The sequence below is a fragment of the Dromiciops gliroides genome, chromosome 2 (assembly GCF_019393635.1).
Source record: "Dromiciops gliroides isolate mDroGli1 chromosome 2, mDroGli1.pri, whole genome shotgun sequence".
Taxonomy (NCBI): domain Eukaryota; kingdom Metazoa; phylum Chordata; class Mammalia; order Microbiotheria; family Microbiotheriidae; genus Dromiciops; species Dromiciops gliroides.
In genome coordinates this window covers 235,780,444-235,924,622 of record NC_057862.1, presented here as the reverse complement: position 1 = coordinate 235,924,622, position 144,179 = coordinate 235,780,444, and the positions used below count along the sequence as shown (strand labels likewise).

At 40.7% G+C, this 144,179-nt stretch overlaps 1 protein-coding gene across 5 annotated transcripts; it reads left to right on the top strand.

The window, feature by feature from the left end:
- Positions 1 to 33,725: 33,725 nt before the first annotated feature.
- Positions 33,726 to 111,813, top strand: JDP2 (Jun dimerization protein 2). 5 transcript variants are annotated; one of them, XM_043987841.1, is made up of 5 exons: positions 33,767 to 33,782; positions 33,912 to 34,003; positions 50,539 to 50,780; positions 92,352 to 92,456; positions 110,594 to 111,813. In XM_043987841.1, exons 2-5 carry the CDS (start codon positions 33,976 to 33,978, stop codon positions 110,777 to 110,779), a joined length of 561 nt encoding a protein of 186 aa, XP_043843776.1. In that variant the 5' UTR covers positions 33,767 to 33,782; positions 33,912 to 33,975; the 3' UTR covers positions 110,780 to 111,813. The 5 variants fall into 5 exon arrangements, with proteins under 5 accessions (XP_043843774.1, XP_043843776.1, XP_043843775.1 ...); XM_043987839.1 differs by lacking the exon at positions 33,912 to 34,003 and having other exon boundaries at positions 33,726 to 33,782; XM_043987840.1 differs by lacking the exon at positions 33,767 to 33,782 and having other exon boundaries at positions 33,810 to 34,003.
- The last annotated feature ends 32,366 nt before the right edge of the window (positions 111,814 to 144,179 follow it).

Sequence of the window (144,179 nt, the reverse complement as noted above, 5' to 3'; positions counted from 1 at the left end):
TGTGGAGAATGAATTGCAGGGGAAAGAGATTGGAGTTGGGGATACCAATTAGGAGACTGTTTCAGCGATTAAGGTAAGATGTGTTGAGAGCCTAAAGCAGAGTGGTGGCTGTAGGAGCAGAGGGAAGGGAATAGATTCACGAGATGTTTTAGAGGCAGAATTGATGAGACTTGGCAACTGACTGAACAGAAGGAGAGAAAGGGAAGGATGAGGATGACTCTGAATTTGTCACTGTGGGTGACTGAGAGGATGGTGGTGTTCTCAATAGACATGAGGAAGTTAGGAAGATGGATGAGTTTAGGAGAAAAGGTAATGAATTTTGTTTCTGAAATACTGAGTTTGAAATGACTATGGGAAATCCACAGGGAAATACCCAGCAGACAATAGATGAAGTAGGACTGGAGCTCAGGAGAGAGATAAGGGCTGAATAGATATGTAGCTTTGTTAGTTATCTTAATAGAAATAATTAACACCCTAACCTACATCTTGAAACAAACATCCATCTTTTTAAAAACACAAATGTTGGGCAGCGTGGTGGCACAGTAAATAAAGCCCTGGCCCTGAATTCAGGAGGACCTGAGTTCAAATGTGACCTCAGACACTTAACACTTACTAGCTGTGTGACCCTGGGCAAGTCACTTAACCCTCATTGCCCTGCAAAAACAAAACAAAACAAAAAACACACAAATGTTTTCTTGGTGATGATGTATGGTTGTGAAGTATCAAAATTTAGGTGACCCCAAAGAGCAATGGAATACCATATAGTAGAATGGAATAAGCATTTATTAAGCACCTACTATGTGAAAGGCTTTGTGCTAATTGCTTCAGAAATCCTATCTCATTTGATCTCACAACAATCTTTTTTTTTTTTTTTTTTGCAAGGCAATGGGGTTAAGTGACTTGCCCAAGGTAACACAGCTGGTAAGTGTCAAGTGTCTGAGGCCAGATTTGAATTCAGGTACTCCTGAATCCAGGGCTGGTGCTTTATCCACTGCACCACCTGGCCGCCCCTACAACAATCTTTTGAAATAGGTGATATTATTATCCCCATTTTTTTTTTAGTTGAAGATATGGAGGCTGAGAGATTAAGTGACTTGTTAGGGTTTGTAGCAAGGAAGTATCTATAGCTAGATTTGAACTCAAATCTTCCTGACTCCAGTCCTAATGTTGTATCCACTAGCTGCTTCTATGTTACTGGGTAAAAGTAAATTGTAATATATTTTCAATAATGATATATGCCAGAAGTGGGGTAAAGTACATTCCTGAGGAAATATATGGGCAGTGAGGTGGTGCCGTAGATAGAGTGCTAGCCAGGTGTTAGGAAGACCTGAGTTCAAATCCCACCTTGGACATTATATTGTGTGACCCTTGTCAAGTCACTTAACCCTTATTTGCCTAAGTTTTCTCATCTTTAAAATGAGGGTGAATAATAGTTCCTACCTCACAGGGTGGTTGTGAGGATTAAATGAGATAATATTTCTAAATATGATATATTGGCATATACAGCATATGGTAAGCCCTATATAAATGTTAGCTATTGTTATTATTATTATTTTCAGAAAAGGAGGTGATATGAACAGGTGGAGAGGGGAAGGGATAATAGATGGAGTCCATGCAATGTAAAGAAGAGTTAAGGCCCTAAGGTCTCCAGCAGGCTAGGTGGATCTTCTAGGAAAGCTCAAAGGACCTGGATTAAAATTTTGGTTTCAACTACTTACCACCTGTTTGACATCAGCAAATCACTTAATCATTCTCAGCCTCAGTTCATTCATCTGTAAAATGAAGGAGTTGAACCAGATGACCTCTGAGATCTTTTATGGGTCTTGATTTATGATTTTATCATCTCTGGCCATGGCATCAAACTCAGATAGAAGTGGGGGCCACTACTCTGTTGGTAAAGGGCAGCTAGGTGGCTCAGTGGATAGAATGCCAGGCTTGGAGTCAGGAAGGAAGACCTGGGTTCAAATCTGCCTCAGGCACTTACTAACTGTTTGATCCTTCACAAAGAACTCAATTCTGTTTGCCTCAGTTTCCTCATCTGTAAAATGAGCTGGGGAAGGAAATGGCAAAGCACTCCAAGAAAACTGCCAAGAAAACCCCAAAAGGGGTCACAAAGAGTCGGACATGACTGAAAACAGCTAAATACAAAAAATGAAGATAATAATAGCATCTACATTCTAGGGTTGTTGTGATGATAAAATGAGATATTTGTAAAGAACATGCCACCATGCCTGGCATCTAGTAGGTACTTAATGAATATTTGCCACCCATCTTACTTTGGAGGGAGGAGACTTTACTTTTTTCCTATCTTAATGGCATTTTATTTTTCCAGTTACATCTAAAGATAATTTTCAACATTTTTATTAATGATTTTTTTATTTTTAAATTTTTTGTTTCATTGTTTTATCTTGTTGTAACTCCCCAATGATATTCCTGCTCCATAGATCTCTGCTCCATAGAAATCCCTCTGTAACAAAGAAGTCTATTTAAGCCAAACAAACCAATACATTGCCCAAGTCTTATTCTATATCTAAAAAACTCCATCACCTATCTGCTAATTCTAAAATTCCATGATTCTTTTACTTTAACTAACACCAGTGTTATTTCCCTAATGAACACTCCATTTAATGAAATCAGCCTGATATTTAATAAGCTATGATCATAGGGTAGTGTGATTTTTCTAACATTTTTATAATGAAAGCTTCTCATGATACTTAGATCAACGTTTGTTTTTATAAGATTTTGAGTCTCAAATTTTTCTCCCTCCCTCCACCCTCCCTAAGACAGCAACCAATCTGATATAGGTTATATGTGTACTATCACGTTAGACATATTTCCCTATTAGTTATCTTCTGAAAGAAGAATCAGAACAAAAGAGAAAAACCTCAAGAAAGAAAAAAAAGTGAAACTAGTATTCTTTGATCTGCATTCAAATCCCACAGTTCTTTTTCTGGATGTGTATAAGATTTTCCATCATGAGTCTTTTGGAATTGTATTGCTGAGAAGAGCTAAGTCTATCACAGCTAGCTGATCATCACACAATGTTGCTGTTACTCCTGGTTTTGCTCACTTCACTCAGCATCAGTTCATATAAGTCTGTCCAGGTTTTTATGAAATACACCTACTCAATCATTTCTTATAACCCAATAGTATTCCATCATATTCATATACCAAAACTAGTTCAGCCATTCCCCAATCGATGGGCATCCGGAGGAGACTTTGTAGAAGGAATTTCTGTTCAAAAGAGTTGGGTCTTACCATCCACACAGAAAAGACCAAGTGGCTAATGAATGTCCATTGCCCAAAATACAGCATACAATTGGATAAATGACCTATAGAGCTTGTGCATCAGTATCTGGGATAAACAGTAAAAATAGACAAACAATTGGTTCTTGAAGTAAACAAGAGCAGTACAAAAAGGTGAATTGCCTTCAGGAGACTGCGAAGCTATCAAAACATTTCTTCCTGGGGCAGCTAGGTGGTGCAGTGGATAGAGCACCGGCCCTGGAGTCAGGAGGACCTGAGTTCAAATATGACCTCAGACACTTGACACTTACTAGCTGTGTGACCCTGGGCAAGTCACTTAACCCCAATTGCCTCACCAAAAGGAAAAAAAAATTCTTCCTAAAGCAAAAGGATGATCATTTTCTTCTCTTAACTCAAGAAGCTTCAATGACTCATTATTGCCACTAGGACAAAATACAGCAAACTCCTTAGCTTCACATTTAAAGCCCATCGCATCTTGGCTCCAATCTATCTTTCCAAACTTTCTCCACATATTCCATGTAGATAAATTGGTCTACTGCTCCTCAAACTGGCAATTATTTCCTCTCTCTATGCTTTTGTACAGGATGTCTCCTAAACCTAGAATGTCTTCACTCTTCTATTCCTTGGAAACATAAGGGGGTCGTCTACCCCAAGCATGTGAAGAACCGCCCCCCCCCCACCGGTGGAATGGGTGATTGAGAACAACTTGTTCCAACTGCCATAGAGATGGCTGAAGCAGCTGCTATTAAGTCATCAGAGCTTGGTGAGGCATCCAAGACTGCATCCCAGGACAACACCAGTTGCCTTGACTTTTGTCCTGCCACTGGACTTTGATGACTCTGGAAGAGAGAAAAGGCTAATGACTTTGTGTAACTGCCTCATTTAAATCCAATTCATGTGTAAATCAAGACATCACCCAGAATTTCATTAGTCTTCTTTGAAAAAAGGAATAACATAACAATATGTCTTCAGTGCCACTTACTACCATTTTCCTGATCTCCACCTGTTCCTTGAATTCACTTATTTGAAATAGACGCAAAAAAGCTTTTGACAAAATGTAATGCCCATTTATATAAAAATATTTAAAAGAACGGGAATAAGTACTCCTTCCTTTTATATAATAAAGAATATGTATCCATCTGAAAGCAAGAGATAGCATTTTCTGTAATGTAGAAACTCTGGAGGCCTTTTCAATAAATTCAGAGATAAAGTAAGGTTTCTGTTGTCACCACCATTATTATATATAGTGTTCTAGAAATGGCAACATGAAAAGAAAAAAGAAATTGAGGGATTAAACATAGGCAAAGAGGAAACAAAATTATTTATCCCAGCTATAAGCTCTATAGATCATTCATCCAAATGCATGCCATATTCTAGGCAATGGACATTAATTATCCACTTGGTCTTTTCTGTGTGGATGCTCAGACCCAACTTTTCTGAGTAATTATGGATCTCTTCCAGTATGCTCTGGTACACAAGATAATCAGCACAATGTAATCTATAAAGAGGAGTCTCTGGGGGCAGCTAGATGGCACAGTGGATAGAGCACTGGCCCTGGAGTCAGGAGGTCCTGAGTTCAAATTCGGCCCCAGACACTTAACACTTACTAGCTGTGTGACCCTGGGCAAGTCACTTAACCCCAATTGCCTCACCAAAAAAAAAAAAAAAAAAAGAGGAGTCTCTGGAGGATTTACCATCTCTTTCCCCATCTGGATGCTCACAGTAGTTCATTCTCCCAAATGGCCATTTTACTTAGAGCTATCTCTTCTCCCTTCCAAGCTTTAGAGACAACATGGACTTGGAGCCAGTAAAACTTAGGTTCAAATCTCAGTCATTAGCCGTATGACCCTGGGCAAGTTATTTAACTTCTCTCAGACCCAGCTCTCTCATCATAAAATGATGAAAGGAATAGCTATAACAGTTACCTCACAGGGTTGTCATGGGGATCAAATGAGATAATGTACATAAAGTGTTTTTAAAGCACTCTATAAATATCCATTATTATTATTATTGTTATTTAGAAAGTCCAGAGTTTCCCATCTGACTCCAGTGGGATCATTGAACTTGCTCAGAATAATAGATAAAAGGGAACCACCGTATCAGGAAGCTATTTCGGGATATGAATTATACCAAGAGTTCTTTCATTCCTACTTTAGTATATTGTAATATATTCTAATAAGATTTCAAAGGAGAGGGAGGGGGAGATCAGCTTAATGTGCTTTATGGTGTGGTTGACTTGCTCCTGTTTTTCTCTCCTGTCTGTGCTTGCCAATTCTCTCATATTTTATTCTTGTCTAACCATGTGGCCCCTGGCTTTTATGCCCTAGAATGGCATTGCCTTTATTGTGTATGTTTAGTGTCTAATTCTCATTAGCTTATAGAACTTGTCCAATGGTTACTCAAGTGTGCTGGGATCCAAATTTTATTAGCTAAACTTTCCACTCTGTTGTCATGGCAACTTCACATTGAGACAATTAGATGTAAATCTGGGTGTTTCTTAAGGCAAGTTGATAACTTCCAGGCAGAGATGTTGATTTAAGAGTGCATTGGGAGGAACAGAGGATTAGTGGGCCTATTGAATTACTGGCTTTGACACCTTAGTCCTTCAGGATTCACACCTCACACCTGGAATCAATGCTTTAAAAATTTTTTTTTATTTCTGACTTAAAGCAGAAATCTCTTTTTTTGCAGTCAGTGTCCCTTTAAACTCACTCCTTCCCTTTAAGAGAGTGTCCATGAAGTGAATCCTGGGTTCTGGTTGAATGCCCAGACAATGTGATCCCTGCCCTGAAGGGGCTATCAAGGAGTTCAGGTCACCCTGGCTCCCATTCTCTTGCTGATTCCTCATTGACTAGAAGTTTTCTAGAGGGAAATGGTGAGAGATATTCATGCTTCAGCAGGTTTTGGTGAGGGTCTCTTCCAACTGTGAATATCATTTGATGACTGCCCAGAAAAAAATGCCAAGAAAGAGAATAATTAACCAGAGAAGGAGGGAAATTGAATGCATATGAGAAATCATAATGCAGATCCAATGAAGAAATAGAGGCAGCAAAGAAATCTATAGTGTAGCTCAATATCTTCCCTTTATTAACCCAGACTTTTCTAAAATATGCTAGGAAAAATGGCAAAGAGTAAAAATGTGGGGGCAGCTAGGTGGCGCAGTGGATAAGACACTGGCCTTGGATTCAGGAGTACCTGAGTTCAAATCCGACCTCAGACATTTAACACTTACTAGCTGTGTGACCTTGGGCAAGTCTCTTATTGCCTTTGGTCAATTGCCCAATTGCCTTGCTAAAAAAAAAAAAATGTGAAATGAGACCCCTGTCAACACTAGATTTATTTTGCATAGGTCTGCTGAGGGGAAGAGAAGGGAATAAGTATATATATATAGGACCTACCATGACCCAGGCACTATGCTAAGTATCTTATAAATATGATCTCATTCTATCCTCACAACAACCCTGGGAGGTAAGTGCTATTATTATCCAATTGTACAGTTGAAGAAATTCAAAGGCCTCAATTCAAATCCAGCCCTGGACACTTAATAGCTGTGTGACTGTGAGCAAGTCACTTGACCTCTCTTTGGTTCAGTTTCCTCAAAGCATTTACCTCCCAGGGATGTTGTGAGGATAGAATGAGATAATATTTATAAAGCACTTAGCACAGTGCCTGGCATATAGTAGGCACTATACAGATACTTAATCCCTTCTCTTCCTTTCCCCCCTAAAGCAAAGGTTAAGTGATTTGCTCAGAGTCATACAGCTACCGTCTGAGGTCAAATTTGAACTCAGGTCTTCCTGACTTCAAGCCCAGCACTCTATCTACTGTACCACCTATTGCCCTGTATGAACATTTGGAATGGAGATGTCTCTATCATTGAGCAATATTCTCTGTAAACTACATCTTCTAGAAGACTGTGTGTGAGTCTACTGCATGGAGATGTCACCCAGCAAAGATCCTGATTGATGATTATGAGCCTTTGCAACCTGGGAGGTGTACAAAGACTGAAAGAGCTCTTAAGAGCTTTCTTCATTGTACTTACAGTAATTCCTAAATTTTTTAGAGTTGTATTGCCCTGCTATTATTTGATTTTTTGCAATGCTTCCTCTTCTTAAAAGTACTCTGTGATAAAAAAAAAAAAGCTCACATTTATTTAGTCCCTTATAGTTTACAAAACATTTTACTCAAGGCTCAATGAAGTAGGTGGCATCATTATTATTACTCCAGTTTTACAGATAAGAAACTGATGCGAATCAAATAAATATGCATCAGCTGAAGAGTTATAACTTCAGAGAGGGGATTTGAACCCACATTTAGGTGCATGGGATCTAGACATGCAAGGGATCCTAGAGATCATCTGGTCAAAATCCCTTATATTACAGATGAGAAAACTGAAGAATAAAAGATGAAGTGGTCAACCAAAGACAAAGTAGTAGTAGTAGTAGTAGTAGTAGTAGTAGTAGTAGTAGTAGTAGTAGTGGTAGTAGTAGTGGTGGTGGTAGTAGTAGTAGTGGTAGTAGTAGTAGTAGTAGTAATAGTAGTAGTAGTAGTAATAGTAGTAGTAGTAGTAGTAGTAGTAGTAGTGGTAGTAGTAGTAGTGGTAGTAGTAGTAGTAGTAGTAGTAATAGTAGTAGTAGTAGTAGTAGTAGTAGTAGTAGTAGGTTAATGGAACCCCAACCACAGTACTCTGAATCTAAAGCCAAAATTCTTTCCACTATACTTGGTATTACCTTTCTGACTCTAAGTCTGATCCCCTTTTTGTTATAATTTAGATTTAAAATAAAGGTTATTTCATTGTTTTGAGGAGGTTGAGTTTCATAACATTTATTATAATAACTGGAGATAACATAGGGCATCTCAAAAATATTGGAATAACTTTCTTTAAAATAGAATGGAAGATGGGGAGCCATCGCCAGTTGTCCTGAACTTTGTCTTGTCACTGGACTCCGATGACTCTGGAGCAAAGAGTGAGGTTGATAATTCTGATTTCCTCTTCATTGGTGGTGAATTTACCCTTTTTATTTTTTATACTGGTAATTTGGTTGTCTTCTTTTTTTAAATCAAATTAACAAAGGTTTATCTATTGTATTTTTTCCATAAAACCAGCTCTTAGTTTTATTTATTAATTCAATAGTTTTCTTGCTTTCAACTTTATTAATCTCTCCTTTGATTTTCAGAATATCTAATTTGGTATTTAATTGGGGATTTTTGTTTTGTTTTTGTTTTTTAGTGAGTCAATTGGGGTTAAGTGACTTGCCCAGGGTCACACAGCTAGTAAGTGTTAAGTGTCTGAGGCTGGATTTGAACTCAGGTCCTCCTGAATCGAGGGCCAGTGCTCTATCCACTGCACCACCTAGCTGCCCCCAATTTTTTTGTTTTGTTTTTAATTGGGGATTTTTAATTTGTTCTTTTTCTAACTTTCTTAGTTGCATATCCAATTCATGGATCTCTTTCTCTATTTTATTCATATAAGCATTTAGAGATATAAAATTTCCCTTAAGAACTGCTTTGACTGCATCCCATAAGTTCTGGTATCTTGTCTCATTGTCATTCTCTTTGAATTATTTCTATGATTTGTTGTTTGACCCACTCATTCTTTAGGATGAGATTACTTAGTTTCCAATTAATTTTAGTCTATTTTTCCATGGCCTTTTGTTACAAGGCTGATGACTTTTCACTGCTCTGCCTTACTTAAATTCAATTCACTTGCAAGTCAAGATATCACCTTCCTGTCACTGGTCCTCTTCAAGAACTAAGGACAAACAACATCAATGGGACTGTAATGTTTAAGGCCAGTTTTGTTGATCATGGAGTATGGGAGAGGCAATAAGACTGGAAAGATAATTTGAGGTCAGTCTGTGAAGGTATTTAAAAGCCAAAAAATTTTCTAAAAGAATCAATATTTTAACTTGGAAGCAATAGGGAGTCCCTGAAGTTGTTTGGAGAGAGACATAGTCAGATCATTGCCTAGGGAAAAATCCCTTGGGCAGCAGTGTTGATGATAGATTGGAGTGGAGATAGGCTTCAGGTAGGAAGACCAGTTGAGAAGCTTTTCCAATAATCTAGTTCAGAGGGTGATAAGAGCTTGAACTAAGGTGGTAGCTATATGAGTAGAGAGAAGGGGTCCCTAGGTACAAGAGATGTGGTAGAGATAGAAATGATGTGATCTGACACCTGATCTGAGATATGTGGTATGTAAGACATCGAGGAGAAGTCTGAGATTATAAACCTGGAAGACTAGAAAGATGGTAATTTCTTTGATAGAAATAGCAAAGTTTGGAAGAGGAGAGGGGATTTTGAGGAAGAAGGGAGGGGGAAGATGAGTTGGACTTTTACATTTTTATTTAATTTATTTTAATTTTTAAAGCGGTTTTTTGTTGTTGTTGTTTTGTTTTTGTGGGGCAATGAGTGTTACATGACTTGCCCTGGGTCACACAGCTAGTAAGTGTCAAGTGTCTGAGGTCATATTTGAACTCAGGTCCTACTGAATCCAGGGCTGGTACTTTATCCACTGGACCACCTAGTTGCCCCTGGACATGTTGATTTTGAGATGTCTGTGGGATCTACAGTTTGAAATGTTGAACAGACAATTGGTAATGTGGGCCTTAGGCTCAGGAAAGCATCTAGGGATATAGATCAACATCTGGGAGGCATCTGTATAGAGATGATAGTTAAACCCATAGGAACTACTGAGTTTACAGAGGAGGGGGAGAGGGAAGGAGGAAGGGTGGGAGGGAGAGAGAGAGGGAGAGAGGGAGAAGGGAAGAGGAGAGGAGAGGAGAAGAGAGGGCCTAGAACAGAACCTTGGGCAACACTTATAGTTAGGGGTCAAGATGAGAATGATGAACCAGTAAAGAAGACAGGAGAAGAAATGGTCATACAGGTAAGAGGAGAACCAGGAGAGCTGTATAATTAAAACTTAAAGGGAATATCTAAGAGGAGAAGGTAGTCAACACTGTAAAAAAAAATCCTCTGGATGCTCCCCAGCTTATCAATGTCCTTAAATTGTGATTCCCTGAATTGGTCCAAACAAGACAGAATAGAGTAGGAGTATCACCTCCATGTGCCTGAAAACTATGCTTTTCTTAATATAATCTAATATAGCATTAACTTGGGGGCAGCTAGGTGGCGCAGTGGATAGAGCACTGGCCCTGGAGTCAGGAGTACCTGAGTTCAAATCCAGCCTCAGACACTTAACACTTACTAGCTGTATGACCCTGGGCAAGTCACTTAACCCCAATTGCCTCCCTAAAAAAAAAAAATAGCATTAGCTTTTGTATTTGCCACATCATACTTCTGGCTTAGATTGAACTTGCGGTCCATTAATACCCTCAGGTCTTTCTCAGTCAAACCACCACCCAGCCATGTCTTCCCCATATTGTACTTTTGAAAAATGTGAACAATAGTGAAGATGAATGAGATAATAATTGTAAAACACTTTACAAACTTTAAAGTGAAATATAAGTCAATTTCAACAACAACAGCAATAATGATAACTCTTTCGGTCTTTGTACACCTCCCAGGTTGCAAAAGCTCATAATCACCAATCAGGGTCTTTGTTGGGTGACTTCTCCATTCAGTGGACTCACACACAGCCTTCTAGAAGATGCAGTCCACAGAGAATATTGCTCAATGATAGAGGTTTACCTGGCCCAAATTATTGCAGATGATACAGATAATGTGTGTCCCCTACATCAGAAACAGGGCAGTAGGTGGCACAGTGCATAATGCTGGGCCTGGAGTCAGAAAGACCTGAGTTCAAATGTGACCCAAGATACTAGCCTATAATGACCCTGGACAAATCACTTAACCTTTGCTTCAAGGGGGAAGGGGAGTCTTTGAAATATAAATAAAAGACTGTTGATCAGCATTCATATTACATAGCACAGCGCATTGAAAGAAGGAAATAAACATTTATTAAGTACCTACCATATATCAAGCTCTGTGTTAAGCACTTTACAAATACTATTTCATTTTATCCTAGCAAAAAACCTTGTGGGGGTAGATCATATTATTATCTCCGTTTTACAGTTGATGAAACTGAAGCTGACAGAGGTTTAGTGATTTGCCCAGAGTCACATATCTAGTAAGTGTCTAAATCTGGATTCGAACTCATGCCTTCCTGATTCCAGGCCCTATGTGTTACCTAGTTGCCTCTGAATTGAATATAGTGAGCATTTGATGCATAGCTGTTTAATTAAGTTGAAAATATGTTTACTACTGGTAGGACAGATTAAGTAATTTTTAGTATTGTATTTTAAGGAAGAAAAAAGTTAAATATGCATCTATTATTTAATGAAATTTTGATAGGTGACTTTGCTGGCATGGGCATTCCCTTCACATATGCATGTTGAAATTCCTCTGTTCCTTCTCCTCCTCTATGACTCCTGTTCAAGCATCACTGCAAATGTTCGGTACCTACTCAATATTTTCCCCGTGTTCTTTTTGTATTTTAGGGTATAAGAATATCATTTGGATTGTCTATTTTCTCTGATTCTCATTATGTGACAGCCTCCTCCTCTTGCCCAATCATATGAATCTCCAGAACATCTTGTGCTACCTTCTTGAATGAAAATCTTGGTCTAATGCTTCATTGTGGAGTAGAGATGAGCCATGTCAAAAGGGTAGTTCATGTGATCCAACCATTCTGGAGAGCAATTTGGAACTATGCCCAAAGGGTTATGGGACTGTTCATACCCTTTGACCCAGTGGTACCACTGCTAGGTCTGTATTCCAAAGAGACCATAGAAAAGGGAAAAGGACCCACATGTACAAAAATATTTATAGCAGCTCTCTTTGTGGTTACAAAGAATTGGAAATAGAGGGAATGCCCATCAATTGGGGAATGGCTAAATAAGTTGGGGTATATGAATGGAATGGAATACTATTGTGCTGTAAGAAACGATGAGCAGGAGGAGTTCAGAGAAACCTGGAAGGACTTACATGAACTGATGCTGAGTGAGAGGAGCAGAACCAGGAGAACATTGTACACAATAACAGCAACATTGTGTGATGAACAATGCTGATAGACTTGGCTCTTCTCAGCAGTGCAATGATCAAAAACAATTTCAAAGAACTCATGATAAAAAATGTTCTCAACAACCAGAAAAAAGAACTGTGGATTATGAATGCAGATTGAACCATACTGTTTCTACTTTGGGACTGTTGTTTCCCCTTCTTTTGTGAGGTTTTTCCCTTGTGCTCTGATTCTTCTTTCACAATATGACTAGTGCAGAAATATGTTTAATGTAATTGTACATATATAAACTATATCAGATTGCTTTCTGTCTTGGGGAGGAGGGAGGGAAGGGAGGGAAGGGAAGGTGGGAGAAAAATTTGAAACTAAAAATCCTATAAAAACATAGGATTTTTTATCAAAAACTATCCTTACATGTAACTGGAAAATAATAAAATACTTTTATTCTTTAAAAAGGTAGTTCTTGATAAATGATTGGATATAAGGAGAGACACTAGGGCTAGGGAAATAGATATGGGAACCATCTACATAGAGATGATCATTGAGTCCATGAGAGCTGAGGAGGTCACTAAGAGAAAGAATGTATAGAGAAAAGAAAAGAGAAGCCAGGATAGAACCTTGGGGGATACTCACAGTTAAGGGGTATGACATGGACGATGAATCAGCAAAGGAGTCTAAGAAGCAGCATTCAGGTAGGAGGAGAATGAGGAGAGAGCACAATCATGAAAACCCAAAGAGAAGAGTGTATCCAAGAGAAGAGGTTGGTCAACTCTGTAAAATGCTGTGGTGAGGTCAAGGAGGATGAGACTTGAGAAGAGGCCATTAAATTTGGCAATTAGGACACAGTAATTTCAATTGAATAATGAGTCTTAAGGCCAGATTACTAGCAGCAAAGAAGAAAACAAAAGGAAAAGAAGTGGAGGCACCAAGTATAGATGGCTTTTCAAGAAGTTTGCTGAGAAAGGGAAGAGAGACATGGGACAATAGTTCATGGGAATGAAGGGATAAGATAAGGTTTTTTAATGAATAGGTAAGACTGGTACTTTTGTAGGCATTGGGTAAGGAAGATAGGGAGAGATGAAAGAATAGAGATGTAGGGGTGATAGTGGGGTAATCTTTAGGAGACCAGAGGGAATTGGCCTTAGTGAGAATGGCCATCTTTTAATATCAGAGATGAATGGGGCAGCTAGGTGACACAGTGGATAGAGCACCGACCCTGGATTCAGGAGGACCTGAGTTCAAATCTGGCCTCAGACACTTAACACTTACTAGCTGTGTGACCCTGGGCAAGTCACTTAACCCCAATTGCCTCACTAAATATATATATATATATATATATATATATATATATATCAGAGATGAGTGAAGAAGGGAATATTGGGGGATGATATTAAGGAACTATGAGATGAGGAGGAGGGAAGGAGTACTTGGCAGAGAGCCTTGATTTTTTAAAAGTAAAGGATGAAATGGATATTTCAGGAAAGATGGTAAAGTTTGGAATAGCAGTTGTGGAGAAAAAGATAGAAAATCAAATTAGGTTGGAATAAAAGGAGTGTGTTGCTCCAGTGAGGCTCCTGTTGATCTTAGAAAATATAAATTTTTAGTGGACCCTGTTGCTTGTTCCTCCAACTCTACCCAGTAGCAGATGAGCATGAATGGAGGAGGTAGATGGTAGGAACAATATGAGGTTGAGGTTTGGCAAGGTATGAGTGAAAGGTATGATCAGAAAGGGAGAAAGGGATTCAGGAGAAGGGCATAGAACTGAACTGGTTCCCTTAGAGGTCAAGAATAAGACAGGAGGAGAGTATAGCATGGGTGGGTGTGATGACCTAGAAAAATACTGAGGGGCAGAGAGATTTCTAGTTATGGTGAGGACAAGGAATAGGTTTGTAAGGGTTGAGGCAGAGAGAGAGATGGAATGATAGGAGATATTATTAGATAAAAGAAATTTCAGAGTACTTAATCATGAAAGTGAAACCTTTGTGGGTCAGCAAGACCAAGGGTGTGACCATTCTTTGTGTATTTCTGACGTGGACTGAAGAAGTGAGTCATGGAAGCTAAACATATTGAAGAACTTGGAGGTTGGGATATTTCTGGAGACATTATGTATGTTGAAGTCGCCTAGTATAATGACAGAAGTTGGGGTATCAAGGGATACAGTGAGCCACACAGTGAGAAAGTCAGGAGACTATGGATTGGTAGATAATAGCTACCATGATCTAGATTGGGTTACAAATTTGGATAGAATGAATCCAAAAGGAGGAGAAGCTGTTGAGTGATGGTGCTAGAGGGAGTTTGAAAGTGGCATTTGGGGACAAGGAGTATTCCAATGCCTCCTCTGAGACTAGTGAGTCAGAAAATATGAGAGAACATACAAGCAATACTTAAGAGAAAAGCCTGATACAATGTCATTGAGGAAGAGCCAGAGACCTCAGTGAGGTCTAGAACAGTGGTGTCAAACATGTAGCTCACAACACTCCCAAGTATGGCCTGAATGAGATTTAAATGTCCCTGGGAAATATTTTCTAAAATAAATAAAAATACAATAAAAATACGGGCAATATTATATTTTAAAACTAAGTCAATATATTGTCCACAGGGATTCTTATGTATGGATTAATAGCCTCTGTTTCTACTTGAATCTGACACCATTGATCTAGAAGATAGAAAGGGCATGAGAGGATGAAGTCCAAAGTGAGGGTAAGATTATGAATTACAGAGTGGGATTTTTCCTTCCCTTCCCTTCCCTTCCCTTCCCTTCCCTTCCCTTCCCTTCCCTTCCCTTCCCTTCCCTTCCCTTCCCTTCCCTTCCCTTCCCTTCCCTTCCCTTCCCTTCCCTTCCCTTCCCTTCCCTTCCCTTCCCTTCCCTTCCCTTCCCTTCCCTTCCCTTCCCTTCCCTTCCCTTCCCTTCCCTTCCCTTCCCTTCCCTTTCCTTTCCTTTCCTCTTTTTTTTCTCTTCTCTTTCTTCTTTTATCTTCTATTATTTTCTCATCTTCAGCATCCATCAGTGTCTCAAACAGGTAGTCACTTAATAAATATTTGTTGTTGATTGGATTTCATTTATTCAATCATTCAACAAGGATTTATTTCATGCCTTCTGTTCTAAAGATATCATGCTAGCCTCACCATGTGATCTTTTCAATTTGCATCTAGTGTCCTATGAATGAATATATCAAAACTCCACTCTGGAGATCTCAATGGTGCATAAGTATATGTATATGAGTAAGCATAAGATATAGATAATAAAAGACAATGGTCGAGGGGCAGCTAGATGGCACAGTGGATAGAGCACAGGCTCCGGAGTCAGGAGTGCCTGAGTTCAAATCCGGCCTCAGACACTTAATATTTATTAGCTGTGTGACCCTGGGCAAGTCACTTAACCCCAATTGCCTCACTAAAAAAAAAAAAAAAAAAAAAAAAAAAAAGACAATGATCGAGAGACAAGGTGACTCCAGCCCTTCAAAATCAGGCATAAAGAGAAGCCTAAGATATAAAAAGGAGGGAGAGGGATAGAAAGGAAGAGAAAGAAGAGGAAGGAGAGAATGGGAACAATTTATTAGCAGGAAGAAACCTCAGTTAAGCCCTCTGACAGGCAGGAACTACACCTAGAGAGAGGTTCTCACCTGGCATCAGAGTAACTGCATGACTCCCCTTGCCCAACTAAAGGCAGAGTTGGTTTCATACTTCTAGACTTCCCAATATAGACATTTGTCTAGGATTCTGAGTAGGTTCTGAGCCAGGAAGCAGAGTGATTTCCCAAAGATGACCTGGACCCTTTACCACATGGGGCCCTACTAGTTTCATAGCACTACATTAGGTGGTATAGAGAATTCAAAAGAAAAGTAAGGCAAGTCTCGTCATTTAAAATGCTTTTAATCATATTGGACACATGTAATAATCAGAGGATAATTCAAGGCAATGTATTATTAATTCCTCAAAAAGATAAGAAATGTCGGTCAGAATGGGTGAAAGACCCATGGCGGCTAGGGAAGAAGGCTTCAGAGAGGAAAGGCTTGATTGAAGGATTAGTAGAAATTATATATAGAGAGGATATTCTTGAAGAATGGGTAGGATTTGTATAGAAGGAATTCATTGTTCAAGGTGAAAGGAAGGCAGGAGTTTAGCATGAGAGAATACAAGTGCAGCACCCACTCCGGGTTCATTCTTTCCAACTCTCACTCATGCTGGCAGACTGGAACCCTTAGAAGGCAGCTGAAAACTCCTTCCCTCAGAGTTCTATGGGGTCAATGTGAGGGGTTGTGGGTGGTTTTCTACTACAATTGCTCACAAGCCTCCATCTGATGTGTTCCTCATTTATTATCAGTCAGACCTAATTAGCTTTTAGAAACAACTATTTACTAAGGTAGTATAGTAACATCAGTTGCTATGAAACTATTCCTCCAAGTGCCTGAAATATACTCTTTTATAAGTATATACAGAATCCAGGAAAAAGTGGGCTCAAGATTAGAGAGTTCCTAATTGAATGGGAAACTTTATCTTTCTGGATTTCAGAAAAACCTAGAAAGACACGAATTGATGCTTAGTGAAATGAGCAGAACCAAGAGAACATTGTACACTGTATCAACAACATTTTGTGATAACCAATTGTAATAGACTTAACTCTTTTCAGCAATACAATGATCCAAGACAATGTTAAAAGACTTATGGTGGGGGGCGGCTAGGTGGCGCAGTGGATAGAGCACCGGCCCTGGATTTAGGAGGACCTGAGTTCAAATCCAGCCTCAGACACTTGACACTTACTAGTTGTGTGACCCTGGGCAAGTCGCTTAACCCCAATTGCCTCACAAAAAAAAAAAAAAAAAAAAAAAAAAAAGACTTATGGTGGAAAATGTTCTCCACATTCAGAAAAACAACTATGGAGTCAGAATGGAACCAGGACTGAAGCATAGTATTTTCACTTTTGTTGTTGCTTTTTTGTTATTGTTCTTGTTTATTTGTTCTTGTGGTTTTTTTTCCTTTTGTTCTGTTTAATATGGAAATATGTTTAACATTTTAGTCATGTAAAATCTATATCAAATTGTTTGCTGGCCTTGGGAAGGGAGGGTGGGAGAAAATTTGGAACTCAAAAATATCTTTATGTGTAATTGAAAAAAAATGAAAAATAAAAAAATAGGAAAAAAACTATCTCTTTCTGGAGTCTTCATGAATCTCTCCTTTGATGTACACAGTTCTCTTGTTAGCTCTCAGCATTGAGACCCTTGTTGTTCTTCTATCATGTCCAACGCTTTGTGATCCCATTTGGGGTTTTCTTGGCAAAGATATTGGAGTAGTTTGTCATTTCCTTCTCCAGCTCATTTTACAGATGAGGAAACTGAGGCAAACAGGGTTAAGCAACTTGACCAGGGTCACACAGCTAGTAAGACTCTGAGGCCAGATTTGAACTCAGGTCTTCCTAACTCCAGGCCCAGGCCCACTGCACCACCTAGCCACCTGATGAGACCCTTATAGAGTCTTGAAGTTGCAATACTCTCCTTCAGAGGGGCAACACTCCTTGCAGCCTTTTTTTTTTTTTTTTGCAGGGCAATAAGGGTTAAATGACTTGCCCAGGGTCACACAGCCAATGTCAAGTGTCTGAGGGCAGATTTGAACTCAGGTCCTGCTGAATCCAGGGCTGGTGCTTTATCCACTGTGCCACCTAGCTGCCCCCCTTCCTCCCCCACAAGCTGCCTTTCTAACTAGTGTCTACCTGGTCTCTCTCAGCACCCAGGTGGATGCAGCTTGTTACTTACTGGTCAAGTCTCTCTGGTGGTGTGGTCATCAGGCCCATGAAGGAAGGAGAGTGAACACAACTCTCCCTGCAGACTCACGCTCCTCCCCCCACCCCCTGCTCTCTTTACTGCCCTCTAATTATAGGTAAAAAAAAAGGCTTGCTCCTTTAAGCACTTCCAAAGTTTGATTCTCAAAGCATTTACCAGAATGCCGAGGTCTCCTTCTTTGATAGTCATAGGGTCCAAAGAACATCTAATTCTTTCAACCAGTCCAAACACATTTCATCATCTGATTCCATGCAGCGGTTAGAATGATTTCACCCTTTCCCAATTAGATTAGATTGTTCTCCTCTAGTTTATGTCCTTGCTAGATTGATTCAACAAAGGTGTCTAGAAACCGTTCATATCCAGTTTATACAACTGGTTGATTAATTCTGTAAGTCAGACAAAGAGACATTCTTACTTAATGAAGGTATCAGGATATTGAGTATCTTGTGAGTTACATTAATTGAGGGTCCTGTGTGTGTGTGTGTGTGTGTGTGTGTGTGTGTGTGTGTGTGTGTGTGTGTGAACACTTCACTTACACAAGGATGTGGAAAGATATACAGCATATTCAGGCTACAATTAAGAGATCAGCCTACTCTGAGAGGAAGGTTTACGTAGAGAAGCAGCAGATGATACATATTTATTTAAAATTCTTAGTGGCAAAGGCACGCTTTCTTCCATCTAGCTTAAGTTGGAGAACAAATACAGGAGAGAATAATACATTTTTCTTTTTGCTTGCAGCCCAATTGGTTGCATTACAAATATCATCCTGTAGCATTAAATCAATGGAATTCGAGAAATGGAAGGGACCCCAAGGAGATGTGTGGTCCAAGTGCCAGCTTCCAGGATTGCTAAGAAGTTGAAAAATAAGATTTATGAGGCCAGGCTAAAGGAACTAGGATTAGCCAGCATTTTTGGCTACATTATATGTTTCAATACAGAGCCATCCTCACATGTTTTCATGTGAGGTTTCAGGAGCATGTTGTACAAAATGTTAAAATAGAGTTAAAGTTTTATCCATTGTAAAACAAAATATTATTCTTAATCAAGATTATTTTATCAAGCAAGATGATTACTAATAAATGTTATTATTAATCAATGTAATCAATGTTACTGATCAATTTAACAATAATCAAGATTATTATTAATCAAGTTATTTTAATCTCATTTTGCTTCTGGCTCTATTGCCTTCAGAGCAACTTTTGCTTTTTATTGTTTTTACTGGGGATTTAGGCTGATTTTATCAGGATCATTAACATGTTATTTGGCAAAGATGCCATCCCTTTCTCTTGTTTAAGGTCATGATGAGGACAAAGATGTATCTGAAAATACTTATATAGGAAGCTAGGTAGCATAGTGGATAGATTGTTTGGACATGGAGTTAAGAAGTCCTGAGTTCAAATCTGACCTCAGATGCTTGTTAACTGCATGACCCTGGGTAATTCACCTCACTTCTGTCTGCCAGTTTCTTCAACTATAAAATGGGGATAATAATAGCATTTCCTTTTCAGGGTTTTTGTGAGGATCAAATAAGATGATATTTGTAAAGTGCTTTGCAGGCCTTGAAGCAGTAAGTAAATGCTAGCTATCATTCTTACATATTTGGTGCTTCATGCATTCTTTGGTTTGTTTTGGGGGGAATGGGGCAATGAGGGTTAAGTGACTTGCCCAGGGTCATACAGCTAGTAAGTGTCAAGTGTCTGAGGCTGGATTTGAACTCAGCTCCTCCTGAATGCAGGGCTGGTGCTTTAACCACTGAGCCACCTAGTTGCCCCTTCATGCATTCTTTATGGGGCTTGTTGCTAACATTTTTGTCACTTAGCTCCTAAATTTTCAGATAGACCTTTCCTCCTGGAAATGATATCAAATACACAGGTTAACAAAATCACATGGTTCAAGGAGCCCTGGTACCAATAAGGTCTGCTCCAAAGTTGTGTCCATATAAGGAAGTATAAGGTCCACTCCTGAGTTATGCCCATACAAGGAAGAGGGGTGGGAATACTGCATTCTGATTAGCTAGTTTTTGCACTTAGATTGTAATCTTTGAGTATCAGACCAGTGATGAAAAAGGGGAGGGTCCATTCGCGTTAGGGACTAGGGTACAAAACAGGGCCTGCGAGCCCCCTTTCTGGGCACCCACTAGCTGCACACTAGGGTGCCTCCTTCTCATGAGAAGAAAATAAAGAGCCTTTGTCACACCCCTGTTGAGTTCCTGAGAATTATTGAGAAGAGGATGGTTTTTTCCCTTACATTTTCTTAAGGTCATTTCTGGCCAAATCCATTGGTCTTTTCTCAGTTCACTAGCTTATTGAGATTTCTAATTCATTTGAAGCTACTGACTATCATTTATTAGTTTTTCTCAAGACATCCACAACATTTTGCTTTTCTGATTATTATATCTTTTGGGTCACCCTTTCTCTATCTATTTCTCTGCCTCCTCTAATTCATTAACAACTATTCCAGTTATCCCTTCCCCAATAAGGTTTTGGAATATCGAGGGTAGGCATAAGAAATTTTTTTTTTTTTTTAGTGAGGCAATTGGGGTTAAGTGACTTGCCCAGGGTCACACAGCTAGTAAGTATTAAGTGTCTGAGGCCAGATTTGAACTCAGGTACTCCTGACTCCAGGGCCGGTGCTCTATCCACTGCGCCACCTAGCTGCCCCAGGCATAAGAAATTAAATGGAAATTTGGGGGGAGTTTTGCAGAAGCTGCAGACAACATGTGAAGGCCAGCAGATGACACAGAAAAAGTTTAGAAACTCAGAACTGCATAAAATATATGCATAGTATTATATAATGCCAACATATTTTATCTTTTAATACCATAACAATTCATACTTCTCTGGTATGAAGAGAGGACCAAAAATTGTAAGTGGATTTTCCAGATCATGAGGACACTGTACCCTAACCCCTGAGATGTGGAAGGGATAACTATAGCATTTTCCAATGATCAGCCCTGAATCTATTGCTTGAGACAGATTCATTCACTCTAAAAACTCACCACACTCAACAATCAATGAATCAGCAAGCACCTACCATGTGCCAGTTACAGTGCTAGGTCCTAGAAATACAAAGACATCATAATTTTAAAAATCCATTGCTTTATTTAAGAAGTTTAGAGTCTAGAAGAGAATTTGGAACACAGTTTTTAAAAAATTGATGTTAAAATTTGTTTTTACATGGAATTTGGGGAAATAAAAATTCTAAATAAAAATTTTTAAAAAGAAGTTTAGGAGCAGCTAGGTGGCGCAGTGGATAAAGCACTGGCCTTGGATTCAGGAGGACCTGAGTTCAAATCCAGCCTCAGACACTTGACACTTACTAGCTGTGTGACCCTGGGCAAGTCACTTAACCCTCATTGACCAGCAAAAAAAAAAAAAAAAGAAGAAGAAGAAGTTTATATTCTAACAACTGTATTAGGGGCCTATTATGGGTAGGGAATGGAGCTAGGACCTATGAAGAATACAAAGATGACTAAAACAAGGTGCTTCCCCTTGAAGAACTCATCCACATTCCTAGTTGTCACTCCAGATACCAGTTATATGTGGATGATTTGTAAATTTATACCTCCAACGCAATTAATCTTTTATTCTTCTTCCAGTCCTCAAAATCCTATTGTTTTCTGGACACCTCAACTTGGCCATCTTACCAAGTGAATATAGCATGTCAATAAGCAACCTGGTCTTACTTTTCCTCATTTCTTTATGTTTCCGTTTCTATCAACAGCATACATCTTGTAGATCCTCCATTATGGTACCTCTTGAGGACAGAGATAGAGTCTGTTAGAGCTTTTGTATGCTCCCAAAGTTCCTTTGACAGTAAAAGATCTCAATGGTAAGGAATAGAGGGAAGTATGGGGGTGGGGAGGAAGATTGGGGTGGGGCATGAAATTTATTACTGGGATCCTAAAGACCATGACCTTGTACTCCAGTCAGACAATGTGAATTTCCCTTTAAGTCCTTTTCACTAGAAATCTTACTCTCTTACTTCCCTCTCCAAAGACTTGTTATGTATTAGGAAGAATGGAAGCCAGGCTTTCCCAGGAATTGGATGTTATTTCCATGAGTTTGAGTGAGTGCTATGCATACAGCACCTAGCCCAGTGCCTTTGTACATAGTAAATACATCATAGTAAGTGATTGTTTTGATTATTAAGCTCCCAGGGATGAATGCTTTACAGAAACCATAGTGGCTTTTGTTTGAAGGAGAGGACATTCTAATTCCCCACCCACTCACTCCTTTTCTAATAAATTTCAGTCTTGCAGATAGGTTCAGAGAACCTATCAGCCTATAATTTATTTTTTAACCAGTCCACTAAAGAAATACCAGTGTAATGGACCTTATTTTCAGCTTCCATTATTTTTTTCTTGCTTTCAGCTTGATGTAGAATAGGGCTGATCTAATTTCTTTCCAGGTTGTAGTCCTGTGGGACCTTACTATTTGCATGGTTTATGTAGGGATAAAATAACATTTCAACACACACTATATAGCATTTATGGATTTGAATAAGTAGGCAAACTTCTCAGCACATAAGGGCTAGAAGAAAAAAACCCTACACTTGGGATTGTAAACCACTGGGCAAAAAGAAAAAAATGTATTGGACAGTCTCGCCCAATTCTCTAGATGCCCACACCTCTGCCTACTCGAGTCAGTCTTCTGCAAGTTGAGTCTGAAGGTGAGAAGCTGTGAAGAAGGAAAATTCTTCCCTTCGCCTCCCACTATCAGATTGTAAGTTGCTTGAGGTCAGGAATTTTGTCACTTCTCCTTTTTTGCCCCTGATGCCTTGCAACCTACAGTAGGCACTGTATAAATGTTTGTTAAATTGATTTAAACTGTTACAGGATATTTTAGGACAACAATTTTTGTAACAGTGGTTCTTTTTACCACCCCCTCTCACCCCCCCTCATCACCTCCCTCCTCTGAGAAACTGGGAGAAGCAATAATGGCTTGTTGATGGTAGCTGGGTGGTTGACCAAGGGAAAAGCAGGAAGGAGAAAAACAAGTACTTACTGCTAGGTCTATTCATCACAATTTTCAGACCACTAAGCATTTAATCTTTACAGGACTTTCAGCACATGATTGTTATTTGTTTATTTTCAGGATGACATGCCCTGATGCAACGTGTCTTTTTTTAAAAATGAAACCGGGCAGGGCAGCTAGAGCATAAAGCACTGGCCCTGGATTCAGGAGGACTCCCCCCCCCCCAAAGTATATGTTATATCCTGGGTTGTTTTTTTTTTTTTTTTCTGTGCCTCCCTCTGTGTTTTCTTCTTTTTATTTAAAAAAAAAAATTTTATTGGGCAGCTAGGTGGCGCAGTGGATAGAGCACCGGCCCTGGAGTCAGGAGTATCTGAGTTCAAATCCGGCCTCAGACACTTAACACTTACTAGCTATGTGACCCTGGGCAAGTCATTTAACCCCAATTGCCTCACTAAAAAAAAAAAATGTATTGACTCGTTTCTTTTTTTCTTCTTTTATGGCATCACTGTTATTAACTTCCCCCAATTCCCTTCTAAACTCTCCTACCTCCCCCCCTCCTCCCAAAAAAGACATTTCATGTAATAAATAAGCATAACCAGGTAAAACCAAATCTACATATTGGCTATGTCTCATTCTGCTTCTCTAGTAGATCACCTTTCTGTCAAGAGGTGGGAAGGAGGAGTCATTATTAGTCTTCTGAAGTCACAATTTCTCATTGCATTTGTCACGGTGGTCTGGTATATGCACAGAGTGACTCTGATGGTGTTTCCCCATATAGAGATTCTGGGGAACCTACCTTTCTGAGAATTGTGTCCCTGCAGAATGGAAGTACTTTGGAGAGATTATGGAGCCTACAAGGAAATTCTGTAACTGGCTATGTTCCGTCACCTATGTGGTTAGAGCATTCTTCCCCCCGCCCCATTGTCTATGTAGTTAGAATTGAGGATTTTTTTTGGGGGGGAACAGGGCAATGAGGGTTAAGTGACTTGCCCAGAGTCATACAGCTAGTAAGTGTCAAGTGTCTGAGGATGGATTTGAACTCATGTCCTCCTGAATCCAGGGCAGGTGCTTTATCCACTGTGCCATCTAGCTGTCCCAGAACTGATGATATTTTCAAAAAGGACTGAGTCAGCCTCAACTTTATCTCTTTGGCCTTATTCTCTCTGACTGTGTTCTGCGTGTGGTTCTTTTACCTCTGAGGTGAAAAAAACAATATTGTAAGGAAGGCCCTCCCTACAAAGTCTAAAATGTGGTCCCATGAAACAGGACTTGGTCTGTGTTTGTTCTTTTCCACTCTATGTGAAGTGATTGGAGCTCCAATGATTTGAGTTCTGAAAGGTCAGGGAAGTACTTCAACATTCTGGTGTTTCAGAATCCAAGTTTCTCAGCATTGATGCCCCAAAAAGCACAGAGTGACCTTCAGGATCCAACCTGGTGAAAACTGAGGTGAAGACTAAGCCAGCAGTCGTGCTAATTTGTTATTGGTACCTGCATATGAACTTGGTGGGACCCATGCTAAACTAGAGCTGAGCTAAGAGTGAGTTTATTCTTCCTAGAGACCAAGGTGGCATAGGAGAAAGCATGGGGCAGATGTTTGTACATTTGTCCTTGCTATATCTTTTAAAGTACTTGTTCAAAAAAAGAAAAAGAAAAAGAAAAAGAAAAAGAAAGGGGCAGCTAGGTGGTGCAGTGGATAAAGCACCAGCCTTGAATTCAGGAGGACCTGAGTTCAAATCCGACCTCAGACACATGACAATTACTAGCTGTGTGACTCTGGGCAAGTCACTTAACCCCAACTGCCTCACCAAAAAAAAAAAAGAAAAAAGAAAAGAAAAAGAAGAAAAAGTAAAGTAATTGTTCCTATGCAAAGTTTAATTGATATTAAGTGATTAAATGGAATGGGGTAGCTAATCATTGGCACCTAACAGTGGGAGCCAATGACACTAGAGAAGAGAGACAACCCCAGTCGTACAGGATACCACACAACCCTGAGAGTAGTACCAACCATTCTTTTGAGGACTCATCTAGTCATGGCAGTGTGGGTATGTGAGTGAGCCCCAAGAAGGTGCCACACATTAATTAGAGTTCATAAGTCTTTCAAAGTTGTTGTTGGTTTTTTTTTTTTTGCAATGTTGTAGTCATTCTATAGTTTTCCTAGTTCTATTCACTTCACTCATTCATACACGTCTTCCCAGGTTCCTATAAATCTCCCCTATTCATCTTTTTGTGCAATGCAATAATATTCCATTACATTTGTACAGCATAATTTATTTAGATATTCCCCAATAGATGGGGAAAACCCTTGATTTTATTTCTGTGCTAGACTAAAAGAAAAAAGAGCTTCTATGAATTCTTTTTTTAAAAAAAGAACTAAATACCCCTTTCTTTGCTCTCCTTGGGATAAAAGTCTAATAGTGGTATCCCTGGTTCAAAGGGTATGCACACTTTAGTAACTTTGAGGATGTAGTTCCAAATTGCTTTCCAGAATGACCAGATCAATTCATAGTTTCATCAACTGTGTATTAGTATGTCTGTTCTCCCACAGACCCTACAACAATTGTCATTTTCCTTTTTTTATCAACGATACCAATAGGTTGGGTGGAACCTCATAGTTAATGTAATTTGTATTTCTTTAATCATAAGTAATTTATTATTAATATTTTTTCATATAGTTATTAATGTCTTGCCTTTCTTTCTTTGGGGACTGTCTACTAATATGCTTTGACCATTTATCTCTTGGGGAATGGTTCTTTTTATTATATATTTAGATCATTTTTCTTTCTATCTTGGATTCTAGACACTTGCTTAAAAGATTTTTTTCCCTCACATTACTGTTTCCTTTTTCATTTTAAATGAATTGATTCTAATTTTTAGTGTAAAACCTTTTCAACTTTAGGTATTTTGATTTGTCGATTTTCTCTTTTGTGATCCTCTCTATTTTTTTAGCCAAATATTCTTTCCATTTTAGTAGTTGTGAAAAGTATCTTGCTTTCAATTTCTAATTTGTTTCTATGACCTTTTACATATGGATTATGTATCCATTTGGAGCTTATTATTGTATATGGTGTGAGATGTTCATTTAGACCTGATTTCTGCTAGACTACTTTCAAGTTTTCCTAGCAATTTTTGTCTAATAATGAATCCTTAACCTAGTGATTGACACCTATGCATTTGCTGACCACTATGCTACTGTAATTTTTTGCTTCTTGATCTTATGTATCTAATCTGTTCTACTGGCCAACTTTTCTTTATTTTCTTTTTTTTTAAACAGCAACAAATGTTTTTGATGATTATTGCTTTGTAGTGCAATTTGAGATCAGATATTGCTAAGGACCTTTCTCTCCCACTTTTTTTTTTTCACTATTACTCTTGAGATTCCTAACCTTTTATTCTTTCAGATTTTTTTTTTGTTGATTTTTTTTCTAGCTCTAAAAAGTTACCTTTTGGTAGTTTTGTATGGCACTGAGTAAGTAAATTACTATAGGAAAATTGTTATTTTTATTACTTTGGTAAAGTCTATTCATGAGCAATTAATGTTTTCCCAATTATTTTTGTCTACCTTTATGCTGTAAAAAATGTTTTACAACTTCATTCATATGATTTCTATTTTTCTATTGATAAGTGACCTTCCAGATATTTTAGACATTCTGCAGTTATTTTTAGTGGAATTTCTCTTTTTATTATGTTCTGCTGGGCTTTATTGGTAAGATACAGAAAGGCTAATGATTTATGGGGGTTAATTTTATGTTCAACTATTTTGCTGAAGTTATTAACTATTTCAAATAATTTTTACTTGAATCTCTAGGATTATCTAAATTCACCATTATATCATATGCAAAAATGTTTCTTTTTTCTGTGTTTATTTTTATTTTCTATTTCTTGTCTAGAAATCACTAGCATTTCTAGAACTATGTCAAATGTTGTTGTTTGTCCTTTGTTCTCGAGAAGACCATGACACTGCGGTGATACCATGACTTGCACTAAATTGGATTTAAATGAGGGAGAACTGTGCAAAATCACCAACCTCACTCTCTCCTCCAGAGCCATTTGGGTCCAGTGGCAAGATATATATCAAGTCTACTAGAGATGGCCCCAGATTTTTAAGGGAATGAGGGTTAAGTGACTTGCCCAAGACCACATGGCTAATAAGTGTCTGAGGTGAGATTTGAACTCAGGTCCTCCTGACTCCAGGGCCAGTACTTTATTCACTGTGCCAACTAGCTGCCTCACTATATCAAATAATAATGGTGACAATAGAATTCTTTTTTTAAGCCTGATATTACCACTAGAGTTTCTTCATTACAGACAATGGTGGTTCTTGGTGTTAGAGAGGCATTATTTACCATATTTGGAAAGGGTCCATTTATTAATTTGTTACCATCTTTTACATAAAAGGGTATTATATTTTGTCAAAAAGCTTTTCTTGCAACTATTACTATATTCATATGATTTTTGTTTATTATAATTAAATGGTGTTTTATGTTTGTCATTTTCTTAATATTGAACTAACATGGCATTCCTCATGTATATCCTATCTGGTCATAGTGTATAATATTTTAACATATATTGTAGCTTCTTCACTAATATTTTATTCACTATTTTTGTGTAGATAGTAATTAGGGATATTGGTTCATTGTTTTCTCTCTCTACTTTCTCCCTCCTTGGCTTAGATATCAATAACATATTTGATTCATAGAAGACATTTGGTATGATCTCTTCCTAATTTTGCAGTGTAGGTGATATTAAGCGAATTTTTAATATTTGAAAAATATTAAAATATTTGTTTAATATTTTTTCTAAGATTAAGGTATTTAACTTCTTTATTCCTTGTTCTCTTAATTGGAGTATTTTAAATTGTTAATATTGATACATTTAATTTGTTATCAATTTTGTTGGAATTCAATTTGGCAAAATAGTATATAATTTCTTTTATTTCTCTTAATTTGTTTTAAATTCTCCTTTTGAATTTTTTTATGTTGACAATTTGATTTTCTATCCTGTTTTTGTCATATTACCTAACTATGTGTCTATTTCAATATTTTAAAAGCTACTGGCTTTGCCAATTGAATTTGTTTTCAATTTAATAAAACTATTCTTTGATTTTCAGAATTTACATCTTTGTGTTTAGCTATCATTTTTGATTTATTGGTTTTCTAGGGTTTTTAGTTGCATATTCACTTCATGAATCTGTTCTTTCTCTCATTGATTAAAGTATTTAGAGATATAAATTTTCCCATACACTGAACACTAACCCAAATTTCATTATGTTGTCAGTGTTTTATTAGATAAAGTTATCTATTGTTTCTATGAGGAATGCTTTCCTCAGATGTCCTTTATTGATTATAATGTTATAATGTTTATTGCATTATAATCAATAAAGGATTTATTTAATATTTCTGCTTTTCTACATTTGCTTATGCGCTTTTTAAAAAATGCCCAACATGGTCAGTTTTTGTAAAGATGCCATATACAGGTTAGAAATATATATGGTCTTTTCTCTTTACATTCATTTATGCCTAGAGATATATCTTTTCTAAAATTATACTTAGTTGTTTAACTTCTTTCTTACCTTCTTCTCTTTATATTTGCCTAGGTTTGAAAAGAGAACATTGAGGTATTTGACATTAGTTTTTACCATCTCTTTCTTTATTCCTGTGCTTCTATTATTTTTCTTCTAAGTACTTAGTTATGGTGCCATTCCATTACTCTAGTTTAAACTTTTATATTGTTTCATTTTCTTGGATGCCTTTAAATATAATGTGGTTTTCTTGTTTAATCCTTTTAACTATTTGTATTCTTACCATTGTCTTGCCTGAGATCATGATTGCTATCTCGTTTTTTTAGTTTGCCTGAAGCATAAGAAATTTTGCTTCAGTCCCATATTTTAAGTCCGTTTCATCTTTATGTTGCCAGTAGGTTTCTTGTAAACAACATTTATTGTTGGATTCTATTTTCTAATACAGTCTGTTATTCTCTTTATGGGTGAATTCATGCTGTTCACACTCATAGTACTGTAGAGCATTTCCTTCCAACATATCTTTTTATGCTTTCTCTCTTCTTTTCTTCTATTTATGATGGAGAGATGAGAGATTCTTTTCCTCTACAACGAAGAATAAGGTAAAGAGAAGGAAAATGATTAGCACCAGGATTCTGTCATTGAAGTGGCATGCTTCTACTTTACTTCCCTTTTTTTATTCTCAACTAGACTATGGCCAATGTTTCTTACATTTCCTTTTTTTCTTTCATTTTAATCTCTCTTTTATAATCTACCCTCCAAAGTGGAAATTTGTTTTGGTTGTCCCTATTACCTCTCCAACTCTACCCTCCATGTTCAATCTTTCTCCTTCCTTGCCCCATTCCTGGCTGTCTCCATATTGTTTAATATATTTTTACACCAAACTCATTGTGTGTGCATACATATACATATACCTATACCTATACCAATACATATACACATACATAATACATACATACACACATACACACATATTTAACCTTCCTTTGTCTGTCTCATATAAGAATGAGATTCATGTGATGCTTACTTTCCACCCTCATACCCTTCAGTGCATGTTCTTGTTCACTTCCTCTCCTGTACTCTAATTATTTGAGAAATACAAAGTTCTTTCCACTTCTTCCTCATTTTGTGCATAGCATATTTCTTCTTTTCATCTTCCTTTTCTTTCCCCTCTTAAAACCAACAGAACAGAACATAACTATATGCAACCACCCTCTCTTTATTTTCTTCTTATTCTTTCTATGACCCCTGAAGACATTTAGATTCTGAAAGGACATTTGTCCCTTTTTCCCCTATTAGAATGTAAACACTTCATTGTCATTTAGCACCACACCCCAAGTTGCTCAAATATATTGTTTCTAGGTTTCTTTTGGTTCTCATGTTTGCATTTAAAAGTTTCTATTTAGCTCTGGTCTTTTGATCAGTAATGCTTGACAGTCCTCTATGTCATGAAAGGTCCGTTTCCTACCCCCACCCCTCCCCTTGTAAAATTATTCTCGGTTGTGGAGGGTCAGATATTGGATCTAAGCCCCCTTTTTTGGCCTCTTAGAAGATTATATTCCAAGATATTTTCACATTTATAGTGGTTGCTACCAAGTCTTGTATAATCCTGACTATAGTTTCTTGATACTTTAACACTCTCTTTTTGGATGCTTCTAGTATATTTCCTTTGACCTAGAAGCTCTAGATTTTAGCTATGATATTCCTGGGAGTTTTCAATTTGAGTTTTCTTTTAGGAGGTGATAAGTGGATTCTTTCTATTTTTTACTTTCGCTTCTATTTCTAAGAAATCTGGTCAGTTTTCATTTATGATTTCTCAACATATGGTGTCCAAGTTTTTTTCTTCCATCACAGTTTTCAAGGACTTTACTGATTCTTAAATTATTTCTCCTATATATTTTCTTTCATTTTTTCAATCTTTTGACTGTCCTAATATTTCTTGTTTCTTGGAATCATTGAGTTCTTTTTTGCTCCATTTTCATTTTCAACGAGTCTGATACTTGGCTAACACTTTCTTTTCTAAACTACTTTCCTTCCTATTCTTTCTTCCAGAACTCTTATTTCACCTATCACTTAATTTTTTATCTCTTGCTTCATTTTTCACAGCTACTGTTGGAGTCCTTGCGGCCAAGTCATCCTCCTTCCCCCTTAAGTTCTGTTTGTATTTGTTGCTCTAATCTTTTGACTTTAGCTCTTGGGCATCTCTTGACCCACAGTCTTCCTTCATTGTGCTTATTTTCTTCTCTTTAATCTCATCTTCAGTCTTAGTTCCTAGTATGGGATACTTTACCATGGCCAGGCTCTACAATATCCTGCACTCCTGGGGAGTAAGGACCTGTTTGGTCCTGACCTCATTCCCTGGGCTCTTGACAATGGCTTTTGCTTCACCTGATGTGTCTGCTCTCATAGATCTGGGAGGATTAATTCCCCTCTGGATTGTTCTTTGACAGAGTGCTGTGCTCTTCACAGACACCTGGAAATTCCTTGGTTATGGCATTGTGGTCTTCAAGAATTCTTGGAGTGTTCCCAGTTTGAGTGCTATAGGCTTGTTAATGTCCTTGGAGCTTTCCCATCAAAGCAGCCGGGGCTTCGAGCCCCCAGCAGCATCCCTGCTCAGAGCACTGACAAGATTCCAGCCTGTTCACCTGTGCTTGTTTACCCAGGTGGGATCTTTTTCCAATGCTTATAGGCTTCTGGTTGCCTTTTTGTGCAATCCTGGCTGGATGAAGGTCCTTACTCTTGGTTTTCTTTGGTCTTCTTGATTATTATTCAATATGTGCTTTCTTTAGATCTTTGTTGAAGTACTGATGGGAGAGCTGGACTCTTCTAGAATCTCTCATATTACCATCTTAACCAGAAGTGACATGTAAAATTCATTTTGTTTTCAGAACTTTGTACTTTTTTGAGATAAACGGAAGGTTTGGGATATTGTACCATGGCCAGGCTCTGCACTATCTTGAACTCTTGAATGGGGTGGTAAGGCCCTATTAGCTTCTGACCTCAGTTTCCTAAATTCTTGCCACTGGCTTCTACTTCCCTAAATAGAGATGTTAATTTTCTTTTTTCTTTTTTTTGTGCGAGGCAATGAGGGTTAAGTGACTTGCCCAGGGTCACATAGCTAGTAAGTGTCAAGTGTCTGAAGCCGGATTTGAACTCAGGTCCTGAATCCAGGGCCAGTGCTTAATCCACTGTGCCATCTAGCTGCCCTAGAGTTGTTAATTTTCATTAGAGACTATGTTACCTATATTCTGTACCACATTGCTTACCACTTAATTTATCATGAATTATATGTTGTTTTCTTTATTCACATCCCTTATCCTTATCTCCCTTACTGGATTGTAAACTTCTTGAAGGAAGGGACCAAGTCTTATATTTTAGCCCTAAAGGACCCAGCAGAATGAATATAGTAGGTGCCACATAAGTGCTGATTGATTGATTGGTCACTCAGGTTAATCTTTCTTCATTCTTCCTTTCTTTAGTATCAGGGGACTGATATGAGGGGGAAAATCCATCAACTTTTCAGTCTACTTTTCTATCGTAGGTACAAACTTTAGACACATCCATGTTCAGTAGACTTTAAAACCCAATAAGCCTAGCAGCCCAGGTAAGAGCAGAACAATTCGAGCAAAAATGAGGGGGCTGCCAACCCTGTGCTATTGTCTTTCCCTCCAGTCATAACTGTATTGCATTCACTTTGTGGGGAAAAGAGAAACAAGAAAGTAGTAACAGTTCTCAAAGGGCTTATGGATGGTTTTGAGGTAGACTCTGGAGAGGACCTTGGCTTTAACCAAACACGATAGTTATAAGTCCCTCTACATAGACTGGTTTGGTGTTTTCAAAGTCCCAGCTGAGAGCCCATAAAATATCATTGCCCCTGCTCAATGTTTCTTCCATATAAACCTCCAGACCTGGAGCCCCTAGGGAAACCATCATAAAGCACTTTCACTGTCTGTAGCTTTGATCTTTCTACTGTAGTAAAGGTATAGTCAGCCTTTCTGGTGCTGTGTTCTTGCTCCTATATTAGACTATTAAATTACTTCTCATTCTCCAGGGTCTTTCAGGAGCTTCTGATCATGTTTTCTTTTGCTTGTTTAATTAGGTTAGTTCAGTGAAAATAACAGTAAACTTGGAATCAGAGGGGGTAGAATTCAAATCCTGATTTTGCTAATTATGACATATGAGAGCCTGACAGTCATTTAACTTGTTTGAGCCTCAGTTTCCTTATTTGTAAAATAAGATGGACAAGATGACCTCCAAAGTCCCTTCCAGCTCTTAAATATATGATCCTATGATCCTAAGTGTGATGGCTAAAGCCTTCGGGATGGTGGTCAGGAAGCATATAAACTTTCTGTCTGAAACATTTTCCTGGAGATGGGTATGAGAAAACATAGGTGTGAAGACAGAAATGTTACCTTCTTTCCCCCACTCTCCTTGAAGAAACACTCTATTCTGTTGAGTCCCTTCCAATTGTCTCAAGTCTTGCTCAATTCGATTTGCTTTTTACTTTGCAAAAAAAGAAGCAATGAGCTTTTCCTTTCACTTCCTTTCTTTTGTTGACCTGACATCACGAAGAGGAGGATGAAGGTCCCACTATGTAAACATCAGCCCTCCTCTCCCCGACACAGAAAGGTAGGGGGTTGGTTGGGAGTCAAAGCAGTTTGGAGGCTGGGGATGCCAACTATTGGTTTTTGTTTCTCATTTCTTCCTGTTGAGGGTTTCTTTTTCTCTCTCCTTCTCTGCATGCCAGAGGATACTATTATTAGAGTTATCAGCCAGTTTTGGGAAGAACCTTAAGTAGTCCCAGGACTCCACATCCCTTGCTGCTGAAGAAAATAAAAATTGTGATACGGTAGAATAGGGGTGGAATAAAGGCAGTGTGAGGCTGCTGGGTGCAGTTTGTTCATCTGAGTCATTTTGAGGGGATAGAGGTTAGTTAGGAGTTTGCTGGATGGAAGAGAAGCCCAAAGATATAATTGAGAGCCTCCACTAGTTATCCATTGGCGGGCACTTCCTCTTCAGTTATCTGAATTGTAAATGACAATGGAGCCCTTTCAATTGCTATCAAGGATGTTGATTAGGGTCAACCTCAACTCTGCAAGTTAAGAAGAGGAGGCACCCAGGCACAGGGGAAAGCGTGGTGGATTTGGGACCCAGGGGACCTACGTTCGAATCTTAGCTTTCGACGGGGTGACGTTGGGCAAGTGACTTAAACTCTCTGGACCTTTCCATCACCTGTAAAATGAGGTGGCTTGGACAAGATGACATCTCAGGTCTCTTCCAGCTCTAAATCTATGATCCCATGATGTTAGAAAAGTTAATAGAAAGGGTGGGCGGGGAACATGTGATGGGTTCACAGCCCGTGGTCCCAGAACTTGTTATATACCAATTGCCTTTTTCAGCGACCACCTACCTGCAGCTGATCTGTCTTTCACACACACGGGATTCGCGAGGAGCCGGGAAGGCATGAAGAAGATAATCAAATACAGGCTATGTATAAATGGGCTTTGGCTTTCTAAAACCTTCATCTTTTCTCTCTCCAAAGGGGCCATCGGGGGTGGGGGAGGTAGCTGGAGCACATGAGGAGGGGAGGGGGCGGCTGCGATTGTGTGGTGTGTGAGTGCGGCCGGGTTGGGGGGGGGGGGGCGCGAGTGTCTTACATAACCCTGCTGTCCTCCTCCCTTCTTCGGTTCTCCTGAAACGTGGGGTGGGAAAAGGGAGCTGAAGGGATGCAGGTCGGGCCGGAGCTGTGGGTTGATGCCTTCTTTGGGAGGTGAGGATTGGAAGGAGGAGGGTGAGAAGACAGGAGGAGGTGAAGGTCAGTGGGTGTGTGGCGCCGGATCCACACCCCCCTTCCCTCCCCTGTCCCCTCCTTCCCTTCCTCTCTGTTCCCCTCTGACGTCTGGAGCTGGCAGCTTGGCCGGTTCCGCATTCCTGACCCCTCCCCGCCGCCCAGGGGCCGCTATATAACCGGGGCTGATGCAACCCATCCCGCCGCCCGCCACAGCCTGCGGGAGGGACGCACCGGGGCAGCGCCGCGACGGGGGGGTGGAGGCAGCAGCAGAGGCGGCGGAGGCTGCAGAGGCGGCGGCGGGGGAGGCAGCGGCTGCTGGCCAGGCGCCGCGGCGGCTCCCGGGACAGGACGGGCCTGGGCACGGGAACGGAGCTCTGGAGCCGGGCGATAGCGGGGCTCGGCGTGCGGCCGTCCTCCGCCTGCTCCTGCAGCCCTGCGCGGGGGGCGCCGCCTCCGCTTCCTCCCTCTGCACGGTGGGTACAAGGGGCGCGCGCTGCGTGGGCTCTCCCCTCCCCCCGCAGACCTGGGCACCTGGGACACCCTCCTTTCCCCGGGCGCAGCGCCCCGCTCGCCCTGAGCCCCCTCCCTGCGCGCCCTGAGCCCCCTCCCTGCGCACCCTGAGCCCCCTCCCTGGGCGGAGCTCCTGGAAGACCTGGGACCCGTCCCCAAGGCCAGGTGCTTAAAGCCTCTGAACTCTCTCCGGGGAGCCGTGGCCCGGGAACCCGACGCCGCTCGGCACTGCTCTCGGCACAGTGGCCCCTGCACTTCCCCAGTGTTCCCTCCCCGGGACTGTTCCTTTCAGCTGGGCTGCCGGGTCCCTCTCTCCTCTCGCACTCTGCTTCCCCGCCCAGCTCTCCTCCTTAGTCCACTTGTGGGGAGTTCCTCTGCTCGGGGAGGCGGGGGAGATGGGGTGGGTGAAAAGAAAACTGTCCTAAGCCGATGGGACAGGGACCGTGGGCTTGGAGACCTGGAGGACCAGGGTCTGGGAAATTGTCATAGGAAAGGAAAAGAGAACGAAAGTGATTTGAGGCCCGCCCCCTGCCCACTTTCTTGGAGAGGAAACCCCAGGGAATCCTAAGGGATGGGAGCCCAGATCTCAAGGGATGGAGGTGGGAAGAGTTCAGTGGGAAAGGCATCTTGGGTTAAGATCCGGAGGGAAGAGGGCAGCGGGGGATTCCAGGCTGTGTGGATGGTCTGCGCCCCAATTTTGGCTTGGAAGAGGGGCCGTGGGCTGTGGCCATCCCAGCTCCACCCTCCCCCACTTTGGGTTACATAAGGACCCGAGCAGAAACTGGCCTTTCCTCCCCTGACTGCCCGATCTGGCCCAGTGCAGAAGACTCCTCTGCTCCCCCGGAGTTTGGAGGTGGGAGCCAGTCCATAACACACCTGGACCCCTAGATGTTAGTGGCATGTTGACATGCCGGTGGGGGTGAAGAGAAGGCCGATACAGTTAAGACCTTGGGTTTACTTAGAGGATGGAACCTTAAATGGGTGGGGAGTTATTTCCTTCAGTAGCGAAGGCGTTGGAGAAGTTGGCGAGGAGTGGTGCTCCGCATTTGGTTTCTTTCAGGTTTAACATTGGTAGCAGACCTGTTCTCTCTATGTGCCACTACTCATGCCTAGGATATACCTGTGATGTTGGGCAGTGCCAGCTGGTTGCTTCAGAATGTTCTGTAGTACCAATGTGATCCTCTTGTTTGGATGGGGAGGGATCTCATCCTGTAGTGCTACTAGGAGACTGTTATAGACAATATGTACCAAAGTTTACATACATTTTGGTGGAATCTTATGAGAACTATTTTTAGGTCATCACCAACACAAAGTGCTGGGAAAAACAATATGGGGAAGGGGACCCGGCACCTTGTCATTATGGAGGCCCTAGTGATGACCTCTCTACACCGTCTCTTTCCTCCTCTACTTTCCTGAAGCTTTAGGAAACAGGTTCCGTGTCTTCCATCTTCCTAACAAATCTGGCTATGAGATAGACATCTTCCTTTGCAGGTTTTTAGGGTAGAGTTAAACGTGGAACTAGGTGCATGTGGTATTGATTTTAGGTGTGTCTGAGAATTCCTGTTGTTGGGTAGTATGGAATCCTGAAAAATGGAGACCCTTAAAAAACAGGCTAGAGTCTCATTACCCCAAGAAAGGTGAGATGGTGCTGTCTAGTCATGGAGGGTTGGGGTCTCGGGATGGACAGCTCCCACTCCTCTTTTCTTTCTGCCTTGAGACTGCTCCAGAGCCCCAGGGATGTGCCTAATCTTTCTAGACAGTTGGAGCCTTGTCTCACCTGAAGGGGTAAGGTACTTCTAGAAGTCATAAGTGTTGGGAGATTGCTTCTTGCTTTTCTCTCCATTCTTACTGAAGTAACCCCCAGGGTGATGTGTTGATAGGGGTGGGGGAGCCCACTGGGTATAGGCTTGGGCTCCTGTGTGTAAGCCTTAACCTTTCCAATGCCTATCATTCCCTTTCCCTGGCTTTCCCCTGCTTTTGATGAAATTTGGATCCCCCTTGCTCCCCCACCCCATCTGTTTATAAGATAGAGGCGCATCTTATTTTTCCGGGCTGCCAAGCTGTACCCAGGATTAGAGAGCCTAAAGTCTGCCAACCTTGTTGTGTCGTTGGGTGGCTGATATTGCAATGGGGGCTACCCCTCATGCCCGGGCCTCTGTTTCCCGCTCAGGAAGAGCCCCAAGTGGTTCATTTGAGCAAGCACAGCTAGAGCTGAGGGCAAGTTGCCTTTCATTCTTTTTCAGCTTTCTGCTTTCAGATACAGTTTGCTTTTTTTCCATGGTAGTGAAATATGTTTGAAAATGAAGGGGGGAAGGCAGAGAGAGAGAGAGAGAGAAAGAGAGAAAGAGAGAGAGAAAGTGTGTGTGTGTGGGCGCACGCATATGTGTGTATGCATGTGTGTACACACACACATATATATGTAGAGAGAGGGCAACAGGCACATTATTTTTCCATTTTCCTTTAATTAAGGCCCCGTGGAGGTGTGTTTGAAAACAGAGGGTCTCCTATGCCTTTGAGGAGGGTGAGAACACTGTTTTCACTGGTTCCAGGGCCATATGCAGTATATGGTGTCCAATGAAACTGGGCCTGGCTCATTCTGTTGCTTGTCTTGGCAGTCAGTTCCATGGCTTGTATTACCAGTCCTGGAACGCAACCACTGCCAAGCTCTGTGTGTGTGTATGTGTGCGTGTGTGCATGTGTGTTTGAGTGCGTGTGGTTTGGCCTCTTAGAGCTCAGTAGAGACAAACGCCTCAACAACCCAGGCGAGGAATTTTCAGCTTGTGTTTCTCCATGCTCACATGAACATTTTGGGACGTGGGAGGCCTTTGCTAGAGCCCCTGTAGTTGGGGATTTTCTCTTGTTCTCTTATACTGTTGCCTATGGGATTCCAGTTGTTAGGCTTTGGTTGCTGGAATTTTCACTCTCAATGGCATTTTAAAAATTGCAAATCATTGGCTTGACTGCATGTTCTATTGTCCTTTGAGTGCCTGTTTTACTATTGTTTTTTGATGCTAAGTTCGACAAATATTCTTTGAGCATCTGTTAAATGAAAGGTGGTGATTGGGGTGGTTAGAAAAGATAGCCAGATTAAATCAGTGTGGGCAGCTATTTGGTGCAGTAGATAAAACACTGGCCTTGGATTTAGGAGGACCTGAGTTCAAATCCAGCCTCAGACACTTGACACGTATTAGCTGTGTGACCCTGGGCAAGTCACTTAACCCTCATTGCCGCCCTCCCCCCCCAAAAGAAAGAAAGATTAAATCGGTGGCAGTCCTTTCCTAGTCTCTCCTTCCTGCCTAGTAGACTTGGAAGATCTGTAATTTCATTAATGTGGCTCCTTCTGTCAACCCAGATCAAGGTAGCACTCATGCAGTGGAAAGGGCAACAAATGTAGAGGCAGAGGACCTGGGTTCAAATCCTGCCCCTGCCATTTACTTCCTTTGTAACTTTGGGCAAGTCAACTCAATTCCTGGGGCCTCAGATTCCTCACGTGTAAAATGAGGTAGTGGGAACAGATGGTTCTTTTCAGTTCTAAATCTATGATGCTATGAGTGAGTCCTCTACACCTTTAAGAGAAAGTCTTTATGAGTTATTGTGACCAAAATATTCATCATCTGGTGACCAACTTTCTAGCATTAAGCCCTTTCATAAATAGCTAGATTGGCTCTCAGACAATATGCACCAAGTCATTTCTGAGACCATACTTGGATTCTGTTGGCACTATCTTCAAGAACCCAGGGGCACCACCATGATATCATGGACCATCAGAGCTGTAAGGAAAGACTTGGAGTCCAGACCTGCCTCTGTTGGATATTGGGTATGTGATCCTGAGCAAATAACTTAACCCTTCAGTGCCTCCAGACAACTCTAAGTCTATGAGTTAGAGGCAGAGAGACAGAGAGATAGAGCTCTGGACTTGGAATTAGGAAGACCTAAATTCAAATCCTGCCTTAGATATTTATTGGTGATGTGGCCCTGGGCAAGTCACTTAACTTCTCTCAGATTCAGTTTCCTCAAAAATTGGAATGATAATAGCTCTCCCTCCCATAGTTGTCCTGAGGATCAAAGATATCATAAAAGCATGATGCTTTGTAAACCTTAAAGAGCTATAGAAATACTCATTATTGTAGTGGTGGTAATGGTGATGGTGGTGTGGTGATGTTTCAGGATGATTGCTAAGTCGCTTCTGTAGAGGGAGTTCCCTTACTGATGAAATCACAGGTTCAGTCCCATCTGTCCTGTTCCCCCTTGCCCCACTCCCACTAAATTGTCAAATGAGCAGAGACGTCCAAGTTTGCCCAATTAGAGTTTGCTTTCATGAGTAGCCCTACAATGAACTATTGCTTTTTTCTGTAGATTGAGACAAATAGGAGCCTCTCCAGAACCCAACATTCCCATTTTTTATATTATGAGTGGGGCAATTCTAGGAATTGGATAAAGTTGTATCACCCAGGTGGCTTGCTGACCCCACTACCCCATGTCAGGGGCCAAATGCTGAGAATCATTTCATGGATGGAGTGACTGAAGGTGATGTCCTTATGCCTGCAGTTGGAAAAATTAAAAACTAACCTGGATAGGGACAGCTAGATGACACTTAACACTTACTAGCTGTGTGACCCTGGGAAAGTCATTTAACCCCAATTGCCTCGCTGAAAAAACAAAAACAAAAACAAAAAAAACCTAACCAGAATGGTGGATGGCAGTTCTATGCTGATGGTACCTCATTTCAAATGAAATGTGAAACTATGGCCCAATTTGGTGATCAGGAATGATTTAGGGGACCCACATCAAAGGTTCAATATTAGGCCAACTGTCATAAAACATTCACTTTAGGTCATTTGGTCTTCTTTATTCACACGTCCAGTTGGGGAGTCGATAGTGCTCTTGTATGACCATTAAAGAGTTACTCTTGGGGCAGCTAGGTGGCGCAGTGGATAGAGCACCGGCCCTGGAGTCAGGAGGACCTGGGTTCAAATCTGACCTCAAACACTTAACACTTACTAGCTGTGTGACCCTGGGCAAGTCACTTAACCCCAATTGCCTCACTAAAAAAAAAAAATTAATAATAATAAAGAGTTACTCTTGCCAGTACATATATATTTAAGGTAAGAAAGAATTCCCCAGGTGGACCATATGTCAGTAAAGCAGGAAGATACCTGCTTGGGAACCAAATCTTAGGACTAAAAAAGGACCTTCAAAGGATATCTAGTACTGAATTGTGTTCCTTATGCAATAGTGATGAAGGTCATTGGGACTGAGGATGGATACAGATCTTTGGTCAGGATAGAAATTACCAGTGTCTAGCCATTCTGAAAACATGACCTTGGCATTTTCTCTGGATTTTTACTCCAGATCTTACCTAGATTCTTTATTCTTCTGAACATTAAGCCAAGATCAGGGGCAGCTAGGTGGCACAGTGGATAGAGCACCAGCCCTGGAGTCAGGAGTATCTGAGTTCAAATGCGGCCTCAGACACTTGACATTTACTAGCTGTGTGACCCAGGGCAAGTCACTTAACCCCAATTGCCTCACTTAAAAAAAAAAAAGGAAAAAAAAGAAAGCCAAGATCATCCACAACACCTTGGATGACCTCAATTCCAGAATGGCTCTGATCCTTGAGGATATATTTATAAACCAGACTATGCCAGATTCCTAGAATTTAAGAATTAGAAGGAAACCTAAAGGTAATCTAGTAATAAATCAACACGAAGCAGGAGCCCCCTTTATAACATTCCTGAAAAATGGTCAGCATGCCTAGACTTCTGGTGATGGGGAATAAACTATCTCCTGATACATTGTTTTTTGACAGCTTTCCCTCACTGCTAATTGTTAAGAGATTTTTCCTTTTTATAGGATAACTGTAAAGGTTAGGGTCACAGAGTCATGGAACATTAGAATTGTAGACCACTTCACCCAACCCCTTCATTTTACATATGAGGGTAATGAGGCATAGAGAAATTGAGTGACTTGTTGAAAACGACACAATTACTTGTAGCCCTTTCCACCAGTGTTTTGTTTTGTTTTAATGCTGTCGAATAAAGGGAATACAAATAAATGGCACACTGTTGAGAAAAAAAAAATGCTGTCGAACTTGTTTCTCAGAAATCTCCAGGAAAAATAACTTGGCATTTTTCCCTGGGAATCTCATATTGAGTTTGTGGCCATCTAAATCAGAAAGTTCTTCCTTATGTGTAGCCTTAGTTTCTGTTGCTGCACTGTAAGTTTATTTTTCCTCTTCTTCATCATTAAAGACAAAGAACATCTGATCACTTTCCATTTGGTAACAACTTTTTTTTTTTGGCTAGGCAATAGGGTTAAGTGACTTGCCCAGGGTCACACAGCTATTAAGTATCAAGTGTCTAGATATGACCTCAGGTCTTGACTCAAGGGCCAATGTTCTCTCCATTGCACTAACAACCTTTCTTTTTAAAATTTTTAAAATTTTAAAATGCAATAATCATTTTTATTTATAGTTTGGGGCTCCAATTTTTATCCTTCCTCTCCTCCCCCAATCAGATAAGGGTTATACATGTAGGATTATGTAAAATATTACCATATTTGTCATTTTGTACAAGAAAACTTGATCAAAAGAAAAAATGAAAGTGAAAAATGGCATGCTTCAGTTTCATCAATATCAGTTCTTTCTTTGGAGGTGGATAGTACTAACAACCTTTCTTGAAAAGAACTAGCTCACCCCAATCTCCTCATTTTCAGACCAACAGAGGCACCTGTTTAACCTTTCCTAATAAAGTGAAGTTGTATAGCCTTTAATTGGTTTTTTTTTTGTTGTTGTTGTTCTTTGTGAATCATCTGTAGATCACCCTCAGTTTCTACAAATGCTTTTTTATTTGTTTTGTTTTTTTGAGGGGCAATAAGGGTTAAATGACTTGCCCAGGGTCACACAACTAGTAAGTGTCAAGTATCTGAGACTGGATTTGAACTCAGGTCCTCCTGAATCCAGGACCCATGCTTTACCCACTGAGCCACTTAACTGCCCCTACAAATGCTTTTTAAGGACAAGATCCAAGACTGGTTGTGGCAAGAGCCTGATGAAGGCAGAATCAAATGGGACATGTTAGAGTCCTTTAGAGATATCCTAGTACCCGAAATGGATTGCCATGGAAGGTAGTGGCCTCCTGTCATTGGAAGCCTTCAAAAGGAGCCTGGTTGACCACTTTTCTGGGGTTCGTATAAGGGATTCTTGGTTAGCTATGGATTGGTCTTGAACAGGAGCTCCTAACCTGTTGTGTGTGTGCAATGGGTCTCTTGGACACTCTAGTAAAACCTAAGAATTCCTTCTCAGAATCCTATTTTCTTGCCTTCATTCAAAATTGAAGGAAATGTTAAATTTTAGTGAAAGGCTGGTGAAAATAGTGACGTAATTTCCTTCTATCCAGTGGACCCCGGGTTAAGAACACCTGACTATAAGATCTCTGAGGTTCCATTGTAACTATGATATCATCAGATCCCGTCCTGTGGCTAATTTCAGTTTGGGGTCCATCATAACTTCCATGTCCCTTTCTGCCTTATTTGATCCTGGCTAGTTATTCTTCCTTCTTAGATGAGGGTATATTTTCCTTTCCTGGGTAGCATCTAATGTACTGTGAACCAGTATCTCAACTTGTCCAAGGGATTTTGAATTCTTGTCTTTTTTCTTTTGAGGCACAAGCCGCTATTCTCAATTTTGTGTCAGTTGTCAGTTTAAGGAGTGAATTTCCTGTTTCAGTTCAGTCCAACAAATATTTAATGACTGCTTACTAAATATGAAATCCTGAGCTACAGGTTGTATCGGACTCATTTCCACATCCAAGCTACTGATGGAGATAAGATAGTAAGGCCAATTCACATTCTCATACTCTTAGCCTAGTGGGAGAACAGACCTCCATACTTTTTGGTTCTCAGTCATTTGGTACGCTATATGTAATTTTATTTTGTCTACTAAATGATTTAGCAAATACATTTTTCTTTTTTAAAAAATTTCTTTTGTTTTTGTATTACTTTCATTTCCAAACATATCCTTCCCTCCCAGCAAGCCACCAATTGTAACTGAATAAATCAGTAAGAGGAAAAAAAAAAACAACCCAACAGTTCAGCAAGCCCAACCAAACCATCAACTATAAACTGACAGTATATGCAGCAGGCCACACCCTTAGACTCCCATCTCCAGGACATAGGGTTAACCTAGCCCAATATGATGACTTCTTGTCATCCTGCCTCCTTCGTTCCTTACATTGGTCAGAGTGGGTGTGGAAACTCATAATTATTTTGGCTTGTTTTTTCCTTTCTTTTCACTCAAGCCCTAAATTCCTTCAAATTAAAAAAAAAAACCCAACATACTGGTCTTCCAGCTTTATATCTCTACCCAATTATTCCTTAATAACAAATCAAATTCCCATCAAATTAAGAAGGGCTTCTGGCCTACTTCCTCCACCTTCTGCTCCTCAAGTTGAGAAATGTAGGCTGACTCCTGCATGGCCAATGTCAGCTGTTGTGGTTTTCTTTTAGGAATGGAATGTGTTAAGTATTTTGTGGTTTGTATCTAAGCAGTGAGGGGCTCCCTGGGGGAGAAGGAAGCCAGCAGGGCTGGTGGTTCCCCAAGGGAGAGAAAGCCTGTGTGGAAGGTTCTAGAGCAAGGGGCTCCATTGAGAGAGGATGCTTAGGGAACAGGAAAGGATCTACAGGGACAAAGAAGACACTTGAATAGTTCCCTGAGGGGGTGGCTGCCTACCCAGGGGTTTCTACAGTAGCTGAGAATTCATTAAGTTTCTGAATCACTTTTTAATGTCTCATTCCTACCATCTGCGTGAAAATAAACAGAAGCTGCAGGCGGAATCCTTCCCATAACGGAAACAGGGTCTGGCTTCAATCTCCTAAAGATGGTCCTTGGAACTCTGCTTGGAGCCTCCTCTCTCAGCAGCGCCCTGTGGTGGTGCGCTCCTCCTCTCTCTACCGACGAGACGCAGGTTGCTGTAGCGGAGAGAGAGAGAGAACCGCCCTCACGATAAGGGAGGCCTGGGTCTGGGTCCTTTCTCTGATGCACACAGGCTGTGGCAAATCACTTAACTTCTCAGTGGGCAATTAATTCCCTCAGTTTCGGAGCACACACTGATCTCCGTTGAGAAGAAGGCGTTTCCTTACCCCCAGAGTTTCCTATACAAAGGAGATCACAGGTCAAATCCAAAAAAAGCCTTTTGTGGCCTACAATCAGAATGGAAAGAAATGGAAAATTTCAGTGAAAGGGTAGTGAAAATAACGATGGGATTTTCTTCCATCCAATCAATGGACCCCAGATTAAGACCGCCAGATGAGGTGATCTCTGCTTTCCAACTATTGCCCAGATCCTATTTTTTATATTAGGGGTGACGGTATTGAATAACTCTCCCCTGGGGGCAGCTAGGTGGCACACTGGATAAAGCATTGGCCCTGGATTCAGGAGGACCTGAGTTCAAATCCAGCCTCAGACACTTAACATTTACTAGCTATGTGACCCTGGGCAAGTCACTTAACCCTCATTGCACTGCAAAACCAAAACAAAACAAAACAAAAAACTCTCCCGTGAATAGTTTCAGTTTGGGGTCTTTCATGACTTCTATATCCCTTTTGACCTCTTTTCCCAGATGGCATCTGATATATCATGGGCCACTATCTCAACTTGTCAAAAAGGTTTTGAATTCTAGTCTTTTTTTTTTCCCCTTTGGAGGCCATTACTCCTTTCTATGATACCATTTGCCACCAAGCTCTGCCTGGTTGCCAAAAGTATCAGAGAGAGATTTCGCTGTAAATTCTAAGTCAGTCAGCATGCATTTATTAAGTACCTACTATGTGCCAGCACTGCACGGAGCTAGGCTTTGCAAGTGATAGGTGTTTCTCTCCCTATTTCTACCATTTTGATAACCCTGAGTATAACAACTGAGTATAATAAGTGCCTTGAATCTAGTGCCCTGAGCACTAGAGAATCTTCTGCCCTCATATATGGTCTCCCTTTGCACAGATACAAGCAATTATCTCTCTTTTAGCTACTCACTTCTTCTTCAAGCTATGTAGCTGTTTCCATCCTGCTCTGGGTTTTATGTATCATCTCGAGCTTTACAAATCACTTGTTAGATATATTATGTTATATGTTACATATATATTATATATTATGTTTATTATATATGTTATATTAAATGTTAGCCTCATGAGGTAGGAAATGCCCTGATTTTACAAAGGAGGAGACTGAGGCTCAGAAGTTAAATAATTTCCCCAGACCCCAAAATTAAGTGTCAGAGATGAGATGCAAAACCGATCTTCAGATTGTAAGGCTGTTGTTCTTTCCATGACGGCAGGCTGCCTCTTCCTCCACATGGAGAAGGGGTCTTCTGTACTCTGCGTGTTACCATCTTTTCTTTCTTCATTCCTTTTTGCTAAGGATGCCTCGGCCTAGTATCACCTCTTGGTATGGGTTTCTTTATTATTCCTGTGGGTTCCTTCAGTCACTTTTACAGGTCTTACTTTGAGAAGAGCGTCCCAGATGCCTGACAGTGAGGTGAATTAAATCCCCCTCAGAGAAATTAAGAGAGTCCTGTCCAGTCTAGGCTTTAGAATGGTCATTAGCACAGTTAAATAATCACACGTGGGAGGGTGTTCAAGAGCATTTCTAATTCAATTTCCCTCCTCAGATTACAGCATGCTGCATTAGGGGGACTTCTTAGGAATCCTAATAGTTTCCCTTTAATGGAGTCATTACTATTGCTGAGTTTTCACAGCCCAACCGAGCTTGAGCTAATGAAATAGGTGACCACCCATTTGGTGTGATTTTAGGAGCACTAGAAAGGTCTGATGGCCTCTCCTACACAATGGCTAATTTCTGAAATTACACCATTAGATTTTAATATTAAGGCATCTTTGTGGTACAATGAGTAGGGTTTCTGGACCTGGAGTTCAAATCTTGCCTCAGACACTTGCTACCTGTGTGACACTAGGTGAGCCACTTAACCACATGGGGATAATAATAGAACGTTTCTCTCAGGGTTGTTTTGAGGATTTAATGAGATGATGTTTGTAAAGGACATTATATATCTAAAGGCACTATATAAAAGCTAGCTAGTATTTATCTCGGTTCCTATGGCGATGCCCTGGGAGGGACAACACTTGAACCTGTTAGCAGAGAAGGCCAAGCAAATCGGAAGAGCTAGATTCTTATCAGTTGGAACAAAGACTCTTGCCTCACCCCTCCCTTTTTCATTTTGTATGTGTTTATTTTTGCTCTCATTCTATGAGGAACACCAAGAACAGATTCATCTTTCTTAGATGTTTTTGGACATTTCAGTTCCCCTCCTTGACAATCTCAAAGGGTTTCCTATTGCCTACACAAAGAAGGCTTCCTCCTTGGCTTAGCATTTAAGGCCTTCCACCAGCAAATGGAATAATGCATAGGAAATGTTTCCCAAACCTCAATATTCTTTTTTTTTTTTCAGGGCAATGAGGGTTAAGTGACTTGCCCAGGGTCACATAGCTAGTAAGTATCAAGTGTCTGAGGCCAAATTTGAACTTGGGTCCTCCTGAATCCAGGGCTGGTGCTTTACCCACTGCACCACCTAGCTGCCCCCTCAATGTTCTTTATAAATGTCGGTTATTATGACCAAATTCCAGTTTTCCAGCTTTGTCTCATGGGTGGTTTAAACATTGTCTTCTATGTGCCCCTTGTGAATTCTGGCCCCCAGGCCTTTGGGCAGGTCATCCCCTTCTCAGTTGGAAGTTCCCATCTCTCCTCTCTAGCATTCTACCAAATCTTTAGAGCCCTGGTAAAATCCCATATCTTCCCATAAGCCTGTCCCAACCATCTTTTCTTCCTAGGATCTCTTCTAACACTTATCTGTGTCTTTCTGAGTAAAATCCTCTTGGCGGATAGGGACTATATCCTTTGTGTCTCTGTGTCCCAAGTACAGTCAGTGCCTTGTATATGGAGACAAGGGCCGAATCTGTGATTTCAAAGGATATTGGGAACTGTTGGATGAGGAAAGTCATTTGTTCTGTCGATTTGAGTCAGCACTTTCTCTGCAACTTAAATTCGTAGAGAAAATGTCTAGATCAAGGCTTCTTCAACTTTTTCCGCTAGTGACCCTATTTTGCCCAAGACATTTTTAGGAGATTTCATGTATATAAGTATACAAAATAGGTATACAAATCAAACATTTACTGCCAAATTTTTCATGACCCCCACATTCAGTTACTAGACCCCGTATATTATTACTTATTTAAGAAACTGGCCTACAGCACTGAGAGAGCGAGGATAAGTGAATTTTCTGGGGTCACATAGCTAGGATACATCAGAGGCTAGAATTGAAATCAGGTCTTCTTGGCTACAAGGTCAACTCTCTACTGGGCCATGTTGCTTCTTGCCTTACACATAGTAGAGGCTTACTATATGGTTATAAAGATGCATTATGCTGACTAGCTGCATGATCTTGGACAAGTCATTGTACTTCAATTTCCATATTTGTAAAGTGAAGTAAATTGGAGTAATTATTATTCTTAGGTTTTTCCAGCTACAGCTTTTGATGATTTATACTTAAGTTTGAATCTTAAAACAAGTGTTGATATTTATTCTTTCAATAATCATTTATAAAGCACCTACTATGTGCCAGGTACTCTGCTAAGCTCACAGTAGACATGAAGAACATCACGGACCGGAAGATACTGGGCATATATAAAAATAAAACTCATTGTAACTGACATTTATTCAGGGCTTTGCCAAAAAAAAAAAAAATCTCATTTATGGGAGGGATGGGTGAGAGCCTGGGGAGGGCGTGGGGACAAAGAGATTGGGAGTGAGGAGAAAGGAAGAGAGGGAGATAGAAAGATGCAGAGTCAGAGAGGGCAGGACTACCAAACTCCAACTTTGTTCACTTCACATTTTTGTTTAGAGTTGGCCTTGCCAATAATAATAGCCACTCACATTTATATGGGAAGTGTATCAAGGTTTAAGAGGAAAAGTGTCAGAGTGCTGACAGCTTGGAAACCAGGAAGACCTAGGTTCAAATTCTACCGCTGACATAACTCAGCTGTGTGACCATGGGCCATTCACTTAATTTCTGTCGGCCTCAGTTTTCCAAACTATAAAATAGTGATAATAACACCTACCCCACAAGGTTGTTATGAGAATCAAATGAGTTAATATTTGTAAATATCACAATTAAATAGTAGAGTAAATAGTAATCAGTAAATTTAGTAAATATTATTATTATTACTATTAAATAATAATATTGATGACTAATTAAATATTAGCACAGTGTCTGGCACATCATAGGTATTTAATAAATGCTTGTTTCCTTCCTTCTTGGTGCTCTAGGGGACTATAAATGGCAGAGGAGTTATTCACCCTCTCTCATCTATGTCTCCTCTCAACTCGTACAGCTGCCACATTATCACCTCAAACCTAAATTATTGTAATGAGCTTTGGTTGGACTCCCTGTCTCATCTCATCTGCCACTCAGCTGCCCTAGTGATTTACCTAAAATGCAAGTCTGACTATGTTACTCCCCTACTCAAGAAACTCCAGTGGCTCCCTACTACTTCCAATATCAAATATAAAATGCTCTATTTGGCATTTAAAGCCCTTTGTAATCTGGCCTTTTCCCTACCTTTCCAGTCTTTACACTTAACTCAACTCCACAAATTCTGTGAACTCTCTCATTGGCCCCACACAAGAAACTCCATCTCCTCTTCCTGTGCCTTTTCACCAGATGTCTCTCATGCCTGGAGTATTGTTCCTCCTCACTTTCCCTTCCTGGCTTCCCTGGCGTCCTTCTGGGTGAAGCTTAAAGGTCATCTTCTGTAAAAGGACTTTCCCAACCCCCCAGACTGCTAGTACCTTCCCCCTGAGATTACCTTCTACTTACATTGTACGTATCTTATGTGTACTTAGTTATTTGTATGTTTTCTTCTCTGTGAGATTGTGAGGAGACTCCGTGGGACTGTGTTTTTGTTTTTCTTTCTATCCCCAGCATTTAACACAGTGTCTGGTGCATAGTAAGCATTTAATACATTTTTTTTTTAGTGAGGCAATTGGGGTTAAGTGACTTGCCCAGGGTCACACAGCTAGTAAGTGTTAAGTGTCTGAGGCCGGATTTGAACTCAGGTCCTCCTGACTCCAGGGCCGGTGCTCTATCCACTGCACCACCTAGCTGCCCCCATTTAATACATATTTGTTGTTGTTGAGTCATACTAGGTATGGCCAACTCTTCATGACCCCATTTTAGGGTTTTCTTGGCAGAGATACTGGAATGGTTTTCCATTTCCTTCTCCAACTCCTTTTATAGATGAGGAAACTGAGGCAAACAGGGTTTGCCCTTGTAAAGTCACACAACTAGTAAGTACCTGAGACTGGATTTGAACTCAGGAAGGTGTCTCCTAGTGCTCAATCCACTGCACCTAGCTGCCCTCCCTTAATAAATGTATGTTGACTATTGACTGACTGACCTGAGAATTTTCTGTCCCACTGAAATCACACGGATACAGACCCTCTCTCTATTAAGGTTTACAAGATCTATTCCTCATGGCAATCCTGAAGGTGTGGGCAGAGCAACTCTTTTTATCCTTCTTTTACAGAGAAGGGAGCCGAGGTAACTTTCTTTATCCAAATTTTCACAACTTGTCAGTATGTGAGCTAGAATTTGATCCCAAACCCTCTCACTCCAGAAACAGTACCTGATGATGACCACTGGAACAACTCCATACAAATCCCATGTTCTTTTCACACCAACACTGTTAAAAGGAAAATGGCAGACACAGCTAACGAGAATATAGGAGTGGTTGATGGAAACGAGACTCGAGGAAGTGGACCATTTTGGGTCAACGACAGACGATCTTCACTACTGTCACTTGTGTCTTAGAACTCTCATTGTCTACTTGTGAGAGTCATTGAGAAGGGAGAAGAGGAATAAAGGTCCACATTGGGTGGCACTGAAAGATCTATCACCTTCTATACTCTTCCAACCCCTAATGATTTGTGGCCCCCTCCTATTTATCCCCATTGACCTGGAAGGTGTGATGTTGTATTTATTAACCTTAAGTCCATTGAATCTGAGAGGGGTAGACCTAAAGGGGGGGTGGTTCATTTAAATTCAGATAACATTTATCAATCCGCTATAGGGTACAATGCTTTGTATTAGATGCTGGGGAAACTATGAAGATGAATAAAACTTGGTTGCTGCCCTCAGGAATCTTGCAGTCTGTCACATTTTTCATTCTCCACCTCTGGCCCTCACTAGAACTCTCCTACATTTTCTTCCTCATATATACCATACATATCTCTTTTACATGGATTTGTTCTATATCAGGGGGATTATGTGGGTTTAGAAGTAAATAGAATAGGCATATGCGTCTTGAGTGCCTCTAGGAAACCATCCTACACCCCCCTCCCCAAATCTCTTCTACCCAGCTGCCACCATGCCTGAAGTTTCACCATAAGTGATTCAATCCTTTGGTCCTATTCTAATGTGGAATAATTCCAAAAGGTTAAATCTTTAACATTCTTAATTGTCAGCAATTCGTTTTCTTCTTGGCAGCAGGGCCTTGGGGGTGGTGGGGAGAGGTATCTGTCTCCAGCATCTACAGAGGAGAGATTAAAAGACTGCTCCAAAAGGAGAGTTGCTGAAGACTGAGGTCCCTTGCGTCATGGTTTCCCCCAGGGTCAACATCTCTTGGATGAGTGATGATCAGTGTCTCACTTTTCTCTCCCTTAGGCGGCGGCGTCATTCCTTCTGCTATGATGCCGGGGCAGATCCCAGACCCTTCTTTGACAGCAGGTGCTCTGCCAGGGCTTGGCCCCTTGACGGGACTGCCTGGCACCGCTCTAACGGCAGAGGAGCTGAAGTACGCTGACATCCGTAACATCGCTGACATCCGCAACATCGGTGCTGTGATCTCGCCCTTACATTTCCTGGAGGTGAAATTGGGGAAGAGGCCTCAGCCGGTCAAGAGTGAGGTGAGTGGGGGCAGCTCGGTGGCACAGTGGATAGAGCACTGGCCCTGGATTCAGGAGTACCTGAGTTCAAATCCAGCCTCAGACACTTAACACTTACTAGCTGTATGACCCTGGGCAAGTCACTTAACCCCAATTGCCCTGCAAAAAAAAAAAAAAAAGAGTGAGGTGAGTGGCTCTCCCCTTCTGCCTGCCTCCCCGCCTTACCCCTTGTGGGTTCCATCTCTGGAATGAACTATCATGAGACCTAGGTTCTCATCTTAGTACATATCACTAGCTAACTATGAAGTCACATAATGAATTGATCTCTACCCCAGGCTTCTAATCTCTGTCAAATGGGGGTGTTAATATTTGATCTACCAGCCTCTCAGAGGCTCAGAAGAGATAATGGGTATGAAAGTGTGATGAAAATATGGAGTATGGAGGCTTATTATCATCACCATCAACATTATCACAATTATCACTTAATGCCATGTAGGTGCTAACCCAGTGGACACAGTGTTGTGTGCCAATGGCCAGTAACCACCAAGCCCAAGCCCTCAGACATCAACTGAGTCACTGTAACTTGGTCATCCTTGGATGGTGTTTGCAAAGTACCCACATGTGGCTAGAGTAATTTCGATCTCTGACAAAAGATTTCAAGACCTTTTATTTCAAGAAAGCAGTATTATTCCAGGGATTGATTGGGACTGGAGGCCTAATGAGCTACCTCCTGGTCCCATTGATTTTTTTTAACACCTACTTACTATAATCTCTCTACTTCCCTGCACCCGCCCCCAAAGTCATCATTTGATACCTTATTATGTTGGTCCATACGAGGAACCAGGGAGATTCATTTTGGAGAAGTAAAAGATTTAAAGGGTTCCCAATTTGAAGAAAGATTAGATTGTTTTGCTTGGACCTAGAGAGAAGAACTAGAGGTAGTATATGGGCTTATTAGGCCGGGGTTTCAAATAGTCATAAGGATTGATTTCTTTCTTAGCAGAGCTGTCAGATAATGGTATGGGCTGGCTCAGGAGAAGTGAAAGCACCACTTCTTGAGTATTTTGTAGAAAAGATCTCTGATTTGGGTAGGGTTTAACTAGATGACCTTCATGGATACTTCCAACAATAGCATTTTGTGGAACTTGCAAAGTTTTTTTTTTTTACTACCATTTGCCTAGATGCATGGATGATCTGATTCAAGCCTGTGTCTCCCCGTAAAGGAAGTTGAAGGTTTCAGGGTATTCGGGGCAGATATGATGCCAATACCTTGTTAAGTTAGGTTTGATGGGTATTCATAGATCATTGAAAAGTTAACAAAAGTCAACAAGAATTTAGTAAGTCCCTATTATGTACTGGGCACTGTGTTTATCACTAAAATTGACTTAGTCCTAATCTAACAAAAATATTCACTAAGCACATGGTAATACTTAGCTTCAGTAGCTGTCCCCTCCTCCCCTCTTTGTCTCCAAATGGAGCCATATGAGCAGGATGTAATGACTCGTAGTCTCAGGGAGATCTAATAAGTCAAAGGTCATAGATCACATGTGGACAGGACTTTTTATTCCCATAGGTGGCCAGGAAGCCATGTCAATACAGCCATAGGCTACCAGGAAGCTATTATCAAAGGAAATACAGCTTCAGTCTTACCCCATGACTTTATTGCCTTTTAGGGAAAAATATAACCTAACCCATGTAGTGGGCTCTTTGGGGACTAGGGAACTGGGAAGAGATACTCTGGTAGATGTTATATGCCTTATAACATAGGGGTAAGACCAAGCTGGGGGTGATGTACACAGTTTCTAGGGGGATGGAGTAGGTACTTTTAATGAGTTAAGTTACATCTGTTAGCTGCTCGAGGGTACCGATCTTTAAGGATGAATCCTTTGAAAAAGGAAGATAAAGATCTGAAAGATCTCTTTACTTCTTGGAAAGGTTCTGGTTCTAGGAGGGGCTAGTGGAATCAGATATTACAAAACCAACACCCTTCATCATTGATTGCCATCATATAAAAACTGGGAGGAAAATGTCTGAGATCTATTAAGGCCAGACAAGTATTTCATAGCATCAGAGGATAAGCAATTCAGAGCTGGAAAGGGCCTCATAGGCCAAGTACTCCAACTCACTCTTTTCATAGATGGGGAACTGAGGCTAAGGTGATTAAGTGACTTCCCTAGGATTATACAGCTTGAAAGAATCTGAGGTAGGATTCAAACACAGGTCTTCCTGCACTCTATTTACTATACTGTTGTTTATTGACTGACAGTTAAGAGTTTATATTTTTTGAAGTAGGGTAGGAAGGTGGCCCAGTGAATAATAGGGTGCTAGGCCTGAAGTCGTGAAGACCTGAATTCAACTCTGGCCTATGGCACTTACTAGCTGTGTGACCTTGGGCAAGTCACTTAACCTCTGCATGTCTCAGTTTCCTAATAATAGCCCCTAATTCACAGGGTGAGTGTGAGGATCAAATGAGATAATATTCACAAAGTATTTATCATAGTTGTTGGCACTTAGTAGGTACTATATATACTATTCCCTTCTAAGTTGCATTTGGTTGATGATATGATATTTACAACCATGCTAATATATTAACTGATAAGTTATAATGTTATCTATTATTAATGATAATTCATTGACATTGACAATTAGATATATAAAGTGATAGTGTGTTCTAGTAAGTGGAAAGCAGGGTGGTCTGAGTCAAGAAGATCTTGGTTCAAATTCTACTTTTTACCCGTACTAGCTGTGTCATGAGAGCAAGGCAATGAACCTCTTAACTCCCTAGAAAACTCTCTAAGACTTTAGTTACAGATATGGTACCATTTCTGCATTGGTATGGAGAGTTTGCAGTTTGAGTCTCCCCACGAGTGAAATCGCAGGTCTGATTCCCTTATTAAGAAAAGCAATATAACTATGATCTTTTTAGATTATTTATTTATAATTGTATAATCAGAGGCAACTCAGTGGTGCACTGGGGCCTGGGGTCAGGAAGATCTGAGTTCAAATTTGACCTCAGATACTTACTAGCTGTGTGACCCTGGGCAAGTCATTTAACCCTATCGGCCTCGGTTTCCTCATCTGTAAAATGAGCTGGAGAAGGAAATGGCAAACCACACATATCTTTGCCAAGAAAACCCCAGGGGCAGCTAGGTGGCACAGTGGATAGAGCACCGGCCCTGGATTCAGGAGGACCTGAGTTCAAATCCGGTCTCAGACACTTGACACTTACTGGCTGTGTGACCCTAGGCAAGTCACTTAACCTCAATTGCCTCACCAAAAAAATAAAAGAAAAGAAAACCCCAAATGGGGTCACAAAAAGCCAAACATAATTGAAACAACTGAACAACAACAACAAAAAATTGTGTAATCCTGGAGTTTATTTTGCTCTTCATGAAGAGTGTTATAGTCTACAATTGTATAGCAGAAAGTACACTGAACTAGTAATTGTGATAATTAGTTTTTCATCCTGGCCCCACCAGCTTTGGGCAAATCACTTCACCTCTCGAGCGTGTAGTTTCCTTATCTGTACTATGAAGAGCTAAAATTTTATGATTCTCTATTCTTGAGAAGTGGCATGACATAGTAGATAGAATCAGGGGTGTGCTAGTAAGTGTTTAACAACTTACTCACTGAAAAAAAAAATATGTACCTAAAACACATTTTTAAGTTTAATTTGTACTATTAATATTTTCTTTATCACTTTCGTAACTCTAGAGAATCAACAAAACAATAAATCAAGCCCTGACTTGTAGCCTTTGCTCATTTCTGAAATGTGAATGTTCATAAAAAATTGAACGATTGGCTCTCAAGAAGTAGGATACCTCTGGATAAAGTGTTTTATTAGAAATCAGTAAGTTTAGTTCAGTTGTTTTTCAGGCATGTCTGACTTTCTATGCCCCCATTTGGAGTTTTCTTGGCAAAGATACCAGAGTGATTTCTTTCTCCAGCTCATTTTACAGATAAGAAAACTGAGGCAAACAGGGTTAAGTGGCTTGTCCAAGGTCACACAGCTAGTAAAGTGTCTGAGGCCAGATTTGAACTGAGGAAGATAAGTCCTATTATTCCAGGCCCAGCACTCCTAGTTACCCAGAAAATCAGGGATCTGGCCACTGACAGTAGCTTTGTGACTATGTTCATCTCTGAGCATCAGTTTCCTCATCTGAAAATGGGGATAATAAAACCAGCAATAGGTATCTCATAGGGTTGCAGTGAGTCACAGATGAAATAATGTATTCAAAATGCTTTGCAAAACTTCAGGTTTTATGTAAGTTCAGTTATTATTATTTCTTCTTCCTGTTCCCTAAACAGAACTGTTATCTATTGCATATTATGCATTGCACAGCATAATTGCTATTGAAAGCATTAAAGACTAGAATTTCAGGCACCTGGGGGTGCCATGAATAGAATGTTGGACATGGAGTTGGGAACACCTGAGTTCAAATCCTGCCTCGGACACTTACTAGCTATGTGACCTTGAGCAAGTCAATTAACCTCTCTCAGTCCTAGTTTCCTCATCTGTAAGGGGATGATAAAAAATAGCATCTACCTTATAAGGGTTGTTGTGAGATTCAAACAAGATAATAAAAGAAAAGTGCTTTAGAAACCTTAAAGCACAATAAACACACTGGCTGTTGTTGCTGTTGTTGTTGTTGTTATTTTAGAAGGGGAAATTATAGGACCAATCAGTATAGAGGCAGATTTTTAGGGCACAGTGTTGCTTAAACTGGATTTTGTCCAGGACACCCAATTTAATACCACCTACCCCTTTCCACTCTGGAAAAAGGCGCTAAAGAACCTTTCCTTTTTTTAAAGAAAAGACTTTTTTTAGTTTGGGTATTTTTATACTTTACAGCCACCCCAAAAAATTGGTGGCATATGTCCTGTACCTGATAATGACGTCCTGTCCTCACAAGGACCCGTAAAAATCTGCCGTCAAAATGAGTCCGTGAAAAAAAAAAAAAAAGAAGAAGCCATTTTTAGGGCATATTTGCATATCTTCCCCCTCACTGTCTGGCTTCAGTTTTCTGGGGAGTCAGGAAGATGTAGAATATCATGCTGGTCTCTGGCCAGGCCACTGCCAAGATGGCAGCTCCTTCTTCCTTAAGTGCCCGAATAGGTTTGCAGGGTGCAAGGCAAGGTATAAGAAGACTGAAAAGGTAGGAGGGGACCAGGTTAGGAAGAGCTCTAAAAGCCAGAGGATTTTAAATCCTATTTATTTTTTAATTTATTGTGTGTAATAAATATGCATACACGCCTTGTATATAACGTGCATGTTTGTACACATGGGCATGCATGTGTGTATAGGTATGTGGACATGCATACTATATATTGATGTATTACATGTAAATATAGATTTATATTTTATTATATATTTGATCCATATACACAACCACACATGTGTGTATATTTACATACATGTATATGTGTACACATGCACATACATACATTGTATACACACGTGTATGTATATAATCTCTCTATATTATATATATATATATATGGAGATAATAGGAAGTCACTGGGGTTGAATGAGTGAGAGTGTGTGTGTGCACATGTGCACCAAGATCAGAGGTCACTGTTTCCTTACCTCTTGCTAAAGAATTTTCCTTCAGTCTGGAGCATGTGGCCAGCTGTGTTCTGAGGTCCACAGTATAGTACTTTGAGGAAAATAGCTAGCTTGGCCCATTAGAATGTAAGCTTCCTGAAGGCAGCAGTCAGTAGTTGTTAGCTAACAATTTTCCTGCTACTGTGGTCATGATGATAATAGAGATTGAGGGAGGACACAGACTGCTTCCTTCCTTCCTTCCTTCCTTTCCTGTCTTTTAATCCACCAGCCTCAACCTTCTAGGTAACAGGGATTATAGGTATGTGCCACCACACTTGGCCAGACTGTATTCTTGAAAGTGACTAGGTGGGGACAGCTAGGTGGCGCAGTGGATAGAGCATGGGCCCTGGAGTCAGGAGGACCTGAGTTCTAATCTGGCCTCAGACACTTGACACTTATTAACAGTGTGACCCTGGGCAAAATAGATATGTGTCAATGCCTTTAGTTTCCTTCACCTTTAAAAAGTCATCTCTTAGGGGCAGCTAGGTGGCGCAGTGGATAGAGCACTGGCCCTGCAGTCAGGACTACCTGAGTTCAAATCCGGTCTCAGACATTTGACACTTACTAGCTGTGTGACCCTGAACAAGTCACTTAACCCTTGTTGCCCTGCAAAACAAAAACAACAACAAAGAAAGTGACTAGGTGGCTTTTGAGCCACAGAGTGAGACATCACAGAGGTTTGGGTCATTCTACAAGATAAAATTGGAATATAAGCATAATGCTCTCTTGTAGCCCTGGATTCTTTATGATGATTTCTGGGCTGTGGTTTTGGGGGCTGATTATTTCCCCATGTCTTCATCGTTCTTTTTGCTTCCTTCTGCTTTCTACTTTCCCTCATTTATTCCCTCCTCTCTTCCTTCTACAATACCTCTATGAATGTGGCCACCATGATGCATCAGTAGATTGTGAATGCTTAGTTGGTAGATCTTCAAGCCACCACCATATCCTCACTAAATCACAGAATTTCAGAGCTGGAAAGGACTTAATAAGTTTCCATCTCATCCAACCATGCCCCCTCCCCATAAGTGTCCCTTTTAGTAAGTGGTCATCCTCTTCTCTGCATGGATCCCCAGATGGGGAATTGAGTGTGGCCAGAAGTTGGGAGTCTAACCTAAAGAAGTTCTTTTAAAGTAAAGAACGGAAAAGAAATGTTTTATCAAATCTCTGGACTCGAGACTGGTCCCTTGAAATTTCTTTGTATTTATCTTTCTCTATATTTAGTATAGGTGTATTTGTGTACCTGTTGTTTCTGTCCAATAGAATATAAGCTCTTCGAGGGGAGGGTCTGTTTCATTTTTATCCTGCCTCTCAGCACAGTAGATGCTTGTTGAATGAATAAAAATCTCCCTGCTCCTTGAGGGCTGGGACTGTTTGATTTTTCACTTTTCTCGCCAACATTTTGTTTGAATCATGCCTTGCATATAGTAGGTATTTAATAAATGCTTGTTCAAGATCCTTTGCCACCACTATTCTCCTTCTACTTACTCCGGTGAGAGATACTGCATAAGTTCTTGACTCTTTGAAATTTTGTACCTTGCCCCTTTGTGGGCTACTTGACCCTTCCACCTCCCTATTATGTGTGGTCTTTCCCACCCTACCCCCCATTAGAAATGTAAGCTTCTTGAGGAAAAGGGTTGTCTTGCTTTCTTATATTTGTATTCCCAGCACTTTGAACAGTTTCTGGTACATTTTGTTGAGCTGTTTTAGTTGTGTCCAACTCTTCATGCATGATGCCATTTGGAGTTTTCTTGGCAGAGATCCTGGACTGGTTTTCCATTTCCTTCTCCAGCTCATTTTACAGATGAGGAAACTGAGGTAAACAGGGTTAAGTGACTTGCCTAGGGTTATACTGCTACTAAGTATCTGAGGCAGGATTTGAACTCAGGAAGACGAGTCTTCCTCACTTCAGGCCTGGCAGTCTTTCCACTGTATCACCTACCTGCCTACCTGGTACACAGTAAGAGCTTAACAAATACTTTATGTATAAGAAAACCTTTAAATGTAGTTTTGTTGCAAAACATACAAACATGCAAAATTTTTTAAAAGTTAAAAAACACACACATACACATACACACATACAACTTCCCTAGATGTTATAAAACACACACACACACACACACACACACCCCTTCCCTAAGTGACAGCCAAAAGGAATATACACTTAAGGTTATTTGTGAGACTAGCCCAGTCATCCAATTAAAGTCTCTGTTTTAATATTAGTAACCTGATTTGAGAAGAGGAAAAACCCCCACTATATTTATGTTTCATTTCATAGGGAAGTTGAGGTCTGGCTGTCAATATTACCCTTCTAGGATGTTTGCACTTAAGAGGAAACAGTTTTGGAATTTACATTTTGCACTTCAATAGTTCTACAGTTGCAGTCAGGGCAGACTCTCTAAGGAGACCACCAGGGACCAGCCTCTGGAGATTTGTGGGATAACCTTCACTTTTAGGAAAGGAAGCTGTCTTGACCTGTTGTGCTCTGCCTAGTGGTCTAGAATCTTAGGAATATGCCTGGAGTGTTATGGAAGTTGTCCTGCCTTGATGACAAGTCGTTAGCGCGCACACACACACACACACACACACACACACACACACAGAGCACCATTTCTGTACTTCTCCTTCATGAGCATAGCTCACATTCCTACATGACTCTTTTTTTTTTTTTTTTTGCGGGGCAATGGGGTTAAGTGACTTGCCCAGGGTCACACAGCTAGTAAGTGTTAAGTGTCCGAGGCTGGATTTGAACTCAGGAACTCCTGAATCCAGGGCTGGTGCTTTATCCACTGCGCCACCTAGCCGCCCCCCCCCACATGACTCTTAAATGCTAAATTGTAAAAGAGTGTTTCTTGAATTTGACTTCTTGCTGGAATGCCTTCAGTCATTCATCAATTCTAGGGTATATTTTTTTAAAAATCACAATTTTAATAAGAAAAAACATTCCCCTAAGATTGGTTTCAGTCTTAGGGAGTTTCTTTGTTTTTAGGTTTGTTTGTTTTTTCCAGTGTATTGAATAGCTCTGAATTAGAAATATGGAGACCTGGGTTCAAATTCTAGCTAGATTATGAGTACCTTGAAAGCAGGGAATGTATCTAATATTTCTTTGCTTCCTATCCTCCATCCCAAAACTTCTTTAATAGTAAGGAAGTTAGGAAAGGGAGAAAAAAGCAATAAACATTTATATATTGCCTACTATGTGCCAGGAAATGTGCTAATCCCCTGATAATAATATTAATATATATAATAATTATTATTTTTCAGTTGAAGAAACTGAAGCAAACAGAGGTTAAGTAACTTGTCCAGGGTCATACAGCTAGTAAGTATCTGAGTACAGATTCAAACTCAAATCTTTCTGACTCAAGGCTCAGTGCTCTATCTACTGAGCCACCAGCTACCTTGATAGTCTCTATCACATGGAAGACATTTAATATATTTATTGATCTGAAAACTCATCAAATGTGTGATCTTAGAAAAGATACTTAACCTCTGTGTCTCAGTGTTCTCATTTATCAAATGGGGAGAAGATCATAGATCTAAGTCAGGAAGAAATGTCAGAGAGGGTCTAGTTCAGTTGCTTCATTTCACAGGTGAGGAAGTGACTTTCTCAAGGTCGCATGGATAGCAAGTAGAAGAGCCAGGATTCAAGCCTAGATCCTTTCACTTTAGGTCCAACCCCCCTGGAGCATGGCTAATAACATCTGCTTTGCCTGCCTCTCAGGATTGTTTTGTGGTTCAAGTTAGATAATAGCTAGCATTTTATAGCCTTTAAGGTTTGAAAAAACACTTTACCTATATTATCTTATTTGTTCTTCCCAACTATCCTGGGAGATAGGTGTTTTTATTATTCCCATTTTGGGGGGTAGGGCAATGAGGGTTAAGTGACTTGCCCAAGGTCATGCAGCTAGTAAGTGTCAAGTGTCTGAGGCCAGATTTGAACTCAGGTCCTCCCGAATCCAGGGCCAGTGTTTTATCCACTGCGCCACTTAGCTGCCCCTTATTATTCCCATTTTACAGATAAAGAAACTGAAGCTGAAAGAGGCTAAGCAACATGCTGATGGTCACACTGCTAACAAGTATCTGGGGCAAGATTTGAACTCAGGACTCAGGACTTCCTGACTCCCGAGTTCAGCAGTCTTTCTCTAGCACTGGAAAAGACAAAAGTACTAGAAAGTGTCATAAAAAGAAAAATAGAGACAACTATTAAGGAGATTAAGGTGAACTTAGCAGGCATGTGTTTGGGGGGTAGTGATGTGAAAAGTGACAAGGGAGCTGGCACTAAAGTAGAATTAGGGTTAGACTCAGTAGGTAGTTACTTAGGGTACAACATACAAAGGGGTGCCTACATGGACATTCTTTAGTGTTACTTTTTAAGAAGTACAGTTTTTTTTATATTAAGGGATTCCACTCTACATGTTATATGTCTTTATTTTGTAATCTGTCAAGTTGCATGTGTGATTGTAAAGACTATGCCTCTAGTGGATGACAACACTGGGGGTGGGTGGAAGAAGGCGGTGGAGGGAAGAGAGCACCATTTTGTACTTTGCCAAACAAAGGAATATAACCCAGTTCCCTGTGTCAGCCTCGGCTCAATGCCCTCTATCAGTGTTCTAGAACAAAGGTGAAGGAGGGTGTGGAAGCAGAATGTGGAGCATGTCAGAGCACCTTGTCTGTGCCTCTATCCAGAGAATACCTTGACTAATGGCATAGATAGCACGCTTAGCAAATTCCCAGGTAACATAAAATGGGGGGGGGGGGGTGTGATTGCAACACTTAGCACAGTGCCGGGTAAATACTAGGTGCTTAATAAATGTTTGTCGATTGGATGACTTGGTCAAGATCCCAAATGATCTTGACAGGCTAGAACATTGGACCAAATTGAATCAGATGGAATTTCATAGGGATGTATGGTTCAAAAAAAAAAAATCTTATTCACACATATAAGATAGGGATTGCAGTTTTCTTGAAAAAGATCTGGGGGTGTTAGTAACCTACAAACTCAATATAAGTCATTGGTGTGATATGATTGCGGAGAAAGCTTATGTGATTGCAAGTAGCCTTAAGAAAGGTGTAGGGGCAGCTAGGTGGCACAGTGGATAAAGCACCAGCCCTGGATTCATGAGTACCTGAGTTCAAATCCGGCCTCAGACACTTGACACTTACTAGCTGTGTGACCCTGGGCAAGTCACTTAACCCCCATTGCCCTGCAAAAAAACAAACAAACAAACAAAACAAAACAAAACAAACAAACAAAAAAGAAAGGTGTAGTGTCCAAGAAGGAGGAGCTGAGAGCTTTGCTTATTCTTGGCCTTAGTTATATCACATCTGGATATTCTGCTCAGTTCTGGGTGCCCCATTTTAGGAAGGTCATTAATCAGCTGGAAAGTGTCCAGGGTAGGGCAACCAGGATAGTTAATAGTCTCAAGTTTATACCATATACGGACTATCTGAAGAAGGAAGGCATATTTATCCTGGAGAAGAGAAAATTTGAGGTGGGACAGTGATATGTGATGACCTGATAACTTGTGTTCAGATATTCAAAGGGCTTTCATGTGGAAGAGATATTAAGCCAGTTGTGTTTAGTTCCAAAAGGTAGTTCTGAGAGCAATGGGTAGAAGAGGCAAATTTAACTCCAAGGCAAGGAAAACTCACTAACCATTCAAGTTATCCCAAAGAGGAATGTGCTGGAGGGGCAGCTAGGTGGTGCAGTGGATAGAGCCCTGGAGTCAGGAGGACCTGAATTCAAATCTGGCCTCAGACACTTAACACTTACTAGCTATGTGACCTTGGGCAAGTCACTTAACCCCAATTGCCTCACCCCCCCAAAAAAAGAGGAATGTGCTGGGTTCAGCTATTATCTCCATGCAGATGATATATCCTAGATCTATATATCCCACCTTAGTCTCTCTCTTCTAAGCCTTAACTTAGAAGACCTCTTATGGAGTCATATAACTGAATGTGGGGGTCATGAAAAATTTAGCAACAGTAAAAGGTTAAGAAGCTTGATTATATGCCTGTATGCTCCGGGGTTGCATAAAAATTTCTCAGACAAACAAGGAGTCATGAGAAGAAAAAAGTTTAAGAAGCTCTATTCTCAACTATGATCCCGTGCCACCAATTACCATTGGGCATTTCCAACTTGATGTCCCATAGGTATCTCAAACTTCTAAAATAGAACCCATTTTCTTCCTCCCTCCCAGCCTCCCAAACCTACTTCTTTCTGAACCTGTTACTGTCAAAGGTACCAGCAGCTTCAGGTCATCAGATCTGAAATCTTGGGAACAACCTCTTCTCATTCTTACTCATATTCCATGTCTAATCAGTTGCCAAATAAGTGTTGCTTCTATCTCTGCAACTTCTCCAGTATGCCTTCCATGCCCCCATCCACATAGCCTGGTTCAGTCCGTCATCGCCTCTTGCTCAGACTATTGCAATAGCCTCCTAATTGGTCTCCCCGATTCATCTTTCCTCTCCAATTCATCCTCTCCACAAGCACCAAAGCTACTTTCCTAAGGCAAAGGTATGATTACGCTACCTACTCCCCACTCAGTAAGCACCAGTAGTTTTATATTGACTTCAGGATTAAAATATAAACTGCCCTATTTGAGCATTTCTAGCTTTTCAGAGCCCAGCCCCTTCCTATCTTTCCAGATTTCTTATACCTCACATCCTTCTACCTACTTTATGATCCAACAATACTGGCCCACTTGCTGTTCTAACTGTCTCCCATCCGTGCATCTTTTTGCTGGCTGCTCTTGTATTGGGAATGCTCTTCCTCCTTATCTCTGCCTCTTGGAATCTCTGGTTTCCTTCAAGTCTTAGCTCAAATACCCTTCAAAATCCCTTTCATGGTCTGCCAGCTGCTAATAGCTCACTTTCTAAGGTTACTTTGTATCTCCATGATATTTATCTTGTATGTAACTTTTTATGTCTGTGTTTTGAATGTGAACTCCTTGAGGGCAGGAAATGCCTTTGCTTTTTCTTTGCATTCACAGAATTTAGCACAGTACCTGGCATAGAGTTAGTGCTTAAAAAAACCTTGAAGATTGGTTGATTGGTTGACAGTGGGCTGCCCCTTTATTGGACATTTTCAAACCAAGGCATGATGAAAACTTGTTGAATAAATTGAAGAGGGAATTCTTTTAAGGTGTGGAATTGGTCTGAATGGCTAATGAGGTCCCTTCTTACTGAAATTTTGTGATTCTGCTAAGAAATAAAGTAGTGCTGACTTCTGGGTAGCACCTGAACAGGAACTGGCTTGCCAACCTGGGATGACACCAGGCAGCCTTGGGGGTAAGGAGGGGGGTGCGTAACTATCTCCATTCTAAGTGTTCTTCAGCAAGTCTATGCCTGAGACAGATAATGATTTTCTGTGTGCAATCTGAGCACAAGAAATTACCCCAAACTAGCTGATAAGCTAGGTAAATATTGGCTTAAGCACAACTGTGTTAGAATGTTGTGGGTTTTTTTTTTTAAGTCAGTGAAGCATGGCCAACAATTATAACAAATATTGCACATTTGGTTTTTAATTTGCAATTCTTTGGAATACCATTGGCCTTTTTCTTCCTGACTCAGACTCTTTTTCTGTCTCAAACCTCGTTGGCAGAGACTATCTCAATCTGTTCCTTTTGGGAGCAGATTCTCTCCACCCATCCTTGAAATACTGCATTTTTCCACTTTGATTCCAACACCTTATTTATTAGTCTTGAGAGTTTTTGGGTGTTGCTTTAAAAAATTTTTTTAAATCTCTCTTTTTAAAAAAATGAAAGTAAAATGTTCATTCTAAATGGCCAGCACCCAGAGCCAGCTGTGCATGTGTTTTTGTCAGTGGTTGAGCAGGCCAAGGGCATCATGAACCTTAAGAGGGATTCATTCATTCTGAGTTAGCTAATTTCTAAAGCTGGTCACTAATATTTTCTTCATCCATTCCTTTCTTCATCAGTGTCCCATGGGGACTTCCTGAGCATAGTTTTTTGGTTTTTGTTCCTGTCCTAGAACTGAATACACTTCTTCAAAGATTCTATTGATTCAGATCATTGTGATTCATTCAGCTATTCTGTCTGGATGTTCCCTGTGTTTGGGGGTTCCCTACTGATGATAGCTGAACAGAGGTGATGAGGACTGTGTGACCCTGAGTAAGTCAGGGCCTAGGTTCAATTCTCTCCTTAGATGATGACCTATGAGACCTCTTAACTCCTCCTTCCTTACTTTGTTTATCTATAAAATGAGGAGGGGCAGTTGGACTAGAAGGTCTCTGAGGTAACTTCCAGCTTTGTATTTATGATTGAATTTTTAAAATGATGTTACAGGGGCAGCTAGGTGGTGCAGTGTCAGGAGGACCTGAGTTCAAATCCGGCCTCACTCACTTAACACTTACCAACTGTGTGACCCTGGGCAAGTCACTTAACCCCAATTGCCTCATTAAAATAAATAAATAAATAAATAAATAAAAACGTTTTTTAAAAAATGCCATTACTTAACCTCTGTGAACCTCAGTTTCCTAATCTGTAGAATGGAGATGGCAATAGGTCGTTGTGATGTTCAAGTGAGATAATGTCTGTATTTGTTGTTCAGTCACTTTTCAGTCATGTCCAAGTCTTCATGACCTTATTTGGAGTTTTCTTGGCAAAGATACAGGAGCGATTTGGCATTTCCTTCTCCAGATCATTTTAGGCACAAGGGAACTGAGGCAAACAGGATGAAGTAGCCTGACCAGGGTCACACACCTAGGAAGTATCTGAGGCCCTATTTGAGCTCAGGAAGATGAGTCTTTCTGACTTCAGGCCTGGCACTCCATCCACTGTGCCACCTAGCTGTCTCAATGTCCATACAGGGCTCTGCAAGCCTTTAAGTACTGCAAATATTTCAGCTCTTGATGATGAGTGAGATGAGCAGAACCAGAAGAACATTGTACACAGTATCATCAACATTGAGTGTTGATCTACTGTGATGGACTATATTCTTCTCACCAATGCAATGGTACAGAAGAGTTCCAGGGAACTCATGATAGAAGAGGATCTCCAAATCCAAAAAAAAAAAAAGAAAGAACTGTGGAGTATAGATGCTGATTGAACCATATTATTTCTTTTGTTTTGGGTGCTGTTGTTTTTTTTTTCTATTTTGAGGTTTTGCATCACTGCTCTGATTCTTTCTCTTGTAACAGGATTAATGCAGAAATAGGATTAATGTTATTATGTGTATATATATGTGTGTGTATATATATATCTATATGTATATGTATAGAGATATATAGATATAACCTATATCAGATTACCTGCTGTCTAGGGGAGGGGGGAGGGAGGGGAGGGAGGGAGAAAAATCTGAAATTGTAAAGCATGTATAAACAAAAGTTGAGAACTATCTTTACATGTAACGGAAAAAATAAAATATCTCATAAAAAAAATATTTCAGCTCTTGTTAGTATAGTTGCTCTCATTGTTTCAGAAACTGTGTTCTGGGTCTAGGGGGCAGCTAGGTGGTACAGTGGATAAAGTACTGGCCCTGGAGTCAGGAGGACCTGAGTTCAAATGTCACCAAGACACTTACTAGCTGTGTGATCCTGGGCAAGTCACTTACCCCAATTACCCTAAACATCCAGGGCCATCTCCAGTCATCCTGATCCATATCTTGCCACTAGACCCAGATGGCTTTGGAGGAGAGAGTGAGGTTGGTGACTTTGCACAGCCCTCCCTCACTTAAATCCAATTCAGTGCAAGTCATGACATCACCCCAATGTCATGATCCTCTTCGAGAATGAATGAAAACATCTATATGTATGTGTGTGGATGTATATCTGGGTGTAGGTAATCTGTCTATGGATACTTGGTACTCAGAAAGGGATATAATTAGGGGCAGCTAGATGGCGCAGTGGATAGAGCACCGGCCCTGGAGTCAGGAGTACCTGAGTTCAAATCCGGCCTCAGACACTTAACACTTACTAGCTGTGTGACCCTGGGCAAGTCACTTAACCCCAATTGCCTCACTAAAAAAAAAAAAAATTAAAAAAATTAAAGAAAGGGATATAATTTATTTTATTAAGAGGATTGAGGAGCTGGGGCAAGGATACGGTTAGGGTTGCCATTTTGCTAGCCTTAAGGTGGGATGTGTCTCTCAGAGATTTTGTCCACTGGTGGTGAAACAAGTAGGCAAAATGGAGAACTGATATTTCAAACTGGAACAGTGATGATTTAAATCAGTGGGTTACCAGTGGCCAAACTGATCGTGCTATAGTCTTGTCTTGGCTTTACAGTTACAGCATCAGTTTCAGTTATTGTCATAAACAGTGAATCAGGTGGCTCTTCAAATACTAGTCTCTCTCTCTCACACTCTCCCTGTTTCCACATCATTAAACAACTAATTCTCATTTCCTTCAGTTAGAGAGAATGTGAAAGACAGGTCATGGCTGGGTTCATCCATTTTTTTATGTGTGGGGAAAATGAGCACACAGATATATAGATGAATGGGCATGTAAGGGCAGGCAATATAGGAGGAGTAACTAATAGCTGTTTTTGGTGTATACATTTATTTTAAATTAAATTTCATGAAGATTTAAGCTCCTAGCATGTGCCAAGCATTGGGGAATACAGAGATGGAAATGAAAGTCTGTTCTTAAGGAGCTTCTCTTCTACTATTTACATTGTAAGCTTAAATAATTGTAATAGAAGTGTGTATGTGTGGGAATTTGAGTATATCAATTCAAATCCAGCTATACTTTTGAAAAAAAAAAGATAACTTACATGCTTGGCTTATTAGGGACTGTACCCATAAATGATGATGAATTTGTTGTTGTTGTTGTTGAGTCTTTTTCAGTCATGTCCAACTCTTTGTGACCCCATTTGGGGTTTTCTTGGCAGAGACCCTGGAGTGGCTTGCCATTTTCTTCTGTAGCCCATTTTACAGATGAGGAAACTGAGGCAAACAGGGATTAAATGAATTGCTCAGGATCACAGAGCTAGTAAGTGTCTGAGGTCAGACTTGAACTCAGGAAGAGGAGTCAGTTCCTGACTTCAGGCCTAGAACTCTATGATGAATAGGTTATACATATTTCTAAAATTTATTAAGCTCTTAACATGTGCTGGAGCATATGGGAAGCCCTGAAGATACAAACAGAGATAGACTCTGCCCTCAAGGAGTTATCCTTCTATTAAGGTGCGAGCCAACCTATATTGGAGGTTTCAGCTGCAAGATGGAAAGGCCCCATGGTTTTTAGGGTACAGTAGCAAGGCAGATGGTGCTGAATCTTCTTTAGTGTCATTTCTACTAGTAAAAGCCATAACCATTTCTGATATCGAACCATTTGACTCTGCTATGGTGGGAAGAATTTTGCTGAGGGTTTCATTGGCAGAGTTGACTCCCAGGTGAGGAAATTTCCTCTACCAGTGCAGGTTGGCACCTTCTCTGCTACTTATAATCTTAGAGAGTTATCTAGAGCCCTGGGAGATTGAGTGATTTTTCCAGGGTCACATAGTCAGTATAAGTAGAGGCAAGAGAGGGGCATCAAGGTGGCACAGTGGATAAACCACCGGTCCTGGATTCAGGAGGACCTGAGTTCAAATCCAGCCTCAGACACTTACTAGCTCTGTGACCCTGAGCACCCTCATCGCCCTACAAAAAAAAAAATTAAAAGAAAAAGAAAGAAGGAAATATAGATTTGTATCTAGGAGTGACTACAATACTCTAGAATGCATTTTTCTTCCGCTTTTATAACAAGCTTTCTATAATTATGTTAGTGAGGATTTTTGAAATCCCCCAGGGTACAGAGCAATGTTTTAGGTGCTAGAAGTTCTGTGGTGGGTATGGTGCTCTTTCAAGCACTGGATTTATTGTCTAGACCAGGTTCTAGATCCAACTCACCACTTACTATGTGACCAAGAACATGTCATTTAACTTCTCTGGGCCCTCAGTTTTTTTCATCTGAAATATAAAGGAGTTGGACTTATGCTCCTTAGAAACACTAAAGTAATAGCCAAACTAACATTGGGTTTAGTGATGTCTTGAGATAGTTTAAATAAAAGAATGTGTTCACTTGAACACCATCCTTGAACAGTCATTTAGTCAGCTGAGCTGCTGATTAGTTCCTCTTGTGTCCTTGATCCCATCCTTTCTGGTCCCTTTGAGCTTGTTTCATCAAATATTCCCTGTCTCTCCTGCATCTTCAGTCTCTCCCTCTCCACTGGCTTTATCCTCTTTCCTAACAAATATAATCATTTCTTCCTTAAAAGAAAAAAAAAAAGTCTTGCCTCTTGCCTTGCTCATTTCTCATACTTTTAAGTATGTCTCTCTATTTCCATTTACCACTAAGTATCTCTGAAGAGCAATCTTCCCTTGATGCCTCCACTTCCTTTCTACCTACTCATTCCTTAACTCCTCAGAATCTGGCTCCCACCCTCACCACTTTGCTGTCTCAAAGTTCACCAACAACTTCCTCGTCATTATCTCTCTTGATCTTTCTGCTGCATTTGACATTGTTGACGATCATCTTTCTAGACATTTTCTCTTCCTGTGGCTTCTGTGATAAAGACATCTTCCGAGTTACTTGTCTATATTCATCTTTTTCTCCCATCCTATAAATGGGGGTGACCACCCCAGGAGGCTGTTCTTCACTATCATTTCTTCTATCCCTACACTTACAATTTCATCTACTTCTATGGCTTCTGGAGAGGGAAATGGCAAACCGCTCCAGTATCTTTGCCAAGAAAACCCCAAATGAGGTCTCAAAGAGTAGGACTTGACTGAAATGATTGAACTATAGCTTTACCTATTACCTTTGTGCTAATGAGTAGAGATCATAAAATTTTAGATCTAAAAGGGACCTTATAATGTTTTACATAATCATACATGTATAACCCATATCTGATTGCTTGCCACCTCAGGGAGGGTGGAGGGGAGGGAGGGAAGGAGGGATAAAAATTGGAACCCCAAACTATAAATAAATATTTATTATTTAAAAAAAGAAAAGAAAAGAAAGGGACCTTAGAGATTATCTAGTCCTAGGGTTCTTAACCTAGGGTCCATGAACTTTTTTTTTAATACCCTTTATTTTTTTTAAATAAAATTTATTTAAATACTTTTTAGAAAATATTCTCATAACTGTATTTCATCGGGGGCAGCTAGGTGGTGCAGTGGATAAAGCACCGGCCCTGGATTCAGGAGTACCTGAGTTCAAATCCGGCCTCAGACACTTTATACTTACTAGCTGTGTGACCCTGGGCAAGTCACTTAACCCCCATGGCCCTGCCAACAAAACAAAACAAAACAAAATAACTGTATTTCACCATAACTGGTTGCCTTTGTAATCCAATGTATTTTATTTTGTTCATTTCAAAACATTAATCTGAGAAGAGGTTCATAGGCTTTACCAGACTGCCAAAGTCTGGTAAAACACAAAAACCACACCAAAATGGTAAGAACCACTCCTCTGACCACACTTCTTTTATAGATGAAAATACTAAGGCCCAGCTCCCAAATCTGTATTTCTAACAGTGACCTCTCTCTCTTGATCCCCAAGCCTGCATTCTCCAACTCTCATTGTCTCATTGGCATCTCAAATACAATGCATCCAAAATTGAACTCTTTATCTCTGCCATAACATCTGCTCTTTATTCTGACTTTCCTATGTCTGTTAGCAGAACTATTATTCTCCCTGTCACTCAAGGAGTTATTTCTCAATTTGACTATCTTTTCTCACCCTACCCAATCTAATTAGTTTCCAAGTACTTAGTTTCCAAGTACTATCACTTATGGGGCAGCTAGGTGACATAGTGGATAAAGCACTGGGCTTTGAATCAGGCAGTCTCATCTTCTTGAGTTCAAATCTGGCCTCAGACACTTTTGTCTCAGTTCCTCATCTTTACAGATCATTTTACAATGAGCTGGAGAAGGAAATGGCAAACCACTCCAGTATCTTTGGCAAGAAAACCCCAAATGGGGTCATGAAGAGTCGGACATGACTGAAACAACTCAACAACTGTCAACTATACCTTCAAAATATCTCTCCCAAGCATCTCCATTCTTCCTGTTTGTGTCAACTTAGGTCACTTTATCAGTGCCCATTACCTAGACTTTTAATAATAATGTAATTAATTGACTTGGTTATTTTCAGCAATGCAATGATCCAAGACAACTCTGAAGGTCTTATGAAAAATGCAATCCACCTACAGAGAAAGAACTGATGGTATCTGAATACAGATTGAAGCATAATTTTTTTTGTTAGTTCCTTTATCTGAAGTTTTGTTTTTGTCTGTTTTTTTTTTCACAACCTGGCTAATGTGGAAATGTTTTGCATGACTGCTCCTGTGTAGCTTATGTTGAATTGCTTGAGTTCTTGGGCATCGGGGAGGAAGAGAATTTGGAACACAAAGTTTTAAAAAATTGATGTCAAAATGTGTATTTTACATGCAATTTGGGAAAATAAAATTCTAAATATTGAAAATTTTAAAAATTACTTTGAAATAATATAATTCATATTGCTATAGTTTATGGTAAGCAGTGTAGTGATCTCACTTTACAAATAAGAAAACTGAGGCTCAGAAGGTTAAGGAATTTATCTACAGTCACACAGTTATTAGGCTGGGATTTAAATCTTGTAAATATGATATTCTTTCAGCTCTGCTGCATTCATTGCCTAATGAGCAGTGTAATAATTTCCTTACTGTTAGTTTTTTCCTTTCCAATCTGTTCCACAGCTACTGTAGTCTTCCCAAAGCACAACTCTGATCATGTTGCCATTCCTTACCCTCAAAAATCTTCATTGGCTGGGGGCAGCTAGGTGGCGCAGTGGATTAAGCACTGGCCTTGGATTTGGGAGTACCTGAGTTCAAATCCAGCCTCAGACACTTGACACTTACTAGATGTGTGACCTTGGGCAAGTCACTTAACCCTCATTGCCCTGCCCCCCCAAAAAAACAAAAACAAAAAAATCTTCATTGACTTTTGTATCTATCTATGTAATCAACTCCCATTTCCTCATGTCATTTGAGTCAGGCTTTCACAAATTATTTCATTTGATACTTACACTATATCTTGTAAAGTAGGTAATAAAGTGCTATTATTTCCGTAGTTACAGATGGGGATACTGAAACTCAAATGTTAAGTTACTTGCCAAGCACTATATAGCTAGTAAATAACAGTCAGGGTTGGAGCCTGGGTCTATCCTGACCCAGGAAATACTTTTCTAACTACAATGTGTCTTTCATATCTTCTTTTCATATATATCCTCCCTACAATTGCCAAAGCAGTCTTCATAGAACTGTAAAGAATTAATTGTTATTTGAGGTTTTTATGACCCCATCTTTTGGCTAGAATTTAAAAAAAAAAAACTTCAGTGCGCACACTGGCCTCTGGGGCTCCGCAAATGGCACAGTACTCCACCAACTTGTTGTAGCCATTGCCATGGCGCTGACACCTCACGTCATCACCACTCACTGATGCCTACATGGACCTGGCAAAATTATAATGATTGGAAGCCCAGTGAGGACAGTCATGTGACTGTCAGAGCGGCCAGCCAATTTGCTGGGGGCTGTCTGGGGTCTGCTGGGAAAAGGGGGGAGATTCGTCATTCTAGCTTGAAGCTGGAAGGCTACAGGATGCTGCTGTGTGTTCTCAGCTGATTCCTGGGCGGTGTTATTCAGGTTGTACAATTTCCCTTTTCCCCATTTTATTTCCTTTCCCTTGATCCTACTGATCCTGTTCATGTTTTTTTATTTTTAAAGTTTGTTCTTGTTAAATAAATCCTGCTCTGTTTCGAGGGAGGCTGCCGATCTCCTTCCTTGCCCCAATATTGCGGCAAGCCGATTAGTTAACACTCCCCAATTAAAAATTTGTCCCCACAGAACCCACATCTTACCGTGTCTCTCCTATGCTCATTGACCTCCAGTGAGTATCCATTGCTAAGAGGATGAACTAAAAACTCATCCAGCTTGACATTTAAGATCTCACTCAGTGTAATTCCTTCCCACTTTTTCAGTCTTGTTTGCTACCACTTCCCTTCACAAACTCTGTTCCAGGTAAATTACCAGCTGTTTTCTGAATTTGATAATTCTTATCTTTTGCTTTTGTACTTAGTACTTTGACTGTCATTCCCAGTGCCTGTAATGTACTCTCTCCTCATCTTTGACTATCAGAATAATAATTTTCCCCCTTCAAAACTACTTAGGCTTTATATTCTCTATGAAGGAGTCATACTGCTGTTAGGACTCTGCTCGATTTTCCTTTTGCTCTAATTATGTAGGCAAATATTGCCTCTTGCCCGTAGAGTCCAAGCTTTTTGAAGGCAGCAACTTTTTCATTTTTGTCTTTTGGTCACCACCATCTAGGAAAATACCTTGTGTGCGGTAAGCACAAAATAAATGATTACTGATTGTTGTTGTTGTTTATCCTTTGTTCTCAAAGAGGGCCAATGACATCTCAAGGGTGATGCCTTGACTTGCAAGTGAAGTGTATTTAAAAGCTGTGCAAAGTCATCTGCCTCACTTTCTCCTCCAAAGTCATTGGGGTCCAGTGGTAAGACATAAGTCAGGATGACTGACTGTGGCCCTCACTGATTACTTAATTGAATGAATGAAATGAATGAAATTGGGTAGCACCGAATGCATCCTGTGTGCCATTCAAATTAATCTCTTCTCCCAACTGAATTGGCCTAATGCTTTCTCTGTGGCATTGCTCATGTTACTTCCTCTTCCTGGATGTTCCTTGAACTCAGCCAGTCCAGTTCCTTTAAGATCCAACTCAAAGGCAATTTCTTCTATGAAGGCTTCCTGTGCCCCTCCCCCACCCCATCTAGAAGGAATTTCTTCTTCCTCTGAACTCTCATGGCCTTTTGTTTGTCCCCTTCTTACCAAGTTTTGACATCCCATCTTGTATCAGTTATTTTTATTGTTATTTACATAATTCTTATCCCTCCTGGGTTTTTGAAGGCTAAAGCCCATAAACTTAGAAAATCCTACCGAGTGGTTGAGTGTAGGGTGTTTTCCTGCTAAGGATTAACTTAAAAGTTTGTTTTAGGAGAAGGAAGGAATTATTCTTTTCTGGTCATTAACAGCTAAGAGATAGTCTCAGTGCTGCTGCCATGGACAGCATGGCACGGGGCAAGCTGCCTCTATTGCCCCATCTCTGCCTCCCAGCATCCTTGGCTTCCTCTAAGTCCCAGATAACATCCTACTTTCTACAGGAAGCCTTTCTCAATCTACCATAATGATAGTGTCTTCCCATTATTGATCATTGCCAATTTATCCTGTATCTATCTTGTTTGTACCTAATTGTTTGAATGCTGTTTCCCCATTAGACCTTGAGTTCCTTGATGTCAGAGGCCATCTTTTGCCCCTCCTTTTTTTGGTATCCCCAGTGCTTAGCTTAGTGTCTGGTGCATGGTAGGTTCCTAAAGAATGTTTATTCTCTTTCAAACTGGCAAGTGGGCAGCTAGGTGGCACAGTGGATAAAGCACTGGCCCTGGATTCAGGATTACCTGAGTTCAAATCCGGCCTCAGACACTTGACTCTTACTAGCTGTGTGACCCTGGGCAAGTCACTTAACCCTCATTGCCCTGCAAAAAAAAATGTTAATAAAAATTTTTTAATAAACTGGCAAGCATTTGAGTGGTAGTTACCCCAGCTGAGCTAAATTTAGAGTGAAAGGCTGAGCAGCAGGTTGGTTACTCTGTGAGGTGCTCAAGAAGGTTGTCTTCTGAGGCTTAGAGGCCTTTCAGTATGCTGCAGTATAGGAACCGCCCACATTAATGAAATCACAGATTCTGAAAGTATGGAAGCATCTTTCCAAAGAGGCTGTAAGCTTCTGGAGGGGCCTGGGACCAGTCTGTTTCATCTTTTGATCCATAAACATCCATTTCTTAAACATCTGCTCTTGTGTTAGGCACTGTGCTAAGCAGTAGGATACAAAGACAAAAGTGAAATAACTGCTCTCTGTCCTCACAGAGCTTACAGTCTAGCCAGGGGAGACAAAATATACATGCATAGAAATATACAAAATAGACACAAGGTGATTGGGGCGGGGAGGTGGTGGCAAAAATCTTTCCTGGGTGGATCACTCCCCATTGTCTCTCCTTTCTGCCCTGTACAAAGCATTGATCATGGACCTCATATCACTAGGTTCTCAACAGATACCTAATAAATGAATATTGAAATATACTGATCATTATCATTTTTAGATTTCATTCATTTATGCGCTCAACAGACATCTTATAAGCCCCTACTGTTTGTAAATCACTGTGCTGGGCACTAGGAGAGATAATAAAGTTTAAATAAGATGAGGTCACTGCCTTCAGGGAGCTTACAATATATTTGGTGGGGGATAGGAAGGTGTAACAAACACAAAGAGTATAGTACACAGTGAGTGTAAAGTGCTTAATAAGTTCTGAAAGGGAAAGAGATCATTACTGATTGGGGTGGGGGTTGGGAATGGGAGATTGGGATAGGCTTCCTGAAGGAAATTGGACTTTAAAAGATGGGTAGCTTTGACTCAGGTCAGCTAGGTGGCACAGTGATAGAGGACTGGGCTTGGAAAAGTCATCTTCTTGTTCAAATTTGGCCTTGGACACTTATCAACTGTGTGACCCTGGGCAAGTCACTTCATCCTGAAGTCAGATGAGCTGACTTCCTCGTCTGTCAAATGAGGTAGAGGAAGAAATGGCAAACCACTCTGGTAACTTTGTCAAGACAACCCCCCAGGGGCAGCTAGGTGGTGCAGTGGATAAAGCACTGGCCCTGGATTCAGGAGGACCTGAGTTAAAATACGTCCTCAGACACTCAACACTTACTAGCTGTGTGACCCTGGGCCAGTCACTTAACCCTCATTGCCCTACCAAAAATAAAAAAAAAGAAAAGAAAAGAAAAGAAAACCCGCCAAAAGGGGGTCATGGAAAATCAAACCTGATCAAACAACAACTTTGACTCAAGGATACCACAACTGGGCCTTTGTTCCAAAAAGGTTGTTACCCATAAGAAAGCTCAAAAAAATAACTAACTAAATAAATAAATAAATGAGCAGACACTCTCTATGCGCAAGATTTTAGTGATTTAATTCCCGATGAGCCACATGCCCCAACATTGCTAAACCATTCCTTTAACATCAATCACTCTTTCTGAAATTTAATTACATCAATTTCATTATACCAATCACTCATCTTGAAATTGCCTTTCTTCTTTCCTTGATCTCCATGCTCTTGGCGATGAAAGAATTTAGTGTTGTCACTTCTAAGAATTTATATCATCAGAATTCAGAACTCTGGACCTGGGGGTTGTACCTTTCTTGGTCTTGTAGTCATATTGTAGAGATGCCTTGTGCCAGAAAATAATTGGCATGAATCTGTGCTGAGCATAGTCTAAAAACCGAGCTTGCTTTGGAAGAGAGTAAGTAAGCCAGGGACTTTATCATCTGCCTTCTGGATGAAATGTCAATTTCTGGTTTTAAGTCATTTTCAGAAGGTTTAATAGAGCAGTTTGCAAAACACCATTTCACTTTGACATCTGAGGGCAGAAGGAATAGCACTCTAGTCTTACTTTCAGATACTGAAGGAGCATTTTCCCCTGGAATGTTTTTGTTCAGTCGTTTCAGTCGTATCTGACTCTTCATGTGCTCATTTGGGTTTTCTTGGCAGAGGTACTGAAATGGTTTGCTGTTTCCTCCTCCAGTTCATGTTATAGTGATGAAACTGAGGCAATCGGTGTTAAGTGACTTGCTCAGGGTCACACAGCTAGCAAGTGTCTAAGGCCCTATTTTTACTTAGGTATTGCTGACTCTGAGCCCAGCCCTCTATCCACCGCACCACCTTGCTGCCCTATTATGAACTGAATACTCTTGCAGAAGGTTCGCCTTTCTCTTGTTTTTTGTTTTTTGTTTTTCAATGAGGACAACACATATCAGGAGGAATGTTAAGTCCAGTAATGTCCCGAGACATAATAAGCAATATCAATGCCTGGGGCAACTGCTTCTGGAGCAAACTGAACCAGCAGGAGCAAGTAGCACAGAATTATCTTCCCTTAATTTGTAATCAGTGATTAGAAAATACTTTAAAAAAAAAAAGGCAAATTCAGTTGAGGGGGAAAGAGAACTAATTGCTTATAGTGGCTTAGGAGATAGGCTCTGAGATTTGGATGAGATCTCTGAGCTAGTCCAACATGCAGGATTTGGTGGGGTCCCTGCTCTTTTTACTACATCAGAGATTTCTTTAATATTCCCTCCTACCTAAATTGCAGGAGGAAAGGTAGCAATGGGATTATTACTTAGCTTTACTGTGGGAGCTGTTGCTGCTTGCTTAGGGAGGTCCTTGGGGAAAGGAGGGAGGGAGAGGAAGAAGCCCTGGGGAGCTGATGGTATAGGGTGGGTTGAGGAATTTAAAAAATAAGATGGAAGGAAAAAGGGAGGGGAGTGAACAAACTGTTCTGTTTGTGCTGTCCCTCGGAAATTGCTCTTTTAGTGTCTGAGATCATAGTTCCCTCTCTGCTGAAGGAGGGTACACTTATTAACTTTCTCCCCTCTAAATTTCATGTCCTAGGGCAAATTCCTGATGGCCCCACAGTAGTTCCACTTCGGATAATAGCACCCCTTACATTCAATGATGAGTTTTAGGCATGTTGGTGGGTAAATTGCAAGCACACTTTTCAGGAATTGAGTGTGAAAGAATAATGATGCTTTCCTTCACTGCTTTGTGTCTGGATGCATTCCACCTTGTTCCCCTTCACTGATCCTTTGCTGCCTTGATTCTGGCTTTGGGATATGCAAGAGGCCTGATTACATTTGAGGGAAACAAAGTCCAAACCTGCTGTGCCACGTGAGAGTGTTAAGAAAAGCTATCTTGTGCCATTATACATTGCTGCAATAAAGAAATATCTATATCTATTTCTATATCTAGATAGATAGATGGATAGATCTTAGTATTTTGGTTTTCCCCCTAAAAGTTGTTTTCTGCCAATGTCAGATTCCCTATGTCAGTGTCTCCATCTCATTTTATTATAACAATGTTAGTTGTTTTCATGAGTAGGATGATTTTCATTGGGTGTCACCCAAATGTACTGCTTTCCCCCAGGCTTTTCTTCTAAACACAATAGTCTTTTCTTAGCACCAGATGCAGGCTGTTCCTCACAGTGTTTTGAGAGAATGGCTGTAACCTACTGTCCTTGGACCAGTCACTCACGACATCAGAGGCCTTTTTCTCTTTGAGCTCTTTTAACCCAGGACGGGGATTTTTGGCACTGACACCAGCAGCTTGAAGGGACAGACTCAGAGGAATACTTCAATTTGTCCACTAGGACGGGAAGAGATTGAAATCAGCACAGCTGGGTCTGTTAACCCAGGATTTGGACTCCCTTTTACCTTCCACCCTAGGAGATGTAGCAGTCACACAGGTTGTCAAGGTTTGTTGTCAGAGGGGTGGTTATTTCAGCATGTCCCCTCAACCCGAGCATCAGCTCTGGGATCAGCCCTGTCCCTCACTCATTATGAGACTTTCTCATCGCCTGATATGTTTCTGCAGAATGGAGATGATGACATGTTGGGAATTTGTAAAGGGTATTCATGCTGCTAGAATAGGTTGGAAAAGGCAGCCTCTGAGCTTTCTTCTAGCTCTGTGACTTGAAAATTCTATAACCTTTGGGGCAGCTAGGTGGCGCAGTGGATAGAGCATCGGCCCTGGAGTCAGGAGGACCTGAGTTCAAATCCGGCCTCAGACACTTAACACTTACTAGCTGTGTGACCCTGGGCAAGTCACTTAACCCCAATTGCCTCACTAAAAAAAAAAAAAAAAAGATTCTATAACCTTTGATGGGATCATGGACATAAGAACTGGAAGGGACCTTAGACATCTAGTCCTCATCATCCAGTCTACTCCCCATCTTACGGATGAGTCACATTACCTTCCTAAGCCTCATTTTCCTCATCTGTAAAATGAGATGTCGCTCTAGCCCAGGGTTCCTTCAACTTGTGTGTGTCACAGATCCCTTAGGCACTTAGGTGAAGCCAATAGCTTCTCAGAATGATGTTTGAAAATGCACAATGCAAAATGTGCAGAAGTACAGAGGAAACCAGATATATTAATCTTATACTGAAATATGGTGATCAAAGTATTTTTATTTTTTTAAATTTGTATTCATTTTAGCTTAAATACAAAAAGACCAAAAAAAGGGAACATTTCCATGTACACAGCATAACTTAAAAAGAGGATTCAATATAAAACCATGAATTTCACAATTTACTTTTTTTGAAAAACAATGTAAAAGGGGGCAGCTAGGTGGTGCAGTGGATAGAGCACCAGCCCTGGAGTCAGGAGGACCTGAGTTCAAATGCAGCCCCAGACACTTGACACTTACTGGCTGTGTGACCCTGGGCAAGTCACTTAACCCCAACTGCCTCACCAAAAACATCAAACAAACAAAAAACCCCAATGTAATAAATCCTACACATCATTTTCAAAGCTACCCTGCTTCTCTGTGCTTCCTTCTAAGTTTTCTTTTGTTCTCTGCTAAGCACTTATTTTCTCTCTTCCTCCCCACCCCACCCTAGAGAAGGCTACCATTAGACAAATATTTTTCTATATGTAAAACCATACTATACATATTTGTTAGTTCTTTCTCTCGAGGTGGATAGCATCATACTTTGCAGTTGATTTTCGTATTTATAATACTTAAAATGATCTAGTCATTCAAAATTGTTCTTAGAACAATATCACTGTCACTCTATACAATGTTCTCTTGGTTCTGCTCATTTTACTCTTCATTCTTTCATACAAGTCTTTCCATGTTTATCTAAAATCAACCTGCTCGGTGGTATTCCATCATAATCATATACCACAACTTGTTCAGCTCTTTCCCAATCCATGGGCATCCCTTCAATTTCTGGTTCTTTGCCACCACAAAGAGAGCTGCTATAAATATTTTAGAACATGCAAGGTTTTTTTTTTTCCTTTTATGCTTGTCACTTTGGGAAACAGACTTCATAGTTGTAGCGCTGGGTCGAATATATATATAACTCTTTGGGCATAATTCCCTACTGCTCTCCAAAATGGTGGGATCAGTTCACAGTTCTACCAATAGTGGATTAGTGCCCTAATTTTTCAACATCTCTTCCAACATTTGTCACTTTCCCTTTCTATCATTTTAGCCAATCTGATAGGTGTAAGATGTTGTTTTAATTTGCATTTCTCTAATCAATAGTGATTCAGAGCATTTTTTCATTTGACTATTCATAGTTTTGATTTATAAAAAAATTGCCTGTTCATATCTTTTGACCATTTATCAATTATTATACAATCTTTATATAATTGAGATAGCAGGCCTTTATCTGAGAAACTGTCTATACAAAATTGCTCCCAATTTTCTGTCTTCTTGCTAATCTTGTCTATATTTGTTATATTTGTACAAAGCCTTTTTAATTAAATATAATCAAAATTATTCATTTTACATCTCACACTGCTCTCTTGATTATTCATAAATTGTTCTCCTATCCATAAGTCTGATAGATGATATGTTCCATATTCTTCTAATTTTCTTATGATATGTCCCTATATGTATCCATTTTGACCTTATCTTGGTAAATATGTAAAATATTGCTATATGCCTAATTTCTACCAGACTGCTTTCTAGCTTTTCCAATAATTTTTACCAAATAGCGTATTCTTATCCCAAAGGCTTAAATCTTTATGATCAAAGTATTTTAGAAAATTCACAGATTCCCCAGAATTCTCTCTGTGGACTCCACTGGGGGTCCATGGGCCCCAGGCTAAGAATTCCTTACCCTGGGGCAGCTAGGTGGCGCAGTGGATTCACCGGCACTGGATTCAAGAGGACCTGAGTTTGGATCTGGCCTCAGACACTTTACACACTTACTAGCTGTGTGACCCTGGGCAAGTCACTTAACCCCAATTGCCTCAAAAAAAAAAAAAAAGAATTCCTTACCCTACTAGATACTCTCTCTAAGGGCCCAAGGTTCCATGATTCTGATTTAGCTAAAACTTTTACCCATAGTGCTCCACAAAGACTAGGTTTTCGTGGGAAAATCTTATCTGTGTTCATCCAGTCTGAGACCATGGCTACTGAAAGTCAAGTAAATCATCTTGGCAAGTAGAGCGATTACCTTCTGAAGTGCCCTTGTTCATAACACAGAGACCTTTTCCTCTGACAAATTGTTCTGTAGCTGTACTGAGCAAGTGTGGGTGGAGTCAGGAGTGAGTGTGTGTGTGTGTGTGTGTGTGTGTGTGTGTGTGTGTGAGATGGTACATGAAGGCCCAAATGATGCAATCACCACAGTACAGCTAGTTCTTAAAAAGGGAAGAATTGTTCTTTCTGGTATACCCCCTCCTCCAGAGTAATAGCGTCTGGAAAGGGCCTTAGAGGGCACTTCCCTCTAAGTCAGCTGTTTCCTAATTGAATGTTCTTCCCAGTCCAGAATCTTAGTGCCTTCCCTCTGAGATGATCTCCAATTAATCTGAATGGATCTCGTTGGTACAGAGTTGTTTGCATATTGCATCTCCCCATTGGACTTTGGGCTCCTTGAGAACAGGGACTGCCTCTCTTTGGATGCCCAGTGCCTAGCCCAGTGCCAGGCATCTAATAAGTGCTTATTGACTGATTTTTCCATCACACCGATTTCTCCTGATGGAAAAAAGCTAAGCTGGAAAACTAGGTTCATACTCTCCTCATTCTCTCTTCCCCATTCCATCTCCTTTTAAAACAAATAACACCCACCACCCGATAACTTAACCCAGAGCTATAAATCCTAAGTATTTGGAAGGTTAAAAAAAATCCTCAGACTATTATCGATACACATGCTTATTCACAGGAAGAAGTTCATCTTGTGTTGGAGAGGCCAGATCTGACCCATCATTGCTGAGTTGAGGCGGTTTGGGGGTGGGGAGCAGTGGGGGAGAATGCCTTGTTTTCTTCTGTAGCACAGAGCTGAATACCAGAGAGAAGATGATTGAGGCAAGAAGGGCCAGGGGCCCTTAGGGAAGGATGGGGTCAGCGTGAATGTGGAATGTGCATTCCTAGGGGAGTTCTTCATTCTTCCCTTCCGTGGTTAGAAGAATCATGATGCTGTAATGCTTGGAGGCCCCCTCAGCTGAGATAGAGGCCTCCCCCGACCTCCTTTGGACTGATCTGTTTTTATTCGTCTTATATGCAGGGGACAGCCACCCTACCCCCATCACCCCACCCCCAGCTCCTCTCTGTGTTTATTTGGGGGAATGTCTGGTATGTTTGGTATTTAGGTATTTACTTTCCAGGGTGCTCTGAGTCTGTGCTGTTGAAACATGGCTCCTTTCATTCACCAAGGGTCTAGGGTGAAATTTTAGGGTGAGTTCGCTGCTTGGCAATTTTTTAAAACCCCAGAGTCAACATGGGTTTGAAATCTACAAACTGGAGTTCTCGCATGGAAGCTCAATAGCTCTAACGGGTCCCCTACCATTCCTTCTCAACGATGGCCCTACTCATAAAATCCTTTTTGTGGGGGTTAAGGGAGATTCTGGGTCTATAGAGATGTGAAGTGGGACAGATGTGGGCTGTCACCTGTAACATCTCAGATTCTACTGGCCCCACCCTGGGAATCACTACTGTAGGGGAAGTCTCCTTCGATTTGTCTTATTTCTAGATGTTACTTCCTTTATTGCTGTATTTAGTATTTTATTGTTTTGCTTGTTGGGGGGTCCTCTGGGTTTGTGTATTCTCATTCTCTCCCCTTTCTTCCTTAATTCCCTCTCTCTCCCTATCCCTCTCTCCCTCCCTCTCATGCTCTCTCTCTCTCTCTCTCTCTCTCTCTCTCTCTCTCTCCCTCCCCCCCCCTTTCTCTCCCTCCCTCCCACTCATCCTCTCTCTCTCCCTTTCTCCCTTCCCCCTTCCCTCCTTCCCTCTCATCCTCTCTCTCTCATCCTCTCCCCCTCTCTCTCTCATCCTCTCTCTCTCTCTCTCATCCTCTCCTTCTCTCTCTCCCTCACTCTCTCCCTCCCTCCCACTCATCCTCTTTCTCTCCCTTTCTCCCTTCTTCTCTCTCCCTCCCTCTCATCCTCTCCCTCTCTCTCTCATCCTCTCTCTCTCTCTCTGACCTCATCATCCATCTCCCCTCTCCTCGTCCTTCATGCTTGAAGACACTGCTGCAGCTTAGCTTTATGCTGCTGCTTATATTTTTCAGATCCCTGGATATGGCTGAAATGCAGCCTGTGTAGCTGCTAAAGACACAAAGGCCGGGGATTAAGCTGGACTGACCTTCCTGCCTGAAAGAGTTATGCTCTTTGTCCCTCTGTCCCACTCCCCTATTCGAGGCAGTGATGTATTTCAAATGGGTTGCCCACCACTATTTTTGCTTGCCACAGTCCTCCCTCTCTGGCCTCTCTTGTGTCATTTCCAGCATTTGGACCCTGGTTTTTTGAACTAAGAACTTTCTATGTACATCGTCAAAGCATTTCTTCTGTGTGTGGTGAAGGTTCTGACACCCTGGTAGTGGCAAAGTCCTCTATCCTGGTTCAGCCTTCAAGTGGCGGCTGGATGGCTACTTGTCAGGGATGTTTTTAGAGGGATTCTCATTCACTTATGAGCTGGTCAAATGCCCCTCCCTCCCCCCAGGCCTGAGATTCTATGATTGTGTTCTTCTCTGAGGATGCTCTCTGCCTTGTATTGGACACCCAGGACTTACTGAAAGATGGGGAATATAACCCAGGGGCAAATCTGATCTGATAAGGAAAAATCTTGAAAATCGGGTGTTTTCTTTGGAATTTGGGGTTGTGGGCCCTGGAGAGTAAAGATTTAGGAAAGCCATCTTTTCCCTGGGCTGCTTTTCTCTTGACATCATCCATCATGGCCCAAGGAACCTCATCATTCATCATGCTGCAAGATTGCTTCAACCTTGGAACTCACACCTTCTCAGTCCTCCTGCCCCTGGGGGCTCCTCCTTCTGACTGGAGAGGGAAGAGCTGGAGAGCTCCTGCAGAACCTCTCTTTATGAAGGGCACTAGGCTGGCCACACTTCATTTCCTCCCTCCTTCACTCTTCTAGACTCAATCATCCAAGCTACCTTCTCCTATTCTCCCCACCCAAGCCTTCTTTTGTGCTCTGTCTTCCTCCTGTAAACTCACTGAGGGCTGGGATTATCTCCCCTCTCCTCTCCCCTCCACTCTTCTCCATTCCCAACATTTAGCACATTTTCTGCCACAAAACAGGTGCTTAATAAATGTTTATTGACTGACCACGAAACTGATTGGTTCCTGTGTACCAACCTTACCTCAGAGTCACTCTTATTGTAGCACATCCCAAAGGTACTAAGTTTCAAGTGGCCTTCTCTTTTTCCTCTCCCTTCTCCTCCCCTTTTCCTTCCTTTTTTAAATGCTCTGTTTCTCTTTGTGCTAGAGGTATAAGAAGAATTGTAAGCGTGATAAGTACAACAGCTCATTTTTAAGGCTTAGGTTTTAGGAAACTGTCAAGTATGTGATGGATATGGGATTTTTTTAGTTAAAAAAATTTTCAATCCTGAAATTAAATGCCAAAATAGAGTGTTTCCATGTACAAAGTAAAAGACAAAATGAGAATTTTATATGAAACCATGACTCTTTGTTCCATACAGTTTGCTTTAAAAATATATATGTATATGTGTATACATATACATATATGTATACACACACATATATATACATATGTACATATATATATATATATATAGTATTCAGCTCATTATTTTCAAGACTTCCCTGTTTGTCTGTTCTTTCAATTTCAATAACACTCTTTTCTTTTTCCTTTTTTCTCACCACTGTCAAAGCTCCCCCCCACCCCAAGTAGTAGGAAAAACTGCCTTGTGTCCAGTAAGCATAGTCAAGCAAGACAAATTCATGCAACGGTCATGTCCAAAAATGTATATCTGTTCCACAACTTAAGCCCATCATCTCCCTGTCAAGAAGAAAGTGATATGTTTTATCACAGGTCCTCTGATGACAGAGGTTGGTTGTTGCTTTTGACATAGTTCCTAGGTCTTTCAAAATTTTTTTCTTCAATGTTGTTGTTATTATATATATAAGAATGTGTGTGTGTGTGTGTGTAACTTTGCTTGTGTCATTCTTTTATTCCACCCTACTTAAGAGCTACTGCCTTGATAAAGGTTAGGTGATAAAATCAATCAGTCAATCTATGAGCTAGTTGTGAATGAGGCCTAGACACCTCTATGGAATGTAATCGATCAGTTAGAGGCTTTAGGTTAAGTGCATCAATTAATCAACTGAGAAGACTTTGAAAGCCATTGGATAAAAGGCAGTGTCTTGCACCAAAAACTTATTAGTATTTCCTGAGAAAAGTTGATCATGCCCTGTTGGCCCTCAGTAAAATAGCAATCCAGTTTGAAATTCCAGGATTTGAATGTCTGGTAGCTTAATGGTTGAGAGTTTCCAGCCAAGCCCCTTGGAAGGACTCTCTTGTAGAGGGAGGGGAGGGGAGAAGAGAAGAGCCATGTCCTTGACCTAGGTCTCAGTCTCTTTCCCCTCCCCTCTTGGTTAGAAGAGGACTTTGTGAAATTAAGAGCATGGAGGACTGGGGGATTTACTATTAGCATCCTTGTCCTGGAAGAGTACCCCTCTGTGACTGTATGGAGAGTTAAGGACAAAATAGACACATTGAGGGAAAGTGGCTTCTGAATTCTGTAACAAGTCCAGCAGTCAACTATCTCAGAAGGATATCCCGAAATGATCCCTAAGGGGGACTTCACAAGGGCTTTTACCACCCAGAAGCTGAGTTGCCCTTTTGTCATATGTTGCTAAGCTCTGTACTTTGTATGTTCTGGTGGGAAACTGCAGCAGAGAATTTGAAGGGTGCATGTTTCATACCAACTACCATCACTATGCTACCTTAGTAGATACCCCTTATTAGGTGATTAGGGGGCAGCTAGGTGGCGCAGTGGATAAAGCTCCAGCCCGGGATTCAGGAGGACCTGAGTTCAAATTTGGCCTCAGGCACTTGATACTTACTAGCTGTGTGACCCTGGGCAAGTCACTTAACCCTCATTGCCCTCCCTACCCCCCAAAAGAAGCTGATTAAAGATTGCTTGCTGTCTTGGGGAGGAGGGAAGGGAGGGGAAGAAGGGAGAAAATTTTGTAGCTCAAAATCTTTCAAAACATGAATGTTGAAAATTGTCTTTTACATGTAATTGAAAAAAATAGTATTTATATATTTAAAAATTTATTTGTATTTATATATATAATTTAAATATATTTATATATTTATTTATGTGTGTGTGTGTATATATATGTATGTATATATACACACACAAACATCCTGATTAAATCTGGATGACTAATTACTATCAGCTCATAATCAGGGGGAGTGGCCCTGGCCAAGTCACTTAACCCTCATTGCCCCACCAAAAAAAAAAAAAAAGACTTGGGAACAGACCATACAATGAAAAGTTAAAAGGAACTAGGTATAACTGCGGGAGTGGGAGGGGGGAAATAAAATGTTAAATTTATATACATACATATATATGTATATATGTGTATATATACACATGCATATATGTATATATATATGGAACTAGGGTTAGTTAGTATGGAGGAGAGAGGAAGGCTTACTTATTCTTCAAGGATATGATGATTGGTGAAGGTACACTACCCCTTAGTTTCCATTTCTTATGAGGACAAAACAACTGAGATAGCTCTAAGTGTGATTTAGGCTCTATCTAATCATAACTATTGTGAGACATTGGGACATGCTACATGGGGTGTGTATGGGGGGAAATTGGCTGAGAGTTTGAGAACTTTGCTGGTGTTAATCTTAGACTGAAGGGTAATAATTTGAGCATTAAATGGGGAGATGGGACCAAGAAAACCAAATTGAGGGAAGGAGGGGCAAATACGGGGTGGATATGGGAGTTAATTGAGTCTGACACCAATTTCACCATATTTAGCACTGAGATGAACCTTAAGAGATCATCTATTCTCGCTCCTTCCCCAGTAGAATGGAAGCTGGTTGAAGGTACAGACTATTTCGTTTTGTGTTTGTAACACTGGAACTTGTTAGATGATTAGTAAATGTTTGCTAAATTGAATTAAATCTTAGTCTGACCGCTTCATTTTACAGTTGGGAAAACTGAGATTCAGAGGGAAAGACAGGACTTCCTCAGGGTTAGACAGGAATAGAGCAAGGTGTTGAACCTATGTCCTGATTCAGCCTGCAGTGCTCTTCCCACTGTGTACCTCACTGTCTTTCAGAATGAGCCTGGAAGCTGTTTCTCTGGGGCCAGTGGCAGTAAGGAGTGGAGTCATATACTGGTACCAAAGGACAAAGCCAGGAAATGGTAGGACCAGAGTCTTGGTGGACAGACAAGCCTTAAGGATGAGGGACCTAGGCAAGGAGACCAGGAAATAAAAGACCAAGGACCAAGCAGGAAATATGATCAACAGGAACAAACATCATCAGTGTCCAAAAAAGGCATTCACTAACACCTTACTGCTGCTCAGGAGTTTTCCCATGATGCTTGTGAAGGCAAGGAACCCATTCCCAAGCTTAGCTGATCTGAGAATAGGTAAGACTAGGGCCTGCTAGGCAGAGCAGTGGATAAAACACCGGCTCTAGATTCAGGAGGACCTGAGTTTAAATCTGGCCTCAGACACTTGACACTAGCTGTGTGACCCTGGGCAAGTCACTTAACCCTCATTGCCCCACCAAAAAAACAAAAACAAAAAACAACAACAAGAGATAGGTGAGACTACCTGACTGAAGTAGAGAGTGGTGAGGGGGAAGAGGTCAATTCCTGAGAAATGGTGGGAAAAGAATTGTATAACCTTTAAATACCAGAAGAAGAAGAAGAAGATGATGATGATGATGATATATGAGTCTGGACCTGTGATTTCATTGGTATTGAGAATTCCAGGGTGAGGAAATGACCTCTACCAACAGATCTGCAACACTTCTGCAACTTAAATTCTTAGAGATTTGCCTTAGAGAGTCTGAAGTTCAATGAAAAGTGAGATAGCTACTATTTCATCATGACTTTGGGTCAAGATGCGACCCTCATAGGTTCTATATCCTAGTAGAGAGGATTAGCTTTTGTAAATAACAAAGATGGGAGATGGGGAAACATGACTGATCACTATAGTCCCTGGAAGGGGGGGTGGGGTGTTGTGGGTTGGGAGCAATATTCAGGGTTTTATTCATCCAGCAGCAAGTATATTCTGGTTGCACACCATCTTGGCAGTTTGTGGGCAAACCTCCTTGACCATGAGTGGGATTGCACTGCCAGCAGCTACTTCCTCTAGTTCCTTCCCTTTCCTCTCCCTATCAGTGTTACCTCAGTCTTGCCCTGGCTGAGGTCAAGTAGTGAAGATTTCATCATGGCTCCTATTTACCATCCACTCCCCCTCTCCTGGTTTAGGAGACAGCTTGGATATTGCAACTTGAGAGTTAATTTATTGGGAGACTGAAGGCTTACTGTCACCTGTGCTCAGGGGTGATGACAAGTTGCCTTTCTCTCTAGTCAGCCTCCTGATGTGGAGTGAAAGTAGGACAGGAGGGCAGCTAGGTGGCGCAGTGGATAGAGCACCGGCCCTGGAGTCAGGAGGACCTGAGTTCAAATCTGGCCTCAGACACTTAACACTTACTAGCTGTGTGACCCTGGGCAAGTCACCTAACCCCAATTGCTTTACCAAAAAAAAAAAAAGAAAGAAAGAAAGTAGGACAGGATCCTCCAGGTTCTGCAGGAGGTATGCAGTAGGTATATAGTATACAGCGAGGAGGTATACAGTGAAAGAGGAAGAATCCATTGGATTTGAGACCTGCTGGTAGTTGAGCCTGGGTCCTCAGCCCTGGGCCTCTAAGAGGATGCTTGTGTTTCTGGGTGACTAGAGCCATTCATTTCCCTGGCTGGAATCCTGCTCAACTGGGCACTTGCTAAATCCAGGCCTGGGGCTGCAGGAGTCACATTCCCGGCTCCAGAGGTGAGAGAGCTGCAAAGCCTGTGGGGAGTTGGCAACTTCTCAAGCAGCCTTTGACCCTACAGTGTCCCAAGACTAGCAAGGCATGCTGTATTCTCTAGCTATAATTGTTGCTGGCAGCCAACTGGTCACTTTTAGGTATCATACCAAGTTCAAATTAAGATCAGTAGGTTGAGAGAGTTTAAAGAGGATCTTGATAGTGGCTGTCTCTTTTCCCTTTTTTTTTTGTTGTTGAGTCATTATCAGTGGTGTCTGATTCTTTGTGACCCCATTTGGGGGGTTTCTTGGCATAGATACTGGAGTGGTTTGCCATTTTCGTCTCCAGCTTATTTTACAGAGGAGGAAACTGAGGCAAACTGGGTTAAGGGACTTGCCCAGGGTCACACAACTAGTAAGTGCCTGAAGCCAGGTTTGAATTCAGGAAGATGAGTCTTACTGAGTCCAGGCCTGGCATTCTATCCACTATGGCACTGGCATGCATAGTGAATTCCTTAATTCTCAACTATGGAACCTCATCTTCATGAAAAGATTAAAAAGGGGGCACCTAGGTGGCGCAGTGGATAAAGCACCGGCCCTGAATTCAGGAAGACCTGAGTTCAAATTCGGCCTCAGACACTTGACACTTACTAGCTGTGTGACCCTGGGCAAGTCACTTAACCCTCATTGCCCCACAAAAAAAAAAATTCTTTGGTGATGAGGAACAAGGCTGATCACCCTAAAGCTGGAGCTCTATGTTAATTTAATGAACATCTACCATGTGCCAGGGACTGTGCTAAGTGGATATGAAGATAAAAATGAAACAATTGGGGGCAGCTAGGTGGTGCAGTGGATAAAGCACTGGCCCTGAATTCAGGAAGACCTGAGTTCAAATCCGGTTTCAGACACTTACTAGCTGTGTGACCCTGGGCAAGTCACTTAACCCCCATTATCCCGCAAAAAAAGAAAAAAGAAAAGAAAAGAAACAATTCCTCCCATCAGGAAGCTTACCTTTTATAAGTAAATACATAATACATACACTTTAATCGGGGAGGGAGGAAGGCTCTAACACCCAGGAGAGATTAGGAAAGGTGGCATGTAAGAGGTGCTTGAGCTGAATTTTGAAGGAAACAGAGGTGAAGGTAAGGATGGAGAGCATTCCTGACTTGGGGAATGGCCATTGTTGAGGGTGTGGTGATGGAATTTGGTGTATGGAGAACAAGTAGACCAATTTGGCTGAAGCATAAAATATGAAGGAGCAATGTACGATGAGCCTGGAAAAGTAGATCGGAGCCAGATTAATAAAAGGCTTTAAATGTCAAACAGAGGAATTTTTATTTTACCCTACAGGCAATAGGAAGCCATTGAAGCTTTTTTGAACAAATCTATTTCCTAAAATGTGGTTTCGGGAGCCTGAAGGGATCCTCTAACATAGGACTTCAGGAGAAATGGGTACCAATATAAAGGAAAGAGTTAGGGAAAAGAATGAAGAATGGTGGAGACAGAGTGGGAGAAGGAAAGGGGACTGAAGAGACCATTCGGAAGGAAAAGGAGCAGGATCTGACAGGTGCTTGTGTACACCAGAGAAGATGAAAAATGAGATTCTGGAAACGTGGTCAAGTTAAGGCAGCGCTTACAGGAGGCATGATGGGAGAGGAAAATTTAAAGAGGAGTTGTGAAATTTGAGCCTATGCCAAAAGGAGCCTTTCTTTAGGAAGTATCTGAAAATCAGTGACCTGGAAAATCTGTCCTGAGGGCTTGGGTTGGGTTAGGATGACAGCAGAAAACTTGGCTTCATCCCCTGTTGGGTTGCCACCCTTTTTACAGACAAATGGTACTACCCGAGCCATAGCTACTGCCCCATCAGCCTCATGAGATGAGCCTTCAATGCTTGGGAAAGTTGCCCACTGGCTTTTTTGGAGACTTAGACTTGGCATGGGAGGTGGCGGGGGGCTTGCCTTCTTCTCAGGCCCAGAGTCATTTTATCTGGCAGCCTAGGTTATATCTCATACATTGATTTGTTAGAGATGTCTGCTGGCACATCTTGGGGAGGCAGTTGTCATGTTAGGACCCAGTGGACCGCCTTGCTTTTCTAGCTGTGCTTTTCCAAAATTTTTATTTTTATTGATTTCTTTGTTTTTATACCATCTTCCTTTCCAAAAGTTTCCTGTTCCCCCTCCCTTACCTTGCAAGGTATACCTTCAAACAAAGATTTAAAAAGAAAGAGGGGGGCAGCTAGGTGGCGCAGTGGATAGAGCACTGACCCTGGATTCAGGAGGACCTGAGGTCAAATCCGGGCTCAGACACTTAACACTTACTAGCTGTGTGACCCTGGGCAAGTCACTTAACCCCAATTGCCTCACCAAAAAAAAAAAAAAAAAAAAGGAAAAAAACTGTTCATCCAGTCCAAGAAATGCATCAAATTTCTGACCTTAACAAAAAATAAATAAAATGAGAATTTCTATACACATAGAAGAGAAAAAGAAAATTGAACATTAAATTGTACATCTCCATTATTTACAGCTTGCTTTTCTTTTTAAGTATATAATACATTCGACAAGGCCTATAAAGTCCCTTCTAACTCTACATTTATAATCCTGTGATGAGCCCTATGTAACTTTCAAAGCTGTCCTGCTTGCTGGCCGTTCCTTCTAGCCTTCCTTCTGTTCTCTTCTGTGTTTTTTTTTTAAATGTTTCAATGTAATTCTTTTTCTTTTTCTTTTTTTTTCATTTTCTTTCTTTGTGGACAACCCTAATCTCTAGCTCCCTCTTCCTCAAGTTTCTCTTCAAAATTGAAAAGAAAAAATAAACCCTTGCAACAAATAGTCAAACAAGACAGATTCCCCCATTGGCTATGTCCCAAATGGAGGTGTAATTCCATCACCTGTCAGGCAGGAGATGAGTCCCATCTTCATCATCAGTTCTCTGGAATCATTGTTGATCACTGCATTGAGCAGAGTTCTTACTTGTTTTAGAGTCGTTTTCCTTTACAATGTACTTGTCATGCAAATTATCTTCCTGATTCTACTCACTTCACTCTTCATCAGTTCATACAAGTCTTCTTCACAGGTTTCTTTGAAACTGTCCCTTGCATCATTTCTTACAGAACAATAATGTATTATTGTAGACAGAGTGTTAGACTGGGAATTAGAAAGACAGTAAGTTTAAATTTGGCCTGGGACACATCTTAGCTGTGTAATTCTGGGCAACTCACTTAGCCTTTCTCAGCCTCAGTTTCCTTGTCCATAAAACAGGGATAATAATAATGGCACCTCCCTTACAGAGGATCAAATGAAATAACATACAGAAAGCACTTGTTAACCTTAGAGCACTGTATAAATTCTAGCTATTATTATAATATTCTAATATATCCTTATGTCATAATTTATTTGGCCCTTCTCCAATTGATGGTTATCCTGTTTATTTCCAGTTCCTTGCCATGTGAAAAATTTGCCATAAATATTTTTGCATATATGAATCCTTTTTTTTCTTTCTTTGATATCTTTGGTGCATAGCTTTAGTAGTTCTATTTCTGAGTGAAAAGGTATATGCACGGTTTATTGGCTTTGTTCCAAATTGTTTTCCAGAATGATTGGACCACTTCATAGCTCTACCCACCAACAATTCATCATGTGCCTATTTTCCTGAAGACTCTCCAGAATTTGTCATTTTACTTTATTATCATCTTGCCAATATAATGGGTGTGAAGTGAAGCCTCGGAGTTGTTTTCATTTGCGTTTCTCTTATTGGTCATTTGGAGCATTTTTTTCACATGCGTCTTGGTTTTTTTGGTTCTGGGATTTCTTCCTTTGAAAACTGTTTATAACCTTTGACCACTTATTCGTTGAAGGATGGTTCTTTTTATAAATTTGAGCTAGTTCCTTTTATATCTTAGCTATGGGACCTTTATCAGAGAAATTTGCTGCAAAGATTTTTATTCCCCTAGCTAATTGTTTTCCTCCTGATTTTAAGTGAATTTTGTGTGTGTGCTCACGCGTGTGAGTGCATCAATTTTGTCTGACAGTATATGTCATATAGGACACCAATAGTCCTCCACTTCTGCAGGAGAGGGATAGAAGTGCATTTTCTCAACTCTTATGTTTGCTCTTAACAGCTAGATGAGGAAGAGGAGCGGAGGAAAAGGCGCCGGGAGAAGAACAAAGTAGCAGCAGCTCGATGCCGGAACAAAAAGAAAGAAAGGACAGAGTTTCTGCAAAGGGTGAGTGTAGTAGGTTAGTCAGAATGGGACATTCTTCTCCCTGATAGCAGTTAGGCAGATCTCCAGACTGGCAGAAATTTCCAAACATGAGCAAAACCAGGGCAATACCTACTTATAGCTACCAAACCCATCTTGTATTCTTCTGGTCTATGTCCTCATTTGCCCCTCACTCCCCATTATCACTAAAGGATCCAGTATCTTCCTATAGTAAAAGGGCTGAAATAATCCCCACAGGCATGGATCCCCCTGGAAGGCCATTGGAGAGGAAAGAAAAGTAGAAGTAATTTCATTTATCATAACCCCACTGCTCCTTAAAGCCATGGACCAATTCCTAGTTATCTTTGTATCTCTCCCAGAAACTAGCACAGAGCATCTTACTCAGTAAGTGCTTAATAAATATTTGTTGAATGAATGAATGGATGGATGGATGGATGGATGGATGGATGGATGGATGGATGGATGGATGGATGGATGGATGGATGGATGGATGAATGAATGGTTTTCTTTAGTGCCTGGGCTCATTGGCACATGCTACTTTGAGTGGTTGGCTTAGAAGCTAATAGTATCCATGTTTGTGGTTGTTTAACTCCAGCTAATGAGGCCAAGATCATAGGTTCCAGAGGGGTATCTGGGTTAAGGGGAGCTTTGCTCAAGAAGGAAATTTTAAAGGGGTGCTAACTAATAATCTATTTGTTATTTAGTCGTTTCAGTTGTGTCTAACTCTTTGTGATCTCATTTGGGGTTTTCTTGGCAAAGATACTGGACTGGTTTGCCATTTCCTTCTCCAGCTCATTTTTTTTCTTTTAAGTAAGGCAATTGGGGTTAAGTGACTTGCCCAGGGTCACACAACTAGTAAGTGTTAAGTGTCTGAGGCCGGATTTGAACTCAGGTACTCCTGATTCCAGGGCTGGTGCTCTTATCCACTGCGCCACCTAGCTGCCCCTCCAGCTCATTTTACAGATGAGGAAACTGAGGCAAACAGGTTTAAGTGACTTGTTGAGAGTCATACAGCTAGTAAGTATCTGAGGCTTGATTTGAACTCAAGGCCCAATGCTCTATCCACTTAGAGCCATCTAATTTCCCTATACCAAGATAGATTGCTGAAATATACAATATTGGGGATGGGGGGGTCTAAACCTGCAATTTTATTGATGTAGAGAACTCCTACTACAGAAACTTCTTTCACCAATGCAGTCTTAGAGAGTTGTCTGACTTGCTCATGTTTACATGGCTTTTGGATGTCCGAGGCAGGACTTGAACCCAGGTCTTCTGAGTCCAAGGTTGGTCCTCTATCCACTATAGATAGTTGCCTTTCACAATACAACATCACTTGCGTGCATTGGAGTTATAAAAGAGACTGTAGGGGACAGCTAGTTGGCGCAGTGGATAAAGCACCGGCCCTGGAGTCAGGAGGACCTGAGTTCAAATCTGACCTCAGACACTTGATACTTACTAACTGTGTGACCCTGGGCAAGTCACTTAACCCCCCTTGCCTCACGAGAGAGAGAGAGAGAGAGAGAGAGAGAGAGAGAGAGAGAGAGAGAGAGAGAGAGAGAAAGAGAGAGAGAGACTGCAGTGGAAGATCTGTAGGGAAGTATTGTTATCATTTGGTGGATCGGGGAAGGCTCCCTGGAGGAGGTTTCCTTTGAGTTGGGTCTTAAAAGGTAGCAGCGATTGAATAGGGGAAGAGGGAACTGGAGGGCATTCTGGACAAAAGGAACAACATAAGCACATGCATGGAGGTATGAGAGTATGGAATAGATTCAGGGGCAGAGATAATTTGAGTTTGGTTGAAATAAATTGCATGGGGGCAGCTAGGTGGCACGGGCTCTGGAATCAGGAGGACCTGAGGTCAAATCTGACCTCAGACACTTACTAGCTGTGTCCTAAGCAAGATCTTAAGCAAGCACTTAACTCTGACTGCCTCAAAACACACACACACACACACACACACACACAAACCCTTATCTCCTATTACTTCAGGCAGAAGCAGGCCTTGAATGCCAAGTTAAGGAGCTGGAACTTTATTTGGAAGGCAATAGGGAGTAACTGAAGATTTCTGAGCTGTGCAGTGACGCAACCAGATATCCATGTAAGAAAGATTGCCCTAGCCGTTGTATGAAGAATGGATTGGAGGAGCAGCTAGGTGGCGCAGTGGATAGAGCACCGGCCCTGGAGTCAGGAGTACCTGAGTTCAACTCCAGCCTCAGATACTTAACACTTACTAGCTGTGTGACCCTGGGCAAGTCACTTAACCCCAATTGCCTCACTAAAAACAAAAAAACAAAAACAAAAAACAAACAAACAAAAAAGAATGGATTGGAAGAGGGGAGAAAGCAGAGGCTGCAAGACTGGTTAGGTGACTATTGTAAGAAGAGAGTGAGTGGCAGGGGGAATGGAGCAGAGAGGATAGATGCAAGAGGTGTTCAGATAAGCCATCTATTTGAGAGGTGAGGAAGGGAGAAGAGTCAAATATAGAAGCCTAAGGCTATAAACATGAGAAATGGGTACAAGTGGGGCAGACTTTACTGCTTTACGGTTTGCAAAATGCTAGAGATGCATGTTATCTTATTTGATCCTCATACCCCACACTGACTGGTAGATGCTATGGTTGTCTTCATTTTACAGATAAGGAAATGTATAGGCACAGAGAGATTAAGTGATTTGCCATAGAGTCGCACATAAAATCTGAGGCAGAATTTGAACTCAGATCTTCCTGCCTCCAAATTCAGTACTCTATCCACTGTGTCACCTTGATAGCTTAGAAAGGAATATAATACTTAAATTTGAATGTGTTGAATTTCAGTGTCTTCAGTGGCAGAGATAGAGATGTGAATTAGGACCCGTGTTTAAATTAGCATGCAGGAGACCAATACTAAGAGATTCCAATCTGACCTTAAAGGGTTGACTTCCCTGGGCTAGCTCTTGCACCTACCATTTAACAAGTAAACCAATTTATAATAATCCAGATCTAGACTCTTCTGCCCTTTGTCAACCCCCCCTCCCCCCATTACCTCAGTCATCTTTTCTTTTGCGGGGAGGGAGGCAATCAGGGTTAGGTGACTTGGCCAGGGTCACACAGCTAGTGTGTATTTGAAGCCAGATTTGAACTCGGGAAGATGAGCGTTCTTGATTCTAAGCCCCTCATTCATCTTTTTCAGTGCTGGGATCACTGTTAATGATTTCCAAATTCTACCCTTCCTGAGAACCTTGCAGACTATTGCATATTCTCTTGCCCTCAGAATAGATTTGATGTCTTCTCTGGAAATAAATTTTCATGATTTGCATTTCTAATGTCCTGACCAGAATGAATATGCAACTGTATGAAAGAGCTGGGATTTCTTCTGCATAGGGATGTCCTGCTGTGGGAGCTCCCTCCATCATCACAGTCTAGCTTCTATAACCCATTGTAAGAACTTGTCTGAGGCATTAAGGTTAAGGGGCTTACCTAGTGACATTAGAATGTGAGCTCCTTGAGGGTAGGGACTGTCTTTTGCCTCTTTTTGTATCCCTAGTACTTAGCACAGTGCCTAAGACATAGTAGACTTTAAGAAAGATTGATTGATTGATTGGGGGAGGGTCACAGTAAATTCCTGCTTGTAGAAATTATAGAGCAGGGACTATTTTTATCTGCCTTTGGATTTCTCCAGTGCCTTATACATAATAGGCCCTTAATAAATGTCTTTTTGTTTTATATATTTATATTTAAAGAATTTTTAAATTCTGAACTGAATCAACAAAAAGCATTTCTAAGCACACGGCAGAATGCAAACAGAGGATTCTCTATGAGAACGGGAATCTCTATTTCATGCCATTTGCTTTAAAAAAAAAAAAAAGCATGTGACAGGGCAGCTATGTGGTACAGTGGATAAAGCACCGGCCCTGGATTCAGGAGGACCTGAGTTCAAATCTGGCCTCAGAATTCTCATTGTTCTGCCAAAAAAAATAAAAGCATGTGATAAGCTCTACATATTACCTTCAAAACTGTTCTGCTTATCTGTGCTTCCTTCCAAATGCCCTTCTATTCTCTTCTGTGCTTTAAAAAAAATGTTTTGGTAGCCTTCTTATTTTTGGCTTAACCTTCCCTTTCTCTTTTACCTCCCCCTGACTGAAAAACAAAAGAAGAATGGAAACCCTTCTAAAAAAGGGCATGATCAAGCAAAACAAATCCATACAACAACCATGTCCAGAAATGTATGTATCTTTCTAGACTTTGTATGCGTCACCTCTCTATCGGGGGATAGATAACATGCTTCATCATAGGTCCTCTGGGGGACATGACTTGTAGGGTCAGAGGTGAGATCTGAACTCAGGTCTTTATGACTCTAAGCCCCGAACTCTGAGCTAGTATACTATATTCCCCCTACACAGACCGAATAAGTAAAATTTAAGCATTTTTCCTTTGCGGGGGTGGAGGTAGGGGTTGAAATGCTTTTTCTAAGTTTCCGAGGGCATGTCCAACAGGTTAACAGGAAGGAAACAAGCATTTATTAAGTCCCTAACATGTCAAGCCCTGTGCTAAGTGCTTTACAAAGATTCTCTCATTTGATCCTCAGAACTCTAAGAGGTAGGAAATTGCTTTATGGGATCATAGAATCCCAGTGTGGGAGGGACCTCTTCAATTCTCTAATCTAATCCCTGTGGATTCCATGTCTTCTGGGAAGATGTCTCCCAGTAGAATGTAAATTCTGTCTGGGCAGAGATTATTCTGCTCTTGTGCCCCCCACCCCCGCCCCAACTGCCCAGGACAGTCATCAGCACTTTTAAATATTCGTCTTTTCACTGATATCTCTGCCTGGGTGTTTGACCAGCACCTCAAACTCAGCATGTCCAGAAGCAAGCTCATCGTCTTTCCCCAAAAGCTTCTGCTCGTTGATGATACCACTTATCATTCTTCCTAATACCTGGAGTTGAAACCTTTAGCATCATCTTTGATTCTTTCCCCTCTCTCCCCTCCCATACTTAATCCATTGTCAAGTGCTTGGTTCTTTCTCTACAGCATTTCTTGAATCCATCACTTCCCCTTCATCGCACTATATACTCCTTAGGTTTTTAGTTCCCATAGTCTGGCTGTCCCCTATTTTTTTACTCTTAATTCCCATTATTTCCTTTCACACACTTTATATTTCAGCCAAATTGGACTGTATTGTTGTTCAGTTGTTTTTCAATCTCCTCCAACCCTTCATGACCCCATTTGGGGTTTTCTTGACAAAGATACTGGACTGGTTTGCCATTCCCTTCTCTAACTCATTTTTACAAATCAGGAAACTGAGGTAAGGAGGGTGAGTTGACTTTCCCAGGGTCACATAGCTAAGTATTTGAATTCAGTTTCAGACTCAGATCTTCCTGACTCCGGACCTGGTACTTTATCAACAGCGCCACCTAGCTGCCCTTTGTATACTTTATCCTGGATTTAATTCATCACTCTATTTTCCCCCAATTGTAGAATTCTCTGGTTTAGATAGGTATGTAGAATGTAGAATTATAATTATAGCTAGCATTTATATAGCACTTCCTATGTTCTAGGCACTGTGCTAAACACTTTATAAATGTGATCTCAATTTGATCCTTACAACAACCCTGGGAAGGAGGTACTATTATTAGTCCCATTTTACACATGAGGAAACTGAGGCAAACAGGACAAATAACTTGCCCAGGGTCACACAGCTAATAAGTATCTGAGGCCAGATTTGAACTCAGGGGCTCTTGACTCCAAACCCTGTCCTCTATCCACTGCACCACATAATGTTTTCTAGTTATTTGTATCCTCTTCCATACCTAGTCTAATGCTCTGTTTATGTTGAGGGTTCAAGATATACACACATACACAAATGTATACCCCCGCATGGCTATAACATATATACATGTCACACTGGCCCTGGAGTCAGGAGCACCTGGGTTCAAATCCAGCCTCAGACACTTTTTATTTTATATGTATATATTCTTATTAATTTACTTTGATGATAGGCTTCATGAGGACAAGAGCTGTGTTCACAACTCCTTGTATCTCTCACATTGCCTGTGTCTATTGATTAAACAATTCCAGATCCAGTAAAGAGGTCTGGAAGAATGTATGAGCACAAAAGAAACCTTTGGATGTGGGGACTTGCCAGGAGTTCTGGGGTAATCCACATACAGCAAGCCCACAACTTTCACCTGCTTGGAGTGACTAAAACTTTTTTTTTTCAAATTCACAAAATCTAAAGCCATGTTCTGATCATTAAGGCTAATGGACCAGACCATTTCTTTTGTACCCTCATTATAAACAAAAGTTCTTTGCACGTCTATATATACATATACGTGTATGTATATATAGATATACATATATATAATCATTTCCCAATAAATTCTCCTTCCCCCTCATTATAACTTTCCCTTGTAACAAAGGAAAACAGTTACCAACATTAGCAGCTATGCCTGCCAGCACATGTTGGGCATCTCTCCCTCCTGTCTTACCCCTCTTTTCACACTTCTTTTTCTCTCTGTGACCAGGGTAACACCTGGCTTCCCCATCCTTGTTGTTGTTTGTCCTTCATTCTCTCTTTTGTTTTTTGTGGGGCAATGGGGGTTAAGTGACTTGCCCGAGGTCACACAGCTAGTGAGTGTCAAGTGTCTGAGGTCGGATTTGAACTCAGGTCTTCCTGAATCCAGGGCCAGTGCTTTATCTACTGCGCCACCTCGCTACCCCTGTCCTTCATTCTCAAAGAGGACCATGACGTCAGGGGTGGGAGGTTGGGGGGTGATGTCATGACTTGTACTGAATTGGATTTAAGTGAGGGAGGGAGGTACTGTCTCCTCCAGAGTCATCTGGGTCCAGTGAGTGACAAGATATACATCAGGACAACTGGGGGGCAGCTAGATGGCGCAGTGGATAAAGCACTGGCCCTGTATTCAGGAGTACCTGAATTCAAATCTGGCCTCAGACACTTAACACTTACTAGCTGTGTGACCCTGGGCCAGTCACTTAATCCCAGTTGCCTCACCAAAAAAAAAGAAAAGGACAACTGGAGATGGCCCCTACGGTTTTTGTTTGTTTGTTTAGACGATGGAAAGATCTGGTTATGTAGGACCCCCCAGGTAGTTTTTCCTCTATGGGAATCCTTTACTTTTTAAAATCTTAGAGTCATTGTCTCAGGATCTAATTGTTAGGACTCTACTCCTGAGCATTTGTTATTTAAAGCTGTGTCTACACCAGAGTGAATGGAACGTTTGTGGCCATTTTGTATCATTGTGACCAAAGAGAAGTGATTCAACTCAATTCTATTACTTTTCCTATATCATCATGTCTCCAGCCTGAGAAGAAACATGATAATAGCTAGTATTTATGTCCTTGAAAGCAGGAGTTCTTAACCTGGGATCAGTGAACTTATTTTTTAAAAACAATATTTTGATAATCATATTTCAGATGACTTCATTTGCAATCTGATGTATTTTATGGCATTCAAAATCATTATTCTGAATGCTCATCAACATGAAAAAGGTGAATAATTCCTGCTTTAAAGGTTGCTAGAATTGTTCTTCTCTTCTTACTGTTCTCCTTCCTCTTGGTTTTGAAGACATGTGCCCCTTATTGACCCTGCTTGTATTTCTCAGCTCAGATTTTCTCTTTATTCTTTCATTTCTGCTATCACAAATCAAATGACTTCACCATAGTGCTATTGTCTATTGTCAGTGACAACAAGCCCTGACTGGTGAATTGTCTGTGATTATTTTCCCCATCCTTTTATCACACCCCTGGATGGACTGAACTATCTATGGTGACATCTTTTTTTTTTTATTTTATTGACATCTTTTTGTTTTTATATCATCTTCATTTCTGGATATATTCATTTCCCCCTTTGCTACACTGAGAACCAGCTCAATAAATAAAAGAAATATAAAAATAAAGATATAATAAATATAAGAAACATAAGAATGAAATAAAAAGATAATGATAAGAAATATAAGAAACATAAGCAACAAAACTAGCCAATGCATCAACTGATTCTGTTTCATACTCATAGTTCATTGGTTTTCTAATCTTTGTGACCCCATTTGGGGTTTTCTAGGCATAGATACTAGAGTGGTTTGCCATTTCCTTCTCCAGTTCATTTTACATATGAGGAAACTAAGGCAAACAGGGTTAAATGATTGGCCCAGTGTCACACAGTTAGTAAGTGTCTGTGGCTGGATTTGAACTCAGGAAGACTCATCTTCCTCACTCCAGGCTCTATTGTTATAGTAAATATGAATATCGCTTTCCTGGCTCTGTGTATTTCACTCTTATCAATACATATGTCTTCCTATGCTTCTCTGAATTCTTCATAGTCACAGTTTTTCCTTTTCCCTTTTTATTCTTATAAATGTTCCAAGGACATTTCCTGGCTTCTGGCTGTCTTTTTATGCAATCTTACACCAGATACAGGATCTTACTTCTATTTCTTTTCAGTTTTCTTTATCATTCATCTAGCTGGGATCCTTTATTAGGTATTAGGTTTGTATAAGAGAGAGCTGGGCTTCTAGATGACTTTTCATCATCTTAACTAAAAGTAATTATTGTCAAAGTATCTTATGGTTTGGGGGCAGCTAGGTGGCGCAGTGGATAGAGGACCGGCCCTGGAGTCAGGAGGACCTGGGTTCAAATCTGGCCTCAGACACTTGACACTTACTAGCTGTGTGACCCTGGGCAAGTCACTTAACCCCAATTGCCTCATCAAAAACAAAACAAAAAACAACAACCAAATATCTTATGATTCAATGATCCTCCATTATATCATGTGCCACAATTTGTGTAGCCATTCCTCAGTCAATAGGCATTGACTTTGTTTACATTTTTTTGCTATTTGATGATATCTTAATCATGACAAATGGCCTGCCATTCCTCCTGGGTATTCATTTGGTCGTAACCTTTTGGATTAGTAGGTGGTCTAATGCTTATTGAAAATCTCTTTTTTGGGGGCAGCTAGATGGTGCAGTGGATAAAGCACCAGCCCTGGATTCAGGAGGACCTGAGTTCAAATTTGGCCTCAGACACTTGACACTTACTAGCTGTGTGACCCTGGGCAAGTCACTTAACCCTCATTGCCACACCAAAAAAAAAAAAAAAAAATCTCCTTTTCCTCCTCCTCTTCTTTCTTCTCTTCCTCTACTTCTTCTTCCCCTTCCTCTTCCTCTTCCTCCTTTCTCTTTCTCTTCCCCTTCTTCTCTCCCTTTCCTCCTCTCCATATCCTTCTTCCTCCTCTTCCCCTTCCTTCTCTTTCTCCCTTCTTTCACCTCCTCCTCCCTTTCTCCCTCTTTGCCCTCATCTTCCACCTCTTCTCTTTCTCCTTCCCCTTTCTCTTTTTCCCCCTCACCCTTTCCTCCTTTCTCTTCCTTTCCTTCTCTTTCTATCTTACCCAGGTTGGAATCCAGCAGCCACTTACAGATCCAGTCTCATTGCTGATCAGCACAGAAGCTTTGACCTCCATTTCTGAGCTTGAGGCAGCTTGGTGACCTTTCCCCTGCCCCCATTCCAGGGTCTCAATGCATTAGTGCCAGACTTAGGGAAGTATACCCAATTGGCTTTAGCCCATTGTAGTTCATAATTACTGAGCTCAAGCCATCCTCCAGCCTCAGCCTCGCCCAATGGCTGAGACTCTAGGCATGCACCACCATCTCTGGCTTCTTATAGTCTTCATTGAGCTTTTGGGGGGATCCTTTCAAAATAAGGACTCCTTTTGAAAGCATCTCTCCACTTGTGGCTGGCATTTAAAGTCAAACCCCATATCATTTAAATCTATTTGGACCCAAAGAGATTGCTTTATTGATGCCTGTCAGAGTGGGAACATTTCTTCTCAAAACTCAGCTCTTACTGTCCCCATGAACTCCTCCACCCTCTCGTCAGTGCCATTATGGTCTCTCCTGGGTGAGTCACTTATATATTGTGTTCACTCCTGCTTGGTGCCATAAGAACTCTGAAAAATATCATCTACGTAATACTTTTTTCCCCTGTTCTATGGTTCCGTGCATTCGCCTTACATGAGAACCCTTTGTTTCTCTGTTAATCCAAAAGAAAAATCTCTAGAAAATGTTATTTATGTTCACTACTTGCCTTTAATCTTGGCTGATAAATCAGCTGGTCTATTTTTCTATTTCTTCTTCCCTGGACTAGAACCTTGAGCTTCCTCCCTCCAGGCCAATCATTTGGTTACATTTGGTCTCTTGATTGTTGATGGTGCCTTGTAGTTACCACAATGTCACTCTCTCTGTGCCTTTGACCCATAAAAATGGGGGGACTGTCCTATGAGAATAGCAGCATGGCTGGAATCCATTGCCACCAAACTAATAACTTGAAATGCTGAGTGACCGCAGTAGATTCCAGTCATGCTGCCCTTTTTGTGTCTTTTGCCAATAAAATACACGGAGGGGGCTGGGTGATAGGGATAGATAGCTTTGGTGTGATACCTTTCCTTTGGGGCCCATACTATCCCCATCCCCCAATCGATAGTCCCGTACTAGAACCATATCCACACACATATTCCCACCCTGCATTTCTATCCTCAGATCTTATTTAACAGTGATACTTCCTAGAAAAGAAGGAAATTAATTAAATGAAGGGAATGCTGTGAGGGAGTAAAGAGGTATCTTTGTTTTCTTTTGGACATGGTTTTCCTATTATTAATCTGGTAATATATATATATATATATATATATATATATATATATATATATATATATATATATATTCGGGGCAGCTAGGTGGCGCCAGTGGATAGAGCACCAGCCTTGGATTCAGGAGGACCTGAGTTCAAATCCAGCCTCAGACCCTTGACACTTACTAGCTGTGTAACCCTGGGCAAGTCACTTAACCCCAATTGCCTCACCAAAATATATAAATATATATATATACACACACACATTTTTTAGGGGCAGCTAAGTGGTGCATTGGATAGAGCACTGGCCCTGGAGTCAGGAGCACCTGGGTTCAAATCCAGCCTCAGACACTTAACACTTACTAGCTGTGTGACCCTGGGCAAGTCACTTAACCCCAATTGCCTCACCAAAATATATATATATATATATATATATATATATATATATATATATATATATTTTAATTACATTTGAGCAGGACGTGGTGGCATTATACCTGTAAATCTTAGCTGCTGGGAAGGTGGAGGCTGATGGATTGATTCAGCTTCGGAGTTCTGAGCTGCAGTGCACTATGCCGATCAGGTATCCTCACTAAGTTTGGCATCAGTACGACGATCCCCCAAGAGCAGGGGGTGGTGGGACCACTAGGCTGCCTAATGTGTGGCAAACTAGCCCAGGTTGGCAACAGAGCAGGGTAAAGTAAGATTGGGGGCAGCTAGGTGGCGCAGTGGATAGAGCACTGGCCCTGGAGTCAGGAGCACCTGGGTTCAAATCCAGCCTCAGACACTTAACACTTACTAGCTGTGTGACCCTGGGCAAGTCACTTAACCCCAATTGCCTCACTAAAAAAATTTAAAAAAAAAAAAAGTAAGATCGGACCTGAGAGTAGCCTAGGTGAAGGGGATATCCAGTCTTAAACACACATACACACACACACACATAATTGAACACTGTCTAATCAATTGACCAATAAATATTTATTGAGCACTACACAGGGGATGCAGTGCTGAGCAACAGAAGAGTAACAAAGAGATCTTAGATTTAGTATCTGCCCTCATGAAGCTCATAATCTAGTTGAATTGGCAGTATATATATACACACACACACACACATATATATATATATATATGACTCCATCTGTAAGTATCAGATGGGTGGTGAGTTCAGAGGAAGGAAAGGTGGCTATAGATTGGGATCATTGGGAAAATTTCATGCAAGTGGGACTTGAAGAATCTGTATGATTCCAGTAGAAGGAAGGAGAGTGGGAACATGTTCCAGGGAAGGAACACAGGGCCAGAGCTTTAGATCCAGAAGCTCTAAAGGGACCCTTGGAAATGATCTAGTCCAACCCCTTCGTTTTACAGAGAAGGAAACGGACCCTGTTATAAAGTGATTTGCTCAAGCTAGTAAAGTGACTCAGCCAAGATACAAACCCAGTTGCTCCAATTCCAAATCCAGTCCATCAGTCAATTAGCATTTATTAAGCACCTACTATGTGTGAGGCACTGTGCTAAGCAACCTTGCCTGTGCTCTTTCCATTTTGCCCCTTTGTGCAAGAATGGAATAAAGAAAGACATAGAGGGGGAAAAAACATGCGGCATATTCTAGGGGTAGTATATAGATCAGTGTGACTGAAGAGGCCACCTAGAGGCATCACAGTGAATAGAGTGCTGGACATGGAGTCAGGAGACCTGAGTTCAAATCCTGACTTTGACACTAGCTGTTTGACTCTGGGCAAGTCACTTAGCTTCTTCTATCTGCCTCAGTTTCTTCATCTGTAAAATGAGGATAATAATAGCATCTAAATTCCAGGATTGTTGTGATGATCAAAAGAGAGAATATTTTCAAAGTACTTTGCAAACTTTGAAGCGCTATATAAATGCTATTATTGTCATTATTGTTATTATTTTTCTCTTTTTTTCTTTCTTTCTTTTTTTGCAGGGTAATGGGGATTAAGTGACTTGCCCAGGGTCACACAGCTAGTAAGTGTCAAGTGTCTGAGGTCAGATTTGAACTCAGGTCCTCCTGAGTCCATGGCCAGTGCTTTATCCACTGTCTCACCTAGCTGACCCTATTGTTATTATTTTTATCGGTGGTGGTGGTGGTGGTGGTAGTAGTAGTAGTAGTAGTAGTAGTAGAGTAAGTCTCATGTAATGGAAGATATCATTTGAAAAGTTGTGACCAAACTGTGTAGAACTTTGAATAGTGTTCTAAGAATTTTGGATTTTATCCTGTAAGCAATGAAGAGCTATTGGAGGTTTGGGGTTTTTTGAAGGGGAAGGGGTAGTGATAATAGCAATGGCAGTCTAAGAAGACTGATTTTTCTGCCTACCATTTTAACTAGTTTGTTTACTTCTCCTTTCCCAAAAATATTCTGTTGAAAATTATTGTTATGGCAGCTAGGTGGCGTAGTGGATAAAGCACTGGCCCTGGATTCAGAAGGACCTGAGTTCAAATATGACCTCAGACACTTGACACTTACTAGCTGTGTGACCCTGGGCAAGTCACTTAACCCTCATTGCCCCAAGCAAAAAAAGAAAGAAAACTATTATTGTTATGGTACACAGAAGACAGGAGTAGGACATAAAATGTAGAGGTCTTTTCCAAGACCTTGGAGATTATATAGAGTTGTAGACTCTCCAGGTTGGGAGGGATATCAGAGGCTATCTATTCTGACCAATACCGCTTCAAGAATCCACTTTAGGGGCGGCTAGGTGGCGCAGTGGATAAAGCACCAGCCCTGGATTCAGGAATACCTGAGTTCAGACACTTGACACTTACTAGCTATGTGACCTGGGCAAGTCACTTAACCCCCATTGCCCTGAAAAAAAAAAAAAAAAGAATCCACTTTATATGGGGCAGCTAGGTGGTGCAGTGGATAGAGCACCGACCCTGGAGTCAGGAGTACCTGAGTTCAAATCCAGCCTCAGAACATTGACACTTAATAGCTGTGTGACCCTGGGCAAGTCACTTAACCCCAATTGCCTCACCAAAAAAAAAAAAAAAGAATCCACTTTATAACTTACCCCAAAATACCAGTCATCTGGTTTTTTTGCTCAAAGTTCATTTGTCTAACCCCCTCTCATTTGACAGATGAGGAAACTGAGTCCCAGAGAAGTGAAGTGATTTACCCATGCTTGGTCACATGACTGCTAGGTATCAGAGCTGGGATTTCCATGCAGGTCCCTTGATTCTGACTTTAGCAGTGTGCAATTTAGCATTGATGGTCAGTCCTTTTTCAGCCTTTGAGCACTGATTTTCTGATCCCATTTGGGAACTATTAGAAGAGGAAGGAAACTAGTTCACAGGAAGCTGGGAGGAGAGGGGCCTCTTTTGAGCTTTAACTCTTCCCCACCAAAAGTAGATTGTGCTTCTGAAATCTACCATCTTTCATAATCCACCCCAACTTCCCTCACCTCCCACCAGACACACGTCTAGTACTTTTCTTCTTTATTTTTCACTGTGTCTGTAATTTTATTGGCTTAGGGAACTCCCAGGGAAGAATTCCCTCTACCAATGCAGATTGGCACCTAGCCTGCAATTGACAGTCCTAGAGAGGAATCTTGCGTGCTGAGACATTAAAGTGATCTGCCCAGAGTCACGCAACTGACATGTGTCAGAGGAAGTACTTGAACCCAGGCCTTCCTGATTCTGAGGCTTGTCTACATATATTTATCTATATCTGTCTGTCCGTCCATCCATCTATCTATCCATCAATCCAACCATTCATCCATCCATCTGTCCATCTCTCCATCCATCTATCTATCTTTACAGGCATACATATTGCCTTCTGATATAATACAAGTGTCTTAAAGGCAGGGACTGCTTCATTTTTGTCTTTGTGCCTGGTATTCAGTGGGTGCTTAATAAAGATATATTGATTAATTGATTGGTTATTACCCTGCTTACATATGAAGACATACTAATGGTGCACAATTGTCGGATCCATTTCTTTACCAGCCTTGCATAGGGAGTTGTACTCAGGACCTAATTTCACTGAAAACCCTTTTGTGTGTGTGTGTGTGTGTGTGTGTGAGAGAGAGAGATAGAGAGAGAGGGGGGGGGTCATTTTTCATTCATGTCTGACTCTCCATAACTCCAATTATGGGGTTTTCTTGGTAAAGATACTAGAGTGGTTTGCCATTTCCTTCTCTATCTCAGAAAAGGAAACTGAGACAGACAGGGTTAAAGTGACTTGCCATCTAGTAGGTGCCTGAGGCTGGATTAGATCTCAGGAAGAGGAGTCTTCCAGACTCCAGGGCTGGTTCTCTATCCACTGCACCACATAGCTAGGTGATCTTGAATATGGGACAAAGGTACTTTGACTGTTGCTAGTGGGCATCTTGGATTCATCAAGAACTACATAAGTGAGATTCTAAATTTTTTGTCATTGTTGTTCAGTCATTCAGTCGTGTCTGACTCTGCATAACCTCATGGACTTTTTTTTTTTTTTGGTGAGGCAATTTGGGGTTAAGTGACTTGTCCACGGTCACACAGCTAGTAAGTGTTAAGTGTCTGAGGCCAGATTTGAACTCAGGTCCTCCTGAATCAAGGGCTGGTGCTCTATCCACTGTACCACCTAGCTGCCCCTATGGACTTTTATCTATTGGGTTTTCTTGGCAGAGATACTGGAATTGTTTGCTATTGCCTTCTCCAGGGTGTCCCCATTTTACAGATGAGGAACTGAGGCAAATAGAGGTTACGTGACTCACCTAGGGTCACACAGCTAGTAAGTGTCTGAGGTCAGATTTGAACTCAGGTCTTTCTAACTCCAGTGCTCTATCCATTGCACTACGTAGCTGCCCCAGTTCTAAATTTCTTGAGGACTTTAAAATGATCTTTCTAAAGTGAAGATTTGACTGCATCAGTCCCCTAGTCAACCAACTCCAGTGACTCCCTATTGCTTCCAGGATCAAATATAAAATCCTTTGACTTTTAAAGCCCTTCTTTTTTTGTTGTTGTTTTTTGTTTTGTTTTGTTTTTTGGTGGGGCAATGAGGGTTAAGTGACTTGCCCAGGTTCACACAGCTAAAGTCCTTCTTAACCTGGCCCCTTTCTACTTTCCAGTCTTCTTACAACTCACTCCCACCTATGTATTCCTTCTTCTTCTTCTTTTTTTTGGTGGGGTAATAAGGGTTAAGTGACTTGCCCAGGGTCACACAGCTAATAAGCCTCAAGTGTCTGAGACCCAATTTGAACTCAGGTCTTCCTGAATCCAGGGCTGGTGCTTTAGCCACTATGCCACCTACCTGCCCCAACTACCTACATATTCTATAATCCAGTTGCTCCAGCCTCCTTGCTGTTCCTCATATACTTTGCATTTTCTTTTTTTCCTTTGCAACATGTAAATATATATATATGCGTGTGTGTGTGTGTGTGTGTATATATGTGTATAATATACATATATGTAATTTCCCCTCCATTACACGTTAAAACAATTTTAAACATTTTTATTTAAAGTTTTGAGTTCCAAATTTTTTCCTGCCCTCCTACCTCTCCTCCTTCCCTGAGACAGCAAGCAATCAGATATGTTATACATGTGCAACCATGTAAAACATTTCCATATTAGTTATTTTGTACAAGAAAAGACTCAAATAAAAGAAAAAAAATGAAAGAAAGTGAAAAATAGCATGCTTCAGTCTGTATTCAAACAATATCAGCTTTCTCTGAAGGCAGTTAGTATGCTTCATCATGAGTCCTTTGGGATTGTCTTAGATCATTGTATTGCTGAGAATAGCTAAGTCATTCACACTTGATCATCATACAATATTGCTGTTGCTATGTACAATATTCTACTGGTTTTGCTCACTTCATTTTGCATCAGTTCATCTAAGTCTTTCCAGGTTTTTCCAAAATCATCCTGCTTATTATTTCTTATAGCACAATAATATTCTATCACAATCATATACCACAGTTTGATTTCCTTCGATTTCTAATTCTTAGCCACCACAAAAAGAGCCATTATAAATGTTTTTGTAGGGGGCAGCTAGGTGGCGCAGTAGATAGAGCACCGGCCCTAGAGTCAGGAGTACCTGGGTTCAAATCCAGCCTCAGACACTTAACACTTACTAGCTGTGTGACCCTGGGCAAGTCACTTAACCACAATTGCCTCACTTAAAAAAAAAAAAAGGAATAAATATTTTTGTACAAATAGGTCAGTTTCCCTTTTTTTTTTTTTTTTTTTGATCTGACTCTGCATTTTCACTGGCTATCTCTTATGCCTGGAATTCCCTTCCTCCTCACCACTGCTTCCTGGCTTCCTTAGCTTTCTTTAAATCAGCTAAAAACACCTTCCTCAGGAAGCCTTTCCCAGTTGCACCTTCCCTCTGGGATTATCATCGGTTTGTCCTGTGTATATCTTGTTTGTACATAGTTGTTTGTATATTGTCTCCTCCATTAGACTGTGAGATCCTTGAGAGCAGGGGCTGGTTTCTGCCTTCCTTTATAACCTCAGTGGTTAGTATAGTGCTTGGCACATAGTAAGTACTTAATCAATGCTTGTTGACTTCAGTTAAGGTGAACCCATTCCATGTATATTTCTGAGTCTAGTTGTAAGACTACAGTATAGGCTTCACCACTGGTGATCCCATGATGACCTGGTGATGTACTTGAGCACTGGCTGCCTAGACAATGGTCGGTTTTATCATCTTTGAGTTCTTCAGCCAGGAGGAGACTGTGAGACAGCTATACTTAGCGATCCTGGTGATTGAAACAAGTATGGCAAAATGCACTCCAAAATCAGCCTATAGAGACAAATCAAGTCATTGGGGTGGTACAGGGAGAAGGGATCTTGAAGGTCAAGCACTTCATAGTCCAAGCCCTTCATTTTACAGATGAGAAAACTGAGGCTATGGGAAGAGATCCCAATTTGCTATCTGACATTTGGAAAAGAAAAAAAAAAAAATCAGGTCAGGCCAGAGAGGAGCTTGTCTTGGGGTAAGGCTGTTAGAGGGGGAATACATCTGGTAGTTTCTTATTTTAACTAATTATTATTTGCTAAATCTTAAGCTTAGGGGCACCTAAGTGGCACAGTGGATAGAGCGCCCTCCCTGGAGTCTGGAGGACTTGAGTTCGAATTGGCCTCTTTTTCTTTTTTTTGGTTGGGCAATGAGGGTTAAGTGACTTGCCCAAGGTCACACAGCTAGTAAGTGTCAAGTGACTGAGGCTGGATTTGAACTCAGGTACTCCTGAATCCAGGGCCAGTGCTCTATCCACTGTGCCACCTAGCTGCCCCCTCAAATTGGCCTCTGATACTTATTAGCTGTGTGACCTGGGCAAGTTAGTTAACCCCAATTGCCTCAAAAAAAAGTACAGATTATGTTGGAGCCTTCTACATTTAAGCGCCCTGGGATGGAGTCCTAGTTGCCTCATTCTAGTTACGGCTGTGTAGGCAAGAGCTGATAAAGATATGTGAAAGGAATTTTGCTTCAACAAGCCCCTTCTCCCCACCTCTCCCTTAGCCTTGTTCAGAGGGCAATCCCTTGGTGCACATTTAAAGCTGCCTCTTTTTATGTCTGGGGTTCTCTAGGAATCTGAACGCTTGGAACTCATGAATGCGGAACTGAAGGCGCAAATTGAGGAGCTAAAACAGGAAAGGCAGCAGCTGATCTTGATGCTGAACCGGCATCGTCCCACTTGTATCGTGAGGACAGACAGTGTCAAGACGCCGGAGTCTGAAGCCAACCCACTACTCGAACAACTTGAGAAGAAGTGAAAGTGGATTGGGAGAACAAAGAAGAAGGAGGATGAGGAGGGAAGAGGACATAGGGTCCCACGTGGGGCCTTTGTTTATGTGTGAAAAAACATTGCAACAAGGCTCAGCACCGCCAGAATACAGCGGGCTTCTTTGTGGAATACAGACCAGCAACACATGGGGAAGGGAGGGTTGAGGGAAACTCGAGATCAGCGATGAGTTGAGACCAAAGTAGAAACAGGAGAGGGGGATGATCCAGTTCCTGGGGTTACAATGATGAGGGAGAAAGGGGTGAAGGAAGGAAAGGACCTCCCACCCTCCATGGCTACAGTCTCTTCTCCCATCATTTCCCATCAGCATACGTCTTGGTGACAGCTACTGGCATTGGTAAAGTGTAAGTTGAAAAAAAAAATCCAAATGGAGTTCAGAGTAAAATTTCAGCACCTACCCCCCAACCCTTCATCCCCAAGTAATAGAGCAGAGCAGGAGAGGGATGTGATACAGGACCAACAGGCGCTCTCAGTGGCCTCCATCTGCATGTCCCTGTTCCATCGTCATCCCCCTGGACCCTGCCAATGCTCTTCCCGTGTCCCTTGGGAAGAGCCCTCCTTAACAGACCTCGCTCCCTGCTGGAGTTTGCTGTGGGCACTGAGGCGCGGGCGCCCTTCCAAAGCACATACTCACTCTAATGTTTACAGCCTGGCTGTCCTCTGCAGTGCTTTAACTGCACATTTTTACACTTCTCTCTCTTTTTTTTTTAATATTTTTTACAAAAAGAAAAAAGGTTTTATACAGCAATATATATATGGATTTATATAATCACTCGATGTGATACGGTATAAATATGTTATGGTTTGTTTGTTACGAACAGATACTCAACAGTTATTGCCATTGTGTGTAAATCAGTGTTAAGTGCTGTAGTCCCTGGGTGCCCTAGGGCTGATGCCCATGGAGGGGATGCCTGATGCCTGATGCAGTGATCCCGAAGGGGGTGATGCCCATTTCCATCCGTGTAAGCCCTTCATAGTACTCAGTCCTGTATCGCTCAGTAAATGTTACTCTTACTTAGCCCGTCGTCTCTTGTGATTTCTGCTGACTTTTTCTGTGCCCCTGATGTATGTTTGGGCGGGGTGGGCAGAAAGAGCAGGGCTGTTGGCCATGCTGAGTTTAATTCTCTCTATCTAGCAGGGAATGTACCTCACGGTGACTGATTAGCTCTGGGGCTAATGTGGCATGGTGCTTATGAAGTCAAGGTTACCTGTTTGATCCCCATGTGGCAGACTGAATCAGAACATTCCATGATCACTAAATATACCCTTAAACTCTTGTCTACTCTCAAATTATACCTTTGGTCATAAGAGAACCCATCTGGGTGAGTTGAGATGTTCTCAATACACTCTTTCCTATAACTCCAAAAACATAAAGAATAGCACAGTGCCCTAGCTCCATGGGAAAGGCATTTAATAATTCACACTTACTACTCTGTTGTCTCATGATATCATGGAGGCGACCCTACATTCTTGAGGTCTGGACCCACAGAGTTCAAGCTCTTCCGGGTCTTCCATTCTGGAAAGGCTTCAAGTCCAGTCTACTTTCCAAGGACAATCCTAGTCAATTGAGAAGAGGCTGGACACTAGGTGATCCCATCATCAAGAGATCTAGAATTAGGAGCAACCTGTGGAGAGGCCATCAAGTCTAATCCCCACTTTTAACAGATGAGGAAGGTAAGGCTGATGGAAGACTGTGTCATATGGGTAAAAAGCATGAGGGAATATTTGAATCCAACTCTTCTGGCTCCAAAAACTTTTTAATGGTCTATGACTTTTGTACAATAAAAACTGATGCACCCAGAGTCGAAAGAAAAGAGACAGATTGGAAGAAAAAATGTTTGCATCAAAAACCTCTAACAAAATTCTGACATGCAAAATTATTGAAAGTGACACAAATTTAGAAGAATGAGAGTAATTCTCCAGTTGCTAAGTGGCATAAAAATATAAAAAGGAAGTTCTTGAATTTAAAAAGAAAACTCACAACTATAAAAAAGTCACATGAAACATGTTCAAAATTCCCAACAATTTGATAAATATAAACTTTTAAAACTCTGAAATTATACCTAGCAAACTGGTTACAATAATAAATTAATTGATGGGGCAGCTAGGTGGCACAGTGGATAGAGCACCGGTTCTGGATTCAGGAGGACCTGAGTTCAAATCCGACCTCAGACCCTTGACACTTACTAGCTATGTGGCCCTGGGCAAGTCACTTAACCCCTATTGCCTCACCAAAAAACCAACAATAATTGATCACGATAAGTCACCAAGCAAACAAAAAATAAATACAACATTGCTTTCAGCCATTTGTGGCCACCTTCCTCTTATACATTGATGGAGTGTTGGAAAATGAGGCATTAAGCTAAGAATTATCCAGCTTTAAAGTCAACTACAGCATTGTGAAATTCTTGTCCCAGTCATTATACCAGAACTAGATTGTATCATTCTTGGCACCGTTGCTAGAAATAAAACTAGAAGATAAGAAGAAATAACAACTAAATATAAGGATGTCTCACATGTTCTTTTGGAGAAGCAAATAAAAGAATTGGTTTCATCATACAAAGACAACAAAAGAATTATATTGTGGGACACTTGGTAAATGTTATATTGCAGTGCTTAATGATGAGGAAAATCAAATGAACCAATGTGAAGATAATTGCATCTTATATAACAATATCTTATGTACCAATTGCAGATGGGGAGAAAGAGAAATTTGACAAAGAATCTAATAAGACTCTCCAAATTAACTCCATATATATGTTACTACCCAGTGATTTCATTATAAGTATGTAAAGATGGCGCAAAATATATTGGGAAATGTGGCTCATGAATAAGAAGCTAAGGAGGTCAAAGGTTGTTAGATGACACAGAGACCATGACTATTTATAATTAATACTTTAAGAAGAGGGGCAGCTAGGTGGCGCAGTGGATAAAGCACCAGCCCTGGACTCAGGAGGACCTGAGTTCAAATCCGGCCTCTGACACTTAACACTTACTAGCTGTGTGCCCCTGGGCAAGTCACTTAACCCCAATTGCCTCACTAAAAATTTTTTTAAAAAAGAATTATTTTAGGGGCAGCTAGGTGGTGCAGTGGATAGAGCACGGGACCTAGATTCAGGAGGACCTGAGTTGAAATCCAGCCTCAGGCACTTGACACTTACTAGCTGTGTGACCCTGGGCAAGTCACTTAACCCCAATTGCCTCACCAAAAAAAAAAATACTTTAAGAAGAGAGTCAGGTGGTATTGTATATAGTGAGCACTGAATAACATCACAAAATTGGAAGAATATCTTTACAGATAGGAAATGAATGCTTACTTTATAAGTCAGTCATCTCCAAATCAGTTGTTGATGTACAATCAAATCGTTCACTTGTTAGAGCAAAGATCAGAATCAATAACAAGTTAGAACAAAAAATAAAAAATAAGTTGTGCTATTAAAATAGATTGAATGTGACCAACCTAAAGAAGCTATTGCCAGGGGCAGCTAGGTGGCGCAGTAGATAAAGCACTGGCCTGGATTCAGGAGGACCTGAGTTCAAATTTGACCTCAGACACTTGACACTAGCTGTGTGACTCTGGGCAAGTCACTTAACCCTCATTGCCCTGCAAAAAAAAAAAAAAAAGAAGCTATTACCTCCCCTCCCTCCATATAAGGGAATTGGATAAAAGAAGAGATTCAACACAGACTACATTCATTCCCTAAAAAAAATTAATCAATGTAAAGCAGTTTCCATAATAAGAGGCCAAAAGAACCTGCAAATTGCCTTAGACGGCAAACATGAGATCATTGTCAAGTGAAGTAATATGGCTGCCAGGGTCAATACTGATCTGAAATATGCACTCATATATAAAATCATGGGGATGACCTGCGATTTCATTAGTATAGGGTGTTCAGGTAAGTATACTTCCTTTGTCAGTGCAGATTGGCAACTTCTCTGTTACCTATTATTTAGAGAATTGCCTAAAGCTCTGAGAAGTTAAGAGACTTATCCAGAGTCACAAAGTCAACCTGTGTCCAAAGTGGGACCTGAATCCAGGTCTTCCTGGGTTTCAAGCCAGCTTTATCTCCATTATGCCATGCATAAATTTGTAAAATTTATTTTTTTAAATAGAGGATGATAATGAAAGGTTATAGCCAGCATTGAGCATAAAACACTGAGAAGTGATAAATGGGAAAAAAATCTTGCAGAAAGCTTGGCAAGATGATCAATTAAGTCACATCATTCCAACAGAATTTAAGAGTGAAACAGAGGAGAAGAAGCAGATGAAAAATAGAAAAGCTCCATCCAGATTTTTAATACAAATTCTTTTCTGTATCAGTGACTCTATCACATTTGGCTAGGTAGTACAAATACTATCATCCTAATTTTACAGACGAGGGAAATGAAGCTCAGATAGAAGAAGTGGCTTGCCCACAGTCACACAGTTATTACATATTGAAGCCAGGATCTGAACCCAGATCAAACTCCATATCTAACACTTCACCTTATATGTAAAAACCTCTGGCAAGGGATACTCACTGCTCCTTGAAGTAGGCCATTCCATTTTGGTTTTCATAGCTTCCAGGATTGTTGTGAGGATCAAATGAGAAAGTAATTGTGGTTTTTTTGGTCATATAAATATTTTATTATTTTCCAGTTACATGTAGAGATAGTTTTCAACATTTGTTTTTATAAGATTTCTAGTTTCAAATTTTTCTCCCTCCCTCCCTCCCCTCCCTTCCCCCTCCCCTAGAGAGCAAGTAATCTGATAAAGGTTATATATGTACAATCACATTAAACATATTTCTGCATTAGTCATGCTGTGAAAGAAGAATCAGAGCAAAAAGGAAAAACCTCAAAAAAGAAAAACAACTAACCAGTGATTTATCTATTTTATTGGGTATTTTTTTTTCATAAAACCAGCTCTTAGTTTTATTGATTAATTCTATAGTTTTCTTGTTTTCAGTTTTATTCATTTCTCCTTTAATTTTCAGGATTTCTAATTTAGTATTTAATTGGGGATTTTCAATTTGTTCTTTTTCTAGCTTTTTAAGTTGCATGCCCAATTCATTGATCTCTTATGAGAAAGTAATTGTAAAGCACTTAGCACAGTACTTGGCACATGGTAAACATTATATAAATGTTAGCTACTATTTTTGTCTGCAATCTCACACTGTTGAGTCAATCAATCACTAAAGTTTTATTAAGCAGCTACTATGTGCCAGGTACTGCGCTAAGTGTTGGGAATATAACAAGAAGCAAAAGACAGTCCCTGTCCTCAAGAAGGTACAATCTCATTAAACTTTCAGCCCACTAAAATACCCAGATCTTTTTTCCTGACAAACTAGCCTTTTCTTCCCATCTTCTATTTGTGAAGTTGATTTCTTGAATGTACATGTAAAATTTTACATTCATTGCTATTGAATTTCATATAACTAGTTTGGTTCCTTATAATCTTTCTCTGCATTTCTGTCCTCTGCAATGGATATTGGTTCATAAGCTCTTATTACTTTCGTGGTTTCTTTTTTGTTTATGTTTATCTGGGGAACTGCAAGACAATATGCCTGTCTCATGAAATAATTTGGGGGTAACTACTTTTGGGTGCATAATGAAACCAAATCTTCCAAATTCCTTCACTTGCTTTTATGAGGAAAGCCTATGACCATCCTCGAATTTGACCATGATTTTCTAGTGTGGTTCAATTTATAGTGAGTGAGAAGGTCAATGTGGATATGAATCATTTGTCCCAGTGACTTCATCAGCTCTTTGGACCAGAATTTCACAGTAGAACATCAACAGTTAAATTAACATTTTGTTGGTGGCCCCAAAATGGACTTGGCATTCTCTGTCTGACCCTTTTCCGTCTCTCTTCCACCATCACTAGGGGAGCAGAAAAGGACTGCATGTGACTAACAGTCATCAGTCATCGTGACCAAGGAATTCATCACCTAGTGGTCACGAGCCTCTCTATACCCATCTGGGCTGATCCTTAGACAGTACAGTTTTCCGTAAGGGCTACACTCAAAGCCTTTCCTACTTGGCACGGTGTGGTGCTCCATTGGCATGGCTGTTAAGAACCAAGAATAAGAACTTCCACATCGTGATGGAGTATGGAAGCAGAGTTTTTGTGCACTTTTTCCTAGGTCTGAAGTCATCGAAGAATAGATTTAAATCTGAAAGGAAGTTTAGAAGTTATCCAGGGGGCAGCTAGGTGGTGCAGTGGATAAAGCACTGGTCCTGGATTCAGGAGGATCTGAGTTCAAATCTGACCTCAGACACTTGACACTAGCTGTGTGACCCTGAGCAAGTCACTTAACCCTCATTGCCCCACAAAAACAAAATAATAATAAAATAAAATTTGGGGCAGCTAGGTAGCGTAGTGGACAGAGCACTGGCCCTGGATTCAGGAGTACCTGAGTTCAAATCCAGCCTCAGACACTTAACACTTACTAGCTGTGTGCCCCTGGGCAAGTCACTTAACCCCAATTGCCTCACTAAAAAAACCAAAAAACCAAAACCAAAAACAGAAGTTATCCAGTTAGGTGAGGGGAACTGAGTTTCCTTCAAAGTGGTTTTGAAAGCAGTTTCCAAATTGTAATAAGACTTAGAGCTAGGAGAAACTTTACTGGTCATCTGACCACAGAAAGTCTAACAAACAGCTTCATTATATAGCCAAGGAAGCATCATCTTGCTCAAGGCCACAAAAAGACAGTAACAAATGAATGGCAGAACTGAGATTCAACTGAGATCCTCTTCCTCCCAATTCAGAGTGCTTTCCATCATTTCAGTTGTGTGACTCTGTGACCCCATTTGGAGTTTTCTTGGTAAAGATAATGGAGTGAGGGGCAGCTAGGTGGTGCAGTGGATAAAGCACCGGCCCTGGATTCAGGAGAACCTGAGTTCAAATCCAGCCTCAGACACTTGACACTTACTAGCTTTGTGACCTTGGGCAAGTCACTTAACCCTCATTGCCTTGAAAAACAAACAAACAAAAACCAAAGATAATGGAGTGGTTTGCCATTTCCTTCCCCAACTAATTTTATAGATGAGGAAACTAAGGCAAACAGGGTTGAGTGACTTGCCTAGGATCACATATCTAATATGTTCCTGATACCAGATTTGAACTCAGGAAGATAAAGTCTTCCCAAGTCTAGGCCTGGCAGCTGCCCAACACACTAATTATCTCATTCTCTGAGCAGGGGAATGGGAAAGATCTCAAGCTAGGCTGAGAACCGTACTCAGCTATTATGTCCAATCCTGCCCAAACTCTCTAGCAGTTAGATTGTTCCCTTACCTCCTCACTAGGATTTCCTAATATCTTAGTGATTATTTACTTCCTTTCATCCACAATCCTACCTAGTGATTGATTTGGCACTTGGGCAGCGTTCTATGCCTAACTGAATTCCAATCTTTTTGAATCTTGGCTCTGAAACTTAGCACCTCTGTGATTCTGGGCAAATCACTTCCCAGTTTCTGAGCCTTCTCCTTGGCCATAAAAGTGGTTGGATTTTCCTTGACTGATAAGCTGTACGTCCCTCCTAGCTCTGATGGTAACTTAGGCATTAGTTTCAAAACCTGTGACACATTCTTTTGAATATCGTTATTGGTGGCAAATCTTTGGCCTTTGATTTTTGGAAATGAGCCAAAAGTGAGAGCCCCACTTGATAAAATACAGGGGGTGATCAGCCTGGACAATATTGGTTTTGCAAATAAATAAATAAAAATGAAACCTACAACTGTAAAGTAATAGAAGGTACATAATAAGAGTAAGTTCTGAACATTTCAAATAATGAAAACATCATGGAGATAGTGCTTCATGTTGAAAAGGAATTGGATTGGGGCAGCTAGGTGGTGCAGTAGAGTACTGGCCCTGGAGTCAGGAGGACCTGAGTTCAAATCTGACCTCAGACACTTGATACTTACTAGCTGTGTGACCCTGGGCAAGTCACTTAACCCCAACTGCCTCACCAAGAAAAGAAAAGGAATTGGATTTCGAGTCAGGGACTTAACTTTGAGTCCTGGCTTTGTTACTAAGTTAACTGTGTGAATCTGGATAATACAGTTCTCCTTTCTCATCTATAAAATGAGGGGGTCAGGCATCCTTCATTCCTCTCCCAGCCCTGCTTTTGACCCTCTAGAGTTCATCAACCTGTCCCCATGTAGGTACCTCTCCACCTCTCTTCAGCTCCCTTTTATCTGTTATTTTCCCCCATAAGAATATAAGTCCCTATAACATTCACACCCAGTTGGGAGGAGTAATGTATTTAACCCTACAGGAAAGTATGAAGGGAAGAGGATAAGGAAGGGAGGGTGGAAAAAAAAAAAGGGAGTACAGAGTAGGGGAGGGGACAGTCAGAAGTAAAACACTTTTGAGGAGGAATAGTTTAAAAGAAGACAGAAAATAGAGTAAATATCGTGGGAAGGGAATAGGATGGAGGGAAATAGTTATGATTGAATATAATGGCAAAACATATGGTACCTACTATGCTGGGCTAATATGAAGAAAATTCTTTGTCAAGTTTAAGGTACTTTATTTAGGTTATGATGAACAGGATACTATCAGAAAAACCTGGAAAGACCTACATGAACTGAAGCAGAGTGAAATGTACTGTACACAAAATAACAGCAATAGTGTAAGATGATCTGCCAGGAAGAATGTGGTTATTTTCAGCAAGGCAATGGTCCAATATAAATCTGAAGGACTTATGAAAATAACAACCCATCTACAGAGAAAGAAGTGATAATATCTGAAAATAGATGGAAACACATTTTTTTTTCTTTTCTTTTCTTTTTTTTTTTGTGAGGCAATTGGGGTTGGGTGGCTTGCCCGGGTTCACACGGCTGGTGGGTGTTGGGTGTCTGAGGCTGGATTTGGGTTCAGGTGCTCCTGGTTCCAGGGCCGGTGCTCTGTCCACTGAGCCACCTAGCTGCCCCTGGAAATACATTTAAAAGAAAATTTTTTTTTCTCTTTGACAATTCCTCAGTCTGAAGTTTTGGGAGTTTTTGGACTGTTTTCTCTTGCAACCTAGCTAATGTGGGAATGTTTCCCATGACTACTCATGTATAACTTATTTTGAAATGCTCAAGTTCTAGTGGGTGGGGGGTGGGAATGGAGGAGGAAGAGAAGATGGACCACAATTTTTTTTTAAAAATTGATGTTAAAATTTGTTTTTACATATATTTTGAAAAATAAAACTCTATTCAAAAAAATAATAATAAATAAATAAAAACAAAAGAAGTCCCTGGAGGGTAAGATAATGTTTCTTTTTGCATGTTTTTTGTATCCCTGGTGCTTAGCAGAGTGCCTGCCATATAGTAATCATTTTTTTTGTTGTTCAGCCATTTTGAGTTATGTCCAACTCTTCATGAGCCCTTCAGGATTTTCTTGAGTGGTTTGCCATTTTCAGCTCATTTTATAGATGAGGAAACTGAGGTAAACAGGATTAAGTGACCTGCCCAGGGTCACACAGCTAGTTAGTGTCTGAGGCCAGATTTGAACTCAGGAAGATGAGTCTTCCTAACTCTAGGTCCAGCACTCTATTTACCATGCCACCTTGCTGCCTATATAGTAATCACTTATTGGTTATACTAGATAATCTCTGAGGTCCCTTCCATTTCTTTTCTTTTCTTTCCTTTTTTTTTTTTTTGTGGAGCAATGAGGGTTAAGTGACTTGCCCAGGGTCACACAGCTAATAAGTGTTGAGTGTCTGAGGCTGGATTTGAACTCAGGTCCTCCGGAATCCAGGGCCCATGCTTTATCCACTGAGCCACCTAGCTTCCCTAAGTCCCTTCCATTTCTAAGTCCTTTAAGTTTTCCCGAAGGCTTTACTTTGAAGGAAAGCCCTTATTTAGATGCATAAGTTATGTTCAGTTTGTGATATTAAGAAATAATGAAGGGGCAGCTAGGTAGCGCAGTGGATAGAGCACCGGCTCTGGAGTCAGGAGTACCTGAGTTCAAATCCGGCCTCAGACACTTAACACTTACTAACTGTGTGACCCTGGGCAAGTAATTTAACCCCAATTACCACACACACACACACACACACACACACACACACACACACACACACAAAAGAAAGAAAGAATGATGGGGCACCTAGGTGGCTCAGTGGATAAAGCACCAGCCCTGGATTCAGGAGGACCTGGGTTCAAATTTGGCCTCAAACACTTAACATTTACTAGTTGTGTGACCCTGGGAAAGACACTTAACCCTCTTTACCCTGCAAAAAAGAAAAAGAAGGAAAGAAAAGCTATCAAATGACAATGATGATTGGGGGGGGCAGGGCAATGAGGGTTAAGTGACTTGCCCAGGGTCATACAGCTAGTAAGGGTCAAGTGTCTGAGGCTGGATTTGAACTCAGGTTCTCCTGAATCCAGGGCCGGTCCTTTATCCACTGCACCACCTAGCTGCCTCCATGATGATTTGACATTTTTTATAGAGCTTGTTAAAGTTTGCAAAGCACTTTGCCTATCTTATCTCATCTGAGTCTCACAACCGGTCTTTGGGAGTAGGTGCTCATCACCATCACCCTTTGTTTTACAGATGAGGAACCTCAGGCTCTAGGGTCTATTATCACACAGCTAGTAAGTAAACATCTGCGGAGTCTTCAAAAAAAAAAACAAAAAATTCTCAAAATTCCAGTAAAAAGTCCCTGAATTCCAAAATCTTAAATCCTCCTGAGGTCTTTGTAGTATTATGCAAATGCATAACTAGTGTTAGAGGTGAGATTTGAACACAGGCTTTTCTGACTCAGTGTCCAACATGTTGTCCACTACGCCACCTAGTGGCTTCTCTGTATAATCACAGTACAACCACTTCAGATTTGTTTATGAGCAAAAATGACACGTGCATCTTAGTTCTTCAAGGTGGTATCAATGGTATAAAAACTCTGTTGGTCTCTACCAAGCTGACAAAATGTCAGGTCGTCAAGATGAGATCCTACATTGGCTAGGGGGAAGGGTTTCAGACAAAATTACAGATCATTAAGTACTGGGGCAGACTTTGTAAGAATAAAATGTGGCTGTGTGGAAGGCCTTCTTCCCCCTCCTTTCTTGCCTATTATTGCTACCAATATAACACGAGTTCCAATCCTTTGTTTTCTTAAAGTTTTGTGTTGATAACACAAATCAGGTAACATGAGAACTGTTAGACCTGTCCATGGTTCCTTTGATCAAGGACAATTCTGTGTAGGGGATGAATGAATGCTAGGGATTGGATTTGGGATTTCATTGACATAGGGAGTTTATGAATGAGGAAGCTATTCACCAAAATAGCCCTGCACCATCTCTAAAACTTACTGCCTTCCTCTCTAACAGAGATTTGCCCCAGAGCACTGACAGGTCAAGTAAATTGCCTGAAGGTCACACAGCCTGTATGTGTCAAAGGTTGTTATGGATGAATCAAAAGGTGAGGAGGTCGGGGTGAAATTTCCCCCTAATACATCTAGGTATCATACAACAGCTGGCTGTTCGAGATCCTTGTCCACTGAGTTGTTCTACAAGTCTTGCTGGCAAGGGCTGATCTTCTGTAAATCTTTAAACCTTTGACTCTGACAAAGCCCTTCTCTGCTACTCCCCCACCAGTTTCAGGGAGCCCTGCAGATTAATTGCAGATTGCATGAACATTTTTCTTTTCCACCTTTTAAAGTGACCCCGTTCCTGCATAGGCATTGCAGCCACCTGGGTTGAGTTTTGCTAATTGGTTACCAGTTGAAAGTACCTTGATTATAGCTTCTGCTATGGCTATGGAGAGGACTCTGAGCCAGCCTTGGCATTTATAACATTGCCTTTATTCAAGCCTCCATTGCAAAGGTTTCTAATCTTTCCCCATTCCACACTGACTTTGCAGATTCCTATTCAGGCTCACCTCAGGCCCCAAATCACTCCCTATTTACAGAGATATTTATGGCTCACTGGGCAGAGGGATATTATTGTTCTTTTTCCTGGCTTTCTAGTTCTTTTTATTTTAATAAAGACCCATTGCACAGTCCTTTTAAACTAGATTTGCATAATAATGCTGCAGAGACTTCAGCAGGACTTAGGATTTTGGAATTCTTTGACTTTTTACTGGAATTTTGAGAATGTTCTGTTTTTCGTTGAAGACTCATGATCAGACTCAAATTTTGTTAAATGTTCACAGTTCAGAGCACTGTTCTAAGCATGGGGAAATGGGGATAAAAGTTTAGATACCTCAGTGCTGGTCCTCTTAAGGTTTACAGTCAAGTTGTGAGAATTACAAACACAAATAGCTAGAATACACAAAATTTCATGATAAAGCTGCAAGTGGTGGTATAGTCTTATAATCCCTGTCACTGGGGGAGGCTGAGGCTGGTGGATTGCTTGAGTTTGAAGTACTGAGCCACAGGAAGGATAACGCCCATTTGGGTGTCCTCACTAAGCCTGGCACTGATATGGGGAGTCCTTAGGAACAGGGGGCCACAGAGTGCCTAAGGAGAGGCAAACCGGCCCAGGTCAGAAACAGGGCAGGTCAAAGTTTTATGGGGATCAGCAATGGGGCTGAGTGCCCACTGCACTTCCAAACCGGGAAAGATAATGAGACCCAGTCTCCAAAAAGTCCCCCCCCAAAAAACAACATGCACCAATTCAAATATAGCATGATAAGTTCATTAGAGAGGTAGAAACAAAATAGTTTGTGAGATTTAGGAAAGATCATATAGACAAAAGACATAACAATAGACAAGGAGAGTAAGAGGATGATGCAAAGGAAGTTATCTTGGTTTAGAGGGAAGAATGGAGGATTTTACTCGAGGGGACCTGAGTTTGAGCCTGGCTCTTGCTATTTGTGTTCCCTGTGACATTAGACAATGGTAATAATAAGTGATGTTTGGGGCAGCTAGATGGCACAGTGGATAAAGCACTGGTCCTGGAGTCAGGAGTACCTGAGTTCAAATCCGACCTCAGACACTTAACACTTACTAGCTGTGTGACCCTGGGCAAGTCACTTAACCCCAATTGCCTCACCAAAACAAAACAAAAAAAAGGGCCTGTGAGAATAAGTGATGTTTGTATATATAATGCTTTACAAAGCCCTCCATTTGACATTCCCGGGCCTCAGTTTCCTCATGTGGAAAATGAGGGAATTGAAATAGATGATTTTTAAGGTCCCTCTAATACAGGGACCCAACCTGAGATCCACATGCCCCAAGGCAGAGGGCCTATGAATTTGGGGTTTTTTTCTACTATTAATTTTATTTTTATTTTAAAATTTTTCTCAATTACATGTAAAGATAGTTTTGAGTTCCAAATTGTTCTCCCCACCCTCTCTTCCATCCCCCTCCAGAGGCCAGCAAGCAATTTGATATAGGTTATACATCACAATCATGTTAAACATATTTCCACGTTAATCAGAACAAAAGAAGAAAAACAAAAGAAAGAATAAACAAGAACAATAACAAAAAAGCAACAACAAAAGAGAAAATAGTATGCTTCAGTCTGCATTCAGATTCCATTGTTCTTTTTCTGAATGTGGAGAACATTTTCCACCATCAGTCTTTTGGCATTGTCTTAGATCATTGTATTGCTGAGAAGAGTTAAGTCTATCAGTTGATCATTGTAAAATGTTGATACTGTGTACACTGTTCTCTTGGTTCTGCTCATTTCACTCAGCATCAATTCATATAAGTCTTTCCAGGTTTTTCTGAAATCCATATGCTTATCATTTCTTACAGCATAATAGTATTCCATTACATTCATATACCACAACTTGTTTAGCCATTCCCCAATTGATGGGCATCCCCTCAATGTCCAATTCTTTGCTACCACAAAAAGAGCAGCTATGAATATTTTTGTACATGTGGGTCCTTTCCCCTTTTTATGGTCTCTTTGGGATATAGACTTAGTAGTGGTATCAAAGGATGAATTTGGTTTTTAAAAATATTTTTATTGCTATATTGCAACTTAATTGGTTTACTTTATAATATGTGTATTATTTCATACATTTAAATATATTATTCTGAAAAGGGGTCTATAGATTTCACAAAGGAATCTATGACACAGAACAAAGGTCTTTGAGATCTTATATCCCTTAGAGATGGGTAAGCTCATGTTTGCATAGCCCTCTAAGTCTGACAGGTTGTTTTGAAGACTTCGTGACCCTCCCAGAACTCTTATAAGGTAGGTTTATTACCCCCACTTTGTAGAAGAGGAAATAGAGGCTCAGAGATGAGCAAAAGTGATTTGCTTATAGTCACACAGCTAATAAATATCCAGAGTGGAATGTGAATCCAAATGTCTCCTGCTTCTTAGTTTAGTACTCTTTCAACATTAATCCCATGCTGTCTCTCAATGGTATCCACAAAGGCAGAGATTGGAGAGTGTGAGTCAGTCAGTAAGTCAATAAGTATTTATTTAAGGGACTTCTATAAGTCAGGTACTGTGCTAAGCATTGGGGATACAAAAAAAGGCAAAAGATGGTCCCTGCCCTTGAAGAGTTTACAATCTAACAGGAGCAAATCACAGAACTTTAGAACTGGATGGGACCTCAAAAGCTCCAACCTGGATCTAGATGGAAACAATTCTTCAATCTCTTTTAAAAAAATAGTCACCCAGGTTTCTGTTGAAGGTTTCAAGTAAGGAGCAAGGGGCAGCACCTCCTGGAGCATCCCATTCCACTTTCAAACAATTCTCATTATTAGTAAGTTTTTCTTTATACAGAATCTCAATCTGTCTCTCTGCAACTTCCAACTATTCTGTGCCTAGTGAACGAATCTGATCCATTTACCATGTAACAGACCTTTAAATACTTGAGAACAGCTGGTATGTTCCCTCTCAATCTTCTCTTCAGACCAAACAATCCTTGTTCTTTTATATGATCTTCATAGTGTACAGTCTTCAGATCCCTCACTAACCTCATCCTCTGGATATTGGATATTTATAATGAGGGAAGTGAGAACCTCAAGTATTCTGACCTGATCTGGCCACATCTGGGTTGCTCTTTTCAGTTCTGGGTGCCCCAATTTAGGGAAAGACTTGGAATAACTGTAGAACAGCTGACAGAAGGCATCCAGGATGGTGAAGCATCTCCAGTTCATGCCTTCAGAGGATCAGCTGAGAGAACTAGAAGTCTTTAGCCTGAAGAAGAGATAGGGGAGATGAATATATCATGGGACCATTAAATGGCTTAATGTTTTTGAAGTTCTGTCAAATGGAAGATGGATTTGATTTTTATCATGCTTAGTTTTTCATTTCCCAATTCCATTTTAAGTTCCTTGAGGCTAGGATCTGAGTAACTTTTCTTCTTTGTATTCTTAGAATCCGGTAGGGTGCCTTGCACATAATAGATGCCTAAAAAATATTGTTGAATTGAATGAGATTTTTTGCCCATTCCTTTGCTTCATCATCTTCAACACTATTGGAGCCCATTCAGGCATTCCCTACATCATTCCAGCAAGGTGTTCAGCTTTGTGAGAGGGACCAGTATTACTTCTTTTTTTATTATTTTTTTATGGGGCAATGGAGGTCAAATGACTTGCCCAGGATCAAGTGTCTGAGGCTGGATTTGAACTCAGGTACTCCTAAATCCAGGGCTGGTGCTTTATCCACTGTGCCACCTAGCTGACCCCCAACCAGTATTATTTCTGCTATATTTTTTCCTTCCTTTCCTTTCTTTCTTTCTTCCTCCCTTCCTTCCTTCCTCCTTTTCTCCCTCCCTTTCTTCTTTCTTTGTTTCCTTTCTTCTTTCCTTCCTTCCCTCCTTCCTTCATTCTTTCTTCTTTCTTTTGCCCATCCTTTCTTTCCTTCTTCCCGGCTTCCTTCTTTCTTTGTTTCCTTCCTTCCTTTCTTCCTTCCTTCTTTCTTCTCCCTATCCTTTCTTTCCTTCCTTCCTTCTTTCCTTTCCTCCTCCCTCTTTTCTCTTTAATTCAACAAATATTTATTGAGTACTTACTATGTGAAACATTCTGTACTGTATGCTGTGGGGGATAGAAAGAGATTAATTATCTGCTCTCACTCATTTCACAAAACCTGGCACTTAGTAAGCACTTAATAAATGCTTGTTGACTGACTTTCCACATAATGGTTATGAAAGCTATTGAGATAAAGATACTATGTAGAAACAATTTCAGATTATTCAGAGACAAAATTTGAATCATAAACTGACTTTTTTGCCATCATCCAGCATGCTTCTGAGACTTAGTAAGTCAAGCCATTCATTCAGCAAACATGTATTAAGCACTTACATTATGTAGAGCATTTTTCTTTAACATTTTGATAATTGAATTTCAATACAATCAGTTTCCTTTATAATCCTCTTATCTGTTATTTTATGCATTTAATAACATTATTTTGAGACTCTCCAAAGGGTCTATGACATAATGGGATAGGTGATAAGGGAAAAACAAAAATTAAACAAGATATCGGGTGTCATCCTGGAATTTATAGTATATCCCACCTTACAATTCCATCAGTTAGTATAAGCTCAGGAAATGTAACTCATCATAATAGGTCACATTTTATCATACTTTACAGTTTACACAGTACTTTTCTTACAATGTTTACTGATGGGTTAATTGAACCATTCTTATAGATAGCTAGTAAAAGTATCCTTACTCCCCATCATTGTTCTTGTTTTTGTTGTTCATCCTCCATTTTCTAAGAGGACCAATGACATCATGGGGTGATGACTTGGTTTATGCCTGAATTTCACATAAGTGAATCAGAGGCACAAAATTATCAGCCTCAATCTCTATTCCAGAGTCATTGGAGCCCAGTGGCAAAACAAAAGTCAAGATGACCAGCGAAGTGGGTGACCTTGGCCTTTCTAAATTGAGGTCTTTCCTAGGTCTCCATTTGTCTGAGGCAATGCCCACTCAATGTACAAATGAGGAAACTCCAATTTGGCTCAGAGAGGTCAAGTCATTTATTCACCATTACCCAGCTGGTGAAGTTAAGATCCTGAACTGGAATTTGGGTCTTCTGGCTGCAGGTAAAATGCTCTACTCCATAATAATACTACATAGCATTCATTGGCTTTCCTCTTCGGATGAGCCAAAGCAAAGCACAGACCCAACAACAAAAACTGAAGTGTTTCCTAGGTGTACAAGTGATACATTCACAGAATCTTAGAATCACATATAACTTAAGAGTTGGAGGAAACCTTATGGATGTCTAGTCGAGCACTCAATATCACATAACTCATCTGTGCTCATCTGGTCTCTGCTTGAAGACCTCCAAGAACAGGGAGCCTACTACCTCCCGAGACAGCCCAGGCTACCTTGGGGGCAGCTTGAATTGTTAGGAAGTCTCTCCTAGTAATTTATCTCTGTGATGTCTACCCTTTGTTCCTGGTTTTGCCTTCTGAGGCCCAACAGAACAAGCCTCATAGTCTACATAGTCTTTGGATTCTTGGACACAGCTATCATATTCAAATCCCTCTATCCCCCTCCCCTCAGTCTTCTCTTCTTCAGCCAAAACATCCTAATTCCTTCAACTATTCCTCATAGGCCATGGACTGAAGGCTTTTCCCTGTCCTAGTTATCTGGATCCTCTGAGCTTTGTAAGTCAAACTTGGAGCTAGTGACTTAAAGGAATCTGTGGTAAAAAAAAAAAAAAAACTTATGGGATCATAGATTTATAGCTGAAAAGGACTTTGGAGGCTGTCAAATTCAACTTCCTTCATGTTACAGATAAGGAAACTGAGGCTAAGGGAGATTAAGCCACTCACCCAGGCATATGGCTAATAAGTATCCGAGGCAGGATTTGAACCCAAACCTTCCTGACTCCAAACCTAGCACTCTACCTACTGTGCCACCCAGACACTTAGCTTCCATAAAGAACATAATCTTTTTTTATAAAGTAAATGACTTTGGAGTAGCTAGGGGGCACAGTGGATTCAGGAGGACCCGATTTCAAATCCAGCCTCAGACACTTAACATTTACTAGCTGTGTGACCCTGGGCAAGTCACTTAACCCCAATTGCCCTGCAAAAAATAAAAAACAAAACCAAAAAAAAATAAAGTAAATGACGTCTCCATCCTGTTGTGTAACTTTGAGAGGTTTTAAAAAACCAGGTTTATGTTTCCTCTCAAAGTAATAATAGCTAATCTTTAAACATATGGAGAAGGTAATGGCAAACCTACTCCAATATCTTTTCTTTTCTTTTTTTATTTGTTTGTTTTGCAAGGCAATGAGGGTTAAGTGACTTGCCCAGGGTCACACAGCTAGTAAGTATCAAGTGTCTGAGGCTGGATTTGAACTCAGGTCTTCCTGAATCCGGGGTGGTGCTTTATCCAATGCACCACCTAGCTGCCCCCTCCAGTATCTTTTCCAAGAAAAGCCCAAATAGGGTCACAAAGAGTCAGACTTTACTGAAATGACGGAACAACAACAATTTAAAAGTAACTTTGCCTACATTACAGTAATCCAACATTTCTAGGCAGAGTCAAGAAATCGGTCCTCATCTCACACAATCTGGCATGTTAAGATGTGGGAGAGAGGCGACCTTTGCCTGAGAGGCTCCTTCTGGGTTTCATGAGGTCTCTGTGCCTCTGTCCCATCAGGGCTTTTGGGTCACCGAAGACATTCCAGCTGCTCACCCACCTCATCCAGTTCCTGGAAGTCCAGGTACTGTGATGGGAGGATTCTTTAGGCCTCAAACCCCCGCAGTTCTTGAGCTTCCCCTGGTTTAGGGATTTATCAGTCATCGTCAGTCAGTCATCCCAGATCAGTTGTGTTGACCCCCTTTTGTCTGTTCGGTGTCAGAGTAGGGAGGGTGAAGCCTGGGTGACATCATTCACCTTGGAAGCATCAGTGTCGCTAATGCTGCTTTGGTCAGTTCCCAGTTGGCTTCATCTGTGGTTAGTCATCTCTCCTCTCCCTTCTCCCCCAACTACTTGGCTAGGTCTCAACCATGACAGAATGAGCTTGCTAAACATCATTTGGACTAAATATGTGACCTAGAACATTGAGATCTAGTTGGAAGGGAACAATACATACTGGAAAAGTCTTGTGAGTATAGAAGGGGAAAGGAATGGGAGGAGGCTTGTGTGTATAGGGAGTGGCCTAGACTACAGAGGAATGCTCTTCTCTCTTCTCACCACTACTATCTTTGTATAAGCCATCATTACTTTGCCTCTGTTTCTCCATCTATAAAATGGTAGAAATAATAATAACGCTTACCTCCCAGGGTTGTTGGGAGGATCAAATGACATAATTGCACAGCATTTAGCACAGTGTCTGGCATATAAAAATTAGATATTGGGGACAGCTAGGTGGAGCAGTGGATAGAGCACCAGCCCTGGATTCAGGAGTACCTGAGTTCAAATCCAGCTTCAAACACTTGACACTGGGCAAGTCACTTAACCCTCATTGCCCCGCAAAAAAAAAAAATTAGATATTATTACCACCCACAAAATTATTACAATAACTTCCATATAGGTCCTCTCACCTCTGTTCTCTTCCCACTCTAATATATCTTGCATAGAGAGAAAAATCCTTCTTATATATAGACCTAGTCATTACTGTGCTCAAAATATTTTTAATAGTTCCCTATTAGGACAGTACCTAGCACACAGTAGGTGCTTAGTGTTTATTGATTGATTAAAGTTCAAACTCTCCACAGAGCTTTCTGCAAGCTAATACCACTCTATCCTTCCAATGTCATCTCATATTGCTTACCTACAGCCCAACCAAAACAAATGATACCTACCCTTCTCCCATCTCTTCTAACATATCCTATATTCTCTCTCTCTGTCTCTGTGTGTGTCTCTCTCTGTCTCTGTCTCTCTCTCTCTGGCAGGGCAATGAGGGTTAATTGACTTACCCGGGGGTCACACATCTAGTAAGTGTCAAGTGTTTGAGGCTGGATTTGAACTCGGGTCCTCCTTAATCCAGGGCTGTTGCTTTATCTACTGCACCACCTAGCTGCCTGGCCCCATATTCTCTTGACTCCATATTTTTACTCACTCTGTTCTCTATATTTGAAATATTCTCTGTTTGTCTTTACTTCACAAATTCTTGCTCATCCTTTAACACCAATGCCATCTCTTGCACAAAGATTCACTGATTCTCTCAGACCTTACAAAGCACTTTGTTTTTCTAACTCTCTAATGTGTTCATGTTCCAAGATTGTCTAATTATCATTTTATGTCTTCTCACCCTACTGGACCATAAACTCCATAAAGCCATGTATCGATTCTTACCTAAATTTTATATCTCCCCAGCACCAAGCACACATTACATGTTGAACTGCAGAATGAATATTCATGAATGGATGGATAGACAGATGGATGAGTGAGTGTTGGTCACAGACAAGAAGTATATAGTATGTTTAACTAAGAACATTAGCAGGAAAATACCCATTTTCCAAAAATCTTTTTTGGTTTGTCTCACCTTAGGAGAAGGAGATCAAGGTTGAAGGTCTCTAGAATAGCAATATTCAAAATTGTTGAGCCTGAACAGGTTTGGATGTTTTATTTCACAGCTGAATAGGAAGAAGCCTGCATAGTGTGGTTTCCAAATATCTCACCTACCTGTTTGCCACTGATGCCTGCAATTCATTTGGAGCTAAAGGCTCATCTCCTATGCTGTTAATCTTGGAAGTAGTGATTCCCTAAACCCTCACTCATTCCTTTAGTTGGGAATGAAGCTTAAAGTGTCTAAGACTGAACTAGTTGTCTTTCACCCTCAAACATACTGTTCGACTGGGCAGCTGGGTGGCACAGTGGATAGAGCACCGGCCCCGGATTCAGGAGGACCTGAGTTCAAATCCGGCCTCAGACACTTAACACTTACTAGCTGTGTGACTCTGGGCAAGTCACTTAACCCCAACTGCCTCACCAAAAAAAATAAAAAGTTAAGTGACTTGCCCAAAGTCATATAACTTGTATCTGAGGCAGGATTTGAACTCGGGTCTAGCAATCTATCTTCTGTGCCAACTGTAACATTTATGAAGTTATGATTCTATAATCCCATGGTCCTATGATCCTTTGGTCCAACTTGGAGACTCTTGCTCTTGCCCATCCTTTGCTGTCCACTCCCAGGGTTACCACCTTCATTAGCTCCTGATTCTCCCCCAACTTCCCCCAGATTATTGTAGGATACCCCTAACTGCCCTTCTTGCTTCAGTCTTTCCTCTATTCTGGCATCTGTATGTTGGAATGATTAGTTTTCCTAATGTAAGGCTTCATCTTGCTTCTTTGCTCAAATGCCTTCCTCTGTCCTTCATTCTTTGCTGGAGAGAATTATAAAAATACAGACTTTTCCAACTAGAAATTTTCAAAGTTCCTCGGTGGCTTCTAATCAAACCCATATCCAAAAGGGAATCCTCCCTACAATGTACCTGATGAATATACACCTGAAGATGTCAAGGGAGAGTGAAGCTACTTCTTCTCAAGGCTGCCCATTGCACCTCTGGAGAGCTATAACTGTTAAGAAGTTTTTCTGACATGAAGCCTAAATGAAGTCTTTTGCAACTCCCACCCCTTGCCAGAACAAGCCTAATTGTCCTGCTGGTGTGTTGTTGTTGTTGAGTCATTTTATAGTTGTGTCCGACTCTTCTTGACCCCATTTAGGGTTTTCTTGACAAAGATACTAGAGTGGTTTGCCATTTCCTTCTCCAGCTCATTTTACAGATGAAGAACCTGAAGCAAATAGGGTTAAGTGACTTGCCCAAGGTCACATAGTGAGTAAGTATCTGATGCCTGATTTGAACTCAGGAAGATGAGTCTTCCTGACTCCAGGACCAGCACTCTATGTACTATACTATCTATTCCGGTATGACAACCCTTCAAATACTTGAACAAAGGTATCATGTCCTCCCTAAGCCTTCTCTCCAAGTTAAATACTCCCAATTTCTTCAACTAATCCTCATATAACATAACTTGAGGCCATACTCATTGCCTCCTCTGGACCCTCTTTGGCACAGCCATTAGTTTGGCATTCATATCCTTTTTCTTAGAAGGACCTTTAGATTTTTTTTTTTACATTTTTATGTAAAGTTTTGAGTTCCAAATTCTATCCCTCCCTCCCTCCCCTACCCCTTCCCTGAGGCAGTAAATAATCAGTTCTAGGTTATACATGTGCAATCATGTAAAACATTTCCATATTAGTCATTTTGTACAAAAAGACACAAATAAAAGAAAAAATTAAAGAAATTGAGAAATAGCATGTGTCAGTCTGTATTCAATCAATATCAGTTCTTTCTCTGAAGGCAGATAGTATGGTTCTTAACGATTCCTTTGGGATTGTCTTGGATCATTGTATTGCTGAGAATAGCTATGTCATTCACAGTTGTTCATCAAACAGTATTGCTGTTACTGTGTACAACATTCTCCTGGTTCTGTTCACTTTGCTATGCATCAGTTCATGTAAATCTTTCCAGGTTTTTTTTAAACTCATCCTGCTTGTCATTTCTTATAGCACAATAATATTACATTATAATCATGTAACACAGCTTGTTTAGTCATTCTCCAATTGATGGACATCCCTTTGATTTCTAATTCTTAGCCACCACAAAAAAGCTGCTATAAATACTTTTGTACAATTAGGTCCTTCCCCCACTTTTTTTTTTAATGTCTTTAGGATATAGATTTGACAGTGGTATTGCTGGATCAAAGTGTATGTAGTTTGGGGGCAGCTAGGTGGCACAGTGGTTAAAGCACCAGCCCTGAATTCAGAAGGACCTGAGTTCAAATCCAGCCTCAGACACTTGACACTTACTAGCTGTGTGACCCTGGGCAGTCACTTAACCCTAATTGCCCTGCCCCCCCAAAAAAAGTGTATGTAGTTTTATGCCTTTTAGGCATAGTTCCAAATTGCTCTCCAAAATTATTGGATCATCAATTCACAACTCTTCCAACAAATGTTCCAGTTTTTCCCCATCCCCTCAAACATCCAACATTTTACTTTTTTGTCATATTAACCAATCTGATAGGTATGAGCTGGTACCTCTGAATTGTTTTAATTTGCATTTCTTTAATCAATGGTGATTTAGACCATTTTTCCATATGACTATAGATAGCTTTGATTTCTTTGAAAACTGCCTGTTCATATCCTTTGACCAGTTGATAAAAACTGGGGAATGACTTGTATTTTTATCAATTTGACTCATTTCTTAGTATATTTGAGAAATGAAGTCTTTATCAGAGATACATGTAGCAAATTTCCTCCCCATTTTTCTTCTTTTCTTATAATTTTGGTTGCATTGGTTTTGTTTATGCAAAAACTTTTAAATTTTTTCTAATAAAAATTATCTACTTTACATTTTTGATGCTCTCTATATCTTCTTTGGTGCTAAATTCATCCTCTATCTGTAAATCTGACAGATAAACTATTCTGTGTTCTTTTTGCTTACTTATGGCATTACTCTTTATGTAATCTTGGTATGCTTGGTCTATACTTAGTTTCTCCCATACTGTTTCCCACTTCCCCCAGCAGTTTTTGTCAAATAATGAGTTTTTGTTCCAAAAGCTTGGATCTTCGGGTTTACCATATACTAGATTACTATGGTCATTTATTATAATGCAATTTATACCTAATCTATTCCATTGATTCACTATTCTATTTCTTACCCAGCACCAGATTATTTTGATAATTACCACTTTATAATACAGTTTGAAATCTGCTATGACATTTCTTTTTATTGATATCCTTGAGCTTTTGTGCTTCCAAATGAATTGTTATTATTTTTTCTAGCTCTATAAAATAATTTTTAATACTGTGATTGGTATGGCACTGAATAAATGATTAATTTAGGTAGAATTGACATTTTTATTATATTGGCTCAGCCTAGACATAAACAATTAATATTTTTCCAATTGTTTAGATCTGACTTTATTTGTGTGAGAAGTGTTTCATAGTCTTATTCACGTAGTTCCTGGATTGGCTCAATAGGTAGAGTCCCAAGTATTTTATAATGTCCACAGTTATTTTAAATGGAATTTCTCTATCTCTTGCTGCTGAATGTTGTTGGTAATATATGTTGATGATTTATGTGGGTTTATTTTGTGTCCTGCAACTTTGCTAAAGTTATTAATAATTTTAAGTAGTTGGTTTTCTAGGATTTTCTAAGTATACCATTATATCATCTTGTAAAGAGTGATAGTTTTGTTTCCTCACTGACTATTTTAAATCCTTTTATTTCTTTTTCTTCTCTTATTGCTATAGATAACATTTCTAGTACAATATTAAGTAATAGGGGTGACAGTGGGCATCCTTCCATCACCCCTGATTGTATTGGAAAGGCTTGTGGTTTTCCCCCTTACAGATAATGTTTGCTGATGGTTTTAGATAATTATTACTTATCAATTTAAAGTAAGCTCCACTTATTCCTATGCTCTCTAGTGTTTTTAATAGGAACAGGTGCTGTATTTTTTCAAAAGAATTTTTAGCATCTATTGAGATAATCCTATAATTGATTATGGTTTTGTTATTGACATGGTCAATTATGATGATAGTTTTCCTAATATTGAACCAGCCCTGCATTCCAGCTATAAATCCCACCTGGTCATAGTGTGTGATCCTTGTTATATATTGCTGTAATCTCTTTGCTAGCATTTTATTTAATTTTTTTTATCAATATTCATTAGGGAAATTGGAGTATAATTTTCTTTCTCTGTTTTGGCTCTCCCTGATTTGGGTATCAGCACCATATTTGTAGCATAAAAGGAATTTGGTAGGACTCCTTCTACTATATTTCCAAATAGTTTATATAGTATTGGAATTAATTGTCCTTTAAATGTTTGGTAGAATTCATTTATGAATCCATGTGGTCCTGGAGATGTTTTTTTTCTCTTAGGAAGTTCATTGATGGCTTCTTCAATTTCTTTTTCTAAGATTGAGTTATTTAAGTATTTTATTTCTTCTTCTGTTAATCTTGGTAATTTATATTTTATAAATATTCATCAATTCCATTGAGATTGTCAAATTTATTGTCATATAATTAGGCAAAATAGCTCCTAACAATTGTCTTAATTTTCTCTTCCTTGGTGGTGAATTCACCCCTTTCATTTTTGGTACTAGCAATTTAGTTTTCTTCTTTCCTTTTTAAAATCAAGTTAACAAATGGTTTATCTATTATTTTGTTTGTTTTTTTCCTAAAAACAGCTTCTAATTTCACTTATTGGTTCAGTGGTTTTCTTACTTTCAATTTTACTAATCTCTCCTTTGATTTTCAGGATTTCCAATTTGGTGTTCAATTGGGGATTTTTTTTGGGGGGGGCAGGGCAACAGGGGTTAAGTGACTTGCCCAGGGTCACACAGCTAGTAAGTGTCAAGTGTCTGAGGCTGGGATTTGAACTCAGGTCTTCCTGAATCCAGGGCCAGTGCTTTATCCACTGTGCCACCTAGCTGCCCCTAATTGGGGATTTTTAATTTGATGTTTTTCTAGTTTGTTTAGTAGCATGCCCAATTCATTGATCTGCTTTTTCTCTATTTTATTGATGTAAGCAATTAAAGATATATATATTTGCCCCTAAGTATTACTTTGGCTGCATCCCACAAATTTTGGTATGTTCTCTCATTGTTGTCATCTTTTTGTTTGTTTTTTGCTCATTTTTTTCTATCTTTTTTTTCGGTGACTTGGTGTTTTTAATGTTAGATTTGGGGTCTGGTCCTCCACTGTCCCAAACTTTTTGTGCTGGGTCTCTGGGTCTTACTGCTGGCTTTCACTAGGTTTCAGGGATTAGCTGCTTGCTTTTTCTGCAGAGTAGGCTTCCCTTCTGGCTGCAGGGTCTTCCTGTTGGCCTCCTTTGAGTGTGGGGTTAAGCTGCTGGCATGCTCCAGGGGCGGCACCCTGCTGCTGGGTTGTTAAGGAAACAGAATCTCTCTTCTGGTAGGTTCTAGGAGCAGGGTCTCACTGTTGGCCAGCCCTGAGCTGAGGCTTCACTACTGGTCAGCAATGGGGTCAAGGCCTAGCCACTGGCTTAAGTTAGGGGTGGGGTCCCTGGGGTGGGGCCTTGTTGCACAGATTGCTCATTTGTGTAAGGGGCTGCTGGTTTGCAGGAGGGTGAGTCCTTGCTGGTGCAAGGTCCAGGCTTGGAGCCTCAGTGCAGGCCCTCCTTCTCCTCCTCCTCTTACTGGGACCTTGCTCCCCTCCCACCCCAATGAGATAGACCTTTCCTGCTAGGTTGGTAAGCTGCTTCCCTGCTCCTAGATCAATCCTGTGGTGGTTTTCTAGCTGTTTGGAGAGGAATTTGGGAGAGTTTCAGAAGGTTCCTTCTTTACCCTGCCATCTTGGCACGGGAAGTCTCTAGAAGGACCTTAAAGTTGATGCAGTACAACATTTTACTGATGAAGAAACTGTTACTCAGAGGACTTGGCAACAGAGTGGAAGAGACAATGATCTACCTTCCCAATCTTATCTTTCACTGCTCATCTTCATGTGCCCTATGCTTCAGTCAAACTTGATTTCATCTCGTTCTCTGAACACACCTTTATACCATTGCTTAGTCAGGATGGTGTAGTGAATAAAGGGCTAGTCTTGGAATCAGGAAGACCTGGGTTTGAATCCTTACTTTTTCATTTAGTAGCAGAGTGACCATGGGCAAAGTCACCTCTCTGAGTCTTACTTTCCTCGTCTGTAAAATACAAGAATAATACACATCTCATAGGGCTGTTGTAAAGAATGTGTGAGAATCATGCAGAATGCTTTGCAAACCTTGAAATGTAATGTGTCACCTATTGTTCTCCCAGTCTACAACAGCATCCTTTGTTTTCTGTTACCCCCCTCCCTAGTTTCATCTGTTCAATTTCTATCTACCATCCTTCAAGTCTCAGCCCAAGTGTATATAATTCCCTTCATGAAGCCATTCATGATTTTCCCCCTTCATAATCACAGAATTGCAACATAAGAAAGGACCGTAGAAGCCCACCAGTCTAAATTGTTCCTGAATAAGAGCCTTCTCCACAACATACCGGATAATTGGTCATCCAGCAATTTCCTGAAAGTCTCCAGTAAGTAGGGATCTGTTACCCTCAGAGGCAGCCTCATCCAAGATTTGAATGACTCCAATTGTTAGGAAGTTTTCCCCCCAGTCACTGTCCATGCAAAATTCTACCTATTGCTTCTAGCTCTGCCCTGTGAGGCCTAAAAGAATAAATCCAATCCATCTTGAGTATGACAGTCTTTGAATCCTCAAAGACAGTCATCATGTCCTCCCAAGATCAATCCTTTTATGACATGATCTCAAGATCTTCCTTTTTTTTTTTTGGTGAGGCAATTGGGGTTAAGTGACTTGCCTAGGGTCACACAGCTAGTAAGTGTTAAGTGTCTGAGGCCGGATTTGAACTCAGGACCTCCTGACTCCAGGGCCGGTGCTCTATCCACTGCACCATCTAGGTGCCCCATCAAGATCTTCCTTTTGCCATCCAGTTACCTTCCTATGGATACTTTCCAATTTATCAATGTTCTTCCTAAAATTTGGATCCTGTGCTCAAACACAATACTCCAGATATGCCCTGATCAGAGCAGAGTACAGGAGAGCTATCATTTCTCTACCTGTGGATACTATTTCTTTTTAGAGACAACTAGGTGGTGCAGGGGGATAGAGTGCTGGGCCTGGAATTAGGAAGACCTAAGCTCATATCCAGCCTTAGACACTTACTATTTGTGTTACTTTGGGCAAGTCACTTAACCTCTGTTTGCCTCATCTGTAAAATGGGGGTAATAATAGCATCTACATCCCGGGGTTATTATGAGGATCAAATGAGATAATATTTTTAAATGCCTGGCACATAGTAGGTGCTTAATAAATCCTTTCCTTTCCTTCCCTTCCTTTCCCTTCCTTTCCTTTCTCTTCCCTTCTCTTTCCTCCCCTCCCTTTCCTTTCTTAATACAAGACAACACTGCCTTAATTTTCTTGGCTTACACTGCTAGCCCATATTAAATTGGCAGTCTGCCAAAACTCCCAAATCTTTTTCAGCCAAACTGCTATATGGCCACACTCTTCTAACCTCTACTTCAGAAGCTGATCCTTTGAACCCAAGAGTAAGTCTTTACTTTCCACCATCCCCACCCCCCATCAGATTTGATCCCATTAGATAGGGTTCTATGCTCCTGACTCTTGTCATCCCGTGTGCAGCGATCCCTCCCAACTTTATGTCTTCTGAAAGCCTGAAAAGAACACCCCTTATACTTTCATCCAAGTAATGAGCAAAAATGATGAGTGGTATAGGACCACACACAGATCCCACTTCTCTTTTCAGTCTGAGGGCTACACCGACACAGACAATCCTCATATGTTCCTCAAACTAGTCTCAACCTAATCTTTTCAATGTATCTTCTGCCCTCTGGTGGCAAATAGGGGCTTAGCAGATACAATTACAACTTTTTCCAAATACTTTTACTTCTGGGATAGTCACTACAAACTCAACTAGAAGCCCCAGGGTGGGGAGGGAGTGGGGTGGGGGATTATTCCCAACATAAGAATTTTTGTTGACTACATATTGACTTAGTTTTAAAATGTAACATTATCTATGCTTTATTGTATTTTTTATTTATTTTGTTAAATAGTTCCCTAGTACATTTTGGTTTTGTTTTTTGTTTTGGGGGGTTTTGGGGTTGTTTTTTTTTTTGCAGTGAATGGGGGTTAAGTGACTTGCCCAGGGTCACACAGCTAGTGTCAAGTGTCTGAGGCCAGATTTGAACTCAGGTACTCCTGAATCCAGGGCCGGTGCTTTATCCACTGTGCCACCTGGCTGCCACTCCTTAGTACATTTTAATCTATTTCAGCCCCACTCAGAAGTTTGTGACTGTTTGATGCCTCTGCTCTATAGATCATTCCTTCTTACCCCTCTCCTAGACTCACAAATGTGTACAGCCACACACAGCACCCCATATTCATTGTTCTAGATTCCAAAAAGTTTGTTCTATTAAAAAAAAACTAAAGGTCTTGGGTTTTATGTTATTTTATTTTTTTGCTATATGGGTCTTCTGGGGATGCTCTGTGGCTCTGAGTCATGAGCTAGCTCAATCTCTGAAAAATTAAAAAACAATGGAAAGATGCATGGTGCGCATAGGTAGGCTGCTACACAGCACCAACAAGAGATGTACAGAGGAGGATGTAAGGGATAGCCGGAGACAAATGCCTGGAGAAGGTGAGTCATACACCTAGTAAGATCCATCAAACACCTGAGGTCTGTGAACTTTAAAAAAATATTTTGATAATTATGTTTTAATATATTTGATTTCCCTTGTCTATAATATTTTATATATTTAAAACATTATTCTGCAGAGCAATCTGGCTTTCCTTGACTGCCAGAAGAATCCACAATACAGCAACAAAACAACAAAATTAACAACCCCTGATAGAGAGGAAGACCCCCCAGGCTAATTGGTAGACAGGATAGTACATGAAACTGCAAATCTACTATACACAACTTTCTATTCCTCTCAAATATACAAGGTGGGCCAAAAGTCACAAAGGGATCTGACATTTTAATAACTTTTTGAAAATGATTTTTTCTTTATTTTTCACTATTTACAAGATTTTATTTTTCACACGTGATATAAATTCACTTCCTATGTATACTGTATATAATGCTTTGGTACTGTAAATAAAAAAAAAACAAAAAACAAAGAGTTGTTAAATATTTGTGACTTTTGGCCTACCCTGCACAACAAAATTACCACATAAATTTCTTTTTCTTTTTCTTTTCTTCTCTCCCTTGTGGAAGAGTTATAAAGGATGAAAAGTGATGGGTGGGCTGAAATTTGCATTGTTAAGGGAGGTAACCATATTAATGAAATCCAGATATGGGGTTTTAGAAGCCAGAAATTCATCATGTATATCTCTAGACTCTAAAATGAGCCTTCTGATAAGATTTCTTAGTAAACAAAAGCTGAAGTAGCTACTGACACAGTGGATAGAGGCTGAGGCTAGTGTCAGGAAGACCTCTGCAAATCCAGCCTCATATTCTTACTAGTTGTATAACCCTGGGTAAGTCTCTTAACCTCTGTTTGCCTCAGTTTCCTCCTCTGTGAAATGTGGATAATAATAGTACCTGACTCCCACAATCCTTGTGAGGATCAAATGAGATAACTTGTAAAAGCATTCAGCACAGGGGCAGCTAGGTGGTGCAATGGATAGAGGACTGGCCCTAGAGTCAAGAGGACCTGAGTTCAAATCCGACCTCAAACACTTAACACTTACTACCTGTGTGACCCTCAGCAAGTCACTTAACCCCAATTGCCTTGCCAAAAAAAAAAAAAAGCATTCAACACAGTGCCTAGCACATAGTAGGTGTTTAATAAATGCCTGTTTCCTTCCTTCCATTCCAGTATAAGCACAGTGCTGTCTCCATATCCCTTTAGATAAGGAGTGTTCGGGGCAGCTAGATGGCGCAGTGGATAAAGCACTGGCCTTGGATTCAGGAGGACCTGAGTTCAAATCCAGCCTCAGACACTTGACACTTAACTAGCTGTGTGACTCTGGGCAAGTCACTTAACCCTCATTGCCCCGCAAAAACAAAACAAAAATAAATAAATAAATAGATAGATAAGGAGTGTTCCCCTTGGTGTTTTATTCATCTTTTTTTTCCATTGAATAAGTATTAACTCTAGCCTGATATTTATGCTACACATGCAAACATGAGAAAAAAAGAACATAAATGTGCGGTCTTCTGACAGATGTATTAGCTGGTCTGTACCATACATAGGTGTGTCTTCGTGTCCTAGCTCCTGGTTGGGGACCTGGACCACTTATTGGTACATGGCTTTTACACAAATTTAGAGGTAGAAGGAATTTTTTTTTTCCGGGGCGATGGGGGTTAAGTGACTTGCCCAAGGTCACACAGCTAATACGTGTCAAGTGTCTGAGGCCAGATTTGAACTCAGGAATTCCTGAATCCAGGGCTGGTGCTCTATCCACTGCGTCACCTAGCCACCCCGATAGAAGGAAATCTTAAAAGGTCATCTAGCAAATTCCTCATTTTGCAGATGAGGAGCCAAGACCGGAAAGGTTGATTGTCTTACCCAAGGTCACATAGGAAGTAAATTACAGAGACACGATTCAAATCTATATTTTTTGACTCTAACTCTAACACTCATTTCAAATGAGATATTTGTAAAGAACTTAGCACAATGATTGGCACATAGTAGGTATTTAATCAATTTCTTTCCTTCACTCCCCTCATTTTACTGTACATTATTTTCTCTCTCTGTAAAATAATGGGCAGTTAGGTGGCACAGCGGATAGTGCTGTGTCTGCAGGCAGGAAGATTCATCTTCCTGAGTTCAAATCTGACCTCAGACACTTATTAGCTGTGTGCCCCTGAGCAAGTCACTTAACCTTGTTTGCTTCAGTTTCCTCATCTGTAAGATGAGCTGGAGAAGAAAATGGCAAACCAGTAATTTGGAATTATGCCCAAAGAGCTATAAAACTGTGTATACCCTTTGACCCAGCAATACCACTATTAGGTCTTTATCCCAAAGAGATCATAAAAAAGGGAAAAGGACCCACATGTACAAAAATATTTATAGCCGCTCTCTTTGTGGTGGCAAGGAATTGGAAATTGAGGGGATGCCCATCAATTGGGGAATGGCTGAATAAGTTGTGGTGTATGAATGTAATGGAATACTATTGTGCTGTAAGAAACAATGAACATGCGGATTTCAGAGAAACCTGGAAGGACTTACATGAACTGATGCTGAGTGAGATGAGCAGAACCAGGAGAACATTGTACACAGTATCAACAACATTGTGTGTTGATCAACTGTGATAGACTTGACTCTTCTCAGCAATACAATGGTCTAAATTCCAAAGGACTCATGATGGAAAATGTACTCCAAATGCAGAAAAAAGAACTGTGGAATCTGGATGCAGTTTGAACCGTATTATTTCTGCTTTTTTTGTTTTTCTTTTTTGAGGTTTTTCCCTTTTGTTCTGATTCTTCTTTCACAACATGAATAATGCAGAAATGTTTGATGTGATTGTACATATATAACCTATATCAGATTGCTTGCTGTCTTGGCGAGGGAGGAGGGAAGGAGAAAAATTTAGAACTAGAAATCTTATAAAAACAAATGTTGAAAAATATCTCTACATGTTACTAGAAAATAATAAAATACTTTTATTTTATAAAAAATAGAGGGCAGCTAGATGGCGCAGTGGATAAAGCACCGGCCCTGGATTCAGGAGGACCTGAGTTCAAATCCAGCCTCAGACACTTGACACTTACTAGCTATGTGACCCTGGGCAAGTCACTTAACCCTCATTGCTCCGGCCCCCAATGGCAAACTGCTCCAATATCTTTGCCAAGAAAACCCCAAATGGGGTCACAAAGAGGCGAATGAGACTGAACAACAGAATGATTAAAATTCTTCAGCCCCTTCCTTATGACACAGGTATATTATGGAAAATGAATAAGTTCATTTGTGTAAAGTATCATAGAAGAGAATCATATTATTTTCCCAAGACAGGAGAGTAGCCTCTTCCTCTCCACCAAAGCTATGAGGAATGAGGTAGCAGGGAGAAAATGGCCAGCAAGGATCACTTATGTCTTCGTGCTTTCCTCAAATTTTCCAATAGCAGGGCACCTGAGAGAGTGGGGAGGGGAGGAGAGAGTCAGGGGGTGGGGGCCACACCTGTGGAGCCAAGCGTGAGAACAAAACTGAGAGTGAGTCAGCCTCCCATCTATGGAGCAAAATGGAGGTGATGAGTCGTCTTTGTCATCTTCAGTCTTATTAGCATTAGCCTAAATCTTAGATCTGGGTGCTAGGCTTGGTTTTGCTACTAATTTGCTGTATTATCATAGTTCAATCACTTGCCCTCTCTGGACCTGTTTTTGCATCTGTAAAATGAAGACATTAGATGATCCCAAAGGCATTTCTAGGATCCAAAATTTGAGGGAACCTGGAACAGGTCCCCTCCCCCAAAATTTTCCTCCCATTAATGCCTGAAATGCACCATTTCTATTAATTAATTTGTATGAAACATTGTCCCTGAAAGCACCTGTCCCATTTTGAAGTACAACCTCCCTCAGGAAAAGGTAATCCATTACATAGATCACTAACATCTGAGTAACAGGGGATGGAGGGGAGAGGGAAGTATGGGGGAGGAAGTGGAGGAGGGGCTTCAAGAAACATGAGACAGGAGATCTATGTTCTAGACCGGGATTTTCTACTGCCTCTGTGAACTTGGACAAGTCATTTCCCTTTTGGGGTCTGGGGTTCTTCACCTGCCAAATGAATGGAGTTGGGTTGTAAACCTCTAAGAGCTATCTCTGACCTTCTATGAAAGATATTAAGTGAATAGGGCATATGGGTACAGAAAGAGGAGGAGGCACTTCAAAGCAAGCCTTGCTTCCCTGTTTGGCTTAGCGTTATCTTGGAACACAAGAAGGGGACCAGTAGAGACAAGTCTACAGAACAGCCTCAGCAAGTTTCCACACTGCCCAGGCCCTAGGCAGAGATTCCCTGGGTCAAGGGACTGCTGGCT

Excerpts from the sequence above, each read along its gene's own strand:
- JDP2 (XM_043987839.1), top strand. The coding sequence starts at position 33,752 with ATGAGGTGGCTTGGACAAGATGACATCTCAG. Across the intron at positions 33,783-50,538 it reads TGGACAAGATGACATCTCAG|GCGGCGGCGTCATTCCTTCT; the intron begins GTCTCTTCCAGC and ends TCTCTCCCTTAG. Across the intron at positions 50,781-92,351 it reads CTCAGCCGGTCAAGAGTGAG|CTAGATGAGGAAGAGGAGCG; the intron begins GTGAGTGGGGGC and ends TGCTCTTAACAG.